The 143,241-nt window shown below is 42.6% G+C and overlaps 3 protein-coding genes and 1 long non-coding RNA gene across 16 annotated transcripts; 1 reads left to right on the forward strand and 3 right to left on the reverse strand.

Moving 5' to 3' along the window:
• Positions 1-16,983: 16,983 nt before the first annotated feature.
• Positions 16,984-86,626, forward strand: CIT (citron rho-interacting serine/threonine kinase). 9 transcript variants are annotated; one of them, XM_069030815.1, is made up of 48 exons: positions 16,984-17,016; positions 17,506-17,631; positions 18,390-18,531; positions 19,796-19,971; positions 20,837-20,938; positions 21,137-21,279; positions 22,109-22,202; positions 23,556-23,759; positions 24,296-24,449; positions 32,833-33,013; positions 39,955-40,060; positions 40,932-41,075; positions 42,411-42,530; positions 45,956-46,126; positions 46,384-46,443; positions 46,998-47,051; positions 48,193-48,333; positions 48,677-48,802; positions 51,774-51,869; positions 53,578-53,694; positions 54,138-54,247; positions 56,825-56,999; positions 58,290-58,487; positions 60,662-60,715; positions 67,326-67,523; positions 67,982-68,175; positions 68,679-68,814; positions 69,205-69,309; positions 70,543-70,683; positions 70,863-70,970; positions 71,664-71,826; positions 72,074-72,238; positions 72,343-72,480; positions 72,734-72,914; positions 73,133-73,224; positions 73,516-73,620; positions 74,474-74,643; positions 75,598-75,678; positions 75,878-76,013; positions 77,209-77,348; positions 78,210-78,302; positions 79,603-79,711; positions 79,836-79,964; positions 80,622-80,702; positions 81,322-81,400; positions 81,517-81,708; positions 82,576-82,879; positions 83,344-86,626. In XM_069030815.1, exons 2-48 carry the CDS (start codon positions 17,536-17,538, stop codon positions 83,365-83,367), a joined length of 6,228 nt encoding a protein of 2,075 aa, XP_068886916.1. In that variant the 5' UTR covers positions 16,984-17,016; positions 17,506-17,535; the 3' UTR covers positions 83,368-86,626. The 9 variants fall into 9 exon arrangements, with proteins under 9 accessions (XP_068886916.1, XP_068886915.1, XP_068886917.1 ...); XM_069030814.1 differs by lacking the exon at positions 16,984-17,016 and adding an exon at positions 17,077-17,273; XM_069030816.1 differs by lacking the exon at positions 16,984-17,016 and adding an exon at positions 17,077-17,273 and having other exon boundaries at positions 82,579-82,879.
• Positions 31,949-50,506, reverse strand: LOC138119210 (uncharacterized). The gene is made up of 3 exons (XR_011155438.1): positions 50,400-50,506; positions 49,199-49,319; positions 31,949-32,030 (listed from the first exon to the last, which is right to left on the reverse strand). It is a non-coding gene; the product is annotated as an uncharacterized lncRNA (long non-coding RNA).
• Positions 86,627-87,746: 1,120 nt separating the features above from the next.
• On the reverse strand, positions 87,747-94,804 carry PRKAB1 (protein kinase AMP-activated non-catalytic subunit beta 1). Of its 5 annotated transcripts, XM_069030975.1 has the most exons (8): positions 94,370-94,593; positions 93,631-93,805; positions 93,071-93,237; positions 92,078-92,171; positions 91,264-91,378; positions 89,942-90,075; positions 89,387-89,455; positions 87,747-89,302 (listed from the first exon to the last, which is right to left on the reverse strand). In XM_069030975.1, exons 1-8 carry the CDS (start codon positions 94,423-94,425, stop codon positions 89,225-89,227), a joined length of 888 nt encoding a protein of 295 aa, XP_068887076.1. In that variant the 5' UTR covers positions 94,426-94,593; the 3' UTR covers positions 87,747-89,224. The 5 variants fall into 5 exon arrangements, with proteins under 5 accessions (XP_068887076.1, XP_068887078.1, XP_068887079.1 ...); XM_069030977.1 differs by lacking the exons at positions 87,747-89,302; positions 94,370-94,593 and adding an exon at positions 94,712-94,804 and having other exon boundaries at positions 89,303-89,455; XM_069030978.1 differs by lacking the exons at positions 87,747-89,302; positions 94,370-94,593 and adding an exon at positions 94,608-94,704 and having other exon boundaries at positions 89,303-89,455.
• A 14,723-nt stretch (positions 94,805-109,527) lies between these two features.
• On the reverse strand, positions 109,528-118,258 carry TMEM233 (transmembrane protein 233). Its single transcript, XM_069031349.1, has 4 exons — positions 118,070-118,258; positions 111,093-111,227; positions 110,608-110,781; positions 109,528-109,581 (listed from the first exon to the last, which is right to left on the reverse strand). Exons 1-4 carry the CDS (start codon positions 118,256-118,258, stop codon positions 109,528-109,530), a joined length of 552 nt encoding a protein of 183 aa, XP_068887450.1.
• Positions 118,259-143,241: the final 24,983 nt, after the last annotated feature.

The following is a 143,241-nucleotide window of genomic DNA, read 5'->3' on the forward strand; positions in this document are numbered from 1 at the left end:
CCTAAAAGAGCAAGATACTGAAACAGGCAACCCAGCTTAAGCTGTGGATACAGCAATGGGTATTGTCCTTCCCAGAGGGTCAAGGAGAGCTGAACTCTAAGATGTGCAGGCTCTTCAAGCCCAATGTCAAGTATATGGTTAAATCTGATGCTTTGAAATCTGTATTCTGCCTTGCAGGGATTTTACTGGTTGGTCTGTTCACAAAGGAAGTGTGGCAGAGGGTCTGGACCTTCGGTGGTTACACCAACAAATGCTGGAGCATGTAAGACTGTATGAGTTAGCAGGACAAAGCACTTTTCACACATCAGAAAAGCTGTAAATCCAATAAATATCCAAGTGCTCCAATCAATACCTTTACCTCAGCTGTGAGGGCAGCACTCAGATAACAGGCACTGCAAGAGATCATCCTTTTTTGTTTAGAGTTAGGGGAGAAAAAGATGTATTGTGGCAAAGCCACAGCCAGACCTGTAAAAGTAGGTTATTGTCCTGTGCTTTTAGAGCCGACTGTGGTGAGAAAGGAATTCCCATCAACATCCTTAATCTTCCTGCCAGTGGGCTGACAGACTTCCAGGGGAGGCAGCACAAGATATCAGGTTTCTTTGGCCATTCTCTCTCTTTCTCTCCCTGCCCTACTCCCCACTTTTTGAATGATTAATTGCTTTATTTTTCTCACTGTTTTCCTGCACTTTATTTCTGACAAATGTTTTGCTTTTTCTGGTTGTTTGTGTACCTCTGTGCCGAGGTGTTTCAGCCACAGCCTCCCCTGCTGCAAGAGGTGCAGGCAGCCTCAGAGAGTTTGCAGTTACCCTAATGAATAATTAAGGACATACGTGTCTTGCTTGCAAAACAGGCCAGAACTGCAAAGCCAGAGATAAGACTCATGTGTAACCTTTTTTTCTCTGCTTCTGTAATGTCCAAAGCTATCTAGTATGTGCCCAGCTTTTCCCTGGTGCTGGGTAGAGGAAATACAGGATGGGAAGGTGTATTTGCAGAGCTTGGTGTACTAGTTCGAAAACAAACTAGTGGGAGGCACCAAGTCAGAATAACAATTTAATAGGGATATAAAGGGAAAAAAAATAAAGGCAGAAAATACGGGGTTAAACTGACAGAGTCAGGATACAACCTGACACCCTATTAGCCAGGGTGGTGGTGACAGTCCACTAAAATGGTGGCTGCAGTCCTCCTGAAGTGATAGATGTAGTTCTGTCGAAGCAGTGATCCTGTAGAAAGGGCCTGATATTCCTCAGAAGGTCCAGTGGTGGCTATGCAGCTCCTGTCCTCTGGGAATCCAGTGGAAAGATTGTCTCTGATGTTCAGAATCTCAGATTATATCCATGATGGAATGCTTGGTTTCCCCCCTCTGGGTGGAGCATCTCACAATGAGATGATGAGTCATGAGGCCAGGCATTGATTAGGCTCATTAACAGAAGATGGTCCAGAGGGAGTTATCTCTGAGTCATGTGGCATGGCATTGATGGGCCATTAACAGAAAGATAGTCTGGGGGGTGGAGGCAAGGAAAATACTGCCTCACCTGATTTCAACAGCTCATGAGGATGGTAATAGAATACACTGCAACCCAGGACACTTGGTAAGGGTGAAAAAAACAGAGATTTCTCGTTAAACAGAAGGAAAAGAAAGCTGTTATGAGTGTTAGCCAAGCTGGATGTAGTAAAATAAAAGACCATCCTGATTTTTATCAAGGCTCAATATCTCCACAGAGTTTCTGACAAGTTTGTTGTTTCCCAGGGTTATCAATATCATGTCAGGTAGAGCAGAAAGATCACTCATCCACCAAGGTGACTCATGACATTGAAGTCAGGGGAAACATCTGTTGACTGCTAAGGGGGTGAAGCATGGCCTGGATGACTCAAGAGTTCCCAAGGACAGAGCCAACACCATGCTGTGCTCACCCTGCCTGTGTGTAAGGAACAAGGGGTGCAAAGGGAAAAGAATAGGGGAAGAGTTTTGTAATTTGGCACATAGGAGTTAGAGATTTAACAATTTTGTACTATAGGTTTTCGTCTCTGTGAGTTGTGAAGTTTGGAAGCATTCTCTAACAGTCTCTCCAAAACAAAGCTGACAGTGCCAGGAACAAGCAGAACTACTCTGGATCTGGAGGAGTTGCATGGCCAGTACTTCAGGCCAGCTTGATCTGTTTGGGGTACCACACCAGAAATTTGACTTCAGTCCACGCCTGGCCCTGACCTGACACATAAGCTGCTTTGCACTTGAGGCTCCTTCTTGACTTACCATGCTCCAGGGAGACTCTGGACACAGGATCCAAGCTGGGTCCTTCTTAGTGGGATGATCTTCCAACACTTAAGCCAAGAGGGCTCCCATCCTCACATACCCTTGCGCCAGCTGCAGGGATTGCGCTGTGTGCCTTCAGCAGCAAGTAGCAGACTGCTGGAGCTGCTGGAGAAGCTGCAGAGAAACAAAAAATGTCTCATGGACACGGTGAGCATGACAGGGTGCAGAGCAGAGCTGGGCTGGGGCTGTGCAGGGTGGGAACTGCACACTCATGTGAGAGGTGTTGAGTCTGAGCGCTCCTACACAAACCCAGCTGTGGGCTGGCTGCTTCTGCAGCCCATAGGAGGAGTAAAGATGTAATGGTTCCATGGGAAGGTGTACATCTACATCTGGACTAGTGCTGTGTTTTTTAATGAAGTAGGTATTTTCAGCAGTGGGTGTGAGTTTCTCCCTCTTGAATATGACAATGTTTGCCAAGCCTTTGTGGAACAAACACTCCTATTAAGAATTGAAAAGTAGCTTGTGCCTTCACTCATATGGAGGCACAAACAGAGAGCTGTTTTTGCTAGTATTTCTTTACAGCAAACCCTTAAGTCCTAAAATTACGGTCATGGTGTGGGCCATGGAGTTCTGCAACCATTAATGACTGGACATGACTTTGTGCTTTGTTGTAGGGAAAAATATTTGTTCACTATTATCTTGCTCTGCTTCTTAGGGTTATGCAGTGATTTGTAATGACTCATTTTAGGAATGCTGGTCTTTGATCTGGTACTATTGGATTGTAATTGGCCATGTTGACACAAAGCAATGTGGGGTTTAATGCAGCCTCTTTCACTCACTGTTGTGGTCAATTATTTCATGATAATGGCAACTCTGCCAGGTATTTTTACTTCACTGAGCAATTATGTTGTTATGGAAACTGGTATTCTATAAATTACCTGAAGAGAGACCTGATTCACTTTTCGGGAACAAGGAATTTTAAAGTAAAAAGTACAGGATAACAGGGTTTTTTATTAGCTGTATATTTATTTGTGTAATTACTAATCCTTAGGGCTGTTAACTCCTTGATGCAAATACCAGCACCTTCATGTCCATACAGGATCTGCTCCCTTGTCACATCGTTAGGAGCCAGACAATCCTGCCCAGGGGGAGACATCCTGGGTATATGCAGCAGAGAAGCTTTCAGAAGGAGTTTTTGCGGCATCCATTACCTATGAGAGTAATCCCCTTTCATGCCCTGAGCTGTTTCCACAGCACTTTCTAGGACCATGAACTACGATAAACATGTGGGTGGAAAACCACTGAACAGAAGTAATTAAGTTGCTCCTAGTGAGCTAAAGCTCATTCTACATGGATGAGGGACCCTGCATCAGCTTGAGGTAGTGAGGAAAGGGCAGTCAATAACTAACGCATGTAAGCACAAGTTAACTATTGGGAGACAGCAAATGTTAGTTCAGACAGCAGATGTTAATTACAAAACCTAAGAAGCCAAATTCACCCTAATCTTGTCAAGGTAGAAGGGACAAGGATTATCTCAGAGACTGCTGAATCATTCCTCAAAGGACTACACATGCCCAGGGAGAAAGGTGAAAAGGGCACTGTGAGGAAGACTTCTGGTCTTCATCAGAAAGACCCCTGAGGAAGAAGAGGAGCCTTCCTCAGCGCAACCACCAGGACACACAGCGCATGCGTAACCCGTATGCTAATGATATTAATAACGTCCGAGAAATAATTTGTATAACTACACCTGTCCCAAGGAATGTGATGAATATTCATAATTTAACCCTTAATCCTGTGTTGTAGAGAGCACCGGTGTGTGTGTTTGGAGGAGCGATCCCCACACACCCGGCGCGCTGAAAAAGCAAATACCCACTTTTCTGACTCTGTTTCTGAAGTGTCTCCTGGCCCGGTTTCAGCGCGATTCAGGAGTCAGTGCTATTCCACAGCATCTTTCTCCTTTTTCATGCTTTCAAACTGTGATTTCTTCTATTTCTTTTTAACAGTTGAGTTACTAAAAAAGAACATTGTCACCGTTTACATGTTCAGCTCACAGGACAGGGAGCACACTGTCTCCCTGGGCCCCTGGAGTGCTCTACACTGTCAGGAGCAATAACCTCTCCTCCTCTTGGCTCTGGAGGCACCTGGAAACCTGTCTTTGCTGTGTCAGCCTGGCCATGGGGAGACCTGCAAGTACTACGGAATGAGTTTCCAGATGATGTTTCCCTGAGTAGTGGGTTCAATTTGGGAGGCAGTAATTAACCTTGCTATAAAAATAGCCAAGTCTTAATCTCTCCAGGAAAATGAAAATCCTGTGTCTTCTCATTCTAGGTGCTGGTTCCTAAATCCCCTTCAGTTTGTCAGCACCCTTTCGTTTCACAGAATGTCGAGTTTCCAGACTGGTGTATAATCTCCCTGGGGTCTGCTGCCCACATAGCAGGTATTCAAATGCAAAATAGCAGACTTTGTAAGGGTGCAGGACAGCTTCAGCTGGCAGGAAAAGATTTGGGTTTCTTACAAATGTGGTTACATATTACTGTATGAGAACAATTCACAATGAAATGAAACTTGCTATGAGTGATTTCCATTTTAAGCTCATATTATGTATAGGGGTTTTCAAGAGAAAAAGAATTGCCAAGTAATAGCTAAGACATACTGTTGAATTATGGGTATTGCTTTCTGTTGTTTAATTACCTGCAGACTGCACTCTCCTGCTGGAAAGGCAACAACAGAACAGTTTTCATCTGGCAAAAGTATTTCCATAGGATTAAAAAGTAAATTATTTTCTACCATTTATACTGCTCAGAAAATCAATGTATCTTTTTTCCCTCATTTTGGGACTTGAATCACAAACAAAAGCAGGACATTGAAAGCTTTTTTATTTTCTTGTTTTACTGCAAGCATAAGAAGTCCTCTGAACAGCACTGTACAAAGATCCCTGGATGTTGCACATGCCATCTGCTTTTGGAGAGGAAGCAAAACCCAACCTTTCCCAAAACTACACACCACCCCTCCTTGTACTGTCTGCTTTCCAAGGAGTCCAAAGCTCTTCACAGAAACTATAATGAGGCAACCCTTGGGGTGACATTGTCCTCTAATCCCTGCTCCCCTTTCACAGAGGGATGAGGAGAAGCCGAGGCAGTAACTTGCCAACAGTCCCCAATGCCAAAGCATGCAAATCTCATGAGGAAGTTGTGACCTACAGTCTTAACCCTTAGATCACAGTTTCTCTTCAAGGGTCAAGTCACAAAAGGAAAACAAAAGAGTTCCTGTCAATATCTCTTTACAACAACTACACTGCTTTGGTTTTTGAGTCAGACTCCTGAGGATCAAGGAAGGAGCTGCTGTAACACAGCTGAAGTCACAGATGTATAATAGTGATGGTACAAAAGAGCCAAAGAGAACAATCGCAAGAGAGAAGGTTGAAGCTCCAGAGGGCTTGAGATCAAAACATAAGGCACATGGAAAACATGAAAGAGATTGGTCTTAGATACTGGAAAGGACCAATGGAGGGAATGAATCCATATTACAGTAATTTTACTGGTCAGATTTTAAATTTTCAGATAAGTTATGCTTGTAATTTTAAAAAGTATTTCTTTATTCCTGCTTGGAGGACCTAGTTGACATCAGTTATAAATGTGTTAGGACAGAAAAATCAAAGTGTTTAACTGCTGCAAGGCACTCTCATCATATCACAATGCCTTTCAAAGCAGTAATTCAATGATTGATCAGAGGAGATCTAATTAACTGACTACATTATATGAAAAAAACAACCATGGAGAAAGCTGTGATACTCTGGGTATCACATTCATCAGAATCTTTGCTCTGCTGCATGGATGTGGGTGTTACAAGGAAAAGCCAAACCTTCATTCAATAGATCACCTAAAAATAAACCTTAAGATTAAAAGTTTCCTTTCTCTTTATATCCTGCCTTTCCCATACTATTGCTTTGCATACTTCTAGACATTTTAGGAAATGCATAGACCATATTTGTCAATAGAATATTCAGCATTAAGCTGACGGCTTAAATCTAATATTCACCCACACATGATTGATATGGGGGTGAAATTTAGATATGAACATTACCTTAATAAAGTGCCTTCTATTCTTGTTTCCCATTTTTGCATTTTGCTGTACAGCATTCCATGCCTGCAGGGACTGGGTGAGCTCAGTTGCATTGAGAATGACATTTATGAACATTTAGTGCAGCCTTGGTGTGAGTTCACAGCCAACTTCTCCCATGGGGTGAGTGAAGGCAGCGATGTGACAAAAAGGGAGCCAAATACGGTTCACTGGGATCAATGAATATGTTTGACATGCTGTTGTAGTGTCCTGGGTTGCAGTGTATTCTATTACCATCCTCATGAGCTGTTGAAATCAGGTGGGGCAGTGTTTCCTTGCCTCCTCCCCCCAGACTATCTTTCTGTTAATGGCCCATCATTGTCCTGCTGCATGACTGAGAGATAACTCCCTCTGGACCATCTTCTGTTAATGAGCCTAATCAACACTTGGCCTCATGACTCATCATCCCATTGTGAGATGCTCCACCCAGAGGGAGGAACCAAGCATTCCATCATGGATATAATCTGAGACTCTGAACACCAGAGGTAAGCCTTTCCACTGGATTTCCAGAGGACAGGAGCTATACAGCCACCACTGGACCCTCTGAGGAATATCAGGCCCTTCTTCTACAGGCTCACTGCTTCAGAGGATTGCAGCCACCATTCTACCAGACTGCTACCACCACCCTGCCTAACAGGGACTCAGGTTATATCTTGACTGTCAGTTTGAACCAGTGTTTTCTTTTAGTTTTTTTCCCTTTTCTTTAATTTCCATTAAATTGTTATTCTGACTTGGTGCCTCCCACTGGTTTGTTTTCAAACTAGTACACGTAGAAAGAATATAAAGATGGGATGTTTGTTTTGCTTATTCAATGGCTTTTAATTCTGGATGTAGAGACTGATAAAACTCCATAGCAATCCAGGCTCTGGGTTTGGCTGAATGCCCTTTGATTTGTGATTCTTCTCTCTCTTAGAAAACAGGTTATTTCATAAAGCTTCCACACCTTTGCCTGCTTAGAATGACACGAAATCAGCCTTGTTGAGCAGGAAGGGAAAAGTCATCAAAAATCATATTTTGTACCTGATTTCAATGCTGTGGGTTAGCTTGCCACTTGCTGTTTCTTTCAGCAACACTTTGCTATTAAAAGTATATCTTAGCTTAAATAAACATGTTTTTGCCTATTTTAGTCATGGTCTTTTAGGTCAGTGTCAAATGTAGCCTTATGTAAAGAATTTAATTAATTTTTATTTTCCCTCACTGTTTTCATATAAAGGCATCATATAGACCGATGAATATTGCTTCCCGAAATTTACATTTAAATGAAGAAATTTCAGTGAAGGCCAAAAACTAGGGAAGCAACTACCTTCCAAACATTCCATTATTGAATATCCTCATGAAAGAGCCTGTATGGCTTCCCATTCCACAGTCTGGCTCATAATCCTTACTACTCCCTGATTCAGTTTTGTGCTATTCTGTATAAAATACATGCTGAGTCAGTTTTACTCCAGTTATTTAACTCCAAAGGAGTAACCTATCTACAACTAGCTGAAATATTTATGGATCTGCCCTTCAAGTGTTTTTGTTTGTTGAGTGTTTCAGAACTTACTCAGTGGGAAAGAGGAGATGCTTGCGCATAACATGGTATGTCTGCAGAGCTCAGGAAATATTGTCTCAATTTTCGGAGCACACCAACATCCCTGTTGAGTGCAGAAGCCTCCTGGGAACTTGCTGTGGGCATGAAAGGTAAGAGTTTACTGTGATTTTTAGTGTGTCTGCACATGTGTCACCCTTGGTTGCTTCCCTTTCTCTCCTGATGACTTACCAGCTCAATAAGGTGTAGCATAAATAACCTGAAGTGCTATAGCCACCAGGTATTGGAAAATCATTCAGCAGCACAGCCTAAGAGCTATCCCCAGCTGATGGGGAAAAGGCCTGTGGGTGAGGGAGGTGATTTATGGGAATCATCTCTCAACTGCTATAGAATTAGCACCTAGAGTTGGAAAAAGAATCTGGAATAAAGGAATCTACCTCACTCTGCACTTCAAATGTTTTGTTTTAAAAGCTGGAGTTGTATTCATAGAAATTAAAATGGGGTTCCCCTGTGCCAGCCTTTTGTGTCTAGTATTCTAACATGCTTCTGTTGAACTTTGTCTGGCTTTCTGCTACCATTAATTGTATCTATTAGTTGTTAGTCTGTTGAACCCTTTGTTTATCTCAGTTCTTTGAAGAATAAGAGCAGTTTGAGTAGTTGGAGAATGCTGCCTAGGCCAGGGATTGTGTTTATAAAACAGAAACATATTCCTCTTTACTTACAGTCATTATGAATGGAAAATGCATCTATTGTTTGTGTTGTTTTGAAATTATGTATTGCTCTTTCAGACACCTGAGGACCGATTATCACCTCCTGAATTTTTGTGTTTGTCTGTGAGAGAAAATGTCCTTTATTGTCCTATCTCAGAAACACCATCTCATTAATTGGGAACCCATTTAGAATTCTTTTAATTTGGCAGATCATTAGAATATATATGGCACTTCCAGGGAAAATTAAACCATGTGGAAGCAATAAAAGACTGGCAGTTACGTCTGATCAACAGTAATAGTCCAACATCTTTGGAGAAAATAATGTATTTTAATTCAGAAGCCTATCAACATTTAACAAAGCTGAATTTTGTATTTTTAGCCCATTACAAAAATACCAGTATTTGGAAATTGGTTTTGTATTGCTTTGTGTGCGTTCTGTTGTTGTTGTTTTGGTTTTTGGTTTTTTGTTTGTTTGTTTGTTTTGTGGTTTTTTGGTGAGGATAAAGGGGGAAGGGTGAAAAGACAGACAGCTGCAAGGACTTGCAGCACATTCTGATTCTTTATTTTGTTTGACCTGATTTAACAAGCTTCCTCTGTTGAAATATCATCGTCTATGTCGGGAATTATGTCAGGAAGCACAATATGTGCAGTGTGGGTGAGTGAGCTTGCAAAAATTGTCTATGAAGATCAATTATAGGAATTTTTGAATTACACATTAGATAAGAAGCAGATGACTTCTTCTCACTTGCAACTGCGCTGTTAACTATTTTTGTCTAAATTAAAGTACAGCCATAGAGGCAGTGAAAATCTGTCACTGAGCATCACAAGCTGCCCAGGCTTATTGATAATTTTCTTCTTTATGACTGAGGTTCTGCAGAGCCATGGTTTTGGCACGGAGCACTGTGCAGATGAAGCCAGAGAGCAGCAATCCACTAACATTAACCTATGATTTATATGCAGCTTGGGCAGAAATGGCCCTTTACAAATGAGTTGGTAGAAATGAAAAGAAAAATGCTCTTAGCTGTGGCCATTTTCTGATGTGTTGGTACTGCTGAATGATGCAGTGGGGGCTGTGTATTCTTGTCATAGCACAGCTGGGCAGACAGTGACAGGGGGAGACAGCCTTGTTCCTGCACCTTCATTGTTTATAAATACCTTGTATCAGCCTGTTTATTGGATATTTCTGAATGTGGAATAGCATTTTTGCCCCAAGAGGCTACATATAAGGAGGGAAGACTTTTGCAGACTCTAGGCTGCTGTTGAACATGACTGCCAGCACTGCCTGGCTGTGCCTCTGGCTCAGATTGTAACTGAATTCCAGAAAACCAGTAGGATTTAAAGAACCCTTTTCAAGAGAGAAGTAGCAGTTCTTATTCACGGGAACTAGATGATACATCATCTTTTGAACCTGGGATATTGAAAGGCATCAGAATGAAAGTCACAGGAACATAGAGAGGACAAAGGTGCAACTAACTATGCAGCCTGTGTACAAATCTCTTTTATTCCAGCATCTTTTAGCATCCAGTATTCTAAATAATCTTTATTGTGTAGTATCTGTTCATGGTGGAATAGGCTGATGCAGAACCCAGCCTCCTCCATTGCTTTAAACATTGTCTTCTGGAGGATTTTAAGTGGTAGCTGGTGTTCTGCTTTAGAAAGGTTGTTAACAAATAATTACTTGAGATAGGTTTTTGGTTTTAGTTATTGTTGGTTTTTGTCATTTTGAGGTTGGCTATTAGGCTTTTTTGGATAACTCTTTGATATGAAAAGCTGACTACTTTCTGCTTCAAGCTTAAAAGGTTTAAGATGTAATGTGTGGGGTGCGCCAACAAGTCTGCACCTCTCCCCTCATTTCCAAGGATCTAATTGCTATTAATTGTTCTCATCCACTGGCACAATTAATTAATGCTGCATCTGATCCATTTCAAATTTCAGAGAAGCAATACACAAGATCCATTGCTCTGAGGAAAACTGGAGAGCTAAGTGGTGGGAAGAGCAGAAAGTAGAAAATATTCTACCTTAGTACTTAGGTAATTAATTCAATTATAGAGGAATTTGAAATAGTAGCATAAACCCACCTTTTATTTAAAAGTTATTTTTAAACAAAAGTTGACCTGCAATACTTTGAAAACATAGGGGGAGAAAAAAGGTAGCCTAGAGCTATTTTTTATTCAGGTAACGTTTATTCCACAGAAACTCTTTAACATGGAGTTTTCATTCCTCTTTCAAGACTTGTATTTTTGCATCCAGCCTTTGGCTAAAAATGGTTAAATGCAATTCCTTGGCAGACCATGAACATTGCACCATTGCAACAACTTCCCACCTTCCCAACTTTTTTTGAGGAAGAATATACTGGGTTTGGAGCCTTTCCTTTCCAGGTAGTAAAGGAAATTTATAAGTGTGAGAAAACAATGTGAGCCAGGCCAATCACCATGAGAAATGGTGGCGAGCACTCCAAAAAGAGCAATCTGACCATGCAGTGACCTCCAAAGCAGCCAGAAATTGTCATTCACTTCCTTTATGAACCTTAAATTACTTCAGTGTTTGTCAGTGTTTTTAATCACTTATTCATCACAATTCTTAACATGGAAAAGCTGTTCAAAAATGAGAATCCCACAATAGTCACTGTAAAATATTTCTTGGCCTCCAAGCAAACGTTATAGAACTAATTCTAGAAGAATTAAATAAAGTAACATGTAGGCTGTCATTGCTGAGTTCTTCAGGACAGGAATGAACACACCCACTCAGAGCAAGAACATCTAAAATCCGTTAAGTACAAAAATCGTGATTCCAGATTGAAAAATAGGCAGGCAATCAAATCTAAATTTCTTTTAGTCTTACCTGGAAGAGTCCTTCGACATTAAAACTGTCATTGCCTCATCTGATGCTTTTATTTATACTCTGCACAAAGTGCTACTATTGTTCTTTTTTACCCTATTCACACTGCCCACTATGCTATAGAGCTGCAGAGCACAGATTATTGGATACTGGCATTTTTGGAATAAATCTTCAAAGGAAAAAGACAGACTTTCTTTCAAGTTCAATTACACAAAGAATCCAAGTCTACCTCTGTATCTTAAATCATCAGAGTTAATAAGGAGTGGGTTTGTTTGTCTTTTAAATGCTGACATAATTTTAACAGACATACTTCGTTTAATGTATTTTCATACTAAATTTTGATACTTCAGTCTGGGGGGATTTGTTTTTCTAATAAAATATCTGGGCACTGATGCCCAATCCCAAAAAAAAGCAAATTATTGCTGTAGTTAAGGAAAGGGTGTATTTTCTGTGGATTTGTTGATTTAAGGCAGAGTCCTGCTGTGAACATCTAGAATTCATTCACCCTAGGACCAACATATGATTGAATTATAATAATAAGTTTTAATTGTGCTCTCAAAGGAATTCTGTATCTTCACCATAAAGGTGTCTCTGTTCTTTTTTTCTTTTGGAATCTAAGTAAAATATAATTGGATATGGCCATTTTTTACATGATTATTCTATCTAAATTCCAAAGTAATTGAGTGTTATGTTAGATGCAGTTTCCATCTGATAAGTGGCACCTGTCCTGTTCTAGGTTTTATCGTGTAAACCAGAGTTGCTTTCCCTTCCCCATCAATGAAAACATGCAAGTGGTTCTTTAGGACATTTAAAACAAAACATTTTTTATAATGGCTCAGCTACTTTCAGTTTTGCTTTAATTCAGCTCCTGTCACCTGTTGCTCTGCAACATGTAATTCCCATTAAGTCATGAAAAATTTAGTTTTCAGCTGCTCCAGGAGATGTTAATATGAACACATCAATATTCAGTGTCTTGACAGATCGTGAGGTTTAATAAATTGCTTTCTATAAAATAATTTTTGTGGAATCAGGGGTGTTCCTGTGATAGCACAAAGGAAGCCTGAAGCTGAGGTATATGAAACATCATTTGCTTTTCACTGCATCTACAAGTTAATAAATTATTTCTCTGGAAAGTAATGAGGGATTTGTTTTAGGCAAATATAAAAAAAAATGAAGAAGACAATTAGGATTAAAAAAGGCACTTCACTTTCATGTGGTTAAATGCTCAGTTTGCTCATAAAGAAGGATTCTTAGTGACCCAATTCTCTTCCTATTTCATTTTGGTCACCAGAAATTTATCATGATTATGTTTTGGCTTACCGGGAAATTCAACATTTGAATTCAACAGTTTGTTAGGAGAGTGTGGTCAGAAGTGAGCAGTGTGTGCTGGAATGAGGAATCCTCAGAACTGGGATTTGGTCTGAAGAGCAGCATCACATATGTCTGTTTGCATTTTTATGAATAAATCAAAAGATAGATGACAACTACGTACCTAATAAGAGGGCCATGTGTTTTTAAAAGTATTTTAATGGATTTTACTTCTGTAAATATAAAGAAAATAGAAGCAATGCATAAAAAACCCCCAGTGAACTTGTATAATACAATTATTACCATATTGCTAATACAAACAAAAAAGGCCTTTAATATTTCAACCAAAATAACCTTGAAGAATATTATCTCTCTGCCTACCTTCTAGTGAAAGTCTGTGGAAGAAACACCAAACAGCCTTTCAGGTCTTTTAAAGTTTCATTTCCTTTTTGCTTATCCCAGGAAGATGACAGCATAGTAGTCTTTTTCCAAAAATTCTCAGGAGGAAATGAAAAATACTGCAGAAGGAAAGACAATGTAATTGTTTTCCTGGCAATTATTTGTCTTTGCCTTCATATCTTTGATAAGGAATTGACTTCCCTCTTCCATTAACTCTTCTTCCCAAATATGTATTGTGCAAATATTCCTGTCCCCTGTAGTATGTATGACTATTATGTCAGGTTGGATACTTTGTGATAGTTTGGGGAAAGAAAGTAAAACAAAATGTGTCAGGGATCTAGGGATTATTTAGGTCCCATTAAGCAAAGGTGAGAGCTACAGTGGTTTATGACAGTATCAGCCAAGTTAAATCCTTTATTTTGAAACACAAAGTGGTAACCCAGGTGTGATCAGGGTTAGGGCTGAAGAAAGAACTTGGTTTATTACAAGATCTTTTAAATATTGGTGAGTTAGAGGAAGGGATAGATCTGATAAAGCTAATTTTTTGTTTTCCTATAGAATTATAGATTATAGATTAGCATATAGATTAGCTATGGTAAAGGCCTTGCTGAAGAGCATGATTTATCTCTGGGGCCAACATCCCCTGGAAGCCTTGCCTGCAGACCCATCTGCATGAGCAGCATTACAATTTGGAAAGAACAGAGCTGAAGAGATTTGCAAGGTAGGACAAAAAACACAGGCTTTTGGTCATACTTAGCTCTTAGCACTGTGATAGCACAAGCCCAGTTTATTGCTTTCTAACCATATATAAATTCATTAGCACCTTGGGAGCAGCCACAAGTGTCTCACTGCTCCACAGATGAAGATATTTCTGAGTAATGCTGCTGTAAATACAGAAGTTCACAGCCTGATGGTGGGGGGGGGGGGGACTTGGGAGCTCTCTGCCCATTAAAATATGGTGAAGTTAGTTAGGACGAGGATCTGAACACCAGGTTCTTGGCAAAAAGCCTGTGTACCTGCCTGCTTGGTTGTTTACTTTTACATTTATGTGATATCTTAGACCTCAGCAAGCCTGAAGGATGCTATGGTGACAAGCAATGGAAACATAGTCACCTTGGAGCACAATGCAACAGCAAGAGGGGAGAAAATTTGGGCTGAGGAAATAAAGGGAAACCCCTACTCTTATAATAAAATAATGTCAAACAGATGGTAACCAATTCAATGCATGGTGAGATGTCAAAACATGTTGAGCACCATATTGGGTCCTGCTTAGGGAAAATAACAGAGCTATTTATGCTGTTACACTTTTGGACAACCTATTAAATAGTAGGAATAAGCCTTTACTTTGTATGGTTGCAGGTCTGCTGCTCATTCTACTTAAGTGAGGTTATAACCACGAGCAGCTGTCAAGTTCAAGGAGTGATACATAACCTGGCTGTTACAAAGGACTGGTGCACTATGATTTCTCTTGATAAAAATATCAAAGGTAGGAAGGAATCATCACTTTCACTCTGAAGACTTCACCAATTTAAAGAAAAACAAAATATGTGTTCTTCTGAACAGGTATGTATTTCTTTTTTTACCTGAGACATCAGAAATGCGTACTGAGGTGTTATCACTGAAACTGTAGTTTTTCTCTCTCTTCTTCTCCCCTCATTTGCCACTTCAGTTTTTTTCTTACCATTTGATAACAGTTCTGGTGCAGCTGCATTTTTATGCTACTATTTCATTTTGCTGGTAGACATTCCTATTTACATGAGTCTGTTACAGAGAATCAAATAAGAAAAAAAACCCAGTAAGTGGCCTTGTATCACGTGGCTGCTTCTAGCAAAATATGTATTTAAGGGCCTTCTTAAAGGGAACTAATCTAATTTGAGCCTTCATCTAAATTATGAGAAAAACTGTATCTGTCCCAAAGGCTTTTAAGAGCCAGCTTCTTTGCTTCCAAACACTCAAAAAATATATTTATTTGGAAAAATTAATTTATAAACCTGTAAATCAGTAGACTGATGCTATTGTTGAACCTGTTGGGCAGCTGAGAGAGGCTCATGATCCAGCCAAGCAGCTAATTTGGCTGGTTAAATTTGGGATATTGTGTGGGAGACCCAGAGCCAGTGTTCACATTCTGAAAGGAAAGGGGAGCCTTAATGTACATGAGATAAGACCCTTAATGACCCATTTCCTCTCCCAGTGTGTGGATCAGCTGTTCCACACCATCCTGCAGAGAAGATGGAAGGAGAATCAGTCACACCTTGTGATTTGAACTCAATAAAGAACTGAGCTGTCAGAAGAACTCGGCTCTTCTGCTTCCCTCATTTTCTAAATCCAAACTGATGTACAGATACGGTGGATATCCCAATGGAATTAGAAACACTGTGGATATTTAGCAGTAATTCTGGCAGTTAAAACAGAGGGGGTTAATGACATTTGCTGAGGAGATAGGCTGGAGAAAGGGAAAGGCAGAGGAGCCTGAAGTTCTCTTAGCTGGATGGCAGACAATGAGACTTGTTCAAAATCTAGGGTAGAACACCTTTAGACATGGTAGGGTTCGAATATCAGGGAAGGATGTAGTATTTTACTAAAATGCTACCACACTACCATGACAATTGACCAGCTAATGCACAGGAAGGTCTTTACTGCATTTCTGTTTAAGAGCTGATCTCTCCTGGGCAATGCGGATGTGGACAAGACACGAGCAATGACAGTCCTGAGTGGAGTCCAAAAACCAAACTGGCAGTGCAGGTAGTGGACAATTAGATTTTAAAAACACTTTCTGGCTTTGTAACTTGAAATGAACCCAGCTATGTAAGTTTGAGACAAGAAATACACCACAAATATGTCAGTGTTCCAGGGGTGGACTCAGGGAGGTGGAAGGAAGCACAGATCTCCCAAATGATTTCTATAAATCCATCAATCCACTATGTGATCAGCTAGATGCCAAGCCAGTATTAGCATCATTAAAATGAATGTTGGAGAGCAAAATATCTTATTTTTTGTCACTCAGCAACATGATTATTTTTAAGAACCACATCACCGAGGTTTCTGTTACCAGATTAAATCTTGCTCAGACACTGTGTAAAAAGGGGCTATGTTTTGTGCCCCTGTGATGTCTGCAGGTCACATCAGTGCTCCGTGCCGATGTTCTCCCCGGACATCTCCTCACGAATCCATCGGATCCATCCTTACACAAGATCATCCTGCATCCCACGGAGCCTTCTGATGGATGCATCACGGAGAGAGGGGGTACCGAGCTGGGAGCTTTTCACTAGTGCTTCACTTGAAAGTTAATCACCTGTATCTGAATAAAACGGCCATACAAAAAGGATCATAAAAGTCAGGCAAGTATTTTACAGAAGGAAATTTAAAGCTTCTGAAAACCTTTCAATTTCCCCTCTGGCTGCTCTACCTGCCAGGAGCTGCTGCCAGCTATGACGTCTAGGGTAGGGTTGAGCCAGTTCCACTCAAAACTGCTGAGAATGAGTCATTTTTGCCTTTTAAGATTTGGCAAGGAAAACAAACACGCAAACAAAAAAAAAAGGAGGTGAAATACACGACAAGCGGGAGCAAACCCGTGAGGGCAGAGCAGCACTAGCTGCTTGGTTTGCAGCAGTGTCCGAAGGCCATCCTCTCCTCTCTCCGGATGCGGAGCTGGGGAAGCCCCACAGCCCTGGGATCCCCTCACGGTCCCCTCAGAACCCGAGGCCACTCCCACCCTCACGGGGCCGCTCCCACCCTCACGGGGCCGCCGCCACTCCCGGACAGGGCTTCCGGCCCCGCAGGCCTGCGATTGGTCCGCGCCGCGGTACTGGAAGCGACGCCAGGACTCCCACGCCCACCACGCCGTTCAAACGCAACCGGCGGTAAGAGCGGGGCGCGCGGGGATCTGAGGAGGCCGCAGGAACGGAACCTGGAGTGGGGCGGCTCTGAGGGAGGCTCAGGGCCACGGGAAGGGGGCTTGGGACGGAGCGGCTCTGAGGGGGGCTCGTGTCCTCCCGCTGCAAGCTCCGGAATTTGGGGGGCTCCGCGCCTTCCCAGCGAGGTTGTGGGGTCGCCGTCCCTTGGAGGTGTTTAAAGAAAGACTGGCCGAAGCGCTGAGTGCCGCGGGGAAGTTGACACGGTAGGGTTCGCTCACAGGTTGGACTCGATGGTCTCGGAGGTCTTCTTCAACGTTATTGCTTCTATGCTTCTCCCCAGTTTAACTGCCGGGACGCTCCAGGCGCGTTTAAGCTTATGAATTTTGTCCGCAAGGAAATGCAGATGTTGCTTAAATTACATCCCCCATGTCCCTATTTTTTTACTTAAAGTGAGCTAGTCAAGTGCTTCCTGAATGTCCCTGTTCCCTTTTTCAGGTGATCGTTTATATGAGATAAGCTGTAGAGATGTTGAAGTTTAAATGTGGAGCCCGAAATCCAGTCGAGGCAGGACCAGTGGAGCCTATCACTAGCCGAGTTTCTCGGCTAAATCTGCTCTTTCAGGTGATGAACCTCTGGCCTGGGAGCAGGTGATCTCGGTTTTGTCCTTGTCCATTCTCAGTATCTCAAAATACAGCTTTGCTTGTTTGGATGCTGAAACCATGCCTGTGTCATTCTTTGAAGGAAGCGGTAAAAGAAAGGGATAACTAGGTGAAGTTCAAAGTGTATCTGGTTTGCACAAAGTTCAGTGGATGCTAACTGGTCTTATGTTTTGTGCGTCTGTCAGTGTTTTAGCCTGATGGATTTTTTCATGTAAAGATGCAATATTGCTTTCTGTGCCCTGTACTCTTCAGTTTCTTCATGGGTGAAGGAGTTGTGGGTTTTTCCTGACATTAACTTACCTAAGGGGCTGCTATTTGATCATCTGAGGTTCAACAGCTTTTTCTTCTAGAGGTATTATTGATACTGATTGCTTAAACTATTTGTACCATGAAAAATCCTTCATGTTACAATGTCAAGGAAAAAGCCAGCAGATCAGAGTCATCAGGAGGATGTCGATTGTTAAAATTTGGATCACGGCTTTCCTGAAACTGTCTTTAAAGGATTGCATTGTCTAAAAGAAAGAATACCTGTAACAGTTATTACATATAGACACAGTGAGTTGGTGTATTTGCGTCACACTTCTGTATCATTTGCCTAATTTCTGAAGATGTGATTTGAGAATGGATAATATATAATCTGCTCTATACATCTGTTATTGGTTTGAGGCTTTTCATTGTTGTCTGAGACTCCATCTGCTGTTGCTGCTTTTTTTTTTCTAGGGGAAGCCACTCTTTGTAACTCAACAGCAGATGTCTCCTCTCTCCCGGGAAGGCATCCTTGATTCATTATTTGTTCTTTTTGAAGAATGCAGAAACCCTGCTTTAATGAAAATTAAACATGTTGGCAACTTTGTCAAGAAGTGTAAGTTTGTTTAGACTAATTTTCATGTGTTACTTTATAAAACAATTCTTAAGGATATGGATGTTAGAGTAATGCTTTAGTTGCTTTTGATTGTAACGTAGGACTTTGAGCATCTGATTTTTTTGTTGGCAGAATCAACTCTGCAAAGGGGATCTTGGAAATGTTAGTAAAGCTTTGTTCAGGTCTGAGAAGATCAAATGCAAGTGGCTTTTGAAGTGCTGTGACTCAAATGTGCATCCTTCTTAGTCTGTACTGTATATTTGAGGAGGTACTTTCTTGGAAAGTGAGTACTGGCTACAGCAAAGCTTCAAGTGTGCACCACAGCAGGATGTCAGAAGTTGAGAGCAGGATAGTGACTATGGGAAAAAAAGATTTGAGAGAGGAATTTGGTAATCCTTGGCTCTTTCACCTTTTAGATTACATGTGTTACCTGAGTTTTGCATGTGTAACTGGTAAAGATTATTTCTGTGCTTCAGAAAGGTTCTAAAGGAGTAAATATTTTGCTGATAATGTGCTCAGATTCCTTTTAGGGGAAGAGAAAAGAAAATTTCCATCAATTTTTCCATTAAGATATAGCAGAAAGACATTTGGTTTCAAGTAACATATCGTGCCCTCCATTATAGTTCCACCCAATGGTTTGTAGGTATTATTAGCAAACAGTAATTTTCTGCTAGTATGAATAATTTTTAGAACAATCTCCCATGAGTGATTGATTATCATAGTTCATGCTGGTTGGAACTAGTCAGTGGAAAACTTGAGCTGAATATCTGCAATAAATGCCTGTGGTTGGTTTTTAGACAATAGACTGATGCCTCCCTCAGGCAGAGGAGCAAACCCTGCCCCTGGACTAGAATTCACTGGGTAAAGCCCTCATGTTTAGGGAATATCCTTTGTATTGATAAAGGATGGCTGGAAAGAAATTAGAAACCAGAGAGGTTCTCAGCCTCTGATGTTATGAATGGGACAGAATTATCATTGCTATGGGAACTGTTCTTAGCATTTCCTGATCCTTTTGTATGTACCATATTTCAGACTTAACTCTGCATTGATACAGTCTTTTTCTAGTTCTGATGCATGCTGTTATTTATAAGAAGCGTATTCTGGAAAGATTTAACATTTCTTGAGAATCTGGAATTAATTTTGGGGTTTTTTTGGCTTTGATTTCCTGTTGTTTTTTTAAAATTTTATTCCCCAGTTCCGATGTTATCTCTTTTTTATAAAATGCCAGTTGCCTAATGTAAGAATAAGTATTTTATTTTTATAGATGCAGAGGCTATTGCTGAACTAAAGGAACTGCAACCCAGTGTGAAGGATTTTGAAGTAAAGGGTGTGGTTGGCTGTGGTCACTTTGCAGATGTCAAAGTAGTGAGAGAGAAAGTCACTGGTGAAGTCTATGCTATGAAGGTGATGAGCAAGGAGTCCTTGCTGGCACAGGAACATGTATGTAAATTTTTCTGTTATGAGAGTAGGAGGATAAATTGCAATTTGCTGAATGCTTCCTTCTGACACTATTATTAGAATTGAGTTAAAAATATATCTTGAGAAAGTTCATCCTACATTTCAGTGAGGCAATAAATTTGTGTGTAGTTTTGCTGTGTTTAAAAGCCGTTGTCACCGTCTATGGGTCTGTTGAGTGAGGTGCCATCCTCAGGTGCCAAAACATGTAAAGAGCTTCCCATCTAATTATAAGAAAAGAAAAACAGGTGATGAAAACACCGAATCAGTATTGATCTTGATGATGATGGCTTGAATTTTCAGACAATCTATTCATTAAGGGTTTTTTTATTTTAAAGAGCGAAGTAGAATGTCAAGAGTGGGTGTGAAGGCAAACTGTGGTGACTGGATTTTTATGGAGACCTCTTGTTAGCTTGAGAAATGTGTTACTTGGAAACTTTAAAAAGGGATAATGGAGGTTGTTGTCATAGTTTGGTGAGAAACAGAAGTTAATCTTTGCTGACATGAGATGACAAGTAGGACAGAGATACTCCATGAGAGACCTCATGAACTTATACAATATCTGCATCAGTTTTTCCCAATACATGGTGCAGTAAGGTTGCTCCTGATATCCCTCAGCATTGTTTGTGCTAACAGAAATGAAGCTCAACTAAAATTACCCTTTATGTGGCATAGACTGACAAGAAAGCAAGGTATGGTACTACCCTCACATGGCACTTGCTCAGGAAACAGCACTTAATAATTTCTGTGTAATTTTTTTGTGGTGTGTGCCAAGTTTTTCTAAAACTAGGGGATTCTAATGTATTCTCACTCCTTCTTATCATGATGTAACTGAACACTTTTTTGGTAGGTGTCATTTTTTGAGGAAGAACGCAGCATATTAGCTCAGAGCACCAGTCCATGGATTCCACAGTTACAATATGCATTTCAAGACAAGAAAAATCTCTACTTGGTAAATGCTTAGTCTTTGATTTTCTCTTCTATCGAATGCCATTGCTGTTGGTTTATTAAAGAGCAATATGATGGTTGAAATGTGCTTGTTTCTGTAAATTTTCCTTCACTACATACCACTGTTTGATATGTGCCCAGTGGAATATTGGGGAGTTGAGTGGAATATCTTGCATATCTGTTCCTTTAAAATTTTATGTAGGTTATGGAGTATCAGCCTGGCGGGGACTTGCTGTCACTCTTAAACAGATATGAGGACCAGCTGGATGAGAATATGGTGCAGTTTTACCTTGCAGAGTTGGTTTTGGCCATTCACAGTGTCCATCAGATGGGTTATGTCCACCGGTATGTAAAGGTTGCTTTGGGTGCTTCTCTATTCTGTCCTCTTTCAGGACAGTATTTCATATGCTTCGTCAGAAGATGAAATTAGAAAATCAATCAGACTCCCAACTATAATTGTAGCTCAGGGCATTAACTTTGATGTAAAGTTCAGACTAATTATCAAGAAAGCATCATTACATATATTTTTCTGGAGGCTCAGTAAAAAGAAGCCTTAATGTTGCACTGTTAAAAAATTTAAATCTTTTCCATGGATTAATGTAATTGTTAAAAATTGTTGTGTGCTGATTGGTGAACATGGCAGTATAGGATGTTGGAGGAGTTAAATATCAGAGTTTTCTCTCAAGGCTTGGAGACTTACTGTGTGCATTTTCAAATCATATTTGTATTTAAAAAATTATTCTATTCTGAGGATGTGGAAATGTTGGGAAGTATTTTATGTTCCAAGAGTTTGTAGTGGCTGCACTTAGAGCACGAGCTGTGGCTTTCTAGTGCAAGGTCACTGCCTGGATTTGGAAGATGTGCAGAAGAAATTGTGAGGGAATTTGGGAAGAAAACCACAAAATACTGTACTGTAATTCAGTTACAATGTGAGCAATGCAAAATCACCTTCCCTTTTCATCTGATACCAATAATTACTAACCTTCCATGCAATAAGGGGAACTTCAATACTTCCATATTTGCTTATCAACAGGACAGCTGTTGGAAATAAGACTCCCACTTGAAAGGCTTTATGCATATGGTTGAGTATAGCTGAATAGGGATATCCTGTTACCTGGACATGACAGTAGGGAATGGTCTGAAAAGGTTCTGATTGCTTTCTTCTGGTTTACAGAGATATCAAACCAGAGAACGTTCTTATTGACCAAACAGGACATATTAAACTGGTGGACTTTGGGTCAGCTGCCAAAATGACAGTAAACAAAACGGTAATAATATGGATTAAAAATTTGTCTGTGGCTTGTTCAGATAGTCCAGTCGAAAAGGGAAAACTAACTTGGTATCTGATTTTGATTACACCTTGCTCTTCTCTCTTTTGCCTTTCTTGTCCACTATGGAGTCTATTCACAATCGTATTTCCATTTGTGAATGGCTTTTCAAGCATGAGCTCAAGTATCTTTTGCAGCCCTCAGCAGATACATATTTGCTTACTAAAATACTAATACACAAGAAAGGCAAAGGTAAATTCTTTCTCATGATGCTGCACTGTGATACAAAATCATACTTCTAGAGGTTCTTACAGCTGTTCAATGCTGTGTTTAAAGAGGACATAGATTTATAGTTGGAATGAGAATTGTGCCTGTTTTAATTAAGGTGGCATAACTTTGAAGGCTGGGGAGCTCTTGATCAAAATGAATCACATTTAAATATTCTGGGCTTCACTCACTAGAAAGTACTGCATCAAATCTGAATCAGTGGAGTTTTTTATAAGTTGATTGTAAGTTTTGGTAACTGCATACATCTTCCAGTGAAGATTTTTAAAATGTAAATGTATCTAAGTAAGAACATGAAGTTCTGTACCATATTTCTGTCTTGTTTTACAATTTTTATTTTTCCATAACATTTTCTTTGTAATGTGATTCTTAATATCCTATTTTCCCTGTTCTTACATTTTCAGTGCTTCTCTGCGTTGCATTTTCCTTTTAAGTTTTTTCTTCACACTGTATCTTCAATCACTCACAGGTTTTTGTGTTAGCCTGCCTTCCCTTTTGTTTCATTCTTTATGCCACTCAGTACAAAAATGATTGCAGCATTGGCTCCTGAATTACCTTTTCTAAGCAGTCCAGAAATTCAAATATTAGTACTCTGCTGATCATGAACACTAGGTAAAAAGCTAAGGGTGACCTTACCTATGTAATGAGGGCAGAGAATATTTATGTCTAAATTTGACAATTTTTGAAGTTTCAGCTATGATGTCCCTGTTAATACTAGTTGAAGCAGAGTATTTTTGCTGTTTAAAACATCAGTTTAGTATTTCTGTGCTTTTTGGAATGCTGCTTTTCTACTTTAGCAGTTTGTACTTTATAGTAACAATTAGCTCTGATAATTTGACTCTTTACATACCAAATGGCTTGCTTTGTTGGTTTATCAGCAGTTTCCTTAACCTGGTACTTATTTGCTAAACAGCTTTGCTTAAAATTACTTACTTCACTTGGAGGGCTGAAAATTATGTCTCATTAAAAAAAAAGGGGGGGGAAAAGAATCTAAAACCATTGTTTTATTACCAAGATGACATTGAACAGAAAGTGCTGTAATTCCACTCGGTTTATCTTTGCTCTTAGGTAAATGCCAGGCTTCCTGTGGGCACACCTGACTACATGGCACCAGAGGTGCTGACAGGGTTGGGTGGGGATGGCAAAGCCTCCTATGGCCTTGAATGCGACTGGTGGTCCCTTGGAGTCATCGCCTATGAAATGATTTATGGAAGGTCTCCCTTCACTGAAGGCACTTCAGCAAAAACTTTAAATAACATCATGAACTTCCAGGTAGAGAACCCTTTCCCTCTTAAGTAAAAAGTTTGTAACTAAAGACTGCTTTTCTCAACTTTTTTTGAAGTTTATGGATGTCTCTTACTTCATCATGTTCATAAAATATTTGGAATATATGCATTGTATTTTATTTATATGTCTCTGTATTATAGATATCAAGTTATTTTTTGTAACAGGAGTCATCATCCCTGATTCAAAAAATTATAAAACACAAACCTTTGGAAGTTCGTGAGAATTTTCTGGGGTAGTGTCTTGTTTTACTATTCCATTTATGTGTGCCATTGGCCATTGTTCAGCATAAGATGGTGACCTGGGATACCATTTGCCTGGGTGGGAATGGTTGTTCCTGTGTTCTTATCTTTACTGCAGTAAATGCATATAAAAGCGTATTTTGATAAAATGCACCATGCTTTTATTTGTGTGCTATAAATATTCATCCTTTGTACCTGACATATCTCAGCATAATGAAACTTAATCTTACTCTTCTGAGCCTGTTTTCCTATTGAGCAGAAATCTATTCCTTTCTAATGCAGAGATTTCTGAAGTTCCCAGAGGATGTGAAAGTTAGCAGTGACTTTCTTGACCTGATCCAGAGTCTGCTCTGTGGGCAGAAGAAAAGGCTGGGTTATGAGGGTCTCTGCTGCCATCCATTTTTTTCTAAAATTGACTGGAACAATATCCGTAATTGTAAGTAGAATAAAATTGTATTTATAAACAATTCCTGGGTTTTTTGGTAAAGGGAAAATTTGTACAATGAGTATTTAAGTGTGTTTGATCTGATTTATTCATAATGAAACAAGACTGGTTCCTGGAGCAGGTGTTTCTAACAAAACAGCTCATTTTGGTTTTTGTAAAGGCTATGCTAACATCCCAGGTGAAAACTGTAAGGTAAGAGGAAGTTTAGTAAAACTCCATATGAATTTCTGATGTAATTGCCGTATTACTGCAGATGCTAGACTGGAAAATCAAATGGTCCTTTCCATGTCCTTCCTCAGATTAAAATGCATCAGTATGTTTGTTCAGGCCTTTCCCACCTCAATTTGCTTAATTTTGGCTTCATCTTTTGTTGTTGTTGTTGTGTCTTCACCTTTCTCTTTTGTTACTTGTGAAACAACGTCACTTAAGGTTGGTTTATTTTTTGTAGTTCCAGTAGGTCTGTGGCCATAGGGCCATTGGAGTTTTTTGTCAAAGTCAATGGGGATAGTGTATTACTACTTTTCTTGGTCAAAAATCTGTTCATTCAACTAGGAATAGAATAAAACCAGTGAACCAGATAATTCTCTATGCAGAAAACTGTTTATAATACTATGTAAGCAATGGATTTTAGTATTTGGAAGTACTGAGGCACCAGCTCCATGGCAAAAGCAAATATTTCACAGTTCATCAGTGATCTCTGTATGGGGATCTGATTGTGCTGGAGAGCATTTTAAATTATTTGAACTGTAATATTATCTGGGCAAGCAACATGTCTGCCTTATGTTTTTTATCAAATGTGCTGTAAGGGAATGATTGTGCACCATTTTCCATGATACATTGCTAAGCCGGTGCTTCTACTTTTGATGAGCATCTCAGCACTTCAGCTGTCAGCTCCACAGACTGTTTGCTCACTTTTCTGTTGATTCATTAATTTTGAAGTTGTGGAGCTGCTGTTCTGTTAAATTCCATTGTTTCTGCTCTTCAAGAGCCATTGAGCCTTGAGCCATTTTCATCACTTTAGCATACATTTCCCAGTGCTCTCTGCCTTCTCTCCCCAGAGCCCTGCCTAAACCACCAGTTTCTGTTCCTGAATTTTGTGTTGTGTTTCTATCATATTATCTCAGATACAGAAAGAAGAATGACATGTGAGCATATGTTCTGGTGTTTCCTTGGCAATTGTCTGTCTAGTATTCACACAGCTGCATGAGTTAATGGAGCATTTTGCCATTTCATGTGACAGCAGTGATGCTGATGGACAAGCCAGTAGGCAGCCCTGGTGTGGTTATAATGTTGGAATAATCATTTGGGATTTTAAAAATCCCACTTCTGTCTGCAGCTGGCCAGCGGATTGCATCATTCCCTGTAATATCCCCACCTACCTACATGAGGATTCATGCAGTTTTGACCCCTCACTTTGTTGTTATGCCTCATACTTGATAAACCCCCACTGTAACAAGGACAAAACACAGCAGTCTCCATGCTTTATGCAGCGGATTCAATGTTATCACCTATTGCTTTGCTCTCGGCAGTGGTTCTCCCTGTGCTGGTTTTTCAGAGCAGTGTTGCTGTCATTCTGTCCAAAACCTGTGTCAGGTTTGACCTGGGCTATCTAAAAGCTAAAGGTCTCTTTGTAATCTTGACCTCTGCTGATAGTGGTGTTTAACTGGAGCAATGGCAGGCTGAGAAAATGAGTGCTGGCAGAGGTCATAAGATTTAGATTTACATGAAAGAATCTCACTCCCCCAAGTTGATCTGGTTAAAGACTTTAAGGTTATGGAGTGTTGGACTTGGTGATCCTAAAACCTTTGCCAACTGACATGACTCTGATTCCTCAACTGTTAAACAAATTCTGTGTCAGTGTAGTCAGACTTTCCTATAGTCTATAAGGGCAGTGATGTAATTTCTATTTCAGGCTGAGAAAGGTAAGGAAAAAATTGGTACCTTTGCCTTGCAGGTATTTAATTATCATGCTGAGAGCTCCAGAATAGCCATTCTTAATGCACCGATTTTGCTTAAGAATGTGTCATTAAGGGGCTTTTCTGTGTTACATTTTGTTGTTATGGTAACCTATGAAACACTTGACTTATAGTAAACCCCTTTCCCAAAGATCATTGCCTCTAAAAAAAGCTCCCAACTTCCCTGGGTCCAAGTAATGTGTGTCTGTAGAAGCAGCTCCTAAGTTACAGAAACATAATTAAACCATTAAATCTAAGGTCAGCTTTATCTGAATTTGTCTCAACACGTGATTTTCCCCTTTGTCGAGTATTGTGCTGAAACACATGTATAGATTCTGCTCTCTGTTAACTTTGCTATTTAATGACTTCTAAAGCTTGTTAAACGCCCCCCCCCCCACCAGATACCACCACTCTTCCTCCCCAAAAATAAAATAAACCTAAACTTTCTAAAGTTTGTGTTCATTTACCGAAGAATTTTCTGAAAATATTTTGGAGTTTATTTACCTGAAATAAACATATTTCTGTCTGTGTTTTAGCTGAATGATCAGGTATTTCAGTGGAAAGTTGATAACAGAACCATTTGTGTACCTAAAAAGTATCTAAAATCAGAGGTAGAGAATCAGGGAATGACATACTTGAGTTATCAGCAACAAGGCTGCATTCTATATAATTTGGGGATATTGTTAGTTGTCTTTTCTTATTTGAAATCCATAAACTGCATCAGATTTTTAATTTGGAACCAAAAATCTGCTTGCTGAAGTCTAGCTGGGAGATGGTCAGAAGACTTTCATTGTTACCTAAGGAATATGTGTCTAGCATAAAGAGCCTTTCATTTTAAGAATTGCTTTGTAACTATAGTCCAAGAGGTCTTGAAAATGGAATGGCGTATTTGGACTTGTACGTGGAAATTATATGTATGAAAAAACATATGAATTAATGTCTTGTGCAAACAGAAGAACTCGAGAAGATATTAAAAACTGATTTTTAAACTGTTTTCTGCTATTCAACAGGCAGGACCCAAATCTCATTATTCGTAAGTGCAAGACACTTGTCCTTATGAACACCACATTGTCATTCAGTATGTTAACAGTTACACATTGTGGTGTTTCATTTAAATTCTTGTCTTCGGAAAATGTGTTGACTTGTTTTTTGAAGTGGAGATCACTTGTATTGCAGGTTGGAAATCACTTTTATTAATAGAAATGTATGTGTTGGATGATTGTCTTGACAAAACAGTAAAGGTGTTAAGATAATACTGTGGAGGTAGCTTAGAACTAGCACAGTGCCTTTTTTATAAGTGGTCTTAATGAAAATATCCTTAAATTTGTCAAGAATGAGACCATTCTTGATGTTAATTAAAAATTAACATCTGTTTTATTAAAAGAATAATTTATAAAAATTAGTTAAAGTTAAAATAATCCAGTCCAGGAAAAATCCACAAATAAAAATCCTAAAACCTGGGTCCGCAGCGATTAGAGACCTTTAGGCCTAACCGGCACAAGGCCCCAGTACAGGAAGCCTGCAATGCTGGGCTAACTTTGGCTAGTCCAAAGTTAGATAGTTAAAATGGTCTCTCTGGGAGATGGAGGTCTGAGTCACCAGCATTGAGCTTCCCCCACAACTAACCCGAGGCAAGTATGAGCTCCAGAGCTGTGCTCTGGATTTTATAATGTCCATGTTCCGCCCAGGTCCGCCCACAATCCAGCCCCCATGGTCTAGTGCGATTGGCGGAGTCTTGAAGTGAGGTCATTTGATCTAGCCAATGGGATAGCTCTTGTCCGGGGTGCTTGAAAGGCGGGAAAATGTCCTCGTTGACATTCATGTTGCCATGGAGCTGAGCTGCAGGTTAACGGACAGGAGACTAAAAATAGCCCTTGACAGTTAGAAAGTCTGCTCTTGGAGCTGGGCTTAGGAGCTTGTAGAATTTAAGGACAACTAATAAAAGCATTAAACTACACTACAAACACTTCAAAGAACTTTTAAAACAGAACAATCAACAGTCATTTTAAGGAACTTTTAAAACTGGACCATAAACACTTTTAAGAATCTTTTTCAAACATACTAATTAACTTGGATAACTTGGGTATGTGCAAGAAATGACATTTGGAAGTTTAAGGCTTAAGGAAGGGATTAAACTTGGGAATGTTTTATCAACAGGATTTTTAACTAGAAACTGTGATTAAATGGTTCTGAGAATTAACTTTATCTCTTTAACTAGTTTGATGGGCATTTTAAGTATGTAAAGGCTAATTTGGCAATTAAAACACTTAATATGCAAAATGCAAAACTAGGGCATTTAACATCTTATCATGCAAAATCAGGGCACTTAACATGCAAAGGCCAATTTGGTGGATTTCATATATGACAAATTTCATCACTGGGATTGTCTATTTTTCACACTTTCTCATATAGGTCTGTTAGAGCCTGAGGAAGAGTAATGCCTAACCTATTTTAAAATCTGCTTTTCCTCAGAAAGCATTTATAGATCACCTTGTAGATCAAGAACAGACACATTTTTATCCTTAAGAAATGTTCTGTATTGCCTTTAAGTTTCCTATTTCAGTTGAGTCTTTCAGTGTCCTAGGGGAAATGCAATCTCTCTCTTCTGAATTTGCATGAAAATATTTTGAAAGGATGGAAAGACCTGGTTAAGGCAATGTTCCAGTCATAAATACACACACTAATGTAGAGTTTAAAAAAAGGGCTTTTTTCCATAAGACACATTTTATCTAATCTTAATGATAAGCTCATTAAAGTACTGGAGTGTGTGTGGTGGTTTTGGATATTTTTTCTTTTTCCTTTTTCCTTTTTTCTTTTTCTTTTTTTTTTTTCCCCCCTTAAACTTAGCAACCTACAACACCTCCTTTTCCTCTGAAAGTCATAATTTGGAACAGATGGAAGAGGGTTATATGTTTCCACAAGTGGGGAGGTATCTAGGCAAGGAATTGGCTTTTTTAAAACATGCAGTTCTCTACAGGATACTTTAAATGGTAAACACAACATGTACATTCATTGTAACATATTGGAGACAAAAGGAGGTCTTTGTACCCAACCAGTTTCTGTGAGAAGAAGCATTGGGTTTACTGTCTTTGAGTAATACTTTTGCCTCCCTTTTGGGTATGCCTGAGAAAAGTGCAAATTTGTCACCTTGTCAGATGTGATGGCATGGTGTTCACATTTATTTCTCAGAGGCTTATCTTGACCTCTGCTAAAGGATCCTTCCCTTTAAAGAAGCAACTGATAAGCACATCAATGTATTTGCATTCACCAGTCTTCATCTTGTTTTGAAAATACTATAGTTGTGTGACAGCTTTCTGATTTTAAGCAAGAAATAATAATTTAACTAGAGATTATGCCATCATGTGACCTACAGTTGAAAACAAAATGGCTTGTCTGTTTTAGCTTGATTTTACAAGACTACTCTGTTTATTCTGTGGGTATTTTGACATCAGAGAAAGGACTCAGTCTGAGGAATATAAGTCTATGAAGAAGCTACCAAATAATTAACAATGTCAGACAGAGTGGATTAGCTTTTTTTTTCTTTTTTTTTTTTTTTATTATTCCCTCTTACTCCTAAGTGATTTTTTTTCCCTCCAAGGTGCTGAAATGCCTTCAGAACTTCTGCTTCTCATTTTCAGCCACTGTTGACAAGTTCAGAACTACTTAACATCTAGAGGTGTTTTTGTTGAATGACTGTTCTAAGTTTTCTCTTTAGTTGCTACTGTTTCTTGATACAAATATTGTAACAAAGTTATACTGTAGATTGCAGAGATTTTGGACTGTTAGTCATGGATTTCAGTGAATGCAAAATAGAGGGCAAAGGATTTTTTCATTATTTTTAAATCTAGTATTCACAATTTCTCTTCTTTGTTCTCATATTGTATTAAACATACAGAGGAAGCTGTAGTGTAAAACATTGGGCTCTTTAAAGTAGTTTCCCACCAGCCACAAAGGTTTGCTCTGCCTCACATTCAGTTTTATCTTTGTGCATCCATTGTTCCCCCACTGAGTGCTTTTTCATCTTTTTATGTACATGCATAGTTAAATTATATTTTCTTTTATGCATGTGGTTTGTGTAGGAATTCTTATTGTGGGTAAGAGGAACAACTTTCTTTTTAATTGTAAGGGCTTGAAGATGACTCTTAAGATCTTATTTGCTAATTTCTGGGGGGAAGTAAGGCTTTAGATCTCTCTTTCAGAGATGAAGTTTTCTGTCAGGCTCTGGGGAGTACAGAACAGGGTACTTATTCAGTTATAAAAAGGCAGTAGGTTGGTTTTTGCTACCTCTTTAAAATCATTCTACACTTTTGCAGAGGAAGTGAAGAGTTTGCTGTTTTCTCTATTACATTACCTCATAGACAGTATCTGCCTTCAAAAACAGTGTTAAAAATCCCACAGCAACCCCTTCCTGTAAGAGGAAGTGTAGAGTTTTTTCAGCGAAGGTTCTGAAACTAAAAAATACTAATCCTGAACTAATCCTCCTCTGCTGTGAATTAACTTCAACTTTGGGCTTATATTTGCATTAAAGATGATATGCTTACAAATTGTTTTCTGTTACTTCTCTGTTTTTAATCATTAAGAGTATATGCAAGAGTAGCCTGACACTATGTGATTTTTAAAAAGAACTACATATCCCAATCAACAATCTATATTTCAAAATTATGTTTATGGTACATAAATATCAGCATTACATTATATATTTTTATTATAAGCAATAAAATAGAAGAAAATAATAAATTCGTGATACTGACATAAATTTAAAATGTTCTGGAGCTGGTAAGTTGCAGCAGGCTGAAACTGCTTACTACTACAGAATCTATTTAATCTGTATATATTCCCTATTTATCTCATTCTAATGTACTTGGAACTACTGTACGTGAGCAGCATCTGCTTCATGGAATTTCTTCTCACTTCCCTGCTTGGGAGCAGCATCAGGATGGCTCTTCAGGGAGCTGCTACCAAAGCCTGTGCATGTAGTTGGGATTTGGCAGTTTATCCAGACAGATTCTTTATGGTTTTGGCTGTTAATCCTGGTCTGGTGGGTAGCTCCAGCGAGGGAATGGGGAGTTAAAGGCGGGCAGTGGAAGGCTTTGGCAGCCTAGAGGGAGCCAGCGCCTCCAGCCGTGACTCGCTGTGCCCCTGCCACTCACAGGCAGCAGCGTCTGTCACGCCACAGGCAGGTAGGGTTAAACCCGGCATGCGATGACTCGGGAGCAGGGAGCCTGCACTGCAGGGGTTGGAATGTTTGTTCCTGGTCCTTCAATCCTCATCAGCCCTTCGGCTGCAGGGAATCCATACTGGATCCATGGTAACGGTTTTAGCACACTCCACTTCCATCAGCTGGTAACAATGGGCTGTTCCAGCTACTGGCTGAGGAGGCTATCTCCTTTGCTAATCTGAGAGTTGCAGTGAGTGGGGACCAGAGTGATGAAATAAATTAATAAATGTTAGGAAACGAGATTTAATGAGGTAGGAATTGCACAGTAGGGCTTCTGTATTCATTCCTTTCCCACACGTAGCCAAGCCAGCAGGTAGCTCGGGTGCTGCACATCACTAAGAAGAACTTGTCCTTTTGTTCCCTTGGTTAATTAAACTGAAGCAAGCACGAGAAAATCACCTGAAATTAAAAAAAAAAGCTTAGCAAGTTAAGTGGTACGAATTTAGAAATTATAGTAAGAAATACATTGTAATTCCTTCCATTTACACCTGTCTTCAGAGCTGATTGTATCAGAGCCAGACTGCAGTGGTGTCCCGGCAAGAGTTCCAGATCTTAAGCAAGCTCTTTTAGAGAAATAAAATCAATCTTCTTTTCCTAAAGAAAAGCTCACTGAAGTGAGCTTTTAGTGGCTATAGTTTATTAGAACCTTCTAGGAGAAAGACCACTTTGCTGTTGAATAGAAACCCATGCTGGGAGGATTCTTGTTAGTGTTAAAGGGTAAGACATATCCCTTAGCTGACTAGCACAGAATCAGGCTTCTTTCTCAGGTAGTGTCACTGATTGGACAGGTTGGAGACATTTTCTTTTTCAAGATTAATCAGAATCGACAGACTTCTGGCTATATTACAGTAATGATTTTCTTAGCCTGGTGCTTTGATTTTATTATTTTTGTGTTAAAAACCCAACATCTTAACCTGAAAGAAAAACAAACCCCAAATCCTAGAATCTCCAATGTCCAAGCTAAATCCCAGTTTGATCAGTGTGGGAGATGCTGTGCCTGCAGAGTGGTAGCCATGTTGGCAGCTTAGGGGTTAATCTCTTGTTGCTGTAATACGCTTTGAGAGCAGCAGCTCAGTCTGCTTGTGTTAGCAAGATTAAAAGCAGAAGCTGCAGTGCCATTGCAAGCACTGAATGAGTGGGACTGTTGCAGAGTGAACTGTAGCTGAATTTTGTCCTTTTTTTCTTGCTTTTTTTCCACCAGCTCCTCCCCCCTTCATTCCTACTCTCAAGTCTGATGATGACACCTCAAATTTTGATGAACCAGAGAAGAATTCGTGGGGTTTATCCTCTATGCGCCAGTTGAACCCAGCAGGATTCTCGGGGGAAGATTTGCCGTTTGTGGGGTTTTCATTCATCAAGGATTTGGGGATACTCAGATCAGAGTAAGTAGGAATTACTGCTTAGGTGGATAGGACCCCTGGAAAAATGGGAAGGTTTGTTACAGAGAGGATGGAGTGTGTGAGGAAAACCTGTTTTAACTGACCTGTACTCTGCTGTAGGGAAGCTGCCAGATTCAGGCTTTATCTGTTGCTGGTGTGTCTTGTGCATGTCCTACTGTTCTCTGATTGTTTCTGGAATGAGGGGGAGGAAATGGGATGGAAAGATTGATTCTAAACCAGTTATTATTAAAATTGTAGTTCAAATAGTTTGAATTAGTTGTTGCTGTTAAGCAGGGAGCAGTAGGTGATTGCGTTTCTGGTACTGCAGATCCCTGCAAGGAGGAGAATACTGAGGAGTTCAGAGATGGAGAAAGGGGATGGTGTTATTTTATTGGGTCAGAGAGTGGGCACCAGGTGCTGGGAATGTGTAAGACTGAATCAGTGATCCATAGAAAAGGAGCTCCACTAACCTGGGAATGTGCAGTGATGGGTCAGTGAGTAAGGGAAGGAGCTGCATGGCAGCTGGCTCTGTGCTGCTGGGTCAAGTTAAATAGGAGGACTGGACATTGCTGTGTTGTGTGTTAGGAGACTGGAGATTCAGATGAAATACGCAGAGGCTGTGTGCGTGGAGGGATGTAAGGACCTCAGAGAAACATGTTTTCTTCCCATTGAAAACCAATTTCTGAGAGGATGGAGTCAGAGAAAAAGAAGAATATAAGTAGTGTGATATAAACCATTTGATGTGGTGGGTGGCTGGTTTCTGATGACAGAGCTATTGAAAAAGTATTAGTGCAGAGTGTTAAGTTGGGAAGTCCTTAGCTCGGGATCAGGAGGCCTCTCAGGAACGCAGTGGCTTTGGCTGGGTTAGTGACTCAATGCACTGTGTTTTCATGTCAACCCTCATTCTCTCCTGCCGGTTTGCTCCCTTCAGGGACTTTGTTGTCAATCTGTCTTAATTGAGTTTCATTTTGTGTCATATTGGTTGTGATAGTTGCTCTGCAGTAAGCTTGTCACTGAATTTGGTAATACTGTTGACATCTTTGATCTTGCTCACACGATGAATCAAGGTTATATGATGGTTATGCCAGAAATAAAAAGGGAATCTTTGGCTGTCCCTCCTCAGCAGAGTTGCTTTTATGGCAAAAGAGGAAGGAAGGGAGAGGACGTAAAACCCCAGAAAGTGTTCTTTTGGTGAAATGATCTAATATTGTCAGCAGGCTGGAATATTAGATCTGTAGATACCTGGGGTTAAAATCTGTCTTAATTTAGGAGTGAGATAACTTAGGCTATTATCTTTTCTGCCTGGGAAACTGCAATCTGTGTACGAGGGCTATGTGGCCGTTCAGGTAACAGTCAGAAAAGCCTCAACAGTGACCATATATGTGTGGTGAAAACATATATGTAATTGCACCCAGGACTAGAACTGAAGAGGAGCATGGGATAAAGTCTCAGAATAGTGGTGTAACTGTGCTGGAGGCTGAGAGAGCTGTAGCAGATGGACTGAGGTGCTTTCTCTATGGAGCTGGTACTGAAAATGCGTATGGAAGTTATATTTGAATTTTGGGAATAGGTGAGAAGAGGTATAGCAAATGAATATAAATATTAATGTTGTCTGCAGAAATTTTGACTGAAGTAAAATTTCTGTTTGGTGTGGCCTGTGTTTTCTTAAACTGGGACAGAAAGGCATCATATGTTTAGTTTTCTCCCAAATAATTTTAATGTGAGTAGATCTTAATGGTTTCCTGAATGAGATCTTGATAAATGCACTTTGGTAATTTTAGCAGTAAATACTTGCATTTTGTTCTAAGAAGGTGATTTAAATATGGCAAAGTGCTTATGCAGGCTTTAAAACACCTGTATTTAAATAATGCAGTGATTAGTTTATTCTCAATACCACTGCAAATGGGTCACAAAGATAACTTCTTACTTACAAAATATTGTCTGGCATATGTTTTACTTGGGGAAATATAGTACTGTTTCTGTCTATGCTACCTTGAAAGTCAAATTCTTAGATGAAGAACAGTAAAGTGTGGAGGGGACTTATCTGTTGTGAATCTTGGGATGCCTTCTCTGGAAGGTCCTAAGTCATGAAGTTTATCAGTCCAGAATTTAAAAAAAAAATCTTTCCTGTGAAAGTCTAACCTTATGGTTGCTAAGTGATGCAGATCTGTTTTCCCGTCTGCAGCATGAACCCTCTAGTGCTGCTCACAGTAAGGCCAGGCAACTGCAGAGTGCCAGTGACAAGGTCCTTGAAACTTTCAGCACTTTTAATCTGGGGGCTGTCAAACTATGAGGGTGAGGGTTATGCTCTTGCCCTTGTCCACTGGGCAGTAAGAAGCTATGGCTGAGCTGGGAGTTTCAAATACTTCAGAGAAAAGGCAGCTAAAAAAAAGGACAGAAGAAGGATAAGAGAATTTCTCTTTTCCACTCTCCCAATGACTTAGGGCTAGAAGGGTTTGCCTAAGTCACTTAGACCTGTTGCCAGAAATTATATAGTTGGTGTGCAGTTTAGAAGGGTCCATTGAATTACAATGCTCTGTTACCCCCTACCATGAGATGTGGGAAGAATTTGTGACCCTCTAACAAATGTGAGAGTTAACAAAAATGCAAAAGGCACAACAATAATGTGTCATAGGAAGCAATCAGGAGAAATCAAGGGCATTGCTTAAGTCATGGGTTCCTGTACTAGCAAAGTGTTTAAGTAAATCTGCTCTTCGGAGAGCTAGGCTGAGGCTGCAGAGAAGGACCAGCTAACTCCTTCTCCCATCATGACCCCCGAATTCTGGATGTGGGGGAGAAAAGCCCATCTGATTGCAAATCTGGCTGCTGGTTTGGCTGCAAGCGTGTGACTGTGACAAGATAAGAGGCAACCAAGAGTTTAATTCCATTAAAAGCCAGCCCCACCTTACTTCCTATCCCTAACCATGGCTAATCTCCAGTGCTTAGGACAAGTGACAGAAACCCTTAGCTGCCAAAAATGTGCATCAAGTGGTGGAAGAAAATCGTTCTTGTCCTTTGCAGGTGATTAGCAGTAGCCTGAAGGCATAAGATAAATATGTTATAAATCCAGGGCTAACCAAGTATACCAAACTGCCTAATAAAAATAAATACCAAATAAAACATATCAAAATACCTAATAAAAAATAAATGCCTAATTAAAAAATAGTTTATTCCATAAATTTTTGCCTGCCTATGTCCTCCCTGTAAGGTCCTAAGAAGTGGTATTCCTCAAGATTTCTGCGGTTTTGTTTTCTGGGGGTTTTTTTGGGTTACTGGGGTTGAGGTTTTTTTAATTAAAAAAATTGATACGGATTCGTGACTGTCATTATAAAATACTGAGAGTTAAAATGGGCCATTCCTCCAAAAAGGACTACTGATTTCTTCCAACAGTTTTTTGGCTTCTGGTAAGCTCTTTCACCAAAGGCAGATGAAAGAGGAAGCACAGGATGAGCATACCAAAAATATGCTTTGCTTCAGCGAGCTCTATTCACAGATTGATGGTATCACTGTTTGTTTTTGGTTGGTTTTTTTTAGGCCTGAGCAAGCATTTACGAGGGGGCGGAAGGTACAGATGCGTATAATGCTAAAAAGAATAGAGCATGAGGGATGATATTATGAGCATGTGGTGTGGGAGCCAGGATTAGGACAGATGGTGCCAATCGTTGTGAGAAGGAAGAAGCGCAGGTGAGTTGGGGGCTTAGGACAGTGTCAGAAAAGGACACAGGAAGTTACAAGGTGGGATGTGATGCACAAGGTACAAGTTTGATACCAAGAATCATCTTGGAGCTTTTCCTGTGCCAGTGCTTTCTTCTTCTTCATCTCAGCCATGTTAGGACTGGAGGAGCTTTTACACAACCAGCACCAATTCTGTTCATTCTGCTGGTTGATGCTGCTGCTGATCTAGCTGTGAAATGACTAGTCAGCTCTAAGTTAGCTTGGCTTTTAGTCATTCAGGCGCTGCTTCTTTGCAAAGTAAATCACCACAGCCAGTGCTATCACATCTTGGTACTCTAGACTTGACTTTGGGGTTTTTTTAATCTTTCATTGCAATTTTCTTGTTGATGGAGCTGGTTACCTTTTGTTAATCTTTTTTTTCACACTTGAGAGGAAACAGCAGAAACTGCTCTGTTGTGCTAAGAGAATTGATCCAGGTATAGCAGTTAATTGAATGAAATACTCTGAGATGGTCCCGGCCTGAATGATAGCTTTGCATCATGGCTTTTGATGTTGGCTTGTGTGTGTTTAATTTCTGCAATGATGTTGACTGAGGAAGAATATAAGTGCCCCAGAAATGTGGGTATTTTCCACCTTGTCATGCTGTGTTGAGAGCTTCTATCACCATTACAAGGCTTATTAGATTAGCCAGTATTCCATTTTTCTTGATTTCCTCTGTCTGCCCCTTTCTGATACTTTGAAGGTTGTATGGATGTTCAGGAAGTTGTTCTAATACAATTTGTACACAGCAAAGAATTACTGGGAAAGCCTGTCTCCTAAAAACTGTGTGTCCAGTGCTAACTGAGATCAGCTTCCCTTGGGGATAAGATATACTGTTTCCATGGCAGGATAATCATCGTGTCACCAGGACATGTATTTTTAAGGAATTTCTTCCTCACTTTGGACAGACTGTAGTTCTGTCTGTAGCCTTCTCTCCCCTTACAAAGCCAACACCAACCCTGAGTAGCAGCTCTCTCTGCAGTCACCTCATGAAATCCAAACTTGGTCAGTCTCCTGTGCCCTGTCCCACCCCACCTGGCTGAACCACCTGCCTTTTGCATAGCTCTTCATCTCCTTCCCTGAATCCCTCCTGTTCCTGTCAGGCTTGCAGTGCCTGGGGATGCTTTCAGCTGACTTACCAGGAGAAATTTTTGAAATGAAAAATGGTGCCTGTAATATTAGGCTCTGATTCTTTTAATAGGAAATAAAACCAATAAGCAAAAATAATGAATAGAATTAGCTCCTTTGGGGAGGTGGAGTAGAAGACAGAAATAAAACCAGGTCTGTGAGAACTGGCTAGAGTTTTCTTAGGTAATGCCTCAGATCTGAAAAGAATGGAAGTAAAAAAGTGATGGTTAAGGTTGAAACTATAATTTAAAAGAAGATTGCTTGAGCCAATACAGTTCAGACCTGTAAAACTAAATTTTTATTTTAAGAAGATTTTCAAGACTGGTCTCAGTACATATTTGCAGCTATTTACATATATTTGATTAACATTTGAAAGCAGATTCTTTAGTGTCTTTTTTAGTTAATGTGAGCTTTAATTTGTATTTTTAGACTGCTTTTCTCAACTATTCATTTTTAGCCTTGTTTGTACACCCAGCTGTTACGGGATTTAATATGCATCTTTCTCAGATGGTTGCTTTTTCTCTGTAGGAGTATAGACACACTTTATAAATTGATTTTTAAATATGGTAATTCGATGGATCAGATCGATTGGACCAGGGCTAAAAGAATGCTGTATAAAAGCATTAATTTTAAACATTTTTTTCTAATTAAGGCCTGATCATATCTGTATCATTGCCATGCAGGACTCTTTCTTCTAAGTTTTTCCGTATCAGATTTCTGAAGAGATATATTAATATATGACCTTTCAAGGCAGCATTGGTGGATTTTGCTGTGTTTGTTTGCCAATATTAAAACCGTGTTTCCTAATCACTGCTCAAGGTGGTGGTGCTGAAGATCTGTTTGATACAGAAATGTTGCTACATTTTTGTAAAAATCCATGTATATCCTTCTGTGCCTTTGCTGCATATCCAGTTGGATTAAGGAGTAGATTCTTCTCAGAAAATGGTGGTGATGGAATGAAACTTTCCTTGGTGTTGAGAGGAGCCTGTGCTGCTGTGTGTGGGTGTCTGGCTCTATGCAGAGAGCTGCTCAAAGCTCCTTTCCCTCTGTGGAGATAACTGGCTGCACACCAAACTGTGGCCAGGAGAAGCAAAAAGCAATGTGTGGGCAGCCTGTGTGATCTTTTATTGGTGCCTTCATTGTAATGCTGCATTTTCATCTATCAGTTAACATTGCTTCCATCATTAACTGCTTGAGTCTCTAGTCTGAATCATTTTATGTGAGGAGAATGTGACTTTTTAAATTGTGTTTTGATGTGTGTACTTAATTTTTTGGTTGCAGGTTGCATATTTAAGACTGCAAAGCACTGTAAATATGCTTCTAAACATCAGGTGGCTTCCTATCCTTTTCTAAAATAAATTTAAACTAACAGGAATGATAAATTTCTTAAATGCTGAGCCCCAGTTACACAGAAAGCTTAAGTAAATATTTTCCCCAGGTTTCTGGAGTCAAATTGTTTTGAACAGTACAGTTGTATTCAGGAAAAAGAAATACTTCTAAGTGGAACTCTGAAGTTCTGCAGTGTGACTGATCATATTGATATTGATTGGGTTTGTAGGGATCATATGAATTGTGTTAGGGAATTTTCAATTTTGATTCACAGAATGTAGCTAAGGATATTAAATTCTTCCTGTGGTGCAGATTATGACATGTTGAAGTTTTTAGGGCTTTTATACTTTGATGATAATTCAAAAACCTGTTTAAAAATGAAGTACCAAATAAAGAGCATTTCTCTGAAAATTTGTTATCTTTCTGAATGGTTATGTTGACTTTATGCTTTGTTTTTGTTGCACCTATAAATCCATACAAATCCTGCAAAACTACTGCTGTGATTTATTGTTTTGCACTGTGACATAGCCACTGATGGAAAATATTAATACTGTAACTAGAAGTACACGTGGATTATTTAATATTGATGTACTGTCATTAGCTTTTATGGTACATTTGATCTGCAATGATGGCTGTTAGGCTGTGATTGCTGCACAATCACATTTCTTTTATCCTGGAATAAGTAAGTACCCAATGACTTTACAGAGTCTGCATAAATCAGATTTCTGTACATTTTGCCCATATTCATGTGCTGTTTGGCTTTGCTCTTTTAGATCTGCTTTTTCAAGCGTGGATTCCCCAGCCAAGGTCAGCTCCATGGAAAAGACACTTCTTCTCAAGAGCAAAGAACTCCAAGACGCCCAGGACAAGTGTCACAAGGTATTTATTTATGCGATTGGCCGCACCCATTGCTCCAGGAATCTGCAGCCACTGTATGTCCAGGGATCTGTCAGATGCTGCTGATCATCCAGACTCGTGGTGGGCAAAGTGCTTTTCCTTCAGAGAGGTGGCTTCCTGTCCAGTACAAAGGGAGATGAATGTAGGCCATGCTGTTGCTGTAGGTACTTTTAACTTAACAAGAAGCGGCTCTGGATTTTAAACAGTGCTTTTCTCAGCGTGCCACAGACGACTGCTTTTTCCTGCAGGCCCTGCCTCTTCATCAGACACCCATTACAGCAGTACTGTTCTGAGGGTTCTTCCTCACTCATCAGCTCCTGCTTATATAACTGTTGTCACGTCACTGCTTATGGTGAACGTCTTGTAACAGTTGCTGTGCTTCAATAAAGGGAACCTGGTGGAGTCTTTTAACACTTACTGCTTGTTTGAGACTTTTATGAGAGTTCCATTACTTTTCTCCCCACTCTGTTCTGGATTTGACCATTTGCTCCTGACAAGGAGATGGGGGGAAACCATCTTCTGGTCCAGCATGGATTTGGGATAAGGTTAAAGTGACCCATCTCTGCAAGTCAGGTGAAAAATGATTGTGTCTTCTTTGCTAACTGGGGTTCGAAGAATGACTGAATATGAACAAGCAGCTTGAATGAATGGGGTGACTTAGACTTACTACTTTGTCCTTAAGAAGAACTGTGCATTCCTGGAGCAGAGACAATGGTATTGGAATTTAAACAACATTTGGAGAAACATAGCTAGAAGTCTCTTGGAGACAAATTCCTTACAAAGAGAGCTCTGAAAGTAGCAGTTAACAAAGCTTTTGAAGCCCCCCTTTATAACCTCTTGATATTTATTGCAGATGGAGCAGGAAATGACGCGGTTGCACCGGAGAGTGTCAGAGGTGGAGGCTGTACTTAGCCAAAAGGAGGTGGAACTGAAAGCCTCTGAGACCCAGCGATCCCTTCTGGAGCAGGACCTGGCCACCTATATCACAGAATGCAGTGTGAGCCCTTACACCAGTCCTTTCAGCTCTGAAGGCCTGAAATCTGGTGGTCTTTGTCTTTCTCTTCCATCATGCTTTCAGTAGGGTACTTGATGGAGAGAAAATACTATGTGAGAGGCTATCTGTTGAATATGGAGCCCTGAAGTGTTTGCAAAAGCTTGCTTGGTAGTTTTATTCAAATGTTGTTTCATGGTCATGTGCTTAGATCATGCAGGAGTGACTACTGTCCTGGTCTTGCTGAAACTCTCTGTGGTGTTTGTCTTACTGGCTGTGCTAGAACATGCCTGGGTTGTGCTTCTTGAAGCTTTTTTAGCCAGAAGAAGATGGGGCCTAATCAGTGCCTAGACAGAAATCTTCAAGAACAAATAGGATTAGGAAGCAGTGGTGTTGCCTCCATCTGTGGTGTCCTGAGTTCAGACTGATCCAGTTCCCCAGCACAGTGTCAGTCAGGGAGGATCGAGAACAGGTGCTATTTTTCAGGTAGAATATAAAAATGGGGCTGTAAAACCATGTCTTAGAAGATCATTTTTCATGAGAGCTGGAATGTCTGCCGAGTTGTCCTGGCAAGATTCCAGTGAGGATATTTTCATTCATTCAGTCATTGATAGACTCAGTCTTTTCGGTTGGATATACAATTATGTTTCCTCTCTTGTACCAAGAACAAAAATGCAGCTAATACTCTGTTCCAGTGATTTGAAAACCGTTTCTGATGTCTTGGTTTGTTGGGAAGCACATCTTAGAATGGGGCCAAGTGATTTTCCTATACTGAATGCTAGTAGGTAAAGAAATAAAATTCAGTTTGTGTCTTTCTGTTGATGAATAAAACTCAGTTAATAGGAGCACCACTCCACTGGTGACTCCAAATTTGGAGGTAAGGCATGTGGTGAGATACAGACTCAGCTCTTGTCTTCCTTGTAGAAGTTTAACAATGATTAAACCATTTGACTCACTTAACAGCAAGAAGAAAAATGTAAGTAACATTAAGTTGAAGGATTGTATCTAGGCTGTGAATTAATAGTGCTGGATAAAATATAGATAAATGCTGTCAATAATGGATGCCTTTTGTGATCTGTGTTTGGTTTTTGTCTCTAAACCTGATGTGAGGAAGTGGAGATTTGAACTAAGATTTAAGTTGAGTAAAGTGTTTGTAAAATGGGCTGCTTCTGTTCAGAGAGGAGCAGCACTGGCCATGAATTTCATTAGGTTCCATCACTGGTGCCTCCATTTTTTTGATGCCTCACTACAGCCAAGGAGGCATTTGTGTAACTGAAGATCTTCATAATACAACCATTTGAGAAAACAAAGCCTATGTATTGAACATTTTGCTTTCTGCAGAGCTTAAAGCGAAGCCTGGAGCAGGCACGGATGGAGGTGTCTCAGGAAGATGATAAGGCACTACAGCTACTTCATGATATCAGAGAGCAAAGCCGAAAACTGCAAGAGATCAAAGAACAGGTATTCCTGCTTCTTTGGGGAGCAGAGTGGCTGCCCACAAATAGGCATTCTTGGCATATTCTAGCTCTGGTGCCAGGATTATGTTTGGTGTTGATAGGCTATAATAACTCCCAAGCTGTGTGATTTCACAGGGGTTCCTGAATGATATAGGAAGAAACAAAATTCCACTTGTGTATTTTGCAAGTAAGCACAAACTCCAGACTTCATGTTTTTCTTTTCCTAGTCCTGAAAGTACTTTGTCTATAAAATCAGCTTAGGAGAAAGTTGCAATGCTTTAGTAACGTGCTGCACTAGAAATGACCTATCCATTTTAAATGGTAAGGTATGGAAATTTCACAAGTTAATGAATCTTCACCTGGGAGAGAACTGAGCTAACCTGAATTTTGTGTTGTTGGGGTTTTTTTCCTTCTTTATCTTACCATTTAAAATGCTAAATAGTATTTCAAAATAGAATGTGTGTTGCCTAACTGTTCTTTTCCTGATTTGATCTGTTTGCGAAATAGAAATTCACCATTTTCTTTTCCACCCAAAGAATGTTGAAAATTCATTAATTCACATAGTTGTTCATATGGAAAAAAAAGTCAAAATTAAATGAAAACTTCGTGACAAATGTGGTCATTGCAAGAGAGAACCCATTCAGTATTATGAATTAACAGCAACATACTGCTTTGAGAAAAAGAAATTGAAATTTGTTATAGCATTCAAACAAATCTTTGTAATTTTCTGTTGGTTTTCATCTTCGAAGCACTTTACAAACATTAACTGACTCATTTCAAAGTCTCTGAGACAAGGAAGCCCAGAAACCTTGGTTGTAATTCTCCAGACATGAGTAGCTCTTATGTAGAAAGTAATGAAATGCAAGCCCAACCCTCTGGATGTAGCTGGCCTGCATAGACTTCCCCAGCATTCTTCTGGGTCATTGTTTTATGTAATACAAGGGATCTAAAACTCCCTGCTCTCTCTTCTGGTGTTTTGCTAGCAAAGTTGCTTTAAATACTGAATTGTGGAGCATTTTTGATGATTTTAAATATCCATAGATTCTTAGGCAGTATAGACAGAGGAAACATAATGCAAGTAATTTTTAATCAAATGCTTTGTCCCAGAATCTCTTAATTTGGCTTGTGAAGATTCACAGTGGCATAAAGAGGCTGCTTAGTTCAACAAATTAATCCTGCAGACTTTCATGTCTGTGATGACCTTCTGAGCTATCTGAAACATGTGTGCAAGAACATTGCAACCAGAAATGCTGAGAGATTTGTGCTGACTCATATAAGCAGGTGGATCTTGGCCATTAAAGACTTGGACCATGATTTTTAAGTCAGAGGGAACTGAGAGTTGGAAGAGTCCCTTAGAGTTTTGCTGTTGGAAACCTGAGGCTTGAGGGAGAATGAGTCAAATCAGCAGCAAATCAGAATCTTCAAAACCCAATAATTAGGCATTTGATATTTTCAGAGCAAGGCTGTAGGGTCAGCTTAACCTCAGGTATTTGAACAGAAGAGCCTGGTGGGTTTGTGGGGTTTTTTTGTTTGCTTGGGGTGTGTGTTTGGTTTTTGTTTTGTTTTGTTTTGTTTTTTTGTTTTAAGAAAACCTGTGCTCTGGTCATTACTTGATGAAGAACTGTACTAACAGACAAACTTGCAACAAATCAGAATCTGTATTTTTTGAAAGCCCCACGCATTTCTATGTAGGTCCCTGATGTGATTTTCTTCAGGTACATGCCCTGAACTTTGCTTGTCTAGTAATCTGCACTTAAATACCTCTTGTTATTTTAAAACTCCCACAGGTTTGTTCTGTGTTGCCTTGAGTGGTGTGGCCTGTTTCTCTGACCTGATCTTGAGACTTACTCAAAGATAGTCTTGCAAATGTGATGAAACAAGAAAACCTGAAATACTACTAATTATCTCCTTTCTTCTTTTCTCCCTCCCCATTCTCCTCCCTTCCCAAACACTCATTGTCACAGTGGCAACTATTATCATACCTGTAATTCTTTGGTCAAGTGTTTGCTGATGTAAAAGCCCAGTATTTTAGGAAGTCTGAAAAAATGATAATTTCTGAGCAGAACATTTATTCCTTCAAACAGTTCTGCCTTTTTTATTCACAAATGTATTTGTATGAAAAGAATATTTGAGTTAATACATGCTTAGTCATTATAAAAAAGCTCTAATTCTTTCCAGCAAGAAAATAAGATCATCCTTCCATAGGAGATGAACTGGAAAGAGTAGGTCCCTGTCTGGTTTACAAACTGGAGAACCAATTTTGGGATTACAAGCCAAAGAGCCATTCTTTGCTCCCTGGAGGGGACAGTAAAGCAATCTGCTAAAGGCTCAGCTTCTTTCAATATCTGCATAAGCTCTGCATGCTGGAGAATGAGGGGCTGACGTCAGGGTCAGTGCTCATGCAGTCACTTGTCAAACTGAAGGCAGCTGCCTGTCTGGAGGGAGCAATGACAAACCTGGTTCTGTCATGAGACAGTTACCCTTCTGAATAAGGGAGTAGTCAAGCATATTGGAAGATATTAAATTGGAAAGAAAGATAGACTCCCCCACTGTCAGTCCTTCATAATCTTTGTTCCTTACTCTTGATGTGCACGTTTTCTACTTGGTCTCAGCTTCGTAAAAAATACTTTGATTTTGGAGAGAGTAAATGCTAAACACAATCAAATTATTTTCTTCCAGGGAAGATATGTGAAGCAATCTCTCAAGCTAGTCTCAGTTTGAGTTCCCAGTCTCACTGAGATAGTCAATTCGAATGTTCTTTTCTTCTCCCACCTTCCCCATCCAAATGCCCTGTGTTGTAGTTTCCTGCATGGGGAATCTTTATTTCTGCCTGTATAGACAAATATCTTCTATGAGCAATGTGAGTTTTAGATAGTTTTTCTAAGATAATATTTGGTTTTAGATTGCAGAGTTAAAAAGGATCACATTGCTCTGTATGGGAGACAAAGAGAAAATAGCTGATGGCTAGAAGCCACAGTGTGCTACCCCTCTGCTTCTCCTTTCCTTTTACCCAAGCTGTGCAGATCTGTGGTAACTGTCATGCTATCAGCCTGAGAAAATAGATCTTGAGGGAGTATCTGGGCATTTTGTAGATTCATCAACTCAAAAGCACATTTCTGTTTCAGAAATTAGAAATGTAAGTAATTTTTATCATTTGTATGTAGATGTATGTATGTGCTCCTGCACTCTCAAAAAATCAATGTTTTGACTTTGAGGTTTTGAGTTGAAAATGGCAAGACTCAAACCAGAACACCATGGATGTTATTTTAGTTAGTTTTTACTGTTTTATTTTGTACTTTACCTTTCTTCTACTTTCTCTTAAATGCATCTCTTGCCTGCAGTCAGTATTCTGGAATCTGCTGCTCTAAGCATTTTCCCTGTTGTCTCTAAACTGTCATCCCTTCTCCTTCCCTTCCACCCCAACTACAGGAATACCAAGCTCAAGTAGAAGAAATGAGGCTGATGATGAATCAGCTGGAAGAGGATCTGATCTCAGCTCGCAGGCGCAGCGATCTCTACGAGTCAGAGTTGAGGGAGTCCCGCCTGGCAGCTGAGGAATTCAAACGAAAAGCTGCCGAGTGCCATAACAAACTGCAAAAGGTAGTTTAGGCTTCATGGGAGAGGGGGCTGAGGCTTGCTGGAATATCTTGTGCTGTTTGACACATGTGCACATGAGTTGTGGGTGTGCCCTTCAAAGATTAGCGTGGTTTGTACAACTAGTACGACATGTTTTTCAGTTGTACACTCAAAATGATATGATTTATACTTTGTGTAACTGCTGGTGTTTAAATTGCATGAGGTGATGACTGGATAGAAGCCCAACTTTTCCTGAGATTTTCATGTATTTACTATTTAAGTTACAGGTTAAAGATCAAGGAAAAAATGAAGCAGGAGAATTGTATTCCAAACTGGAAAAGGTATGTTACTTCAGTGTCCTAGAATTTGCTTCCTGGGTCTTTCATTTTATGCACAAAAACCAAGAATGTCTTTGGCTAGTCAGTGGCATGCATAGCCTCACAGCCCCCACCTCCTTTCATTTTAGATTTTAAGACATCTTGGTGTGATTTACTGTCCTTTCTGATTTGATATAAAGCTGTCTCTGGATAACCTGTTCTTAATGGATTGTTTTGAGAAGCCAGGCAAAGACAGGCTGTTATGTGTCATCCGAGTTTGGAGTCAGGTTTGGGATACATCAGGGTTTTATTTATTCAGAAAGAACAGCAAATGAAAAGCAACAAGAATTCTGAGTGTTCTCACACTGAACAATCTACTTGGTAACCAAAATATGAAATTGGCTGGAGGTGAGCAAAATGGGAATGGATTTGCCAAGGAGTGTTTTGGTGTGTTGGAATTATAGGGGGAAACGAAGATTTTTGGGAAGTGAATTAAAAGAAATATGGTATAGTAAGCAAAGAATATTTTCTCCTCTTTGGTTTTGACTCTTTCTCTCAATCTTTTGATCTAACTATAGATCAATACAGAGCAGCAGGCCAAAATCCAGGAGCTGCAGGAAAAGCTGACAAAGGTAATGACTGGGTGGTGAAAGTGAGGTTTCACAGGATTTCCGAGTGAGACCTTAATGAAGAGGAGGGATGCATTTTGTTTTACCCTCAAAAATAGAATTAGTCATAGCATGGGGGATGATAAGGAAAAGGGGGTGGGAACTGGTATCTGAAGTCACTGGTGCTCTCAATATGCTTTTGGCTCTTGAGACACGTCAACAGTGTTTATTTTTACAAATGAAGCTGAGTCAGAACTGGAGTAGTGTAGAGAAATTCTCATTTAAAGGCCTGTTTGGATATGCTCTGGACAGTGCACTGGTCCCTTGCTTCTGAAGACAGAGTTCAGCTGGTTTTAGCTCTCTAGTAAAACACATGGTGGACTTGGTTTAGTCTCCTAGTATACTCTGCTTTAATCACTTAACAGTTCAGTTCTTCACAGATTTTTCACAGTAAAAATGTTGAATGATGAGGATTCACAACAGAATTAAAACACCTTATCAATATTTGCTGAAAGAAGTGCAGAATATCTAATGTTTGCTGTCATGGTCAGTCTGGCACTTAAGGTGTCACTGTAAGAACAGTCAGGGAACTTCTCTTATTGGAATCCTTCAGCAGAAAAGAAAGGGGTTGTTATAATAATCCCTTGATTGAGCTTTTCAAACTTGGCACCTGCTGAGAGGGGGCTTTTTCAAGGGTTAATAATCATGAATGTGAATAGGAGGCCAAAACGACATAGAAATAGTACTTCTAATATTTCAAAACAATCATGTTTTAATCCCATCTCCTTTTCTACCTGCATTAATGCCAAGGAATTGTCTGTAAGCCAACAGGTTGGTTATTCTCCTAGTCCTTTAGTAAGAGTATTTTGTGAGTTCTTTCAAAGAACTTGGGTTGAATTTGGGCGTAGACATAACTTTGAGGATGTAGAGTCAAGTAACTTGCAGTATAGCAAGACAAACGTGTATCCTAAGTTTTAATTTTTTTGTGAAATACAAGTAAGAATTATGTAGCAGAAGTTAGAATTTGGACTCCTGTGCAAGTTAATTTAAGACTGTTAGGCCAAAGTTCTATAGTGGTTCATCTTGAAGTTCTGAACCTTTCACACACCAAATTTTTGTATGTGCTTTTCATATAATACCTTTTTTCTTCTCTTTTAATCTTCAGGCTGTGAAAGCCAGCTCAGAGGCAACTGAGCTCCTGCAGAATATCCGTCAGGCAAAGGAGAGAGCTGAGAAGGAGTTGGAGAAACTGCAGAACCGGGAAGATTCTAATGAAAGCATGAAGAAGAAATTGCTTGAAGCAGAGGTGAGTGCAGAGTGTCTGTCTAGAGTAAATTAGTTACTGGGATGTGTCTTAATTTAGGAACCCCCATCTGGGTGGCTGTGAACAGCATCTATTCCTGTAGTAATTCTTCAGGGGAAAGTGTTATTAGAAGTAAATCCATTTTTAATTAAAAACCATATTTCTTTGAGGAAAACGGTAAGGACATGTGGTTAGCCTGGGGGATTTGGGGCATGATGAAGATTCAAAATAGGAAAGCCAGCCATATATATTGACTCCTTCAGCCTCTTTTCTCTAGAAACTACTCTTTGCTTTGTGCTAGTGCAGAGTTGGGTGGCCTAAACAGCAGCTCATAATTACTCTGCAGGAACGGCGCCATTCTCTGGAGAATCAAGTGAAGAGATTAGAGACTGTGGAACGAAGAGAAAACCGCCTAAAAGAAGATATTCAAACTAAATCTCAACAGATTCAACAGATGGCAGAAAAAATTCTGGTGAGCAGAGGTGAAAATGAAACTTAGAGGGTAAGAGTTTGTAAGAAAGGGGTAGGGAAGGATCAGAAGACATAGAATTGCATTGAATAAGGTGGAAATTACTGAATAAAGGGATTTGTTTCCTGTACCAGTCATACTGGAGAAAGCTCAAGCATTCAAATATTATTTGGACCTCTAGTTAGAAACTCACTCCTGTACCTTTAGTCTCAATAGTGCTTCAAAATTGTAGTCATCTCAGTGGGAAAACTTTTCAGTTAACACAGTAATATTTAAATTATTTACCTAATGATTGTTTCAGAGGTAAAACATTGTGAGGGCGGGATGTTAACAAAAACATCTATCTTTTAAAGTAAATTACAGAGGAATTTAGAGGTCAGATCTATTAGAAATGCTTACGTTTTGAAGCAGAGAGAAATTAGTCATCCGAACTGTTCGTCTTCAAAGGTGTTTGTTAGGAAACCATTTGCACCCACATAACTTCTCTGTTGGCAATTTCTTCTCTCTCTCCTGGTTAAACCTATTAAAGCAAGTTAGTTTGTCAGTCTCTAGTGAATCAAGCAGAGGGTGTTTCTAATACCTTTGCTTCCCTGGGACAGAAAGCATAATTTAATAGTGGAATAATTAAATTTATTTTGCCTTCCTCATGAGTTTTCTCTGTTTGTTGCCAATATGACAAGGATAAAAAGGATTACATCTTACTGGTAGTAATCCCAAACCAAGACACACCTGAGAATGTCAAATGAAAATGTAAAAATAAACATATTTGGAGTCAACAGATGACCCAGGCTTGTTCAGGGTGTATAGACTTTAGCATCAGAATGCCTGAGCACTGTCAAGAAAAGGTGGAATCAGTTCTTTAGTAGTGCTGTTCCTTTCAAGTTGTTTTGGTAGCAGGAGTGCATGGTAAGTAGGAGATTATAGTTGTGCTGAGCACAGAGCCAACTTTTTGTTTAGAAATAGTGTAAAACTTTGAATTGTTTCATAAGCCTCTTGTGTATATTTGGGGATTGTTCCTTGGTTTTGATTATGTTCTCTGTGGAGAAGAAAGTGGAAGGGAAGGCAGAAATACCGACTAATTGTTTTACACCATGGGATATGTTTAGCTCTTCTTATAGATAGTTTCCATGGAGTCCTGACAGAATGTTGGAGAGGCACAAAAGTATTTTATAAAAAAAGTCAGAGGCATTGAAGAAATAATCCTGTAGAGTCTTTCCTAGTCCCTTGCTGCTTATCTGGGAGCACAAGGTACTGGTATTCTTTTTTTCTCCATTCCTACCCCGTACCTTCCCTCAAGTTGTCTCTTCAAACATTTTTGACTTCTTGTGGTATAGAAAGGTAAGAAGGGAGTTGAAGATACAGAATTGCATAGAATAAGGTGGAAATTGTTGAATAAAGGCATGGTTTTCATGTACACTCATGTAGCAGTACCTGAGAAGCACCTGCTCATCTGTCTGTAAGGAACCGATGAAGAAGTAAGAAACAAGTTAGAGAAGATACTTCTCCCTGCCTGAAAGTGCAGATCATTGCTGTGCTGCCAATAACAAAGTCAGTGCTACATAGGGAATACTGAGTGAGAGCAGGAATGGTAAGAAATTACCTTTTTAAGCCCACACTGGCTGTTAAGTGCCACTGCAGGAACTGGTGAAGCTTCTGCTACAGTATGAGCAGTCTGATGCTGGGAGCTTTGAAGCTGCTGCTGATCTGGTTGCCTGATTCTCTGCCAGGACCTGAAACTGTGTGGGTTTCTGGGGGAGGTGAGTTGTCCCTCTTGTTGCTGGGCGACACATTTCAATTGCAAATAGCAGCAATCTCCATTCCATGCAGGAGTGTCAGAGACTAGGCACTGTTGATGACCTACTTTTGGTGAACCTCCTCTTTGATTCTCACTTCTGGAAAAGGAGGTCTATTACAATTACTGTAGCAAAAAAGCGCCTTCGAGATGAGGAAGATCAGGAAATGTCTTCAAGATTAAGATCAGGAAAGAGCATATGAAAACACTATGAAAAGCACACACAAATGTCAGAAATTTTCCTTTGCTATGCAGTAATGAGGGCAGACAGGAGATCTAGATGCACCTCAGCACCTGAACTTGTCTATGCAAGAGTCGGCCCACTGGTAGGGAATGACAGACCTGGACCTGCTCCTGTTCTAAGGAAATTGTTGGAATGGCAAATATGACAATAAATGAGCATAAAGTTGTAAACTCGGCTCTTGAGAGGTGTCCTGTTGAAAGGTGATTATAGATATACCCCAAATAATATAGTCAGACGACAGAAGTAGCTAATTGCTGAACTCCAAATTATTTAAGTCCTTACTGTGCATGGATGAAACTATCTGATGTGAAATAAAGAGGCCAGAAACATTCTGGTATGTTCTGCCACATATATTGCATCCTCCACTTTTCATTTTTGCAGCAATTTATAAATAGTATTTCTGACAACATTTGTCCAAGGAATACAGCAAAGTAAGTGCTGTTCCCCCTCTGAATGCAGAATGAAAAGCACAGGCAGCAGTACCCTGTTTTTGAGGTCTGCAGTGAGAAAACAAGTGAGAGACCTTGTTAAAAATAGATCTGAACTTCCTGTGATGCCACTACAGCTATAAAATGTTTATAACTACGTGTTTTCACTAAATGTCCTTGGCCTATCTTTGGGTATATTTTACTGGGAGATGGAGATTCTTACTATGGAAGTAGAAATCTTTGTCCTTAGCAGTGTTCTTGCTCTGCAGTAGGTGGGTCAGCAGCAATATGCAAACTTAAAGCTGATAATGTTTAGGTCTCATAATGCCTTTTTTTTTTTTTTTTTTTTTTTTTTTTTTTTTTTTTTTTTTTTACCATGAAAATCCTGGAATTGGGATTTTTATAGTGTGAAGCCTTAAAAAGGAGAATGAATGTTTGGTACCTGTGTAACACATACTCAAAGCACCTACCATTTCCTTGTGTCTGAATATGAATTTTTACTGCTTTTAGGAGCTGGAGGAAAAGCACCGTGAGGCTCAGATTGCAGCACAACATCTGGAGTTGCAGCTGAAGCAGAAGGAGCAATTCTATGAGGAGAAACTCAAAGTAAAAATATCTTATGTTCCTACAAGCTTTTGTGGGTAGAATGAGTTCAGGGAAAAACAGTTGCCTTTAGGCTCTGATTGCTTTGTCTTGTGAGTTGCCTTCTTGTTACCAGTGCTGTAATGTTGAGGGAGCTTAGTGGAGTCTAAATCAGTTTTCTCCTATTTTTTCTGCCATTGTGCCTTATCTGTCTGTTGCACTGGATTAGGAGAGGTGGCATTTGAAGCCAGAACTACAGGAAGGCATTTGTTGGTTGTAATTTGACTTCTCCTGACTAAATAATATTTAGTTAACACTGTTGGATCTCATCCCCTGAAGAAGCTTTCAGTTCCCACTGATTTTCCCTGGGTTTTCACTCAGCCTACCTGCAAGTTTTAAATGCAGAAAATAGTAGACCATTTCTGAAGTTCCATCTTCTTGGAGCTGGAACATCTGCCAAGAAGCCGCAGAAACCACCCACTTTGTTTTTGTCTTTTCCAGGGTAGCATTAACAAACAGTTAGAAATAGACACCATCTAAAATTAGGAAAAACAAGCTGGCAAATAGGAGTATGTGCACTGGCTAAGGATTTTTCTAAAGAACTTGCAGTATGACACCCAGTAAATGCATTTTGTAAGAATCTTTGCTAAGAACAAATTATTCTTAGTAGAAACAGTCTTTATCTCGTACATTTATCTAGTACTTTAATTCTACATTTTAGCTTAAATGTGAGAGGATGTAGTATTTAGGAGGAGAGAAGAAATTTCTGTGGGAGAAATGTGAAGGAAAAAAGAGAAGTAAGATGTGCTGACAGATCAGAGCATGTGGTTATCAGTAATGAGAGGAGAGTGATAGAAAGCAGGAAGATCAGATGTAGATGTTGAGAAAGAAGTGTTGATATAAAAACTGGAAAAGAGGATAGGCATTGGAAAAAGAATAAAAAGAAAGAGAACTGGTATATTATGGGGGCCTTTGAATGTAGGGTTTAATAGGAGAAATCAGGAAGCCAGGTGAAAGAGGTTCAAAGGGATAGACCAGGACATGGGGTTTTTGTAACTGGAAAGTAAAAAGTACCCTGTGGTGTCCAGAAGTTGTGCCTTTGAAAAACTTGTCTTTGAAGGAAGAGACCTTCAGTTTAACAACTGATTTAGAACTCTGGTCATACATACATAACATGCATTTCTAGAAAAATGTAGCAATTCATTACTTTAGTCCTGTTAATGACCGCTATTTGTGCCACAAAAAGAAGTATTTTACTTTGCTGTTAAATTTTTGTCTCTGACTGGAAGAATTCATGGGGTGTCAGTTGCCTTCTCATCCCAACTTATGGAACTCACAAATTACTTGTAAGCCATGTTGGTAGGGGAGCCAAAGGATGGGCACTTTCCTATTTCTTCTGCTGTACATTTTGGAGTAGGGAGTGTTTTCTGTTGCATTAGGCTGGAACAGTTATTGAACACAGTTTATATGACTTAATAATGAAAAAATCTACAGTATCTCCGCATCTCTCTAAAATCCTATTGCTAAATTCAGTCTTCAGAGATAGCGGAGAGAGTGCTCTTTTTGGAGCACTTTCATGGATTTCATGCAATTGCATCATGGATTTAATTTTGCTTGAGATAGACAGATTTTTTTTGGTAAGTAATTGATCCTATCTTGATGATTTTCTTTGTGCTTGCCCTTTGCCCAGTGAAACAGATAAAATTTAGACAAAAAAAATGTCTTCATTTAGGTGTTGGAAAATCAGATGAAGAAGGATCTTGCAGATAAGGAAGCACTTGAGAATATGCTCAGAAGACACGAAGAAGAAGCACGTGAGAAGTGCAAAGTCCTGGCTGAACAGAAGGCGGTATGTGGTGTAGAGCTGGAAATCAAAGTGTTTGAAGAGTAGCTTTCTGAGGCTGATTTCAAGCAAGATAATCTTGTTTGAGGTTCTGTAGTGCTCCTGAGCTGCTTTGAAGGAAATTCACTGATTAATGAGAATTTTAAAAGACATGGTTTTTTTAATTCAGGGTATCTTCAAGAATATTTCCTTAAAAAAAGCCATGCAGCTTGCTGCATGCCCCTCATTTTGTGCCTCGATAATATAATGGTTGCTTTTTCCTGATGTTAAAGCGGTAGAAAGCAGTTGCAAATAGCTCCAGTAATTGCATCTGTGTTGCTCATTTTGGCCATTTGATCAGTTTTCTTTTAGCTCTTTTTGTTTCTGGAAAAAGTTCAGCCTTTTTTATAAACTTTATTTTTGTAACCGCTTGTGTTGTGCAGTCTCAAAGGCTCATTGCTGTATTTCAGATGATCAATGCAATGGATTCAAAGATCAGGTCACTGGAGCAGAGAATTGTGGAATTGTCTGAGGCCAACAAACTGGCAGCAAATAGCAGCCTCTTTACCCAAAGGAACATGTAAGTATGAGAGCTGCTGTCACTGCTGAACAGGTCTCAGGAGCATGACCTTAGAGCCTTTTCCAATTGAAATTATTCTCTGATTTGCTGTATAAAATTGGTTCTTTTTTGCAGGCCTGCTGTGCTCCCTGCTTGTTTTTCAGTGATAGCTTTCAAAAATACGCTTTGTTCTTCAAACAGTTGTGGCTTGCTGTGTATTTTGTGTTTTCTCGAACACGACTGGGAAAATTGGTTTGTATTCCAGTGTTTACTTTGGAGCATTTCCTAAGGCAGGTGATTTATGCAGGTTTCCCAAATATGTTAAATGAATACTAATAATTTTATGTCTAAAATACCCCTGGAGAAGCATACATTCCTTTTTTTAAACATAAATATTGCTAATAGATTTGTATTTTACTCAGTTCCCCTGACACATGATTTTGAAATTGAAAACATTTAAACACCTTTCACTCATAAACTTTCCATCATGCCTTGATGGATGAGAAGACAAGGAAGAACACTAGATTTTTAAGCCAAGAATTTCTATGCATGTTTTTGAATTCAGATCCTTTTGTCTGCCCAAACTTTATTTTTCTTTGGATTTTAGCTGAGATTCCTTATCCTTACAATGTTTTTCCTTCAAAAATGACTTAGGGGTATTCTACTTCAAGTGTAGGAAAAAGCATGGATTGTTTGATACATCCTGCAGGGCAGGGCTAAAACAGTATTTGTCCTTACTGAGTTCAGAGATTCACCAGTTTTAGCTGCACAAAGGTTTCAGTGTCCATCAGCTGCTGGATCCAATGTCAGGTAGTGCCTTTGTGGGAAGCACTTGGATAGATTCGCCTATAATATTAAATAGAATCAGATAAGGACGAATTTTGCCTAAGACTTGCTTTGGTTTTGTTCCTTTTCTGTGGTCATCATGCCTCCAGATATGCAATGGCTCCAATTTTCATTGCGTTTCAAATATCGTGCAAGTTATTTTAGCCTGAGCAGCCAAAAATATTCACAGAAATAACTGAGGAATTTAATTGTGTTGCTTAATGCTCCAGATGACCTCCTGTTAATCACCCAGGGAGTTTATCGAGGCAGCAAAAGCCATAACTTACCTTCAGTCTAAAATAAAACAGAAATGTCTCAAGGTGGAGCTGAGAAGTGTATGGAAGGTTGAGTGTCTCAGTCATGGGTGCTGAACTGAGTGTAAGGACTTAGCTGAGCTGGGAGCATCTTCTGGGAGCAGTATCCTTAACTGGAGACCCACAGAAAACAAGAAAAACATACAATAATGTTTTAACATGCAATTTAAAATAGATTATTGAGAGACATTGTCAAATGATGAACTTCACAGGGTTGGTAGGGGATAGTACAGAATTAGCAACATTTTGAAAGAAAATTGCTTAATTATGCATGCAGATAGTTAATGAATTTGTGCTTATTTTGTGAATTGGGCTGTTGAAAATGTATAAATTGTTGTTGGACTGCATTTTGAACCCACAAAAGCTGCAGCTAATCTGAGTGTGCATCAAGAGGAGAGCTAGTGATTAAACCCTTCAGAGGAGAGGGGAGCTCTGCAAGCTTTTGTTCCAGCAGTATCTGAGGAAACCAGTGATTGTCAGGTTCCTGAGAAGATAGCCCAGTAAACAGTAGGAAATGAAATAACACCATTTGACAGTTCTGTCTGACAATAATTTGTAGAGGTAAATTAAAAAATCAGAGAGGTGAAAGGGTGGTTTTGCTTGCAATGCACAGAAATGTGAGTCAGAAGACTTAAGTTCTATTTTTAGTTTTGTTAAGTCTTCCTATTTGATCTTGGGCAACCCACTTAATTTCTCTGGGATAGGATTAATAACAGCTTCTCTCACAGTGAACTTCTTAAAATACTAATTCATTAATATATGTAGAGCTTTGTGAGTCTTCTAGTAGAAAGCACTTTATGAGGCAGAATTTTCCAATGCATAATAACATGATTCCAGGAACTATAAATAATGCAGAAAGACCCTATTTTTTTCTTTTGAGGCTGTCCATTTCAAATGGTAATAATTAATCATTGCCAACTCTCAAAATTCTTATGAGAACAAGTAATTATTTTTGTTCAGTTTGTGGATTAAGACTTTGATCAGAGACAGCAAATCTTCACTTCAGTGTAGGCCAAGTTCTATGTCCATTACAACTTTGCAAAGCCCCCAACAAAACAACCCCCAACACACTACCCCCAATCCTAAAGCATGAGGTTCCTCTTATCTCATGGAAATACACTGAGAGAAAGCAACTCCTAGAATTTATTTTTCCCCTATAGAAAAACATGTAACAGGAACTGATGAAATGAGAAGAATTAACTGTATCTTAAATACCATTGTAGATTACCTTGTGCAAGAGTCATTTGTCTGTGCAGCTTGCAAATACAGAATTTTAGTGCTCTGGGCATATGTTGATGAATACGCTAGTATTTTTATTTTTAGCTGGGATGTAGAATTTAAGCCATGAGCTTAAATGTTCTACTTCACGGGAAACTTGTGTTCTTCCTTACTTCACCCCAGTGGAAGGACGTATCTTAAGGGCATTTCAGGTTTGTCACTTGTGCATTTCTCCTATCAGGAAAGCCCAAGAGGAGATGATTTCAGAACTCAGGCAACAGAAGTTCTACTTGGAAACACAAGCTGGAAAGTTGGAGGCCCAGAATCGAAAATTAGAAGAACAATTGGAAAAGATGAGTCACCAAGATCACACTGACAAGAACCGCTTGCTGGAGTTGGAGACACGGCTGAGAGAGGTGAAAACATGGCTCTAATCCCTCTCAACAAACTTTCTTAAATGTATTCCATTTTGCGTATTATAGTGAGAACTAGAAGTAACTTGTTGTAGTGGTATTTGAAAGTGTATTAATTTAGTTTGGTCTAACTACTTTTTTTCCCAAGTAATTAAAAAAAAATTTTAAATTGCTCATTAAAAGGAGATAAAGGTAAGTATTAAGGACTTGTCATCCTGAATCTGAGCTTTTAGATCATCTTGCTTTCTCAGAATTCTATTTATATGTTTGTTGGTACAATACCCTTATAAAATTGTCTGGGTAGAGAATAATAGCTCAGCAATGTACAATGACCAAACAGATAACCTGTAGCCTTAGAGTCTACAGCTTAGAAAGCAAAGGACACAACAGAATTGCTGTAAGAAAACAAGAACCTGCTGCTTCATGCATGCACCATTTTCAGTTTTCTGGAAAGAAAGCCTAACAGTAAGATGGAAATATACACTTTTAAAGATTTGTGAGCTGTCTTTCATTTTTAATTTTGTATTAACTAGTTTGGATCTACAAATTCTTCTCCAGTGTCAGTCCACTAATTTTCAGCTAAGGCTGAAATCTTGCCTTTAGCTAAAGTTGTTGGACAACCAGCTTGTCCTTCTTTGGCCAGAGCTGACTGTAAGGTTTCTGTCAGCCTTGTCACACATCTCCAGCACAACCGACAGATTCCCTTGGGATAGCAGGGAGCCTGAAGAAGGTGCTAAGGTTTGGAGTTGATTCTGAACACTGAGATCTGTTCTAGTTGTTAATTTCTTATCCATGGAGTGACATGTTTATCTCTGTGCGTGCTGCAAGAAAACCTTCATCAGAAGCCATTCAGGTAAACCCAGAGGCAGATAAGCTGGTGGATTTCTTTAAAAGGAATCTGAAGGGAAGATGAAATATGAAAGTCAATTGCAAAATGTATGTAATGTATGCCAAATAAAGATCCTTAGAAACTCTTAGTTTTAGTGAAGAAAGTTCATCACAAATTACTTCAACATTTTATATCAGTGTTTGATATGTTTGAGTTACAACTGGAACTATTCTTGTGCCCTTGTTTCAAAATGCCAGGTTGCTTTTCCCAAGAAACCCAGTAGATTTTACGGAGTAGACAAAGCTGTGTCCTTCGTTTCTCAGTGCCTTAAGCAATCTGTCAGGATGTGATTTTGGGAATAGACATGGCAATGGCATCCTAAAGTGGGTTCTGAAACGAGACTACATTGCCTGTCATATCTTTGTTTGTAACTTACATTTGGATACTATTTTGTCTTTCTTCAGGTCAGTCTAGAGCACGAAGAACAAAAGCTGGAGCTCAAAAGGCAGCTGACAGAGCTGCAGCTGACCCTGCAGGAGCGGGAATCCCAGATCACTGGGCTGCAGGCTGCACGGACAGCCCTGGAGAACCAGCTCCGTGAGGCCAAGACCGAGCTGGAGGAGACAACAGCTGAGGCAGAGGAGGAGATTCAAGCCCTCACGGTGAGCCCTGAAACTTGTCCTGTGAGCTGCAGATACACACTAGAATTATGTAGGCGCATGTTTCATAAAGAGGTTTAAAGGAATTTATATGATTTAATTTTTAATTTTTAGAAATGGATATGAATTGTGCCTTTTGTTGATAGAGGCGTGAATAGCTAAAATGTCAAATTTTACCTTTAACCATATGGATACTTCCTAGTAATGGTTCATTGCTGCCAAAACTGACTGTTGTCTTGTAGGAGCATTATTACTTTTGTTTTGAGGTGAAAGTTGCATCCGAAATTGGTATTGTTTATAGGAGTTTAACTGTGATTTGCTTATTTAAATAATAGCTCATGAGTTTGAAAGTACTTGATGGTCATAAATGTTTTGATGATTTTTTTTTTTTTTTTTCCCTATCAGTTACCCTGCTTTGAGGATACTTATTCAGGGGAAAAAAAACCCCACCAAATTGCTAGGGAGAGTGTTCTAACACATAATTTTATTCCAACGCTTGTTTTATTAAAAATTGTCATGTTTGCTTTGCAGTCTGGTGAGATGTATGAGTGACAGAAAGGAAAAAAAAGTTCAAGTCCTGCCACCCTCTTCCACCCCAACCTCCTGTAAATGGAGTTCTAGATTATATGCTGCTGGTTGCTGTCTCTTGAGCACAAAAAGATGATTTCAAACTGTTTGATTCTAAGAAATACTTCCTTCACAAAAGATTCCCAGGGTTACGGGGTAGAGGTTGATCAGCTACCAGCTAACCCCCCCTTGAGCAGCAGCCTTTAATGGCCTTCAAATCCTGTGATTTGAAAGTGTTGAAAATTGTGCATTCGTGCTCCGGTGACATTTAATCAAAGAACTGTTCCGAATATTGCTGCCATTGCTGGTTTTTGGAAGGGGAGGTGGGCTCAGCTGACATGGGTACTGATGCTTTGGGTAGATGAATGGCAGAACCATTCCCTCAGTTCTGAAGTGTGGGCACGGGCTGGGCAAGTGCAGCAACAGCATCAAGGCCTAAGAATAACTGAATAGAAATGGCATTGGGTTCCTTTTGCTCAGAACTGAGGCAGTCCCTTCCCAGCTGAAAGCTTTGCATAACAACCAATATCACTGCCAGGGGCTGGCAGTGCGCTCGAGATCTTTACCCAGCAGTGAAATACATGAATATTTGTGACCTGTGTTCACTCAGTTATTGCTCCAGTTAATGGGGCAAACTGGTAGTGCTGGACCAGCTGCTGTACGACAGTCCAGCTCAGTGGGCTTGGGACTATTCCTGTCATGGAGTTTTTCACATGCTTTTATTTCTCACATTGCCTGTTGTGGTAAGATAGCTTTAAAGCTCCCATATTTGACTTCTGCTGAACATTTTTTTTCCTGTTTAGTCTCTTGGCTCTAAGAAAAATGTTCTGAATGAAGAAAGGTGGCTGGATGTGCTTGAGCACTAACCTTTCGTTTGTTTAGTTTTCCGATAGCACATGACATTAGACACTTGTTAAATCACTTTGAATTTTGAGAGAGGCCATGAGGCTGAAACAAGAACGTTTTGCTTTGTCATGCTTTGCTTGTAAATTGGGGGATAAAATGGTGCATGCAATACTGCATTCTTTAAAATGAGTGTTTGAACTTTTCTGTACTTTGGATGCTGTCCTCCAAAGAATTGATCATTATGTTTTATCACTGCTTTTTAGAGAGGCTCAGGCTTAAATGGGGCTTAATGGTAGGATTCAGGTAGATTGGCAGAGCTGTTTGGGGTAGCTTGCATTATACATCATTATAGTTTTTCTTTGCAAGCATTAAATTGTATGTAGTATTTATTTTCTATGAAACACCAATCTGGATATGGAAGTAAAACCAACTCAAATTAAAATGTCAAGAATGTAAAAACTTAACATGAGATCAGCAAGTCTTCTGTTGACCATTTCAGATGGAACCTGTTACATAATTCCATTCTTGAGCTTGTACATTTTCCTAAAGCAGTTCCAGAGTTGGGAGCATAAGTGTATTTTGATTAAGTAGGATGGGACTTTTGCTAACCAGTTCTTTGCCACTGCAAGGTGCTTTCATAGCCTGCAGCATCTGCCTTGAAACTTTGCTTGCCAGTAGATTGTTCTGCAGTTTGTTTAGCAACAGCTGTTGGATTCAAATTCTAATGTATGAAAAATTGATGATTAACTTCTTACCTCCTTTAGGCACATAGAGATGAAATCCAGCGTAAATTTGAAGCCCTTCGTAATAGCTGCACAGTGAGTATTAAATACAGATCATTGAATTATTTTGAAATTAAGGATAATGAAACAAACAATTTCCTCATTTAATCCTTGATGACACTGGTTCCTAATGTGGACTTTTGGCTTCAAGGTGCTAGTAGGAGCTGGATGGATTGGATTTCTTTTAGGTTTCAGGTAAACCTCAATTTTGAGGTTTTAGTCTGATCATGAAATTGTCATTATTCTTCTTTTTGGAGAAGAAAGTAAATTAAAATATCTCATTGCAGTGCAGCTAATAAGAATGGTGTAGCAGCTGCAAAAAATGACTATAGGTGAAGATCCTTTCTGCTCACAAGAAGAAAAGATCTACCTGTCCAAATCCTGAGTTGCATTGTAGATCTAGGCCAGAGTGGGTTTTAAGGAGGACTTTTCTGGTCTCTTCAAACAGTGTTAATGTTAAGGTTCCAAATAATGCATTGACATACAGCAGAGAGAACTCCAGGATCTGAATTTTTACCTTCTGTTGTTTGAGATCTTTGACAGGTTTTCAGATTTATTTCATCAGTCCAGGACAGATGTCCAAGGGCTTTGTCTATCCAGAGGGATTCTTGCAGTTTAACACTATCTTCACGCTTGCTTATGGTGGCTAGTGGAAAGTATCTGCCTTCCAGTGACATGAATTACACAAGTGTTGGATAAGGACCACAGTCCTCTAAGTCAGCAGTGATTATAAGTTATTCTGGGCTTTTTCGCTCTAGCCCACACTGTAAGCAGGGCTTAATTGCTAGGACTTTTTATCTTTATTGTTTCTCTGCTTCCAGTGATTTCCTCAAATGTAATTTTTCATACTGTAGAAGTAAGTCTCTAATGTATAAATTTTCATCTTTTAAAATACCTTCTCAGCATGGGAGTCATTCTGTTTTCCTCTCTTGCTCTTTAGCACTAAGCAAGGCACTTCTTCTGGTCATAGAATATCTCCATATGAAGAAGTAAGGAAGTAGAGCTTTCCAAACTGTTTTAACCTCTGTCTAAAAGAAATCCTACACAAGAAACCTCACTTTCTGTTCGCTTCCTCATTTTCTTAGATTGAACGTTTAGCTCCCTATGTATCATCATATATCTTACATCCAGAGCTACCTTCTTTTGGTCTGTATCTTGCCCTTCATTCAGAATGACAGCTCTCTGTGAAAACACTTTTGTGATCTCCATGCAGGCAAAAACCAGGTGTGGAAACTCTGTGGCTTCTGTTCACTCATTATCCAGTGACACTTCAGCTTCAAGTGTGGGGAACAAGCTCCAGCAGTGAAGAATGACCCATAACATTTCCAGAATGTCAAGAGCTTCAAAGGACTTGTAAAAGTGTTGTTCATTGTAAGCCCTTCAGTGGGATAAGTGGGATCAGACATCCTCATCAATAAGAAATTAATTAAATAGTTCCTAAATGAATAATACATGCTCATTATATACTCTCTTTCCAGCCCTGGAGAATGCATGTATAATTTAATTGACCATGGACAGATACTTTCATGTTGTGTGTTATGACTGCTCCTGGCTGTCCATCCTGCCTGAGGAATGAGGAAATCAGGGCAATCTTCTATTTCTAGTGAGGGTCAAGAAATGCTAATTACAGTGCTTTCACCAGATGTTTCAAACTAATTTTTATCTGATGGTACCAGTAGGATGCAGGCTGTGCTTTTTGGTGACCGTGTGATTCCACTTGAAGGTGATTAGAATTTACACTCCTTTTAAAATCCAACAACACTTCAAGGGAATAATTGTAATATGCTGCTACTTATACAGCATGATAAAGGACGGATTTATTCTTTCAGGAAGCTCTCAAGAGAGATCCTTTTTAAGCTGACACAAACTCCTTGAACTAGCCTGGCAAACTTTGGTAGGGAATTACTTTTTATTTGATTTTATTGAGAAGCCTTAAACAGCATAAGAATTATGAAAATAAGATTAGACAGGAAAAAAATATTGAAAAATTGAATTACTTCTGTACTTTTGTGGTCTTCAAAAGATAAATAAAAATACTTAATCTACTTTCTTTGGTATTGTTCCTGTTTCTCTAGCTTCACAAAGGTCACAGCTTCTGATTGTAGAGAAGGTTGTGTCTGCTTTCCCGGTGTCCTCATTGCACACTTGTTCTTCCTTTTTCCGAGGCCTCTGACCAAGGAGGCATTTTTTTAGGTTCTCCTGTTTCATGCTTTCTCTGTCACTCAGTTGTGCAAGAAATAATAGGATACATAATTACAACAACAGTTGTAAGTTGTGGTACCTGCTATACACATACATGCTCCTGGGCACACAGAGTCGTATTTTATCACAATCTTCGCACAATGATAGCTCATCCAGCAGATCTGTGAGGGAGAAGAACTAGTTCCCTACATTTATTCTATGAAATATATATTCCATTTGAGTGTTACAAGTATTTTCCAGGCAATCAAAGAAAGATCTAGAAATAAAAGGTGTTCTTAAACAGGAGAATTTACACATTTGTCAGTTGTTTCCAGATGCCTCTGAATTACGGCTTGTTCTCAGATCACCAACATGTTTAAAGTTAAAAATACAACGAAGTTACCTAAATAATAATAGGATTATCCAAAAGAAAACTTCCAGTAAGCAGGCAGTAAAGTCTTTAAATATTTAGCAGGAAAGAGTCTTATAAAATCTTTACACTCAGCTTAGTAAAATACTAGAGAACCACCATCTGAATCTTCTGCGACCTAGGACAGTAACACAGGGACTGGGTGTTTTAATCCTGGGTTGGTGTGGGAAGGAGAGGAATGCAGTCTGGGTAGTGTCCTACTACTCTGCAGCTCCTAATGTCCCTCAAGATAAACCGTGATGAGTTTTTGTGTTTAAGGTGTGTTTCAAGGCACAGATGTCTGACTATGGAAAGGGGAGGAAAGTGTTCTGTATTGTTGGAACAGGTAGAGACACAATCTATCTGCAGCCCTATTTGAGAGCCTGGGCCTCTCAGTGTTGGGATTTCTCTGCCTGAAAAGCTTTGTCTCAGAGAGTAGGTAAAGACAAAAGGAGTCTTATGTCTGCTCTCACTTCCTCCTCACAATAATTTGGGGCTCAGAGACAGCTTTTTCTTTTTTCCTGTTTACTTCTGACAGGTAGCTTTCTGGTAAGGATTAGTGGGGATGGGGAGGAGTGGAAATGGATAGAGCAAAACTATTAGTCTGGAATTACATTAAACTCCAAATAACACACTGCTGATAGCATCCCAAAACAGTTGCCCTTGCTGTGTCCTAGCATCTTTCTGCATGTTTGTTGATGGCATCTGAGAACTGAGACACCTTTGTGAAGGAATAGGGTATGGAGAAGTTTGTAATCTGCAGTTGCTAGTATATAAGTAAAACCCCTTTATTTTCTCCTTTTCCTCATTATTGTGCCTGTGGTTTTGATATGTGGAGCATATGTGGATTAAATTTAGTGCATTTTGTCTGGTATGCAAACCAAATCATCATGGCCCTGATTGTTTGTTGCTCTGATACTTTATTTGATCCATGGCTGGACAGGTTTGTAGGATCGGGGTAACAGCTGTGAATCTGCTCAGTCTCACTAGAGGTATACTTTGCTTCCCTCAGACTATTCAGTGGGGAGTGAATTATGCTGGATATGGTCCCTTCTCCTGAGGAGCTGCTATGCTTGGGTTGCTCTGCAGTATTTAAAAATGAGATACAATCCTCTGCATCAGTATAAAATAAGCTGTGTGCTTAGATGTGGTGTGCAGTGAACAATTTGTGTAGTTAGATGATATCTCTGTTTTATGGATTACTTGTGATGAAGATGTACATGAATAGAAAATTCCAGTTGCTCTGTGAATGGTGATACAGTGGCTGTCTAGATTGTCTAGAATTGCTTTTCCAAGGTTTCAAGTGTTTGGTTAATTTTATAAACTTAAAATGTGAAGATTTTTCTAATTATATTATGGGTTTCTAAAGGATATAATAGTATTTTCTTACTGACTTTCATTTAATATACTTCACATTTACCTCAGAATAGCTCAGGGTTGGTTGGTTTGTTTTGGGTTTTTTGGGGCTTTTTTTGCCTGGGGATTTCCTTAATTGAAAAGAAAAATATCTAAAGCTATTAACTCTTTCCAGGTACAGGATTCTGGTATAGGTTTTTTGTATGTATGCCTAAGACAACATTTCCAAATAAATGTGGGCTTTTTTTGATCTGTGTTTTCTTTTTTGTTGATCCCCAGGACAGGTATATATATCACACCACATCCCATTTTCCTGTGTCAGTATTACCTATTACTCTTTAGGCTTTATAGTGTTAATAAACTCTCTAATCCTGTTGGGTTATACATAGCTGTAGATAGCTGTAGATAGCTATTGGATGTGTTAACAAGCATCCCCTTTCCCCATGAAAAATGGAAGATTGTACCAAGAGGAACAAATTTTCTCTTACTAAAAAATAAATTAAATCTATCAATCTCGATTACATTATCTAGATTATAATATATTTGGAATTTAAGACAAGGCGTTTTGGAATTGTCAGTAAATACAGTGTTAGAAGAAGGAAAAAGATCATGTCACATCTTCTGGAACCCTTCTTTTTTAACTGCTTTGTTGTTTGTCTGAAGTTTTCCAGAAATATCCTACTAGGTAAAATATAGCAGTGAAATATAATATGATCTGGTTTAATTTTACTTGTATTCAGGGAAATAAGTCAAAATCTCAGAACATAGAATAAAAGGAAATGGGAGCGTAACTTCCAGCCCTTAAGGAATAAAGTCAACTTGAAATACAGCCAGTTTTAATAATTAATTAAGTAGTTGGACATATTAACTCTGCATATTACTTTATCCATTTTGTGTTTCCCCCATCTCTGCTTTCTTGTATTTCAAAACTAGCTTAGTATTTTTTTAATTGACATTACTTGTACTAGTATATAAAATAGATGTGGAAGAAACCATAAATATGTAAAGTGTATCTTGAAAGTGCCTAGATACATGGTGTGGTTAAACATAAAATTAAAACAAGTGGAAGAAAAAGTGAGTTTCTTATCTGGCAGTTAGTAGAGATCTCAGCTGTTGTGAGAGCAGTAGGTAAAACACTGTAAAAACAAATGTTTTTTTGCTCCTTCTTGTTTGTATAAACATATCTAAGTTCTTATTTCTGTAGCAATATAAGCACTAACTAATGTCCTTATGACACAGGCTGCCCCCTCTGAAAGCTTGATGCAAACAATGCAGAACAAAATGTGTGTTTTGAACAAGGCAGTGAGAGTGCTCAGAAACAAATACATTATCAGATTTCTTTAGAGATGTTGTGTTCTGAAGTGTGAATCATCTTGACTTGACCCTGAACATATGGGTGGCAGGAACTCCCCTTCACCCAGCAGGGAGTAATGGCTTTTTCTGCTCACAGTTTAAAAAGCAAATACTGTTAATTTAGCTCTAGGAGAGGCATGGTAAAAGGCTGCCAAAATATGCGTTACGGATTCTTCAAAAAGAAATGGTTGTCATCTTTCCAGAGAGCTGAGAAGAGCCATGTGCTCTATCCTCTACTGCTTTAGATATTTAAGTCCTTGGCTAGTGTAGGAAATTGGAACATTTAAATTTGAATGTGTGGCCAACTGTGCTCTGAGATTTTATTTTTTCCCATTTAATGAAGTATCCTATTCACTCTTCTTTGACATCCAGGTAAAAGAGCCTCTAGAACATATTTTTAAGGGTTGAATGTGAATTGTATAGAGTTTACCAGTTTCTGAAATTCTTTATATTAAGCTGATTTCAAGATTATACTGAGGTTTCTTTCTCTTCTCTTGTGGTGATGTTGGTTTTGAGTTAGGATGAGGTACATATTCATCCACCCAGTGTTCAGGCCTTTCATTCATAAAAACCAACTGTGAAAATGGCCCACTGTTGTTTATATTTGTCTTTAAATTGGAGGGGACTGTGGTTTAAAGCGTTTAGTGTAATGCTCTTCTGATTAAACAAATATATGCTCCCATTTTGGCAAAGACCTTGTTGAGTTTTTGCTTTTCACTGATTTTCCGTGTTGTGTTCCCACACTGGTTTCTTCCCTCATGCATCCCCAGCTGCCATCCGTAACACTGTTACTTTCATAGAATGCATTTCTTAATATTTTTCTGCCTTTCCTGGTTACACCTAGTGTTACATGTAATAATATAAGCAATTCCCAGGGATATCCATCAGGTTGCACTGCCTCCATTGCACCTCTTGGTCTGTTTTCTTCAATACCACACTTTGAAAGCCTTTCTGAGTCTAATTAGCCTAATTGTGCTTAGGGGAGATGGAGGCAAAAAAAGGTAAAGTGCTTTGGCAAAAGGTCACTGTAAGTCAGCAGCAGAGCTGAGAATCCAGTCAGAACTCCTGGCTCCCAATCCAGTGCTTTAGCTATGATAGGTCTCTCAAATAATAAATTACATTGCAGCATATTTATGCTCTGAACCAGATTTTAAAAAAGCTATTTTCTCTAAGACACAAAACTCTACTCCTAATCCAAGCACATTCCTATGCACAAATATCTACCACTATAATATTGCTTTTGTTTAAATTAGAAAGAATGTAAAAGCTTGGTAATAAGTAATTCTGTGTGAGAACACTTTTTCAAAAACCTGTGCTCACTCACATGTAATTTATTTTTCTTTCTAGGTGATTTCAGATTTGGAAGAGCAGCTGAACCAGCTCACTGAAGACAATGCAGAGCTGAACAACCAGAATTTCTTCCTGTCCAAACAACTCGACGAGGCCTCAGGGGCCAGTGACGAGGTTGTCCAGTTGCGGAGTGAAGTCGATCATCTCCGCCGAGAGATAACTGAGAGGGAGATGCAACTGACCAGCCAGAAACAAGTAAGGCTCTCTAAGCCTAAGTCAGGAGCTTTTTGGGGGAGCTGGCAAAAATTCCTTTTACATCTGGAAACTCATAACATATGATGATGATGCTGCTGGGGGCAGTGGCGCTTAAGCCTTCCTTCCCAGGGCAGTTGAATGAATGGAAATATTTGGTATTTTCCATCATGTTTTTACACAATTTTATTTAGAAATCTTGCACTCTGAAGGCATTGTAATTTAGAATTACTCATTTTAATTTTGTGACTCTGGAAATCTCAAAATGTTCATAATGAGATTGACCTGACATTGTCAGCGATCACAAATGAATGTACGGGAGCCTTGAAGTAAACGGGCTGTGATTTCCCAGCTCCTGTTTGCCGCTGATTTGCATGTACTGTAATTGAAATAGGAAGGCTGAAGCTGAAAGTGCACGCTTGATGTGGGATGTGAGAATTGATAGGAGGATTTATTTTTAGACTATGGAGGCCTTGAAGACAACATGCACGATGCTGGAAGAGCAAGTAATGGACTTGGAGGCCCTGAATGATGAACTCCTGGAGAAAGAGCGCCAGTGGGAAGCATGGAGAAATGTTCTAGGGGATGAGAAGTCCCAGTTTGAATGTCGAGTTAGAGAGTTGCAGAGGATGCTGGATACTGAGAAACAGAGCAGGTCTCTCTCCCTTCCTTCCCTTTTATTAACTTTTATGAAAATGCTCTATAGAAGCTAGTACAAAAATTATATTTAGCATAGGACATGGGAGTTGGAGTTAAATATAAAATCTTGTGAGGTAGTTCTAAAAATGGTTTATTAGTTAATAGTCATCTCTGATATTGTTCCTTTTGTTTCTGTGCAAGTGAACAATTCAATGGGAGTGGTATTTATAATTGTAATTTATAAAATGTCTTGATTTATTATCTTCTATTTTATTTTATGGAAAAATAGTCTTTGCTCCTGACTGTTCCTGTGGGGTCTTGAAATTTTTAAGGTTGTAGTTCTAGCAGGGGCAGGAACAGGGTTATATAATATAAAAGTGTTGCAGCAAACAGTCTGGCTTTCTAAAGAAACATCTTGAATTTGAGGCAACCTATGAAAGAGTTATTGATGCTACTGCCTGCTAGGGAGAGGTCAAGCCTGAAAGGAGTTAGGTAACATTATTTTCCATTTTAATGCAGAGTGAGAGCAGATCAGCGTATTACTGAGTCTCGCCAGGTGGTAGAACTGGCTGTCAAGGAACACAAGGCAGAGATTCTGGCCCTGCAGCAAGCACTCAAGGAACAAAAACTCAAAGCAGAGAGCCTTTCTGATAAGGTAAGTAACTTTCAATCCTAGACTTTCATAATTAGATGAAATACTTTTCCAGTGATACTACTTTTAGAAATGTGGCATTGAGAGCTTTTTTCAAGATATAGAGACAAATTAAAAAGACTGGAGGGCATAGAACAGAATTCTATCTTCAAGCCAAAGACCTCAAATTTTCTTTGAAAAAGACTAAAGCAGACAGCAGCCTATGATGCCTGGTATGAAACCCTTCTTGGTATCTGCATTTTAACAAGCCAAAATGTCTTTTGGCTGGTTTTTCCCCAGCAACCAAAGGCTAATTGTATCATTTTACTTTAGCATGTTCTTGGTGAAGTTGGATTTTAAGACTGTGGAACTATATTTGTTAGTGTTCAATGTTATTCTGACCCTCTTTCCCAGCTCAATGACCTGGAGAAGAAGCATGCCATGCTGGAGATGAACGCTCGCAGTTTACAGCAGAAGCTTGAGACAGAAAGGGAGCTCAAGCAGAGGCTTCTGGAGGAGGTAACCTTGGAGATTCATGTTAGAACTTCAGAAGGTTCCACATCTTGAGGAGGGGAGGTTGTGTGAATAAGAGTTACACATCCATCATTCTCTTCTATATAACTGGGGAAATTAATCAAGTTGAGGGAGTTGTTTTTACTTAAAACTTTGCCAAGTGTATGGCCATGTCGGGGGAGCAGTAAAAGTGAACTGCTCCTCAGGGGCACGTGAGCTGGGAGCCAAAGGGGAAAGCATGCCAGGCAAGGACAGGACCTTTCAGCCTGCAGGCTCAGACCACAGTACCTGAAGATTTGGTGAAGGTACCAGTGATCATTATGGAAGCCTCTAACCATGAGGCCCATCTTAGGTCAGGTCTGCAAGGCCAGGTCTGTGCTCAGGCACAGCTCTGACCAGGCCAAGTGTAAGGGCCATAGCTTAAAACCAGCTCTGGAGCCAACATGCTGAGGATGCACACCTGGAGGCCACAGGTGAGACTTCCCACAGCTCTTTTCATCATTAATTTGGGTCATAGGAGTTGGATCCAAGGTCACACACCTGCACCATATCAGGAAGTAATTAAATACAGGCCACCAGTTCTGGGTGGTGGGGCAAGAGGCTCCAGAGGTGGATTTCGGGGGTAATTATGGACAATTAGGGCAATTAAAGCCTTTATTCTTGGGGTACTACTAACAGGTCACCCACTCCTTTATGCATCACCAGGAAAGATTTCTGGCTCTTGCTGTGTAACATAGGAGCGTTCATGGTTTTCCTAGTCAGGGACTTTCTCATCAAGAAAGTGCAAATCCTAAAAGAATTAGGAGTATTTTGTCATGTGCCCTCTTCTGGTGTTAATTGGAGATGAAGATGTAAACAGCTGGCCATTATTTTCCTTATCTTATGTGATATGTGTCATAGGACTGTCCTGGTCTATAGTAAAGATTACCGTTTTAATTTATTTTTACAAAGCACTGAGATGGCTTCTGGTGGTTGTACAGAGAGCTTGAGAAAATGGTGTTGCTACAGATTAATATAAATACACAGAAATGCTTGTCTAGTCATAATGCATTCTGAAAGGAAAGGAATCTTCTACAATATTGTAATATTGTAATTTCCCATCTTTTGAAGAGTTGTGTGTTTATTTATAAATTCTGCAATGATGATTATTTTACAAGGAGTGATAACATTTAATAGCTTTTACTTACAAACAAGAAGACAACAAACCCAAAACACTGGCCTTTGTTTTGCTTTTAACAGCAGGCAAAGCTGCAGCAGCAAATGGATCTGCAGAAAAATCACATCTTCCGCCTGACTCAAGGTCTGCAGGAGGCTCTGGACCGAGCAGATCTTCTGAAGACTGAAAGAAGTGACCTGGAATATCAGCTGGAAAACATTCAGGTGAGGGTGAGGAAGCAGGGCAGTGCTCTGCCTCATTCCCTGTGAGGCTTTAGGATGTGATTGACAGTTTCTGTGTGACACTTCCCTTACAGTATTTTTTAGCTCTGTTTTGCTATCAAGTTATTAGTTTGTTTCTTCTGTTAAGATGAAATTTCTTAACATCTGTGTGTGATTCACAGGTTCTCTATTCCCATGAAAAAGTGAAAATGGAGGGCACTATTTCTCAGCAAACTAAACTCATTGATTTCCTGCAGGCAAAGATGGACCAACCAGCAAAAAAGAAAAAGGTGGGTGAAGAAGGTTTGAGAGGAATGGAATTAAATGGTTTTGTAATTAGTTATGTGCTGTGTATTCTTAATACTCTGTTTTATCTTTCTTTGTGTAACAAAATGTCGTCCTCATTTAAGACTATTCTGAGTTGTTGAACACAAACTTTACTAGGCAGAATGTGTTCTTTGTGGCTTTTCTGGTATTTTGTTATTCCTACAACACTTAGGTTACAACCCAGGAGCTACACTTTAGTGAGGCTGTAGGAATACAGAATTTTAAGCATGTTTTTTTTTAATGGTAAGTATGTATATGTGTATGAACCTATCGTGTATCTAGAGTGGTTGTCCTGTAGTCACAGCATAGGACTGATTAGTCAGGCGATGTGACTTGTGTCACATCTTTGTCATAAGCTCTTCTGTCATTTTGAATGAAGTAATTTAATTTTAACCACGTATTTTGAGATCCTTTGTTTAGATGCTTTCGGAAACTCCAGATGTGAGTACTAACAGGTAATGTATGTCCCTCTTTAAATTAATCCGTATCTTGGCATTTTTCTCTCCAGTGCCAATATGAACTAAAAATCCATCCTTGCTCATAACAGAATTGCCATTAGGCCCTCTGGCCAGACTGCCACTAGCTAGTGTCACTTTGCCTAGTTTAAGCCATCACTTGCTAGGAGTTAGGAGTTGTCTGTGTGTTTCTGTTGCTAGGGCCTGTTTAGTCGGCGGAAAGAGGACCCTTCTTTACCCACACAGGTTCCCCTGCAATACAATGAGCTGAAAGTGGCACTGGAGAAGGAGAAGGCTCGTTCTGCTGAGCTGGAGGAGGCTCTACAGAAAACACGCATTGAACTCAGATCTGCTCGTGAAGAAGGTAGGGGTTTACAGAAAAGGTGAATCTGGAAGGAGGCACACAATTTTGGTCTGAAAATGTGCCTTTAATTGTGTGCCACTCTATCAGTAACATATATGTTGTTTAATTATTACTACTTCTGTGAAGTTACAGTAAGGCTACACTTTATTCTGTGGGCTGTAACTGCTGACTGGTCACACAGAGCCCTGCTAGGAACCAGGGTGCCATGTTGGTTATGTTAACCAGTGGCATTTGTCTTGTCTGTTAGCCGCTCATCGGAAAATATCCGACCACCCTCACCCCTCCACCCCAGCCACAGCCAGGCAGCAGATCATCATGTCTGCCATGGTCCGCTCCCCAGAGCACCAGCCCACGCCCATCAGTCTGCTGGCTCCACCCTCCAGCCGCAGGAAGGAATCCTCCACACCAGAGGGTAGGCTCCTGCTCAGCTCCTGGTAGTATTTTCCTATCCATATCAATGCCATCTCTTTATTTATTTTATTTTTTTACCCTGCTGATGAGTTTTGTCCCTTGCAGAGTACAGCCGGCGTCTGAAAGAGCGAATGCACCACAACATCCCCCATCGCTTCAATGTGGGGCTGAACATGAGGGCGACCAAGTGTGCTGTGTGCCTGGACACAGTGCACTTCGGCAGACAGGCCTCCAAGTGTCTGGGTAAGAGAAAAACACAGCACAACTTAGGGGCAGGAGAAGGCATCAGCCATCTAGAACAGGGAAAGAAACAACTAAGTATGAAGACTCTGAAACTACTTGGTGCAAACATTCTGCATCAGACAACATCTGATGGTTTGGAGTGGAAGGGGAACCTTGGAGAAGCTGGGATTTATGTGTTAGAAGCTGAGGCAGCTGTGTCATGATTCTTTTTTTTTGGTCATTTAACAGCAGATTTTCCCTGTCCTCTTGTCAGAATGCCAGGTGATGTGTCACCCAAAATGCTCAACTTGCTTACCAGCTACTTGTGGGCTGCCAGCAGAATATGCCACGCACTTCTCGGAAGCATTCTGCAGGGATAAGATGAATTCCCCTGGCCTGCAGATGAAGGAGCCAAGCACCAGTCTGCATCTTGAAGGATGGATGAAAGTGCCAAGGTATAAACAGGAATCTTGGTGCCATGTCAGGTGCTGAAATACTTGGCTTTATATTATCCTGGCTCTTAAAATGAGTTAATTGGTACAGGCCCATTACGTGGGCATTACACTTGCCACCACCATAATTACAATTGCTACCACTGAAACTTCTCTTTTATGGAGTTGCATGTAGAATCCAAGCAGGAAGTCCAACATGGCTTTGTGCTTATTTTCCTCAGGAATAATAAACGTGGGCAACAGGGCTGGGACAGGAAGTATATTGTCCTGGAAGGAACCAAAGTGCTCATTTATGATGCAGAAGCAAGAGAAGGTAACTTAGAATTTCTAGCAAGGACATATTTTTTAAATCTTCAGGTATTGTTTGGTGAGTTGAGAGGCTTAAAGATTATTACTCTTTGCTATGGCTGTACCAAATTTAGCTAAATCTTCAGTGATAAGGCAACATTATTTTTTTCTAGACCCTTAGCCATTTTATTAGCTGGCATGTCATAATAATCCAGCTGTGAAAACATACAGTGTGCATCCACTTCATTTTGCTATCACAGTTATTTTCTTGCTACCTGTTTGTCCATTCCTAATCTGTCTCCCCATCCTCCTGCAGCTGGACAGAGGCCTCTGGAGGAATTTGAGCTCTGCCTTCCTGATGGTGATGTAACTGTTCATGGAGCTGTAGGAGCTACTGAGCTTACCAATACAGCAAAGACAGGTGAGAATCTTACATAGATGAGGTCAAATGGATTTCATCTGCCTTGCCATCAGTTAGCCTTGTTTGGCTGAACAGAATTTTCTCCCTCAAGCTTTCATTCTGTAATGCTGTGATTTACCTCCATCTGAATTAGGGGAATAGCTCAGCACTCCAGATCTAGTTACACCCAGGCTGTTGCTTATGTTGTGGTAAAACCGTGGTTAGTATAGTCATCAACTCAAATGGAAGTAAATTTTAAGAGATTTGTAGCATAAACACTTGGTTTATTTAAATTTCTTCTCTATTAACTGTGATGTATAACTCCTGCCACCATTGTGCTCTGACCAGAAAGCCATTAACTTAGAAATGCTGTGGGGTATATACAGGCTCATATTATGAAAAAATGTTGATGTGTTGATTTGTATGTACTGAATAGAACTGATGGATAAGATTCTGTATGTCTTGACTGTTACATTAAAGGATACAGACTGTTAAAAACAAAGGTTTCCATAACCAATTTTTACAGATTTTTCTTAATCAGTACAGGGAAAACTTTAGTCAAGTGGCTGGTTTTGGTCTGGGTTTTTTTCCCCACAATGAAATTTCTTTCTTTTTTGAATAAAAGGCAAGAAATTATTTTTGTTCAGTTAAAGACAGCCTTGTATGTATGGATTGCATACATCCAGCTAATATTTAGGTGTAAGTAGCTAGCCTGTGCAGGACCTGTAAAGGAGAAACCAATGTGTAAATTGCCATGGTACGTCATGATAAATACAACTTCTCTCCAATGAGGCTGAAAGGTGTTGATTTTAAATCCATTGACAATATTCCAAAAAACTAATCTAAGTCTTATTCTATCTATATAACATCTCAGATGTGCCATATATCCTAAAATTGGAGTCTCATCCACACACCACTTGCTGGCCTGGTAGAACACTCTACCTGTTAGCACCCAGCTTCCCTGACAAACAGCGCTGGGTCACAGCACTGGAATCAATAGTGGCAGGTGGGAGAGTTTCCAGAGAAAAAGCTGAGGCTGATGCTGTGAGTATAAAAGTTTCATTTAATAATAAAATATTCTGGGAGGGAGCAGAGTTTTGAAAAATATTTTTTCAGTATTTGACATACTGAGGTTTAACTGAAGGTAAGTTATTGCTTCTGCCTCATAATATGAGCACCAGGAGCCAGTTCACTGTGAGACTGATGCTATGTATTACAATACCCTTCTTTAGACTTGGGGAGTGTAGTAAGAGGATCCCAAAATACCTCTGTAGTTCCAGCAGGGGAAGGAAGAGCGGTTAGGACACGGTTTTAGTCCAGTCTCATAAGGTACCACATGGAATGATCAAACCTTAAAAGAAGCAAAAACTCCCTCCCCTCCCATTCTTAGAGAGTCAGAAGTTTTGTTTCTTGTTGTGTGGGGAGGTGTGTGTGTGTATGCGCGTTTTATTCCTAAGAGGTTAAACAGATTTGCTTAGGTTTTGGATAGCCTTTCTCATATTGTTACACTGATGACTCTCTATTTTCTGGTAAAGGGAGATTGGATTCTATGGCATTGCATAAGAGAATGTTAGCTCTGGAGGTACGGAATATGTGACTGCAGGAAATCCTCTTTTTTTCTCAGGCTCACATTCCTTTTGTCTCTGAGAAAAATACATGCTCCCACCAACATTTATACTTTTCTTTAATCCTTCCCCTTGGAAAATTCCACTGCTCTGTTGTAGAACGTTGGGGAAAATGGAAAGGATAGAGGCAACAATGGGTTCTGTCTGAATTTAGGATAATTCTGATCAGTTCCCCTTACTGCGTTTAAGGTAGATAAAAGTTTACTAATTCTTTTGTAGGAGGCATCCCTGCAACTTTTAGCTTTCTGAGAAAAAGAAATCTGTGCCAAGCTTTTTGCCTGTCTGAAATTATGACCTCACATTGTTAAAATACTCACAGATAAAGAGATGAAGATTAACTCAACAAGAAAAACAAATTTTTTGTCATTTGCAGAAACTGCTGGGGAACTCCCTGCTGAAGCTGGAGGGTGAAGACCGTTTGGATATAAATTGCACAATGCCCTTCAGTGACCAGGTAATGGTCTTGTTCACTTGGGTCTTTCTCAGTAGTGGATAATTGATTCAGGGAAACGGTATCTTGATGGCAATATGTGTAATTATGCCCTTGTTTGTGGGTTTGATTTTTTCTCTTCACTGCTAAAGAGTGTCATACAAGTTGCTCTTGGAGCATTCTTTGTTCTCCTCATGTAGTGCTATTTTTTCCCCTGTTGTAGGTAGTACTGGTGGGTGCAGAAGAAGGTCTCTATGCCCTGAATGTACTGAAGAATTCCTTAACACACATCCCAGGAATGGGTGCTGTCTTCCAAATTCACCTCATCAAAGATCTGGAGAAGCTACTCATGATAGCAGGTACAGGGCTGTGTGTTCCCATTGGCTCTGCAGTGGCTTTGTGCTGCCAGGCCCTGCTTGCCTTTGGATTCATTCCAGGCTTTTGTCTGGTTTTTTATCAGCAAATTGTCAGGAATGACTTGCTGTGGTTAACAGAGTCTTGTCTGAGGCTGGCTGGTAAGGGATTATGTATGTGAATGAAGGCTCAGTCAAACCTTCACAAGAAGGTGATTTCAGAGCTGAGGGAGGGAAGAACCAGAGACAAAACATTTCCAGGTTAGAGGTCAGTTGTCATTTTAAGTTCAATTTAAAAAGTGTTGAGCTAATCAGTGAACATCTCTTCGTAATTATTGCATAACCTTTTAATGTAATTAACTCTTTGAGGACTGCTAGGTGATCACTGACATAGGGCCAACTCTTATCCTCTCTTGCCCTGTAACAAAGCTGGGACTCCTGTCATGATTTAAGATTACTTTATGAAAGGAACACCAGCTTTAATCTCTCCATCTGTGGTTTTCCAGAGATAATCCTTCCCACACAGATGTAGGCATGCTGAACATTATCGTGTATCTTCATCTGAAAGCCCAAATTATCGAAGTGTCTATATGACATTTGTAAGGAATGAAAAATAAATTCTCTCTCTTGTTCTGCTTGTTTTGTGGGTTTTTTTTTCCTGGTAAGGATTTAAGATGTCCATGGTTTATTTGTGTCAGGGTGATAGAGAACAAAGCAAATCTCAACATAACAAGAAGGCTGTGTTAGTCTGTCACTGGACTTCTGAGAGGAATTGGCCTTGGGCTATAATGCAATTCATTAGGGCAGTTCTTGGAAATCCCTTACCAGTTCTGTTAGCACAGAGTGATTAAAACATCTTGTACTTGCAGAAGTTCTGAAGGGCAAAATAAAACTTCCTGGCTAATTTTGAATAGTGTCTTAATGAGGCTACAATTACTCTGTTCTGCTAACTTCAGCAACACTAATAATCCATGCAGAGAATTGCTGTTCTCCTGGTGGATTTACTGCCTGTTGTGGGGTTGGGTTTTTGTAAGTTTTCTGTTTCAGTTTGAATAGGAATAATATGGAATGAATTCTACATGGTACCTTGTGACTGTTTCCACAGTAACAGCCTGTAACAATGAGCTGCTTGTTTAGGTAAGACTTCGGTAGAGAATAGGGAGTTCTCCCTTGATGAAATGCAACCTTTTTTTGTTTCCAGGAGAAGAAAGGGCTCTGTGTCTTGTTGATGTAAAGAAAGTGAAGCAGTCATTAGCCCAGTCTCACCTCCCAGCCCAGCCCGATGTCTCACCAAATGTCTTTGAGGCTGTCAAAGGATGTCACCTTTTTGCTGCTGGCAAAGTAAGTTACAGCTCCCTCCTGCCCCCAGACCACCTGTTACACTGCTCTGAGTTTAATATTAACCAAATCAGCATCTTCATTCCACTGGCAACACATCCAAGGTCTATATTCTTGTTTTGAATATTTTTTTTCAAATAAGGACAATGTATGGGCTGAAGGGAGGCTGAGCTGGAGACAGAATGGGGGATCTGGTGCTAATGTGGAGCAATTCAGTCAGGATGCCATGATGGTATAGCCTAAACTGCTAGGTAGTAAGAAATCCAGCATAGCATGGTACTACTGTCTCCTCACTATTGACTGTAATTTTGAGATTTTTAGTTAGTGAATTCTATCCAATCTTTGCTCTTGAATGTCATGCTTCCAGGCTAGCAAATTTCCTTAGGTGTTTGTGTCACTTTAATTCTAGACATTTACACAGGTTATTGGTTTTAGTGTGGAGCATTAAACCACAGCAAAATTCTCATTAACAATTACTTCTATGGCCTACCTTGGTAACAAACTGAACACCACTCATTTAAAAAAAGTGATGCTTAAGGTAAGTTTCAGGGGTTAAAATGTAGATCTAACATATTTCAATTTGTCAATCCCTTTTCTGTGGGAAACTTTCTAATTTTTTCTTAATGTCTTTCAAGCATAAAAGAAATCATAGAAGCCATTTAAATTCATGTTCTTTTTTGAGAATGTGAAGAGGCTTTTCATTATTTCATGAATTCACAGTAATTACCCTATTAAAAGACGTACTTGCTTATCTCTGCAAAGTTCTTTTTGTGGCAAGAGGTGGTTCTCAGATCCATTTCACATGCTCAGCAATAGAATTTACTTTATTGCCATCCTGAGCTATGCTTGTTATCTTCCTTACAGGTTGAGAACAGTCTTTGTATCTGTGCAGCCATGCCCAATAAAGTGGTGGTTCTGCGATACAATGAGAGCTTAAGCAAGTTCTGTATCAGAAAGGTGAGTTTAGTAGCTCCCTGCAGTAGCTGAGGTAATTCACATAGTGTTCTAAGCCTTTGCTTTGGAGCAAACATCTAAAACCTTTCTGTGTGCATGAGAACATTTGTTTGCCAGCTAAAATGATAACAAATTGAACTGTGCACTGACTCAAAGTGGAGTAGGCAGAAATTTCCTTTAATAAGAGCTGACATTTTTGGAGAGATGCAGAACAGAACTGTGATTTTTTTTGAGATATTGGACTGAGCTGTCATCATATCCTCAGAGATCTCTCCTCAGGACAAAATGTTTAAATACCACCTGCCTTAAAACAGGCTGGCACCCAGAAACTCATGTCCTCTCCTATTCACAAATTAAAGGATGCTCCAGTCAAACTACAACTCCCTGGGAGATTCTGCAGGTGACTTCGAAGGCACCAGTTCATTTTACAGTGTGGCTGAGGCTGTTATCCCTGAGTGCTATGTGGGCACTGCTGGAGGGAAGCAATGGGCACAGTCATGCAGATCTAGGCTCCTCAGGAGGAAAGCCATAAATAATGGAGATCTTGGCACAAACAATGTGGATGCCAGCTAACCTGGAATGTGTACAAGCATTGTAGCTGATACCACCAACTCCTGCTCACAGCAGGGAATGCCCTTCCTCTAACAGGGGTTACATGCAGAACATGCAAAAGTGTGTTTTAGCGGGCAGGTTTTCCCTATCTGCACTAATCCAGACAACTGAATTTAGATCCTAACAAGATGGCAGCAAGCCCAGAATATGCTTTTCTTTCCTGCCAACTAAATTTCCAGATAAAGTAGGATTTATGCAAGGAATCTTGTCCTCAGAAGATCTCAGGATCTGTATGTTGTGTCAGGCTAACCTGCAGAACTATCCCAGCTGTTCAGTCACAAGGCAGGTCTTGGTGGACATCTCTCTGTCATTGTACAAAGAAGGAAGGAAGGAAGGAAGATTGGCTGCGACCTACTGTAAACAGGGAGCTGCTCACTACTGCTCCAGAAAACTGAGCTGCAGAGCAGAAGAACATCTTCCAGAACAGTATATTCTTCCAAAAGGAAGGGGTTAGCACCTCAAGGCGAGTTGATATGCAAGTCTACATTCAAGCATCACTTCCAACAAAACAAAACTTTCTTCTAGCAAGAGTTTTTGTCCAGATGCTTTTTAGAGGCTCTTAGGGTCTTTGAGGTTGCCATCTCTCTCCCTTTTGAAAGATAAATGTAGCAATAGACAACCTTCCAGACTGAGCACTATCTGTAAGCTGGTACAGGGAACTAATATCTGTCCATACTGTCCTTTTTTCCAGGAGATTGAAACCTCTGAGCCTTGCAGCTGTATCCATTTGACCACTTACAGCATCATCATTGGCACCAACAAGTTCTATGAAATTGAGATGAAGCAGTACACACTGGAGGGTAAGAGACAATTCCTGAGGAATGTTCCAAGTGGCTCCACAGGTTCTTTTATAGGGCTTTTCGAAAGCAGTTTAGGAAAAAAAGTTGGTGCAAATCAAGGTGTTTGTCTCCATTCTCTTTGCAGAGTTTTTGGATAAAAATGACCACACTTTGGCCTCTGCTGTGTTTGCTGCTTCCACCAACAGTTTTCCAGTCAGTATCATCCAAGTGAACCCAGCAGGGCAGAGGGAGGAGTATCTGCTGTGTTTCCATGGTAAGTGGTGCTAGTGTTGTACCCCTCCTGTTCTCTGAGCTGCAGAAGGTACCTAAGTGCTGTTGAATTTTGCACAACCTGCTTTGGCTTAGAAGTTCTCCATGCCTGTGGATCAGTTGCTGAGTGTAGACTTCTGTGCCTGAGGGAAGGACCACAAGCAGTGTGTTAAGTGCAAACAGGTGTTTGATTACCCTGATAAGGTGTTCAGGGGCTCTCAGACTTGGGCTTTGTCTGGTTCCTGTGCAGACAGGTAAGAGTTTTTAACCTTCTTGTGATTAAGTAAGAGAGGGTGTTACTTTTTTCTATAGCTGCTTTTGTTGCCCTCTTAGATACTGTCATGAGAATGCACAAATCTTCAAAAGCCCACTAGCAGTAATTTTGGGTGAGTAATGGTAGGAGTCTCATCACCTTCCCAACTGTAGATTAAATAATAACCTTACCTTAGCTGGAACAAAGAGACCTAGAATTGCAGCACCTTTTGGCCTGGCAGTAGTCCTACATCTAACCAATTCCATGGCATTTAGAGTAATTCATGGCACTCTGGGATTTGCAGGATGTCCCTGATAAAAAGCCCAGGAACAACTGCCTTTGTCCCTTCAAAATAAATGAATAAAATTCAGGCCGATGCTCACGACATGATGTGACCTCTCTTGGCAGAGTTTGGTGTCTTTGTGGATTCCTATGGAAGACGCAGTAGGACAGATGACCTGAAATGGAACCGCTTGCCCTTAGCTTTTGGTAGGTGTTGAGGGACATTCCCTTGGATTACAGAAATTACTGAAACCAGGAAGCATCCTTGTGGAATGGGTAATCTGCACTGAGCCCTTCTGTCTCCTTTTCCCTCTCCCAATTCTTCCAGAAGCTATGGAGCTTTTTCCCACGATTTAAGCTCACTATAAATCCAGATGGCAAACCTTCTGAAATATAAGCCATTTAAGGAAAACTAAACCAAGTTCCATTTCCTTAATGTTCCTAATCTGACACTGATTGAACTGGCTAGTGGAATTTTTAACCATGCTCTAAGTTTCTGAAATAGTGAAGAATATGAGGGCTACATGGCTCCCTCAAGCCTTTTGGCACTGCCTAATGGGATTTTGTTCAGTTAATAGTCTGGCTTTAATGCCTTTTTTATGATACTTTGGTTAGTAAAGTCCTTGAGACACGGTTTCAAAGCAACAATTCTTTAAGCTTGCATCTCCCCACTCACTTACTGATAGTGTCTGTGTCATTACATAAAATGTATTCTTTAGTTTTCCCACAGGGCTGTCAGTCTCTCTTGTGCTTGCTGTTGTGTTTTAGAAGTTTTTAATAGAGAATGTATTCTGTGTTTTTTCCTGCCTTTGCACTGCTCCTTCAGCCTACAGGGAGCCCTATCTGTTTGTGACCCACTTCAATTCCCTTGAAGTGATCGAGATTCAGGCACGAGCTTCTCTAGGGTAAGTTGTTCTCTTTTCATTCCTTTGAACAGCCTGTTTTGCATAAATATACTGACTTGCCAGGAAAGGGTACTGTGCTGCTACTGTAACGGACTTTTTCCTGCAATTTTCCCCAGAACTCCAGCACGAGCCCACTTGGAGATACCAAACCCACGGTACCTTGGGCCTGCAATCTCCTCGGGAGCCATCTACTTGGCCTCCTCCTACCAAGACAAGCTAAGGGTGATCTGCTGTAAAGGCAATCTGGTGAAGGAGACCAACAATGAGCAGCAGCAGCAGCACCACAGAGGCTCCTCTGCCACGCGCAGGTATGGTGACATCAGGGTGTCACAGTGACGTCAGGGTGTTACAGTCCCTGGGTGCCTCAGGAGCAAACTTCCCTCCTGATGCCTTTTCCCCTGGCATGGTGGGATGCCCTTGTTCTGCTCCTAGAGGCTGATGACAGCCAGTTACTGTAATGCTGGAATAGAGTCACTAATGGCTTAACATCCAGAAGGAAACAAACATCAGCTCTAGGAAGATGTGGATAATCTCCATAAAAGCTTTGTGACCTTGTGCTGGTTTGCTTTGATGTTGTGATAGAACTCTGGCTTCAAAGCTTTTTGAGCTCAGATGCTGTTGATTATTACACTAAACACGGCTTGGCTGTTAACACGCTGTAAAGCAAGAGCCCCCTTCTATCAAATAATGAGTGTGCCTTAGGGAGACAGTGCTGGAAAGTTGTGATGTGATACACAGGTAATTAGATACAGGGGCTGATGGTGCCACAGTGTGCACAGGACACTGAGAAATTGAGGCTTGTAGTTCATCCCAGCCTGACCTGAACATCCCTGAGCTACTGAAAATTGTGTGAAAACACATATATCAAATTTTAGTGTATTTTTATATGGAAAAATGTATGGCTGGAGTGTATGAAAAGGTGGTGTCCTCTGGCCTGTTCCGTACACATGATTTACACTGGCAACTCATTAAGGCACTTTGCCAGCGTGGCTCATGTGATGGATGCTCCAGCTACCAAAATATCTCTGCATTTTCCATCTTTGCTCAGGGAGGGGCTGATGCTTCTCACCCAAAGGCTGGGGGTGTTGGGGGAAAAGTTACATTTTTGCTAAAAGAAAATGTAATGGGAGGTTTTTGTCACTCAGCAGTTCATATCAATTATTTTTGAATGACAGCAGCCCGAACAAGAGAGGCCCTCCAACGTACAATGAGCACATCACCAAGCGGGTGGCCTCCAGCCCAGGGCCTCTGGAAGGGCCAAGCCACCCCCGGGAGCCCAGCACACCCCACCGGTACCGCGAGGGACGGACAGAGCTGCGCAGGGACAAGTCCCCGGGGAGACCTCTGGAGAGGGAGAAGTCTCCGGGCCGACTGCTGAGCACCCGCAGGGAGCGGTCCCCGGGACGACTGTTCGAGGATAGCAGCCGAGGGAGGGTGCCTGTGAGTGGGGCCAGAACTCCTCTTGCTCAAGTCAATAAGGTAAGTCAGGAGCCTGCAGAACATGTCTGTTTTCAGGAAAAGGCTTGTATGTACTGCAGAAGGGCTGGTGGCACTGGAAAGCACAAGAGCAGATCAAATCTCACCTGCCTGCTCCTCAAATTTTGTTGGAACAGAGCCCACAGGGTGTCATGCACTGGCCTTGTGTCCACCTGCCCTGGGCTGGTTCTGGGACTGCAAAGCTGATTGACACTAGAATGGGCTGAAAGCAAAGGTGCCTTTACTAGCAAGTGACAGAGGATTTGAAGGGGAATAATGTCTGGAGCAGGGAATGTGGGAGCCTGCTGTGCTCAGAGTGATGCTGACAGTGCCTGCCTTTGTCAGTGTTTGTGGATGACAGGAGCCCTGGCTCTGTGGGAGCAGCAGGGGATGCACTGGTGCCAGCACCTTGTGCCTGGGAGAGAAGTATCTGTGACTTGTAACTTGCCCTTTTATTTCCCTGCCAGGTCTGGGACCAGTCTTCAGTGTAAGTCTCAGCGAGACAAAGTTACTCATCTTGACCTGCAGGAAAAAAAGAAAATGGACTGAGTACATGCACTCCATCTGTCTGCAGCCCAATTCCCAAACAGCATTCCTGGGCCAAAGCTCGCTCTGCAGTGGGAGCCGTGACGCTTTTGAAGACCGTTCGCAGCTCAGTTAATTTCTCTGTGCTTTTCTGCACTCCTGTTTTTGCACTTTGTACTACTGTTACTCTTTCAAGCAGTTCATTAACTTTTTGTATCCACTTTAGTCCCTAGTAGTTCATCCCAGAAATGGGACTAGTGTCCTGCCCCAGGTCATCACTGTGGTTAGCACCCCTTAACAGAGAGTTGGTCATAGTTCTGAGACGTTCTGGGAGCCCCTGATGGCCTGGAAACAGAAGGGCCAAGGTGAGTGAGTCTTTCAATAGGAACTATGGTTGGATGTTCTCCACAGAACACATGAAAAATTTCTTCTGATTAGCCTGTTCACCTGCCACTTCTGAAAGTTATTTTGTTCTCACTAACATTGCTTTAGAGCAGCTCTGATGGGGAGGGAAGAACCCTGCTTTAACTGACCCCTCTGCCCAGCCCTGAGACAAAGTGCATTACCTACAAGCTACTGGGTTGTAAGACTTTATCCAGGTCTTCTGCATGACAGTTCAGTGCATGCTGCTGCACCATCACTGGCTGCTCTCTCCTTTTAGGTTGCTTTGCTGAGTAGTGTATTGTACCTCACTTGTAAATTAACTGAAACCTTTAGATTACGCTGCAAAATAGCCGTTAATTACTCTAGAAATTTGGCACCGAAGACTTAATAAGCCTTATTCTATGACAAGAATTACAGTCACTCCTCTCAGCACTGGACATGGTCTCTTCAGCAAAGAGTCCTGCCAGCCTCAGCTCCTCCTGTGAGCTGTAGCTTGTCGTGCAGTCAGATCCGGTGTCTTGGCACAGGACACTCACAGGGAGCAGCTTTGGCAGTTGCTGACACACCTTTGCTTCCCTGTGTCTGACCTCGAGCCTTTTATTGCTTCCTATTCTTTTCTGCTGTGAACATGAAGCAGAGAGCAAATGATTTTCAAAGCAGGTTTTGACCATTCACTCTGCAATAGCAACATTCTAAGTGAACAACCATGTTCTTTACAACTGGAAAGAGCAAAACTGCAGCCAATCTTCCCTTGGCGCCACACTAAAATTTCTGCTAGTCCCTTGCAAGCCTGTGCTAACCTGTTCTAGAAGCCCATCAAAATTCCAATGCCTTGTCGGTGTCCTTTGGCGAGTTTCATGAATATTGTATTCTGTTCTCGTCTGTTGGGTTATTTTCAGTCAGATGATTTGGCAGGAAATTTGCTGAAAGTTTTTCTCTCCTGGTCTGAATATTTTGAAAGGTCACTGAGATCAGTCTTTAAATCTTTGCATCTCATGGAAGATCTTCAAGACCTCAGAAAAGGGCTTGTTGAGTCCTGAAAGCGTGTATCTTGTGTCTTGTTCGTGAAATGCTTCCTGCTATAGAAATAGCTCAAAGGACTGTACATATTTACAAGAAACTTTATATTCGTAACAAAAGGGAATTGAATTGGTTTCTACTTTTTTATTGTAAACTGTGTGTTTTTCAACACTAGCTTTTTGTTTTACTGGTGGTTGTGGACAGCCATCTTCAGACACTGGAGGAGCCTCCCCTCAGTCCTCCTTGCTCCCATGAAGAAATATTGTAACATTAAATTGCAATTGAAGCTTATTAGCATAAATGAGATTTTAGGTCTCTAGAAGTACAGGATTCTTCTTCATTACCTTTTTATTATTGACAAGGGAGGGAACCAGAGGGACAGTTCAAAGCTCCACCTGGAAAGTATTGAACTTTGTTGTTGAACAATAACCAAATAAAACAAATAACTATCTTGACTGGCATGGTGAAATGACAGCTTCCTTCTCTCTAGAGTGCCCCTCCCCCTCCTGCCCTGTCCCTGGCTCTGGGGCTGGGGAATCCTGGGTGTCACAGCTGACCCAAGAGCAAACCCTGGCAATATTTAGCATTTAATACTCATCATTCCCTGAACAAGTAGCATAAGTGGCTTCACAAACCCCAAGCATGTTGACATGCTTTAAACCAGGTGGATTTATCTGAGTACTTCACTAGAGCAGCAGTCAGCTGCAAGCACCTACAGCTAAATCCTGCCTCACCAGTGAGACAGGCAGAGGTGAAGCACCTGTGAGTATCTGGGAAAACAGTCTTGCCCTGGTAAATGACCCCACACATCTTGAGCTGGAAAAAAGGCATCTTAATTAACAACAGTGTGATCTAATGCCAGGTTTGGGACTTATCCCAGCAGTATACTGGGAGCAAAGTAGAGGGAGATAGTTCCTCATCCCACTGCTGTAACATGCTGGTGCTTTAAGGCCTAATAGCTGCAATTTTAAAAAAAGACCATTCACAAATCCAGTCAGATTGAGTACAACCTGCAGAGTTACTGTACAGCTCAACTTAACACCTGCTGGGAAAACTTGCTAGATCAGACTTAAATGTAAATACATCTATTTTTAACTGAACTAGTTTTTACAGGGTCTGAAGTATTCTTTCACAGGAAGAGGTTTTTAATATTCACACTGCTGCCTACAGTAACTTAATTTGTTCAGTGTTTTTGGTTCTGTGCACATACCCACCCCCTCAGCCCCGAGAAAGGGCTTGTTGGAGGCTGTGGGGGTGGGTTACTAATGGCTCCTCTTACGTTTTGGTCTACATGACATTCTCCATGAAAATGCTCTACATCAACCCCGAGCTGCTTGATTTATCTATTGTGCCTACTATGATGTATATGATGAAATGCTGACTTGTTCAATGTTCCTTTATTTCTTTTACTGTGCACAAACAATACTTATTTAAAGCTCATTGTTGCAGTCCTATGATGCATGATCTGAGTTGTAACAAAACTAAATTAATCCAGAAACTGGTGGAGTAAAAGAAAATTAATTATTTATTGAGCTTTTTGATTCCCAAGAACCCTGCACAAATCCAGGTCAGCTTGACCCCCACATGCTGTGCTGAACTTCAGGGGGTCAGGGGAGGGTAGGGAGCTCTTGTTATGCCTGTATTGGTTTACTCCAGGGTCCCCAAAAGTGACTGTAACAAAAGTGTCTGCACCTACCTTTAAAAAATGTGCTCTCCTAGCAACAGCCAAGAATAAACATAACAGCACAGACTGTGAGCTGTGGGTGGGGAATGTAAGTGAGCTAATAAACCCAACTCTTGATCCAGCTTTTGCCTTTGGAGGGATTTGATTCATCCCATTGCAATAAGGGAACACAGAGTGATTAATCTAATTCATTCATCTATCAAGCAGAAAACGACCTAGCAAAAAAAACAAGAATAAGACACCAAACCCTAGGCCCCAGCAAAAACCAAAACAACCAGCTTACCTCTTCCTTCATCCACCCTCCTGCTGGAGAGAAAGGGAGGTGGGGGGCTGAAGGTGGCAGTGGCTTACCTGAGGAAATCTGTGGCTCCTGAGACTGTCCATTGAGGCCACAGGTGCCAGGGACCATCTCCTCTCCATCAAATGCTGCTTGTGGCTGGAGAGCCCTGGGGACAGCTGTGCTTGGTCACCCGTGGGCAGGGAAAGGTGGAGCTGAGGGAGGGTCACGCCTGCAGGCTGTCACACAGCCTGGGCCCCCCCTGGGCTCCCACCTGGGCCCTCCCAACTCTTTTGGGGCTGCAAAAGCTGATGGTGCAGTGGCAGCTGCAGTTCCTGTGCTGAGCCCTCTGCTAGCTGAGACAGGGCCAGGGACTACAAACCAAAAATCAAAATTAAAAACCCTCAAGCTTTCTACACAATAATTGTTCCTGTCCTGTGGTTCCACCATACCTCATGCACTGCTGAAGAACATGGAGTACTCTGCAGGTACCAGCACTGACCACACTTCCCATGGCCTTAGAATTCCCTGGAGCTACTGGACGCTGCAGAGGCACAGGCTGTCCCCTCACACAGCTGGACCTGACCCTGCATGAGCCTCTGACCCCAGAGAGTCACCCTGTTGAGGACAAAGACTTGGGGAAAAAGGTCTGCATGAAGTGGCTGCTGGAACAAAGAGAAACTGACAGGAGGCTGAAGGCCCATCCCAGGCTTTCCAGCCCTAAGGGACTGTTGCTGGAGCTTTGAAGTAATTGGCCTCTTGTCCGTCCTCTAAACTTTACATCACAAATAAACATGAATACCTTGGTCTTCTTCACTAAGTGCAAGAGGATAAAGTGCTTCAAGCTGCACGGCTAAATGAAAAGCTTGCACAAACCACCAAGGCATAAAACTGCTATCAGGAAATCACTAACAAAATAACAATTCACTGAATGCAAGGTTACCAAAGATGGAAAAATAATAACAAGACAAGTCACCCACTTCTCTTGAAGATGTTTTATTTGTTTCTAAAGAGGCTGAAAACAAGCAATTCTGTAGTTCAGAATACCAAATACTATCCATAACACAGAATGAAGAAAGAGTTTTCAGAGAAAACCATTGCACTAGACCCAGATCTACTTAGCTACAGAAGATATTGCAACAAGGCTGGTGAAGAGACCCCAGGATGGCAAAGCACCCTCCTGCTGTGGCTCGCTCCACTTCATGCTGGCTGCTGCACTCTGTCCCCACTCAGACTCCTCACAGACTTGTGCGAAGTGCTTTCCCCCACAGTGGGACGGGGCTGGTTATCATTGGCACAGTCACAGTGCCCCAGGCACCAAAACGAGCCAAGGAAGGGCCCAGCAGGGCCCCTCCAGCACTGGTTCTTCCCAGGCAGGCCCAGGGCACACTGGCAGCAGGTTTGCATTAATGTTGCGTTTGTTTTGGGATAAAACAGGCTGTCAACACTGAGGACAGGCAGCCTGGCATTACTATAATCACTTAGAAAACAGAAACAGAATAAAAAGTTGCCCAGCTCCAGCCCTGGGTACAGCGGGCTGCAGTGCTGCTGCATCCAGCACACTGCAACTGCTGACACTGAGGGGCAAGTTTGGCCACTGGGACACAGGAGACTTACAGTCCCCTTCAGGCTGTTACTGAGGAACTAACCCCTAAACTAAACCCATTCATTTCCTTACAGCCACCCCGCCCAGCTTAAGAAAGTATTCATCAGTGACAAGAGAAACTGGTTTCTAAAAGCAGATTACTGCAAGACACATTTACAATTTACAAAAAATCCAGCCATTAAAAACAATTGTCTTTACCAGAAATTCCACAGGGGAAAAGATGTATTTCAGTTCTCATGAAGAGAAAAACTACACAGCTATTCACAGTAGAAACAGTGCACCCCACTCTACTGTAAAATAATAATGAGCTTGTAGTGATTATGTTGCTGATTTTGCCCAGAAAAGGCTACTACAAAAAAGATCAATACTCACACTTACTTCAGCCAGGCAAGCTTGGAACTCATTACTGAAATAATGTTTGATAAGCAACGGAAGCAGTAATGAGCTTGCTTTTGCAGAGTATTATGCTCAAATCAGATTCCCCAAGAATCCTGAACTTTCTAGACTTTGGGCTGGCAGCTTCCCAGTCTGCCTCGCTGCTAAAGCTCTTTGGTCTGTTGCTGCCTTCACATTATTCACCCTAATTAAATTGGTCGTTTTTTAACTGAGCTGACAAGTGGCACTGACACCTTTGCCACCTGTCTAGTTGCTGTGAACCTGCCATTTCCAAGAACTTCCAAGGTGGGGCTAACAAAATAAGGGAAATACAGGAGAACCTGGAAGTCTCAGGAACAGTATGAAATCAGAGTTCGTTTGCTACAGCACAGAGCAGAAGTACATTTGGTTAAGTGAAGCATTTTTTTTCTGAGACTGCACTGGCCCAGAACAATTGGTCACAAATGACTGTGATGCTCATATCGGCTTGTACAGCAAAGTGGTCACGTATTTCTTCTTGTAACGGTGTGTAGCACTAAGCACCATCACTCCATCCTACAGGGGAGGGAAAACAAGTAAGCATGTACCATGGTCAGACACCCAGGCTTCGCATGTGCAGGACATGCCCTGGCCTCTCACCTTGATGGAAAGTGCATACAGGTGGTTCAACATGACGTGGTTGGGTTCAGGGAGCAGAGCGGGATCGCACTGCAAAGAGGGAGAGTGTGACAATAACAGGAGTCACAGTTCACACCCATCACAGCTGATGGGTGACAAACAGTATCTGTGACCAGCCATACCCCCAGTACATCACTGCTGCTCATGCTGAGTCCATCACAAACACAGTAACCATTTCAGAACAACCACAGGTCCCTCGGTAAAACCTCTGCATCCTCATCAGGACCATGAATCAGACTCTGATTACCCCTTATCTGCTTCTGGTGTCTTAACAGTTGACAAGATTAAGGTTTTGGGAGGAAAACAGCAATATAATTTTCCATTTTAATGACAGTCAACTAGAAAAATAGATTTACTTCAGATGAATCTATCTGGACACGCATAATGTGGAACTCACCAATACAATAACTTATCCTAAGGTTTTTCCTAAGCTGTCCCCTGCCTGTACTCAGATTTTTTCCCCATCTGCTCCTACCCTCAAGGGCATTATTTAGCAAACCAAAGTAATGTACTCACAGAAATGCCTGTGTCCTTGTTCAGGATGACCTGCAACAGGTGTGGAGGGAGAATGGGTGGAGATTTAAAGCGTTCCTCTGCCTTACAAACATAGGGCTCCTGGTGGTATGGTCCTGGGGGTGAACTTGACAGCTCTGCCAAAGCAATAGTAAATATTTAATCCTAAATACTTTTTAAGAACATCTGCTCTTTATAGGTACATGCAACCTAAGGGAATCAATGGCACTTAAGTACAACAACTGCAGCAGCTGGTGCAGTGCCAGAGGATCAGTCACTGCCCAAGACGGGATTTAAGATGCCCAAAGCCTGACTTGAAATGAGCTGTGAGGTTTTGGGCAGCAGTTTTGAGGGCCCAGCTGCACTTCAGAACTTCTCTGCCATCTCTGCCCAGCATTTCTCCTGCAAACACTCCACAGTGCAGGCTGTTCCTGCAAGGGATGTACAAAAACATGGGATGCACCTGTGAAGGGCAACTACTCCTCCTGTGCAAAGACTGGGCTGTGGAAAGAGCCCTTCAGAGTCCAATCAGGACTACAGCATGTGGGGCAAGGCATCAGCTAGAATCTCCTCTTGGCCTGTCCCACAGATAACACTTTCTCCAAAAAGGCTTTGTCCAGAGCAAAGTTGTACAGAGCAAAACCCACCCAAACACACCTCCTGCCTCAGGTCCAAAGGTCTTCTGAAGGAGGATGTAAAGTACTATTTCAGTCATGGACTCCATCCCTACAAAGCTCAATAACAAACAGGGCAAGGCTGACCTCAGACACAGCTCAAACTAAACCCCACCTCTTCTGTTACACTACAACTTGGAACTTAAAGCAAAAATTGCATTTTTGTAATATTCTAAGACATAGATAATTTATACTACACTGTGAGGATATGATACACTCCTGAGCCTGTGTTAGCACTGAGATGCACCTAATTTCTCCCTCTTAAAGTGCAACTTCTGACCCCCTCAGCCATCTCCTTAGCAGAGGAACACTGAATTCGGAGCAATGTAGGCTGTCAACATTGATTTGATGTGGTAAAGCAGAGACTGATCCACCAATGACTGCCCTAAACCCAGCCATTGCACACAGCAGGGGCAAACAGTTATTAAGCACCCATGACTTCCTCATCACATCTGTGTTGCCTTGTCAGAGGTTTCCTCTTCTGTGCATTCCACATTCTTCCTTTGGGCATTTGTGATTCCCGCACACATCCACAGGGCCTGACACAAGTGGAGATTAATCTCTACTGGAGTTTTAACTCCAGACAAAAAGGAAAATGAAATTTTTATCAGCTCTAAAAAGTGTGATATAAAGTTACCAGTAAGCTCATACCAGACATGTCTGAACACTTTTGGGAGTCCACCATCAAAGCATCGAAAACTTCAAAGTCAGTTTTCTTCACCTGGATGATGTTGTTGACAGTACCCAGTTGGCTGGTTACTACTGGCTGGCAAGAGGCAAGATACAAAAATCAGAATAAAAAAAGCCTGTGGGACTAATAGATTCTCAGAACTACACAATCAGCATTACCAAGAATGAAGTATATTGCTTTTGAAATATGACAGAACCAGATCTGAAAACAGCTCAATGAGTGTTAGGTTAAGGGGAAGTGCAGGATTTTAAGGACTGGGAGGAGAAAATGCCAGATGAACCTGCCAATCCCACAGGGCTGCAGACAAGGCGAGGGTCAGGTCTGGGCTGGAGTTACCTGTGACACCAGGTCTGGACACTGAGTTCATAAGCATGTGGGGAACTGCTGGGCAGGCTGGGGTTAAAGCTCATTTTATAGCAGAGGAGGAAGAACAGGCCTGGTAGATTTTGGCACATTTACTGGACTATGAAAAGATCTAGAGCAGCAATAGCAACAACCTGGCACAGAGGGCCAGGACAGCACATGAGCTCTGGGCTGTCAGCAATGCTATAGTGCTCTAAAAGACAGTTTGGCACTACACAAGAAAAGCCTGGCATCACTTATAAACCAATGGCCCAGAGATCCTGTCCCTCATTGCATTTCATGCCCTCTGAGCTCAGTTTGATGCTACCACCCAGGCCAGCAGGGATCAGAAACCTCTCTCACCAGCTTGAAAAGCCACTTTCTCCTCTTCAGATGTCTCAATCAATAACAGTGACTCAAAGCAAATGTTACCTCTGCAGGATCATGTGTCCACTGCCCATCCACAAAGAACTTGTACTGGTGCTCTCCTTCTGGCAGATCCAGGATTGCCACAAAGTTATTGTGACTGGAATTTAAGACAATCAATCAGCCCTGCAATGTTCTGAAAAGTACCTTGATCTATAAACTGTGACACACACTGTGACACAAAGCACAAGCCTCCTCAATGTGCAAAACCTTAAAAAGTCACATTCAGAGAATCTCTGATGCAATCTAAAGGTAAAGAATCAAATTATGATTAATGCTCAGTGACAGTGAGTCCCTGCACATTCCTCACATCCCATAACTGGCACTGAGCTTTTGGAAAGTCACCCTCACATTTTCATGTTACTTGCTAGCACACGAGACCTCATTTATCTGCTGATGGAACAAGATCAGCTTTCTCATATTTCCTTGCCTTTCAGTATTTGCCATCAGAAATTGCATTTCCCAAATGCCCTTGAAATAAACGAACAATGAGCAGATAAAAGCAGCAGCTAGATACTTCTGGGTTACTTTGGGTCTGAATAGCTGCTGCTTGGCAATTTCCATACTCCTGGGCTGTGAACTCCCTGATTCTTCAGAAGGCTTTACCAGCATCTCAAAAATGATGCTGCTCCAAACGGCCACAGTCTCTGGACCCTTTGAGACGGTCAAAAGCCACTGACATGGCAAGGATGTGTTATCAGAGACACTGTGCTTAGAACCAGCTCCCCTATCCACACCCCAGTCCCACTCTAGGCACAGACTGCACAACAGGGACTGTTTTGGGTTATCTGCGTGTTGTGCCCAGTGAACTGACACATTGGCTCCACTTCCACCCTGTGCCATCCAAGAATGGAAAAGTCAGATTGTCATCAAGGGTTTGAGGAGAGAAGCAGGACAGTGGTAAACTAAGCACAATCCCATCTCTCAAGTGACCACCGTCCTCATGGCATTGAGCACTCCCAGTCCATGGGGAACACCACTGCAGCAGCACTTCATTACCTCCTTGTCAGAGGAATTTTACTCCAGTTGTTGAAGGATCCTGATAAATAAACTTCTTTCCCTCCTCCAGTCCAGCGAAAGACTGTTGGCCGAGCTTGGGTTGGGGTTTTGTCATTCACTTCCAGATCTTGCTGCCAAGCTAGAAACTCTTCTTTCTCCAATGGAGCCTACAAGCACAATGTCTCAATCAAAAAAGTTTCTTTCCTGGCAGACTTAGACAACCTGTGTCACACTGAACGCTTTTTTTGCCCTCAGGCATGATTCTCTAGCTTTCGTCAGATGCAGAATACAAGCTGCATTTCTAGATGCCGTTCACAAGTTCAATTTGCACAAATTCCACAAGGTGTTAAAGCCTACCAAATTTGCAGGAAGAGTGGAAGGCAAAATAATGCCACTCCCTCCCAGTTATACCTGCTTAAACATCAATTCACTCTCTCCTTGGCATGGGAAGGAAGGGGGATGGTCAGCTGTGTGTAAACACAGTGACAGAATCCCTGCAGGTTGCAAACAGCCCCACAGCATTCCAAGCAAGCAATGCTGGGAGAACAAACCAGCAGTACCTTCATTTCCTCTGAATGGAACAAGTCTGCATCTTCAGGACTATCCATTAAGATTTTTGGTCTGTCATCCTCTTTGGTACTGATGGCTCCTCCTGAGCTGTCCCCTCGGGAGGCCTTGTGCCCATGGCGCTCCAGCCCCGCTCGCTCGCTGCTTGTGTTCCCCATTTTTATGGATCTAAAAGAGCACGGAAAGCCAATTAGCACAGGTACTCCCAAAGCTGGAACACCAGCAGGCAGGAAAGAAAACTCATCAGTAGACTTGGTCTGTGTTTCTGAGTTGAAGAGCCTCAGAAACTTGATTAACCCATTGTAAAGCAATACCACACTCTGAATAAAGGCACTAAATGACAGGTTTTAGCTTCTTCTGGTAATGTGCTACAGTTCAATACACGAGCACCTCTATCAGATTCAGCCACTCAAGAAGCTGACCAAGCAGGTCCCTGCCACACAGCTGTTGTGTCTTCCCAAGCTAAGGGCTTGCTCTTTGCCTTCTGCCTCCCCGTGCATTTTGCCAGCTGGAACACCAGGGGAAGTTTCTGCCAGAACGCTCCAAAACTAGCCTACATGAAATGTGACTTCGCTAGAATAACGTTATCTCACCCCGATGAGGATGCTGAGAGCAGCTGAAAGGGGCTCTAAACACAGAACCACAGAATGTCCTGAGCTAGAGGGACCCACAGGGATCATCTAGTCCAGCCCCTGGCCCTGCACAGACACCCCAAACACTCCCACCCAGTGCCTGAGAGCGCTGTCCAAACGCTCCTGAAGCTCTGGCAGCCTCGGGGCTGTGACCATCCGCTGGGGAGAGCTCAGTCCCACTGCCGCTCCACGGACGCTCCCTCTGTCCCCGCTTTCCTCTGGGAGAGGCAGCGCCTGCCTCGCCCGAGACCCAGCCCTTCTGCCGCTTCACAGCCCTGCGTGGATGCGCACGGAAGTCTCCGCCGGAAGGGGGCCCGCGGGCGCCCAGCCCCACGCACCGGAACCTCCGCGGGGCACGGGGTGCACAACCCGGCCTGGCAGCACCGGGATGCCCGACCCCAGGAGCCGCCCCTGCCCCGCCGGGCCCGGCCCCGGCACCCACCGCCCGCCGCGCTCCCGCCGCCGCTGCAACGCTTCCGCTTCCGCCCGGCCGGGCCCGCGGCGGCCGGGGGAAACCCAGCCCGGCGCGGGCGTTCCGGGGCTGCCCCGCGCCCCACCCTGGGCTCCCCCCCGCGCCTCTTCAACACCGAACTGGTGCCAGGGCAAGGCTCCGTGCCCGCCCCGGGAGCCGCCGTGTCCAAGCGCCTGGAGGCGGTGTTGGAGTCACGCGAGAACGGCGTGTGCCCTGCGCCGTGGATCGGGAGCGGCGGGTGGGCCTGAGCCCCAAGGCCAGAGTGCGCTGGAACCATGAGCTCTTGTCTGAGGGAGCACAGATGGCAGTCTAAGTCCTTAACTGATAAATGTTTCCCAAATGAAATTACACTGATACATTTCTCAAAGCATTCCCACTTACACTATCTGGTTTTACCCTTGGCTCTCCCCCAGCTGTTGCTGTTTCTTCCACTTTCCTCACAGCCACAGAACTGAGGTCTGCAGGTGTGTCACAGTTCTCTTTACAGGGGAATTGCCTTTTTTCCCCATTACAAATAGAATGCACACAGACAGAAGGATTCCTGCCAAATGGAAGTGTATCCACACGCTGTAACATTGTGGGAAGAATTCCGCCGGGATGGACAGACTGGCTGTGCCCAGTGCAGCGCTGGCTCCCACTGTGTTTTGGGGAACAGCTGCTTCCTTTTTGCACGGGACTGGCTGGCAGGGGCTGCCAGGGCAACGTGTGCAGGCAACTCTTCCCCAGCCCTGCAAAACGGCCCCTGCTATAAAATGCAGCTGCTCTTATTTTGGCATTTCACACAGCTTAGTGATCCTAAATTCCTTGTCTCCAACCCCAGTTGTTTTCTTCTCCCCAGTTTTCTTGGCCAGCACTGTTTGCAGTACAGGGTACCATGTCTTGCCTGTCACTTGCCCATCAGGACCATTGTGATGATCTGCAAAACAGCCACATAGACCCACCACAGGCCATGGTACCTTCACCTGGGGCCTGGCCTTTGCAATGTTTTTTATTCTTCTAAGAACCACAGAGTGGTAACAAACTGCAGGGTAAGGACTGCTAACAGGTCACAAGGCTATGGTAACCAGTTTGTGGTAGGTACAAGCATTCGTTTTAAAGTCTGGTGTTAAAATGTGTAGGTTCCTCTTTCCGTGGTGATGAACCAGCCTCTGTGTGCTCCATGCCAAAACCTTTGGAAGCTGCTGGCCTGTGGACGGGACAGAGGCCATGGACAAAGCATCTCAGTCTCACTGTTGCTGCATTCTCCTCCCTGTTTTCCCTGTGTCTTCTCCCTTTTCAAGCCTGATTCTTGTTTCCTCTCGCCATGATGATGCCTTTTCCTGGTCTTAAAATCAAGAGTCATACATGGTTAGAAGGGGAAAAGGGATTTTACCTTGGTATTTATTTTAAGAGATCCTTAGGTGTACACGTCCAGGTCATATGCATCGAGATGTACCCCACCGAGTCTATCTCTCCTTTTGTCTTCTGTCTCCACCTCCCCCTTCCCCAACATTGGGTATAACATTATAGGTTTTACTAATTAGCATATCTATCAAAGATTCCCCAATGAGAGGCTCAAGTGAGCCCCCCTCCCCAAGGAACCTTCCCCTGGATGGTTCTATCTTGGTTTACAGAATGTGTTCTGGAGAGGACCTTGGGGTCTGGGGCACACTGATCTCTGGCTACGAAGCTTCTAAAATGTTTAGTCTCTTAGCTTAACAAACAAGTCCAAGAATGTAGGCAGAAAGGCACTAGGAATACAGAAGTTGCAAAAAGGTACAACAGGGGTATAAAAGAAAAGGCAAAAATCTTCATGGCATCAATGACAGGTGGGTGTAGCACAGTCCTGGAGCAATCAGCCTTGTAACTCACTTTGTCAGGTGCTGGTCCCTGAGAATATTGAGGGCTGGATGACATTACACCATGAAAAACTAAATCATTCCCCCACCTCCTCACACACGTCTCTGTGCATGGTCCTTGCATTCACTGGAATGTTGTTTTCTCCCCTCAGCCTGAGTGGGAGCCCAATTCCCTCACAGCTGTTAATGCAGGAGATGTGGGAAGCGAAAGATTAGCTAAAGACAAGCCACAGGAGCCTGGCAGAGCTCAGCCACCCACTGATTCTCTGGAACCCTGGAGTTTTGCTCCTCCCTTTAACAGCATCTGTGACATTTTGCCTCCTTCTATGCTCTGCAGCCTGAAGGGCATAAAAACTCCCCCTCTCCCACCCCATCTGAACCAGCATCCACATTCCAAAGGAAGTGTACAAAATACCTTTTCTACTTCTGCCCCACTGGGGTAAAAGGATCAGGGAAAACACAACTGAGTAATTCTGAATAAGAAATTCTCTTAAAAAAAAAAAAAAAAAGAAAAAGAAGACACAGTCCACTTTGAGACTGTTCATAGCCCATAAAGCAAGATAAAAAGTAATCGATTAAATGCTTTACCTGGTGTCATGACTGTGCCACACCACCTCCTCCTAGGACAATGTGAGGTTTTAAAAGCAGAGGCTTGTAAAACACCTGCAGGATATGAAGAGCCATGTGGTCTCTGTTAGTTGCCATGTCAGTAGCCACAAGCAAAGCTCAGCTCCTTTTTCCCTCACTCACAGCTACCTTCTTTAGTAAACATGAACTAGACCTAGCATGACTATTAAGTCTTAGTCAGAAGTTAATTATAAGGCAGTTTGGTTCTTGGCTCTTAAAAAGATGAGACTCAGCAGGGCTGGTCAAAGTTCTGAGAATCATTACAGAGCACTTTTGGTGCTGAACAGGCTGAGGGGTCAAGTGAAGTGACATCTTTGCTACTGAGTGACTCTACCCCCTTGGAGATATCACTTACCGTCCCTCTCCGTCAGGTGACTCATTTCAAAAGAGAGTAAGGACCAAACAGGATAGGTCTGAGGTCAGGAGAGACCTGTATTAGGGGAATGCATGTCTTGGATTAGATGAGGTATGTGGTGCTGTATTTCCCACTGATTCATTCATTAAATGCCTTTCACATTGTTCCCACCCCACATTCCCTTGCTCCTAGCCGTGGCCACTCCCCTGGACTCTCCCTATTGGTTCCTGTACCCCAACTCCACCCATGTACTGCCCCTGAGCCCCTGACAAAACCCCCTGTGCCCAGATCACGAGATCTCTCTGCCTCTGGGGGCCAGTGGACAAGATGTGATTAAAAGTCCTCTGAAACCCTCATGGGGAGACCCTTCTCGCCTCCTTTGCCATCACTGGTTGTAAGGCTGATAGCTGGCCAGAGCAAAACCATGGAGCCATCTGAAATGGACTATGGGAATGCAACAATGGTCGCACTGCCCTAAGCAGCTCCACTGAGCTCTCAGGAAAGCTGCAGCTTGCAAAACTAAATCTAGCATTACAACAGGGGTAAGGAGTGACCTTAAAAGCTTTTCAGGCACAGAAGTCAGGGATGACACTAACCAAACACTGCTCTAGGCCAGAATCTCTCATTTTCACTATATGCATTCTCTCTCTTTTTGTTTAATTAAAATCAAAAGGCAATTAAGCCCCCATTGAATACTGGTTGAAATGTGAACATGAGGCTGCCACGGCTCACCATGACCACACAGCCTGCTTTGGTCTGTATAGTTTACTTTCAGTGGAGTTTCCCTTCTTCTTAGAGTGGGTGTCAAAAAAGAAATGCAGTGCCCTTAAGCCTCAGGCTGTGCAGTTCAAAGTCCTGAAGAATCCATTGATATTTGGCAAAGTTCTTTTCCCTTGACATGATACAAGCTTACTTAGCCAAAGAGAACTCATTGTAAGTGAAGTGGAAGCAGCCTCAGCCCTGCAGCGAGAGATGACAAACCCAGAAGAGCCATCCTCAGACATGACCTGGTAGATCAGATTCAGACATACCATAAATCACATTGTAAAGGACACATGAGCAAGTACTTCTTGCAGCTTGTGAGCTGGGTGGGAGCAGAACAGAACTTACCCTGGAGTTCAAGACAGGATAAATTTAACTGCAGAAACTCTCTGGGTAAATTTCTTACTTTAGTCTTCCATTCTACCTTGGGGTCTGTCTTGGTTTGAAAGACAGGTGTCTGCTAAGGAAGGCAGAAGCCTCCCTTGGAATGGCAGATGCAACCCTCTTCCCTCTGAGATATTATAATTTTGAAATCACGGGGCTTTCAGGCAAAGATGTGGGAAAATAGGAATAACAGTTCTTTACTATTATATATATAACCAGTCAAACAAACAACAATAACTCTGGCAGTAACAGCAAACAATCACAAACCCAGTGCCAGCCTTCTCGGCTGTCAGGCCCTTTCCCCTCGGGTGCAGTTCCGCTCGCAGCCGGCAGGGGCGCTGGCGGCTCCCGGTGAGCAGGGCAGGTGCGATGGTTCCCCCGCGGCTGCAGGGGGCGCTCCGGAGCGAGCTCGGGGAGCAGCGGCACTGGTGGCCTGGGATCCGGGAAGGGATGGGACAAAGGCTTCACAACCCCCTGGGCAGCTGATCCCGGTGTCCGGCTGGACCCTCAGGAACAGCAGGCTAGAACGGCAGGCTGGAACGACAGGGACGAGCACAAATCCCGGATGGCAGACGAGGTGTATCCAAACGGAGAACCCCCCAGAGGTCTGGGCAGGCAGGGTGAGCACGGCTACAATGTAATGAAAGCTCAAAGCAGCGGCGGGACAGGGCGGCCACAGCCCGGCTCCGAGCGGGGCAGGGAAGGCGGGCTTGGGATCCTGGTGTTTCTCCAGCAGAAAGAAAAGCGGCCGAAGGAAAAGCAGCTTCCTCTCTCTGTGGATGCCGACACCGACTGACCACACATCCAGATGAAACAAAAAAGAGCAGCCAGGTCTTTTGTTCTTCTTAAGTATCTGGCCATTTGTTCCCCTAGCAACAGTATGGGGGGAAATTCCTTTAACAGAAAAAACTAGGAGAGGGTCCCAAATTTGTTTTTCCATCTTTACACTGGCTGAGTGATCTGTTTCCAGGCCCCCTCCTCCTTTTAGGTCACTTCTGAATTTAGGCCACTTTGCCAGGCTGCCAGGGAGTGCTGCAGAGGAAGTCGGGCAGCCTCCTCAGAGGCTCACTTCCATTTCAGGAAGTGAAATTTCCACTTGTCCTGCTGTGCGTGCAGAACATGCCATTGTGTGGTAGCTGATTAGCCTGTGGCACAGGGGACAGAGAGAGCTCTTGGTAAGACAGTGTTGGAAAGGATGAAAGTTTGGTAAGAAAGTTTCACAGATATGTAGGCTTGGCAGAAAGATCTCTGAATGTAGAAACTGAGGATGAGATAGAAATGAAAGCAAGTTTCGGTAGAGTAAAAGATGTTTTGCTGAAACACTGATCACTGAATAACTGAGAAGGCAAAGGTTGGAGATGAGTTGGAAGGAGATTTTTATTATTAGGACAAAGGTATGTGACTAAAAACAAAGACATTTTTCATCAAGTAAATAAGTCTCAAGAAGAGCATAAGTAAATAGAAAACATGTTTTTACCAAAAAGAGAGCTATTACAGGCAAACAAGAATGTCGATGTAGCAAGAGGAAGAGAGGTCTGAGAATTTTCCACTGTAAGCTTAAATTGTAACATACTTACTCTTGTGATTGGATAATAATGACTATAATATGGTAATGGTAGTAGTAATGATAGGCTATAGGCAAATGTAAAGGTATTGTGTATGGTGCTTATTGGTTGTTATGTATTAAGATACTCAGCAAAGAAAAGTAGATAATGTTTTGTAACTTGAACAGAAAGGGGCTTCAGGTATGCCTACAAGCTGTAGCTGATAGCTGTAGGGCTGGCTCTGGATACCCACTCCCAGAAATGCTGTAACTTCGCCTATGCAATAAGCGGCTTTCAAGAGAGCCGCCTGAAGTCCAGACATCTTTTGTGAACCTTTCTCCTATAAGACAGTCTGTGGTGCCAAAGACTTAGCAGTTATGGTGAGGGAAAGAAGCCTCTCCCCAGAATGCCATGTTCGGTTATGGTAATGTAACCCAGTTCTGCTTCCCCAGTTGGCTCCTGGTGTTAGCCACACCCCTGTACTTAAGCCTGAGCTGTCACGTGTTTGGAGTCATTTGCCTCTAGAAACCTTCACAAGTTGTACCAATAAACTGCTTTCTGTGGAACTCTATGCAAGGACCCTTCTTAACTCATTGCCGTCGGCTTATTATTACTGAAGCCATCCCTGCATCTCTACATTCATGCATGTGAGCCATAGAGCCGGTAGGGACTCAGTAATACCGTTGTGCTTGGGAAATGGAAAGCTGGGAGTGCACATAAGAAATCCTTCAAACACCACTGCATCCCTTCTCTGCTCCAACACTGCACACCTACCGAGACCTGCTAATTAAAAATGAGGTTGGAGGTAGGAGGACTGTAAGAGGAAACCAACATTTAGATAGTTTTTGAGCCTGAAGGTGCTGTCTGTGGAGACTGAGGGCTGAGTCTCAGAAAGTTGGGGGTAAGGCAGCAGCCCTGCACAGCCCTGAGGGCTCCAGCCTTGCCTGGAGGTGTCTCCTACAAAGCCACAGTAGGATTCAAGGTTTGGTGATATGGACTCTTCCTTCCAGGAAACAACCCCATCCACAAAGGCTCCTGAACAGCTGTCAGGTAACCAGGATGCTTCTAACCAGCTTGGCCCCTATCAATCCAGAGACTTTCTTTATATTTGGGAATTCAGTCCTTCAAATCCTCTTGTGTGTGTGCACGCAATCACACAAAGTAAAAACAACGGGGGAGATAACTCCATCTTCCCCCTTCTGAGGCAAATCAGTAATAAAATCCTATGGGGAATTATAAGGTAGAATTGAGTTGTGAGCTGTAAAACCTGCCTGCAGAGGCACATGGCAGAACGAAGGAGCACATGGCAGCACAGAGATGCTTGTCTCCACTGGACCCTGGGGGGAGGTGGTGTCACACAGCAGACCCCTATGGAGAGGAGCCTGCCGGGAGCTGACGGATGGGTGAACAGTAAGTGACCACCCCATAAAAGGACATTGAGAAAGTGTGTTGTTGATGTGGCAACACGGGGTAGGTCACACCATATAAGGAAATACTGTGCCTTAGAAAAATGTATAAAACCGACTCATTCCTTTAAATAAACAATTCAGATCCCCTTCCAGTCTGGGTCTGTGATTCAATTGCCGATGAATCCATGTTAACTGGCAGACCAAGTTAGGGCCCAGGGGAGGAAATGAGCCTAGAGAGAAATGTTTGCACAGTGTTTCAGCAGAAACACTTGAACAGATGCTGAGAGTGATGGACATTGTGGCAGCAACCAGATACAACCTATTTCCAGGCTGAGAGGCAGAATACACTGTGAGCACATTTCCAAAGATAGAGGTACAAAAGCAACAGCTTGTGGAGCCTCACCACTCATGGATCCTGGTTGCAACCACATAAATTGAAGAGCCAGTGCTGGTCTTCAGGTGAAAGCTGTAAACCCCTGGGTGCACCTGCAGGGAGGCACGCCAAGAATTTAATTTCATATTGTCCTCTAGATTCTTTTTTTTTTTTTGCTGTGCAATCTGATGAAACTTCCACCACGTGTTGAGTGTCTGGCTGACCCCCTTCACACAGCAGCAAAGAACTCCCACTTATATTTAGAAGCCTCTTCTAGGGTTACATATCAAGATACACGCACTGGGCTGTTTTGCAGAATGCGGCTGCCTTGTAAGAAGCCAAAGGTGCCAGCATGATCCAGGAGCTGAGGCCAGCAATTTCAAGTTGCCATCTGTCTCTGCCTATAATATGTGCAGGAAAGAAAAGAGAGCTGGACTTGAGGCATTAGTTGGTGCCTTCAGCATGCAGGGACACAGTGTCCAAAAAATGGAAGCCTGAAGCAGCTTTGCAGAAGGAAGACTGTTCATGCACCCAGGACACAGATGTTGAGTTGAAACACATTTTACTGCTTCCCACCTCCCTCTGTTTCATCAAATAACATCATTCAGTACATGTATATATATATAACGGGGTTTTTTCCTACCAAAAAACGGTAGGTCCAATGCAGAATAATGGACCAAATCCAAATTTAGATGCATGACAATGAAGAACAGGTAATTTCTAGAGCCTTTCAGAGATAATAAAATTTTTATACATGCCCCTCAAAATATGGAGCAGGTACAAATTCCTCAGTCAGACACCTGCATTCCGCCTTCCATACCCACTGCTGTCACCAGGGCCTTGCTGATTTGGGCACTAAAATGTCATTTAGGCTCCCTGTGTTTGCTGCCTGCTTTGGATGTGTCTGTCACACCTACAGCAAAATGATGTGGTTGTACAAGGACCATACCCCTTTCCAGCACAAGCTGCACTTCCCAAACATGATTGAAAATTTATGTAAATATAAATAAATGAAGAGAACCAATATCAATACATTAGTAAAGCAAAAATAAGGTTACCTACGACACAGAAGCAGTAAGGACATTAGAGGAATCACTGCATTCTCCCCTCTCTGTCACATTAAGTGGTTTAATATAAAGCCTTTATTTTTATACCAATCAATAGCACTGTAAGGTAGCAACATTTATCTTCAGAAGCACTGAAGGTACAATGGCTCAATTCTCAATTATATTAAGAGCGAGACTTAAAAGATATTTATGAGGAACAAAATGCAAGTTAGATTTCCACTATGGTTTTCGAAAGCCTCTGAACAAGTCAGGTGTCTGACTCCTATTGATGTCAGCCCTTGTTGGGCAGTTTAAAAAAAACTTTGAGTTGCCTATCCCTGTCCTCTGGTGTCCACATAACTTTGGAAACCTCCTTTTGCTGTGATTCACTTTATTCTGAAACTGTCCAAGGGATTAGAAAAAGCGATATTACTCTTTCAAGTAGAAGAGCCAACAAAACTAAGGAAAGACACTTCCCACATACCAGAATGGACATGAATTAAAAGTAATTTTATTCCACTTGTCAGTGACATTTCTATCATATCTGATAATAAGGCAAGCTACTAAAGTCCCACAAGACATATCAGACCATTAAAATAGTATTCAAAAACCAAAGAGGAGTTCACAGAACAGCCAGTTCTTGGGATCATCAAAATCAGTGGCAAGATTCCCATGTGAACAAATCTGATCAGTGTAAATGTTTAATAAATCAACTGACTTCACTAGTGTTTGTGAAGTTTAATACTGCAGTAATTAAGGAGAAGCGATGCTTCACTGACTTCAATGACAAACAAAATTTGGCGGGAAGGAAAGCGAAAAAGCACATTGAAAATATAATATCAAGGCACAGAAAATACATGCTACTTCCAGGCATATGCTTTAACAGGTAAAGGTTTCTGGGAGGATTTTTTTTTTAATAGGTAGTTGAACTCCTGGCAGATGATTCTTCTCTCACCTGCACCTGCAGAATCCCCTGGATTTCTGGGCAGTTGCTCCAGGTTGATGTTAGTGCAGGGAGAGGGAGTGGAAGTTGGCACAGCTCTCTTGAAGGTGTGGTAATAAAGCAAACAGAGCAACAACTGCTGAGGATGCAGCCACGTCTTAATGCTCACCAGAGCTTACTCCTTTTAACATGAAATATTTGTGTGACAAAACAATTGTATTCTATGAAACAGTTTCCAGCTAATAAAAACAGCTGTCCTGTGCTAAATTTTCATAAGGTATCAAGAAACTGAAGTAGTTTAGAGGCCATCAATTCTGGAATCTGAGGCTGCTCACTGAGTAGTGTCTTAGGATCAGGAAGTGTGTCTGTAACTAGGAAAAGGTGCACAAGTCTGCCCATCTCTAACTGCAGGGATACACAGACCAGTCATAGAGATGAGAGGATGAACTAAACAAAACCCATATGAGCAAAGCAGAATACAATGAAACTATGTGCCTTGCTAGAAGCACAACAACAAAGGGATGAAGGACATCTGTTTAAAAAGATATTTTGTCAGATAAAAAAAATAGGAACTTTTTACATATGTGAAGTTTAAAGAGGAGAATACGATCAGTACAAATTTAAAGCAGGACTGGAGCTAAGTCAAGGGAGTGCAACAATGAAAGACAACAAAGCAGAAATAAACCATTAAGAAAAACATGGATGCTATGGAAGAAGAGTGTCTCTTAATAATAAAGTGATTTAAATCGGTCCCAGGTGGTTAAAAATCCAAGGTAAAGTTCTAAAAGCTGAGGATGACAAAAGAAAGCAGATGCTGAGTCAGAGTGCACCCACAGCATTATAAAATCACAGAGCAGGATAAAATCACAAACCCATGGTTACAGTTGTGTCATGTTCAGACTATTTTAAAGTAATGAAAAAATCCTTAATGGCCTGATCCAAAATCTACCAGAAGTAACAGGTGTTCTCCTACTAGCTTCAGTGGGCTGTGCATCAGATCTTACACTGTGCACTATAAACCATCTGGATATGTTGGCTTTGTTTGGCTGGGGTCAGCCAGGGAACATCATGGATCCAGCATACATTCCATGGAAATGAGAAAGAAAAGGGATTTTTTTAAGGGCAAGATCTCATTATACATTAGGGTGAAAGAGAAAATGCGGCTTTGTACTGAGATGTCTTATAAATAAATAATTTTGGAAACCTGGTCACGCCATGCTGATTAACTAACTGGGCTATCAGTTCATTTGCCACCAACATGCCTCTGCAGACTTGTAGGGTCAGAGCTAACAGTCTGGAATGGTTTCCATCTCTTCTTTTTCCTCCTCCAGAGGTTTACATGTTGACATCCTCCAAGTGCAGTCCTGGTCTTCAGATAGCATTCTGCAAGGACACAGAAATATGTGCATTTAAAGGAGGAGAAGACAGAGAGTTTGCCCTGTGAGTTAAATTATTAATTCTACAGTCTAATGGATACGTTATGCCACATTAGTGGCACTTGTTCTCTTAACAAACATCCCTCTAGATTAGCAGCTCAATACAGTTTTGAATCAAAGAGCTGAGTTTCTAATGGCATTGGTCATCTGTCAATCCGAACTTAATTTTTAAACTGGGTTACCTGAATCAATGCAAGCTAGGGCCTTTCATTGCCAGGAAATGGGCTCTTATTTGACAAAGCTTCATGAGGTCAACAGCATCTCTACTTTCTTGGAGTGGTACATAAAGCAGTCAGAGAAGAACAACACTCCAGCAGTAGAGAACTTGGTAAATTCAGCAGTAATTCACAACATGCTTTAAAAGGACTGGAAAACCTGTCTTGTGCATCTGCATTAGGAGAGGAAGGATCTGAGAAGTTCCCTCAAGTTCTTGTGTAGGGGAAAGGTCTCAGACAATACCTATGGATGCCCTGACCTATCCTTGAATTCTGGGTTCTGCTGGAGTCTGAGGTATCTCCTCCATCAAGCAGCTATGTTCTAGCAGCTCCTCAAGGAGGGGTCTAGGACCTGAGGCACTACACAGTAAACATATCCTGCAGACAGCATTAATGCCTTTTCTGATTGTCTCTTGGACTGGGCAGAATCCATTGTAGGAACATCTCCTCTGTGCACAGATGAAACAGCTGGACCAGGATTTTTTATGTGATTTGCTAAGGAAGTGAGGCTCATGTAGCCACATTGTCTGTGCACCTGCACATGTGTGCCACTGCTCAGCCTCCCAGCTGAGGGAACTCTTTGAGAGACAGGTAGAGGACTTTAGGCTCCTATGTTTTCACAAATCCAGTAAAACGAGGTAAGGATCAAGGAAATAATCAGTATGTGCCCTTACCAATAGAAAAGCAGCAGTTTGAGCTCCCTGGCTGGGTGGACACCAACAATTAATGTGGGTAAAAAACCAGGAATGCCCTGACTTCACGCTTGGAGCTCTATCCCTTACTGGCAGGCCAATCCCTGCAGCACAAGACCCTGACTTGTTCATTTTTGTGGTAAGGTGCAGAGGACAGGATGGCCAATGTAAAGATCTGGAGGCTGGCTGAGTAATCCCTGTCCTCATGCTGGTCTTCAGCTTATTCTGTCTCTGAAAGAGAGGCAGTCACTAAGTGAAATGTCTGCAAAGCCTTCTGAGAACCTCAGGAACAGGACAGAAGAGATATTAAAAATAATCTTGCATGCCTTTTCCTCCTGAAGAATTATTTCTAAGTCAGTGAGGAAACTGTATGGGTACATCCGTCCCTGGTGCAGTCTAAACACTTACTCCTTTTCCTTCTACCCAGAATTATCAATGCTGCATTACCACACCTGTGCTTGATTTAAGACCCTTCTGGTTCTGAGCAGTGCAAGCTGGTGCTTTCCACACAGCCTGGCTGGCTTTGTGTTCCTTGGAAGCCATGCTGACATGTAGCATTTCTGTGGCTTCCCCAGAGCAAAGCTCTAAATCAAGTGAGAATAAAGAAGGGGTCAGAAGTTCAGGCTCCTCTACGAAAGCATTAAAACATCATAATGATTTGCATAAAATTCTAAAATCACAGCATTTTGGCTACCCTTCCTCAGACCAAAACTGTTGCTGTCTCAGTCCACTGAAATTTTTACTTCTCTCTAACACCTCTCACTCATCTTCCACATTTCTACTTGGCTCACTCCTACTCGTCCAGACTGCGGAGATCCACAAGAGAGGAGCACAGAAGACGTGGGCTGTATATAAAATGCCTTGTGGCTCAGCAGGGTGGCAAAACTCATGTGAGCTCTAGCTTAGCCCTGAACAGCATTGTAAAGTGTCACTCAGACTCTAGAGATGGTCTGAAAGTATGTGCTGTGAGGAGCTGAATATTGTTCTGAACTACTCACATGGCAGCATGAAGTAGAAGATGACATGTTTAGATCCAGTAAAGAAAAGGGTTTGGGATACTTAGGATCTCCTTCACTTAAGTAAGGAGGATCCAGCCCAGGCTTATGTTTCCCTAAACCCTGCCAGCAGAACTCAGATGTAATTCGAGGGTGTCTCATGTCAGCAAAACCCAAAACAAAACAGAATTTGGGATCTGCTTCAAAAACGTTGAGGCTGCTCTGAAAACACAGATTGGAAATTACTTGAGAGCCCTCACTGACTGACAAAATTACAATCTTTTGCTGAATAAAATGCTTATAGGTGGGAAGGCTGCCTCCAAGTCTGTGCAAGTGTGTGGAAAGGTTGCTAAGAGGCTCCATGAAGGAGCATGAGAACAGTGGCACTGGGTGGGAGAAAACAGGGTATGGCACACACAGCCTGTGGCACACAGCCCTGCACTGCTCCAGTTCACAGGGGTGTCTCCCCAGGGAAGGCAAATATGTCCCATTCCTCACTGCAGTTCTTGATGGACAACATGCCTGAGGCATATATGCAGGGCCGGACTGTGGTGACACAAATACCAGCTAAAGTTACACGTGAGCAAACCCTGGAAACGTAACTCAGCTCAGGACTGGCAAGCCAGAGGCGCAGGGGAAGCTGACAGGAGAGGGTAAAAGTCAATGGGAAAGAGTTAGAATGAATTTGGTCCAGTGTGGAATGAGGCACAGCCCTGATTTCACACACACACCACAGCTCTGCACTCAGAGTCCTCAGCACAATGAGAAACACACCACTTTACACTGATCAAGACATAAAAGTTTTATTGTTGGGCTGTCAACTCCAGTGATGCAAGTGATGGCTTCCCCTTGCCTACATTAGGGGCATGACTGCAGAACGTAGATGGTTCCCAAGTGTTGGTGGGCCCTGTTCCAGGATATGTGTATATGTATCACTTTATATTTTAATATATGTTTGCTAAAGATAACATGCTCAAGACAAATGAGGCTCTCCAAGGCAGCAGGAGAAGCCCTGAGCTGACTTAGCTCTGAGTAAATCTTCAAAATGAGAAGTCAAGGCTGTTTCTTCCCTGCTGACTTAGGTGTTGGCTGCTGTTACTCCTGTGCTACTGTTGTTCTGTGACTGAACACACCAAGGAAGGCACATGAGGACACTTGGAAGTAGGGGTTTTCTGAAAAGTGAAAGGGTCTTCCTCTTCCCAAGTCTGCCACTGTTATTGGGGGTACATTTGAGATTGTTATTGGTGGTATAAAATCATTGTTTGCGCAAAGCACGAATTTCCTGCTCTTCCTCTCTATGCAACTTCTACCATTTCTACCCTCAGCACACCTGACTCGATATTTTTATCCTGGCTGAGGCATGTGGAGTTGTTTTGAAGGAGGCTTCAGAGCCAGCTGAGCCCGACTCAAGTTCCTGTACCAAGACGAAAAGTTGTGTAACAATTGATAGAGATTCCCTCCTGCCAACCTGACTTGGATGTCTCACTTTTGCTCCTTTCCAGAGGCTGGATGTTGTGGAAGAGAACTCAAGTTCTCAGTACATCTTTGACACTGGCAGCAGTATCTCCCAGTGGTAATTTGCAGTGAGACTTGTTACCCTTTGAAGACTGAAAGAAGCCACAAGGAATGTCAGCAGAAAGAACTGGGTACTGTGGCATCTGATTAATTACAAGCGGTTAAAGTACACAGGAATCAATCTTGGAACGGTCAAGCTTTTTATACATATTGCTGAAGTCTAACTTCTAGGAAAAATGCATGTGTAGGTCATGGAAACATTAAATCTGTGCTAAATGGTAATCAAATAAATCTGCCATATTATTGTATTAAGGCTATTTTGTGCTACCTTACTAATACTGAAACATATATTAAAGTTAGCATAAAATTAATTTACAATCACCTCACTTCAGCAGACGCAAAGTAACAGCCGTTAGTAAATAATCATGAGCAAGGCCCAAATGGGTATGAGATAACTGAATAGAGTGTGCAAAGCTATTCCCACTAGTGGCACGTCAGACTAAGACAATTTAGTATAAAGTAAAAATGTCCAAGAGTAAGGCAACAGAGGGGCCTCAGGGAAGCATGGAAAGTGGAAAGACCAGTTGGGTGCTTCTGTTCACTCATTTTCATATCAAAAGATTGTTGTTGCCATCAAATCCTTTCTTAGAAGCTAAGACTTTTTAGAGGGTGACAAGTGAGAGGGAGAAGAGGAGCAGTAAAGAGGCTGAAAAAGCAGAGAACAGAGTGAATCCAGTAAACCCTGAATCCTCACAAAACTCATGGTACCATTTGGCCAAGAAAGCTCTGTGGAACCTATTTACAGAAATTAATATCCCAGCTGAGGGTTCTCAGGCACTTGGCTGCTTCCACCCAACAGAGAGTTTTTTCTTCAAAAACAACCCCCAGAACCAAAACCAATTTTAAAAATCCTCAAAACAAAAATAAAGTTGTATTATACTGATTTACTACTGCTTGGTCACTGTGAATGCTTCAGGCCAGTGCTGTCTGCCACTCCTTACACTGCCCTTCTCTCCCCTACTTTGAAAAAATTACTGAGCTTGGTCTCCTTGCCTGAGAAATTATGAATAAGGTGGTGGAGGCAAACAGAGGAATTTACTGCTGCTGTCAATTACAAAACTTGGCACCCCCAGCCTGAAGGGACTTGGGTTTAAATCTGTGAGGGCTGAATGAGCTGAACACAAGCTAAACCAGAGAGAGACTCATGCTTGCAAAATGCATAGAAAACTAATGAATACACAGGAAGCCTCAGAGTCTGTGGCACCATCTAATAATAACCCGCAGAGTGGGACCCCATGTCCAGTAACTTCCCTGTAGCTCAGTATGTTGCATTTCAAATTTTGTATGAGAATGCTGTACACGTTTAACCAGCTACTCCATTCCACTCCCTGGAGATGTCTTCATTTCAGTGGTAAATGAGGTGTTCTCTGTTTATAGTTTATGCAAAAGTTTGTACAGTGCACTGAAATGCCCTCCAACCGAACCAGCCAATAATTGATTCATATAAATTGGATATTGTAATGGGAAGCACACAATACTGTGCAAAAAAGAACATATTGCTCCACAACCTTAAGAAAGATTATCAATACCCTCAATTACTTTCATCCTCTTTTCCAGTAATCCATCTGGGTAACCCCTGTGTTACGGAGATTCATTTGTTGAGTTTAATTTCCATTACTGCAGGTGTATGAAGGCAGAACAATAACACAGCACAGAGAGTGAAGGTCCTTACCCCACAGAGACCCAAGTCAGAATGACATTTGTGGTCACTTTTGATATAGTTCTGGTCACCTGTTTTACTGTCAAACCGTAGAAGAGTAATTGACTGTTGTCTCCTCCTTGCAGAGTTAAAGGATCGGTTGGCCAGATTGTGAGACCGAAAATTAGCACCTGGGGACTCTGTTACCTGAAATTTAAAGATCTCAGGTCACTTGGTCTGAAAGATGGTAAAGCTGAGGAGGAGAAAAAACCAAAAAAGCAACTGGCCAAAATTGGAAAAACGTATTGGAGCTGCAAGAGTTTCTAGAAAACTCCCTGCTGCTGAGAGGGTTGCTTGTGTTTAACCACAGACAACAGATTTTTCAAAACCGTAAAATATTTAAAAATCCTTTTGGAAAGCATACACACATCCCTAAACAGATAAAAAAAGGTAGTTGTGTCAATCCAGTGTCTTGTTCTGGAGTCCCTGCACAGAGGGCTATGAGAGCATTTGCTCACCGTTGTGAATTGAACCACGCAGTAGATGCCGATGATGACGAGGCCGATGATGATGGAGGCCACGGCCACCCAGAGCGCATTGCGACCCAGCCTCTTGGAGCCTTCTACGTCCCCTTGGTTGTAACTGTTCAGAGCCTGCAGAGGGGAAACAGGGAATTCACAGTTCTTCCTTTAAAACAGAAACCTGTTGGCAAAGCAGCATGACAGCTCTGAACTAACAGAACAAATCAATGTCCGCTGCCAAGGTAAGCAGGGAGGCGAGTGTTCTGTTCCACTCATTTTCAGTACCTTTCCTTGAAGCTACACCTCTTTTTTTTTTTCAGTGGTGAGGCTTTGTTCATATGATGCACACCAGCATAAAACCTGTCAAACCAACCTCCACCCACTTGCATAAACCAGTGGCTTTTACCTTTGGAAATAGTTTTGTAGTATATATGAATTATTAGTTGGCCACTTCACCAGCAGTGAGATAAATTCTTATGCTTTATAGGACTATAAACATAAAAAAGAGCATAAATAGGCTGTATTTTTAGAGAAAGTCTCAGCAAAACTTAAAAAAGCATACTAATTTCCTATTTTTCCAATCTTCTACTTTTCCAAACAAAGTCTGAAGAATTAATAGGTAAGTTTGCTAGTGGTGGGAAAAATACAAACTGAAGAAATACAGGTCATCTGAACAAAACATCGGAGTGCCATCCTCATAGGCTAGAAATTGTGCTCCTTTTCATTTCTGGAAGACACTTATAATTATTATTATATCCATCCCGAGGTGTGCATCAGATATACTCATATTACCTCAGAGACTGGAGTTTCTCTCTACCCACCCATGACTTAGCAGATCCTTTACATTCATTACATGCTCAGATTGCAGTTTGTGATAGGACCACTCTAACCTTCTAGGCTTTTGTGAGATAGACTGTAGGATTTTCTGAATTAATTTTCGGTTTAACCAAACCATTTTTAAAGAAAAAGATTCAGTGAATGACAGTGAAGTACTGTAGTGCACAAGTCTAAACACAGCTCGTAGTAATTTTTTTCCCAAGAATGAGATGCTATCAAAGCCTTTTTTAATGGGCATTATTCCTAAGAATTGTTTTGTAAAATCATGAGGGTTTGAGTTCATAAACCATAACACAGAGTCCAGATTTCTTGATCAGATTGCACTATTGAACTTAGTATACATCCTCAAGGAATCAGATTAGTCATAACATGGGTTTTAGTATCTTGTATATATTTCAGGAAGTATCAGAGAAATGGGAAGAGTAGGGTGAGAAATATGGGGACCTGATCAAATGAACTGTTCTCTGGACTAAAGAATTCAGACTGTCTCTAGAAAATGACTGCATGAGGTATCACCAAGTGCTATTTTGAAAGTTCTTCAGGTATAAATCACTTTTTGCAGCAAACACAGAACAACAGACTGAAGAGCTGGAACTGTGGGGAGCAGGAAAGGGATGAAGTTCAGAGCATACCAAGCATTGCTGTAGAGCCATTTCTCCCAAGCAGAAAAGCAATGAGGGACATGATGCCTGTGTTGTGTCAATTAGCGAGCACACAGAGCTAATGGGCTGGGTGCACTTGTGGTGTCAGCACTGCAGGAGCATCAGTCCAGACAGTCCCAAAGCAACACAGCCTGTATTCCTAGAATTGCATCTTAAGGATAAGTGCAGGTACTTATTCTCTGGTGTCTACAAAAGGCTGAGATGCTGATGCACTCATGTCCTTAAAGAGAGCACTGATACATTTCTTCCGTTCCTGGAAGCCCACATGCCTAAACATTTCCCTAGTTTATGTCCCCAAAGAATATCACTAATACCTCTGCTCTGCTGTCAGATTTCTTTGAGGTTGGCTGGTGGTGGAGAGCACATAATGGGAAAAGAGGGAAGAGATGGAAATGAGAGATGGACACGAGCACATGGTCAAACAGGACAGTGCCACCCCTGATCCTGATACAAAGCGGGGACTGGCACAGTCCTCTCACCTAAGCTATTCCACTGGCCCCAGCAGTCCTGGCTGCAGAAGAGCTTTCTCAAAGTATGTTTGGGAAGTCATTAAAAGGATTATGAGAACAAACATGGCTTGGCTTGGCCTTGAGCAGACTGACCTCCTTCTGTCTCTGCCAACAACCACACAGAGAAGCACCACAGACACCTCGGCCCTGGACTTTGTGCTCCCTCCCCTCTTATCAAAGGACTCCCCTTGCATGGCATCTACAGAGGGGTTCTGCAAACACCATCAACTCAATTCTCCAGGCTTGTGGTCTCAAAACTGAGACAGAGTTGTAACCAAGACCTGACAGCACCAGCTTGCAGGTCTGGGCCATTTTACTGATGTATTTAGGATGTTTGGAAAATGTCCATGTGATTTCTGCAGGTACTGCATAAATAATTCACCATGCAGACTTTAATAAATAATTTCATTTTAATACAAATCCACGATGAAGAGGACAAAAACAGCATTAATGATAAAGAATAGGATTTGGGAGATACAGGAAGGAGACCAAAGTTTCTGTATGAAAAGGTTTAAATTAAACAAAATAACTTAGATAGGATTCAATAAAAAGTAAGAGGTTTGAGGGAGTGGTTGGGGTCTGATGCAAAGCTTTTTGAAATCCATTACTTCCATCTGCTTCAAAGGGCTCCTGGTCAAGCTTCCAGTTTTCAACATTAGACAGACATAACATCAACTGTTAAAGCCTTAAATGTTACATCTATTTATTTCCAAGAGCTAGGAACAATATTGAGAACACAGCATCTGTTACATCTATTTATTTCCAAGAGCTAGGAACAATATTGAGAACACAGCATCTGTATGAGACATTTGGTCTGTCTGACTTTTAAAACAAATTTCAGCCCTTTCCAATCTAACACCATATGATTGCTCAAGTTTCTGCTACCTTGCTTGCTATGAAGTCATAACATAAATTAAAGCCACAGTTCTGCAGCTGTTTATTTAATTGAGTAATCTCAGTGACTTCACCAGGTTCACATGTATCTATTTAGAAAACATTCTTATTTCAACAATAAAGTGACTTGACTTCATGTGAACAGAAATGTGCTGAGTTAGCTATAAAATATTAATCCCTTTTTATGTGTATTTTCTGTTCCACCCTCTCAGAGCACTAATCATGGTGAAAACAGAAAGAACACTGAGTTACTTCAAAAATCTTCCTTTACATCTCTTACAGATCTGGGCAGACCAGACTGAGGTTCTCTGATCAGCCTTTTCTAGGCTCTATAAGCCAGGCTGGGTGAACCTTATTTGGCTGTGCCTGGAAAGGAGACACTCTCTAGTTCAGACCTAAGGAAGAATGAGACCTGCTGATTCAGGGTGACTCCTCACTTGTAGGAACAGTGCACAGGGAAACACAAAGAAGAGGGGGGACTTGGGGAGAAATTCAGAACAGGCAAGTGCTGAGCAGGACACATGAAAGGGGAGTTTGCTCTGCAGAGTGTTGTAGAGGAAAAACAAAAACTTAGCAGTTTGCAAAGGCAAGGGCAAAATGCAAAAATGCCTTAACAGCAGCTGCTGAGCCCTGTTGTTTAACGTTCCTGAAAATTAAATATGTTGTTTAATATTCCGAAAGTGGGCATAGGCTGACCCATATGGTGTTAGATATCCAGGTACCTACAAGTTACCTAATGAGGGATGTATAGATAATAAACTCTGCAAGTAAACTTTCTAACTACAGAAACACTGGTCACTCTGCTGGTCACTGACCTGGCCGCAGCCAACACGATGCCCATGGCTCATTAGGATACCAATTAGAAGAGGTGACTCCCTGAGAAAGCAAGGTCCATCCTTTCCTGTCCCCACAAGTTCCACCACCCTCTATTTTGTTGTCTCTGCTTAGGGAAACCCATATACAGACTGAATCCAACAGCAACAAATGCAGACAAAGAACTTGTTACTATCAGAGGCAGATGAGCCAACATTGTCACAGCTTGACCACATATGTTGTTTGAAGCATAGAAATGATTAAACAGAAATGTGTCAACAGAACGAGGGCGTTTGGAGCAAAAATCAGTGAGAAATAGCTTTGGAGAGACTGTTTGGAGGTTGCTACAAATGTAAGGCCCTATGGAATTACAGGACTAGTCTGACATAGAGATCTTTGAAATAAAGACAGCTGAAGGGGGGGGTACTGAGAAAGGCCAACAAAATGTGTTCAACTGTCAAACCTCAGTGCTGGCATTGAAAATATCCAATTCATTTCCCAGAGTTATTCCACAGCCTCCCTCTGGCTCTGATCCCATGAGCCAGACACAGCCAGTCCACCCAAGCCTGGTCTCAGACACAACTGGCAGTTCACTGGGAGCTCTTTGGGTTCACCACTGCAGATAAGGAGCCAAAGAGCTCAATGGCACAGTGCCTACCCCCAGCCTCACACCAGAGAAATCTCCTGTGCCACATTAAGTCTCCTGACTTGGTACCTGCCCCCACACCCTGATGCCTGTGGTTACACCTGTATGAGAAAGAATAGGGCAAATCTGAGCAAGGCATCCCTGGGGCTGAGTGAGCCAACTGATGGCTCAGCAACATGACACAGCTGCTCAGCAATGATCCAGCTGCTGGAAGTAACAAGGAGCAGAACTGATGGCATCTGGCTGGGACTGCAGAAGGGTGTTGGGAACAGTGATCCTACAGCCAGGAGTCCTGGGAAAAACAGAACTCCATTTGCCAAAAATGCCGAGCAATGGTCACCCCTGCAAGTGGCCAGTGGCTCATTGGAGGAGGGCTCCTGTAATGCCAATATAGCAACACACTGATGCCATTAATGTCCATTCTACCAGCTCTCCTCTGACCCCTGCCATGAGAAACAGACAGGTAAGGAACAAGGAAAGGTTATTATTGCAATAAGGAGAACTTGCAAAAGGTTTATTCTAAAAATAAAGTAAAGGAGGTAAGATCTGTAACGGTGAGGTTTGAGCCTTCAAAGATGAGAAAGAAGTGAGGAAACCAGTGCTGGAGTTGTAAATGGGGCAGCAGAAGAGACAGAAGAGACTGAAGACAAATCTGTCATTTATTTTGCGGGTGTGTTAGAGCCCAGACTCTACTTTTAGAGTGAAAACATTGTCTGAATTTAGAACAGTTAAGGAGGACATGACACAGGTACACAGGGTGCTGAACCATGCCTCCTCTAGAAGCCAATAGGACTTTTAGGCCCATTTTAAGAAGTGGAAATTTGTAGAGAATCCACTTGTAGGGGTCTTTAAATCTGACCCAAGATCTCCAGCAAGCTCTGCGCACTGTAAAGGTATCTTCTGTAAGAAAAGCAAATAACCCTCTCTTGTATCTCAGTGTTAACCCTTAGCAGCTCCAGCTGAGAAAGGGAGGGAGGATGCTGATCCCAGCGGAAGTGGAAATAAAACCAGCACAGGCTAAAATGCAGAACTTGCAGCTGAGGATAATGCAGCGGTTACAGGTTGCAGCTTGGAAAGGCAGGGGGGTCAAGCTGTGGAAAAGAAGTTGGATGTGTTATTTTTATGGGAAAGGAGACGTTTTAGGTAGGATGCTGTTGAAACAGAAGCTGTTCACAGGGGAAGTTATTGGTCTGGTTTTTGTTTTGCCCTGTAAGTGAGTGGGCAGCTGAGACCTGCGCAGGCCGTTCAGCATTCAGGAAGTGCTCTTCCCACCCTGGTTCCTACATATCCCCTGGTAACAGTTACTGATGCCTGAAAAGCCTTCATGAACTTCAATGAGGCTGTGGGTGGAGATTTCTCCATATGGGGTGCAAAAATCTTTAGAGGCCAAATTCTGTCCTTGACAGTTAACTTCTGTACAGCCCCAGTACCTTGATGAAAGCACTGTCAGAGTGAACAGACGCTCATAGCCCCAGATCATCAGCTCTCAGTACTTTATATAGCACCCTCAGTGTCCATGGACAGAAAGCATGCTGAGTACTAGCAGAGCCAAATCTTCCCAAAATAATGAAAAGAGATTATTGTATAGTTAAGGTAACAACAAAGAAAATAAACACAGAAGGAAAAAAAAAAAAAAAAAAAAAAGACAGCTAATACTTAACTGCAAGAAAAAGACTTGAACAATGGTTTTGGAGTTGTAGTTTTCAAACTTCAGCAATGTGATTTCTCATCAATCTTACTAGTTTACTAGTTTTACAAGAGTATGTTTGGGGATATTTTAGACATAGTTAGCTAGTCTTATACTTAATTGCAAAAAGAAATAACTACATTTTTACTTACCTTCTCAGCTTGGCTGTCAAAGAAAAGGATGAAAATACACAACATGTTTTAAACCTTTTTCAGCTCCTAAACAACAGAAATACATTGCAGCATTACTGATAACACTGATCATGTATATGACTGGAAAACTCTGGATTTGGCTCTGCAACTTTTAACTCAGAGAAGGAGATTCTGTTCCAACAATCCTTTGGAAGTTACCGGGATTGCTGGGTTATTAAGGACAATGAGTATCAATTACAAATTGTAGGAGTAAGGCTGTTCTCTTAGTGTTTTGATACTCAATTTACATGGGCAATTGCCAACAACCCACAATCATTATAATTGCCTGTATTATTCTAGTAAATAGTATCAAAGAACCTGTTTACTGGAAAAAAAGCACTCCTATTATATTTGATTAGCTAAAGCGGACACCAAATCTGATTTCTGTTCTCCAGCTGACACTTTCCCACAGATACTGTCTGTGTCCAGTTCAGCATGAGACTTAGTTGATATAAGAAACCCCATTAAATGGAATAAACCTGCCACCTGATAGCCAGATAGTGAAAACTTGTTGGAAACTGCATTTCACTCCACTTTTTCCATTGCTTCTGGGATAACTCGGTGGACCCCCTGCCCGCGCCTGCTGGTGTTCCCGGGCTCGCTGCCTCACCCAGTGTCCGCAGGCTCCCGGGACAAGCGGCCCAAAGGCAGCTGGATGCCCCTTTCCCTGCCGGGGCTGGGGGCGCGGGGGGCCGGCGGTCGCCCCTCGGAGCCCAAGCTGGAGGTGCTACTCACCATGACGGCGAACACGAAGGCGACGATGTTGATGGGATAGGCGGGACAGAAGCAGGAGAGGATGCTGAGGAGCAGGTAGTTCTTGGGCCGCGGCTGCGGTGGCCCGTCGGGCAGCTCATCCTCAATGTTGGTCTCCGGGCTGTTCTCCAGAGCCCGCTTGATGTCGGCGCCGGCGGGGAGCGCGGACATGGGGCTGCGGTGCGGCGGGCGGGCGGGCGGGCGGCGCGCAAAGCCCAGCGCTCCGGGCAGGCGGGACCGAGCGGTGCCGAGCCAAGGGAGCCGCCCCGGGACGGGGCCGGGCGGGGCGGGGGAGTCTGCCGCGGGGTTTCAGCGCGGGGCTGGCTTCACGGGAAGCGATGGGAAGAACACCAAGCCCAACGACGCTCGCCAATGTTTCCAGCGTGGAGTCCCCGCACTGCCCCTGCCCGGCCCTGGGAGCGCCCCGGCAGTATTTTCACAAAAACTGGGACTGGTCCGGCCTTTTCGGAACTTTTTCAGCGCTTCCAGTTAAAGGACTTAAGCCGAGTTTGCGTAACCCCCGGGAGAACTGCGCTGCGTTCTTAAATTCGCATTTCCAAGTGTCTGAGCTGCTTCAGCAAGGGGGGTAAAGCCCGCAAAGACATTTCCTCTCATCTGGACTGAATTTGCCATCTCCTAACCCCAGCCTCTTGCTAAACTTAGCGAAAGCGTTGAAGAGCAGCAGAAAGTAACGAACTTAAAGCATTATGGTCAATTTTTTAGCAAATGATTCAGTCCTTACTGAACATGACATCTGCAAGGTGAAATCCACTTTGGAGGATGCACGAAAGGGAGCAAGGAATGGAATATTGTCTAAAACCTAACATGTGGGCAAAACCCCCCAACCAACCACAAAACAAGTAAATAAAGGTCTGCTTCCATCATGATTTTCAAGGTGGTGAGGAAAAATATGGCAACCTACAGTCAGAAAGGAATAGGCTGATTCTGCTATTTGGTATTAGAAAAACCTTCACACCTGTATCAGCAAAATGAAGACTTCTGGTCAGATGAAGGCTGAAGTTGAGATTTTGCTCTCTCTGGCTCTTCCTGAGAGCATTTCATTAATTAAAGTTACAAAAAATAGTAGGGTGTGCTTACAACTTTGTGAATGAGACATTTTTATCCCTGGGAGTTTTGCAATAGACTTGAATGGAGCCAAAGTTTCCGTGTTCTGGATGTTATCCTACAAGATGTAACACAGTAAATACTTTTATAAGGAGTAAAGGTGCAGTATTTTCACTTTCACAGACAGTAATCATCTTAGCTGCACTTCTGGAATATAACATGGAGTGGGAATCTGCTGATCTATCAAAATGTCAAAAGAAAAGGTTGTACATCTTTAGGAAAGAGTAAGAAAGACCAGGTTCCTTATGCTTGCCAACGTAGCCATTAACTTTCAGGCACAAGCTCTGTGCAGCTGTAAAATCTCTGATCTGTTTGTTCTCAGGGGACTTTAAACACAGTCACCAGACAAGCACAGAAAAAACAGTTCACATCACAGCACACAATTACTGTTGGAGTTGATTTCAGTAGGGATGGAGTCCATATCCTCTGCATAGCAAGGGATCAGCACCTTCCAGGGCCACTCAAGCCTTTAATCCACAAGTCCACATTCAGGAACCATTGTAATGGCTTAGAGTTTGGGTTTTCCTGCTGGTGGTTAAAGCACAGTTACATAAGAACCTGTTACCAGGGTCGTGGCTGAGAAAATCCAGCTGCTTAGGGCAGTTTGAGCCATCCAAGGTGGACATTAACAAGGACAACAAAAAGCTGTGCAAATCAACTCTGCGGAGAAGGCAAAGTTGTGTGCGGAGATCAGCCGGGGAAACGTGACCCTGGGCTGTGAGGAGAGGATGTAGATTCTTACTGTTTAACATCAGACATTGAAGTTTAGTGCCTTTCTAGGGGACCTCAAATAGAGAGTGATTTGGAGACTGGCAGTTACCAGTCACATCAACAACCTAAATCTTTCTCTGAGGACAATGAAGTACAGGTAGAATTTGGGCTCTGTTAAGCTGGACCATGTGAATCCCTTCCCAGGTCTCTCAAAGACACAGACCTAAGAGTAGAACCTGGTGTTTATTGTGTGTTTCTAGAAACTGTAAAGTTTAATTGTCAAATGAGGCTGCTAACAGATACTAATGGATTGCAGAGAAAGCAGGAGATAGGAAGTGGTGAGCTATTCAGGGCCAATTTGTGCTAATGAGAGCTCATTAAGAGGTTCTTGAGATAAAGGTTCTGTCCAGAGGCAGTTAGTGTGGCTGAATTTAGTGGTTTGTGTAGAAGATGGGTTAAAATCCATGAATTATATCCTGTTGGGACAAACGGACAAACCTGATTAAATTTTAAACACCGCTGACTTGCAGCCGCTTACTGAGGTGAGGAAAAGGAAGGATATCCTCAGCCAATAGTTTGGTTTCATAAGCTGCAGTGAGGGAGGGTAGTTACAGTCCCAAGAGCCTCGGAGAGGTTGTAACCTCAGCGGGAAGAACCATTGCGCTGAGACAGCTCAGCAGAAAGCTGTGAAAGTGATTTAAGAATGTGAACTGAGAGTTTTAAGATATAGTTCCATGAACAACCATAAAAATAGCCCTCCAAGGTAATGAGCCAGAGTACCCAATATTGCTGCTTACAGCCTTGCACTTCATGCTGAAATTTGAAAGAGGAACTGATCACTCTGCACAGAGCAGGAATATGAGGATATGAGTAAGATCATGGAAAAATTGCTTATCATGATGGGCAAAGCAGATGGGCCAGAGACATGACTTTTTCAAAATACTTTTTTTTTTAAAGGTCTTCACCTGATTTCACATGCTATGGCTTGCCACCAGGATTCCTTGTATGGCAGAATAAGGTCTCTCCACCACATTTTTTTGTATTTCTGGCTGGTAGGACTCTCCTCAAAGGCATGTTCACAGCTCACAGGGGTCCTGGAAAGACGTTCCAGTGTCTGTACACAAGTCCACATAAAGACCAAAAATGGTAGTTTAATGCCCAGAGGTTCTTTGGGACTAACACGTATGTCCAGACATGAAACAGTAACGAAGGGCACATCAGGGTCCAAGCTGAGTTCTACTTATCTGAAAAAAAAGTACTCTCACCATCTTCCAATGTTTAGCCATGCTTTTGTCCTTCCTGAGAGAACAGCAAACCTCTCCCTACATTCTAAGGGAAGAAAATAATATAAATTGGAAATTAGGTAACTCAGTGCCTAAAATTCTCATACTGCATCCATTGCACAGTAATTTGAAGTTCTTATGTACTTCAGCACAATATTTCATGATAGTAAAATCCATCCCTGTTTTAGAGGAAAGACCATGGGGTTCGAATTATGCATACGCAGCAGGGCTGCTGCTTCTGTCACATAGCTCAGTATAACACTTCCCTTTACCCAAAAGGGGGATCACCTGGGACACAAGAGGTTGGATGGAGGCCTCCCAGATTCCAAAAAATAATATTTTGGCTTGGTTTAGTAAGTCGTTGTACAGAAATATTCTGCAGGGGAACAGGGGAAAACTGATCTACCCTTCTCTTTTCAAAACCAATTCTGTATCTGGTCATTCTGGTCTTGCCAAGCCTGTGGGAACCTCCCTTCTCTGCTGGCTGTCCACCCTCATGATTGCCAGGCCACTTAGCAACACTTCCCAAACTCAGGGACTCTGGCTATGAAGGAACAAACCCAGAGCTGCATTATTGGTTCTTGGTCCTATGAAGTTATAAGGAAATCTGTGTCACTTCAGCAGCCACTGGAGAAAAAATGGCTCCCTGTCTGTTCCCAGTCAGCACCACCAAGTGAACCAGTGTCTCCAGCTTTTCCTCTTTGCACATCTACTGCTAAATCAGTCCTTTCCTTGGTACATTTTGTACATTTTGGTGTCCAAATTTGCTTTGCACTGATAGGTTTTTGCTCAGATGCCTCTATTTATAGTGAACTGAGGTGAACTCTCTTTTTAACTTCTGCCTGAACTTCAGCTGCAGAAAACATTCTATTCCACCCCCCTCGCCCCCTTTTTTTTCCTGAGGTATTAAACACAAATACCTCCACAATTTGGTTTTTTTAAGTTTTGTTTACTGGCAGGCTTTGGAAAATAGCCATTATTCTTTTGGTTTTAGATGTTTTGGTACCTTTTAGCTGCTCTTCAGGTGATTATATTGTTTGTAAAGTGAAGCTTGTAGATAGAAGCATTTTGTACAGACATTTTGAGAGCACTAAACTTACTTAAGCCTGAGAAGAAAAGAAAAGGAAGGGGAGAGATTTGGGAGGCTGCTTAAACTACTTCTCATTTGGTAATTCCAAATAAATATACGTATCAAATTATTTGTCAACACTATGCAAAGGAAACAGCTCATTATTCTGCTTTTGAAGTGGACAGAGTTTTATATGTGGCATATTAAACAGTAGAAAGTGTAATGACTGCAAGGATGCACATTCCCTTCCTTAAAAATTATGGATCAGGACAGGTTTTGCTGTTGTATTTCTGCGAGTGTTACTGAGTCAGCAATGGCTGTGGGGCTTTACTCTGTACACTGATGCTGTCACAGGTACTGTGAGAGAGATGCCTTTCTTAGTTTAAACCAAACTTTGCAATTTTACCCTTGCAGCTGCAGATTCCCATTTTTCACTGTGGGCCACAGCTGAGGGCTGTGGCTTTGGAAACACCAAAGATTTGTGATGAACTGTTAACTTTGGTAAATTATTCATGGTAAATAAATATGTGACCAGTGAAATGTTCAGATAAAAATGGAAATTTCCTTCACAGTCTGAGATTGCTTTTTCATTCACTGATAACATTCTGAAGTACTATCACCATTTGAAGTCAATAAATAAGTTGATTGTGCAAGCCTGCAAGAGTTCAAACACATGTAAAGATGTCTTTGGGTGTTTTCCATGATCTGTCCTTTTCCATTCTGTCTCCTGGCTTCTGACCTATCTGATTAAGTCAGATATCAACATTAGAGGATCTGTTCCAGCAACTCAGACAGCACTGGGCACCTGCTCAGTGCTGTGGTTGACCTGTGCTGTGCTGGGAGGAGCCCTGGTTTCATCTCAGTGCTCCATTTTCCTGCAAACCAGTTCATGTTCTTGGAAGTTTTTCTCCTTGTGAATGGCAAGACAGTTTGTTGTAGCACTGAAAGGGCAGGATTTTGTCTTACCTCACTTTAATGCTCTGAAAACAGAGCATCAAATCCCAGCTCAGTCAAATTTCCTTCAGAATCCATGTGGATTAAACTACAAGGGAGTTTAATAGCAGATACCTCCTCATTTTTATGCTTCTTTTAAACTGGACACCTAATTTTTCAGATTTCCTGCTATGAGGATTCATTTCAGATGTGGCTGTTCAATGCAGTGCTGTGAATTCAGCCTTTTGGAAACATTACTGAACATTTATTGTCTATGAGTTCATGAAAACATTTATAACGAACTTGTTAGTTTAAGAATTTAAACAATTTTGCCAAGGTGAGTGGGATTTGTATTATCAAAGAACTTACAAACTGATTTGTAGTGGCAAATATTGGAAGATTCCAATCTATGAATCTATGAACATTCCAACATATGAATGTTTTTCATAAATTCAAGTGTTTATGGAAATATTTTGGGGTTATTTAATATTATTTCATATTCCATTAATAAAGGTATTTGACACAGACAATGAATTTAATTAGTTCCCACTCCACAATCAGCCTGGAATCTTTTCATGGACTTCTCTTGATCAGCTCCAGCTTCACACAACACAAGCAACAGGCAGACACAGGCAGGGCTGTGCACATGGTTCTGTGGCTGGACAAGGCCAGTTATGTTACAAGCAGGATAAGTCTTGAAAGGTTAAGTACACCCATTAGGGAAAGTTTGTGTCTGGACTCAGATCTGAACTTGTGGGATGAGCTGAATACTAATTGTTCTATAAATATTTAATATACCTGGCACTTTCCCTTGTGTAGCATCCCAAAGGAATCATCTTTCCTTCTCTCACACATACACACCCGTACTCTTCTTTCATTAAGGGTTCCCAAATACAGTAATTAGAACAGTCATCAAATTTGCATCTGACTGATCAACACCATTCCAACTTTATTTCAATGTAATTGCAGTGGCCTCAGGTGCACTGGTGAACATGGCCCAGGGTTCAGGTAATTATTATATCAGAGACCATTTAATGAGGAAAAAGCAAGTGAGAAACTTTCTGGGATAGGAACCCACCAGGAAATAACCTGCTTGTAATCATAACAGGACCTTGTTCTTTTTCCTAATTTATGCATTACATTTATCACAATTAAAAAAAAAAAGTTTAAATGCACAAATTCAATGTTTACTTTTGTCCTGTGATACCAAGACAAGCTGCAGTACAGACTGGTAAATAATATCCCAAAATATTCTGTTTTGGGACAGAATTGCTATGCTATGCTCCATGGCTGTCAAAAATCCAGGTGCACTGTTGTCACAGGGCAAAAGCTCCTTGGAGGGCTATAGAGGGTGTAGGAACTTGTGGATTTCCGTGAGGATGAGGGGCTTTTGGTCCCCTTTAGCTATAGAAGCTGCAATTGTAGAGAAAGATTAACAGCTCCTTGCCCATGACTGAGGATTCTGACTGCCCACTGCTCAACCCCACAGTGCTTCCATTCTAAATGGTTGTCTTGTTTAAAAAATTCAGTATTTTCCTTTTACACTTCATGTGTGAGAAAATCTGGTAACTCTCATGGAATTTGTGGAGGGCTTCCAAAAAGGTTCAACAACTTTCAGCCTTTGCTCATGCCCTGGATTCTTTTTAGAAGCCTGCAGTAATCAAGTCTATTTTTTTACAGGAGCAAAAGCTTGGTTTTCTGTCATTTTTCTCTCAGCTACTTATATTATGTGTGTCACAGTTCCTCCTCTTTTCCTACAAGAAATGGGAACAGCTGGACATTGTGATCTTCCTGCCACACTTTTAATGCAAAGTTTTCATTACAGAATATGTGTATTTCCCTTAGCTTCAACCTGCCCTCTCTGTAAGCATGGTTTGAAGAGCCATAGGTAAGGAACAGCAGCCTTTGAAAGGCAAGGATTTGCTGGAATATTCTGAGAAATGTTCTAATGAACTCTCTGTGCAAGACAACGTTTTGATGACTGTTACAGCAACCTGGTCCTAGAAATAAATTAGATGCTGGAGCTGTCAACCATGTTCTTTTAAAAATCCACTACAATTTATGGCACAATGACCAAATCTGTCATATAATAGTTGGGTGTAATTTACAATGTAATGTACTAAAATACAGCCACCCTAATAACAAACCATATAAATCACATGGGAAAGAAACAACCATTTGCCAGGGAAAAAAAAGAAAGATGTCAACAAAGAGAAGAGGATTTCTTTTCAGCCTTCATCTACTTCAGGGTCTAATCTTGCCCCTGTGAAGTGCACTGCAGGAGTCTGGATCAACAATGGAAAATCAGAATCTTGAAAACAGACATTATTAATCAGGACTGACACCACTAAAAATAATGCTATTGTCTGGGGCTGATGCAGCCATCAACCCAAAGCCTGCAGGAGGTTTGTGTAGCTGGAGCATTCCAGCTCCTTGGGGAGGCACGTTCTAAAGGGAAAGAGTTTCAAGGTTGCTGTGCTTTGTGGAAGAGCGAGTTTTTCCCTTCTGGTGGAACACACCCTTTATTTCCCTTCTCAACTGCAGAATAATCAAGGATCTGACTTCTGCTATATCAGGTAGGTCAAAATGCATCAACATCCTCTTTTTGATGTTCAGTGACAGATGATTAAGAAGAGTACAAGAAAAAGGGCAATTTCAGAGTGTTTCAAGCCCTGGTACCTCCTCCCAGCTCCCAGCTCCTTGTGATCAGCTGTTCATGTTTTTAAATCAACAAAATTCAGCTTGGGGCACCTGAGAATTCTTCCCAGCTGTATTTGGTCCCATCTTTCTGTCTGTGATCACTTTCTTGTTATGGTGGGTCAGTTTTCCTATTGGGAAATGTATTCTGTGTGTAGGTTTGTGGCTACATGCACTCAGTTACCAGATCAAACTGCTGGTTACAAGATCAGTCATAGCACTTGTAATAATAATATATTCCGATTTTGCAGTCATCAATACTCATCAGGGTCAATAAGAATCTTTCCACTGACCTTAACAGGAGCTGGAGCTGATCCCAAATATCCTGGAGTTTGTTAGCCTGAGTTTTTATCTCCTGCAATGCTACAACAGTGATATTTATTAAAACTTAACAGAAAGAATCGTTGTTATTAGTGTGCCAGGCTAAATATAATTTCATCTCTTTAACGTGCTGGTGTGGTACCATTAATTTAAAAGGCAGCAGAACAGAGTGGTGATAAATCTGAAATTCTGATTAGGAAGATGCACCCCAGTTTCTGAATACCCCTACAATGACTTTTCTTTCCAAGAAAACAGCCTATCTCCAAGAAAGACAGAGATGTTTATTTTATAATTCCTAATTATAAGATACTGCTTTTTTATATTCAGTATAAAACACAGAAGGACTATTGTTGATATAATAGGGTGGTTGGCTTTTTTCCACAATGGTGAAATCTTTCCTAGGAAAAGATAATAGAGATGACAATTTCAGAACTCTTGCAAAGCAGAAGGGAAGGGTGAGTGCTGAAAGAGGCATTACTTACCCTTTCAATTGATGAGTTTTCCTGTAGCACTTGCCAGCCCAATATCCAGGAAATTCTCATGCAACCATAACTTTCTGCCCAGTGATACCCAGACAAATGTTCTTATTTCAGTGTCACAGGTGAAACCTGAGGAGGGAGGGGTTTGGGTAACACTGGGAATGGACAACAGGAAACAGTTCATTGTCTGAATGCCCTCCAGAGCATCAAGCAAGTGACCAACCCAAGTTTTCATGGCTTGTTTTGGCTAATGGAATTTGTTAATAACTGGTCCATTAGCTGAAATTGTAGAGGGTCAGAACAGAATGGGACAAAGGAGGAGTGGACAGAGCGCTGATCTGAGCAGCTCCATCACATGCTCTGGTGACCTTTAGTGAGCTGCTTGGACTCTTGGTGCATCTCCAGGTATTAATGGGTTACTTTGAACCTCCCTTGCAAGGGTCTACTGAAATGGACAGTCTAAGACTGTGAGATTGTTCATGGAAGTATTTGGGAGAATCCAAAATACCTGCAGGAGAAAATGCTCAGAAGTTTGAAAAGCCCAAATCCTCTTTTATCTGGGTATTGGACCTCTTAGTGTTTTTTTTCAGTCCTTTAAATTACTTGAGTAAAGCTGAGGATCTTGCCTGAAGAAACTAAGTTTTTCAGGAAGCAGGAAAAGGAAAGCTGCTATTTTGCTCCAGAGGAGCTCTTTGCAACCTCAAAGTAAAAGAAGCAGAAATTTTTCATTATGCTGATGCTGGAGAAGAAAAAATACAATCTGTTTTCTTTTTAGAGGAGAAACCCCTTATTAGCTGGTGGCAATAGGAGAAAGAAGAGCCATCATCAAATAAAAGCATAGATAAGACATAAAACCATTAGGGACTCCTAACATTCACATTGGCATCCTGCTCTGGGAGCTCAGAGAGCTGCTCAGACATTAGCTAATTACATTTGGCACAATCATCTCATCTTACATGCAGGCAGACACATTAGGTCTTCTCCTTAGCTAGCATAAAGTTTGGATTTTGGCAGAATGGCTCATGCCCTCCAGCTGAGGACAAACCCCTTTGTTTCAATTTTTTATATGTAATGAAATTTCACAAACTCTCCCTACAGTTCCATACAGTGAGGAAGGACCAAGATGAAGGTTCCACCCTCTGTAACCACAGTTCAACCAGGAGCTCCCAAGCTGCTAAATTAAGATTTCTTTTTGTTGGCCACAGGGTAACACAACAGCCCTGACAATGAAAGTTGACCCAGATCATGGTGAAATGATCCCAGAAGAGCAGCAGAACTGGGGTCCTCTCAAAACCCATTGAGGGCTGCAAGGAAGTTAAAAGATCAGAAGGAGACCTGATAATGTTCATCTGGCAGAAGCACTGCAACTGATTTCTCTGAGCACCTGATCAGGCCTACAGAGTTTGTGGAGGGAGGTTCTTTGACTGGATTTTGAGACGGAGGAAAAGAAAAGCATGGACAGGGGAAAATATGATTTCTTCACCTGTACAAATGCTAATTTATCACTGCCACATATAGAATGAGAAAAGCAGGAGCACAACAGAACTTTAAGAACTTTTCTTTAATGTCTGTAAGTCAAAGAATCTGTGTTCTTGGTTCTTCTCCCTGAGAAACAATTACCTCTTGATAATGAGGGGGGACAAAATAAGGCCATTAATCAGTAACATATTACACATCAGTGATCTCTGTGCTCACCTGGCCTTATTTCCCCTTATAGTGGCTGAAGTATCAATAGCATTTGTCCCCAGTGGGCCCTCTGGAAGCTTTGACAGGCAAGGAAGCAGCTCATTAAAATCATCAGCTAAGAAAGTCACTGGGTCACCAATTCCATCATCCGGCAATTGTGACCCACCAGGAAATACACATTTGAGCCCAGACAGGTTCACAAATATCACATATTTATCACTGTCTACAAGTTCAGGGGTGTCATTCTACTGTCTTTCCCTGCAAAGTGATGGCAAGCATATGCTGAGGTAATCAGGGAAAAATATAAAATTTACCTTCAGCTGGAAACCTGGGAAATGCATCTAATGATGTTTGACTTTTCAATACTGACATTAATAAGGCAATAATTGATCCATAATCAGGAAATACCTACAGAATAAACTCAATGCCAAAAAAACCCCATCTGAATTACCAAAACTAAAATAATTAATTAAAAAAAAAAGAAAAAAAACTGGCTTAAATCTTACAACTACCCTGTGTTTGGGCTATTTTTTATAAAGGAGATCTAAAATGAAGAAAAGATAGAAACAATGCTCTTTAGATATGGAAATCAGCATATCTGCACTGAGTAGATGCTTCTTATACTGTAGGTATTGTTAGAGGAATGTTATAAAACATCAAGACAAGACAGAGAGTCTGATATGGACATGCTGGGTACTAAACCTTTGCCTTTGTAAGGCATGATAACACTAGATATATGTAAAATGCAGAATAAGCTGCAGCCTGGGAGAGATTCCTCTTCATCCCACAGTCAGAGGAACAACTGTGATGAGAACACCAACAATGAGGTGGCATCATTGCCATTTTGGTCAGAGGTACCTGGTTACACTGCACAGAGGTAAATGCTGCAAATGTGCTCTCTTCCCTTCCTTATGTCCTTCCTCACCTGCCAATATCTTCCAGAACTACAAGAGTTCAGCCCAACTTAAGATATTGAGAAGGAGCTGTTGGTTTTTTTCAGTGTTGCTGAAGCAAAACAAAGGTATCTGCAGAATTCCTGGATCAGTGACAAATGACAAAACCTGAATAGCTCATGGATACAGCAATCCCCCCTCCAAACTGACAGGAGGCTGAGGTCCCCCCTCTGCAAGGAGAGGGGACACAGCTCAGTCCTGCATTGGGGCACCCCCAAAGTGTTGGGGGGTGACAAAGGAAGGGGGGAAACTCTCATCCATCAGCCTGACGGGTCTGGGAAGTCCCATGGGACCCACAATGCTCCTAGTGGCTTCGGTGAAGATATTGGAGAGGAGGGGGTCCCCTGGGTGGAGAATGGAGGGGGGTGTTTGGGGCCAGGCCCCCCACAGCTCCCAGCATCACCTGGGGACACAGGGGGACCCCATTCCCATCTTCTGCTCTCCCCTGTGTCTTGTCCCCAATGATGGCAGGAGGTCCCCAGCTCTTCCCAGCACCCCACATTGCTGGGACCCCAATGTTGGCAGGGGGCCCCCTGCAGTGCCCAGTGCCCCCCACCTCATCCCTGAAATCCTGGTGGTGTCCGGGGTGCCCAGCTGTGCCCAGTGCCCCACTCTTCATCCCTGAACCCCAGTATGGCAGGGGGGTCCCCAGTGCTGCCTAGCACCCCACACCTCAACCCTGGGACTCAACTGATGGCAGGGAGGTCCCCAGTGCTAACCAGCACCCCACACTTCATCCTTGGGACCCCAATGACAACCAGGAGGTCTCCACACCGCCCCCAGGCCAGGTGATACTCAGGCCCCCCAACCCGGCTCTGCCCCAGTCCAGCCCCCAACCCAGCCCTGTTCTTGGGGTCACACTGGGTGGGGATCCCCCACCACAGCCCCCCTTATGAGGCTCAGGCAGTCGGGGAATCACTGGCCCCAAAGGGACAGGGGGACCTGGGGGGCCGGGGAACCCGGGTAACCACTTCTCTCTGGGTCCTGGGTGGCCACTGTAACCCTGCCTTACCGTCATCCCTGGGGTGGCCGGGGACCCCCAGAGCTGCCCCTCAGGCCTCCTGCCCAGGGTGCTGACTTTGGGTGCTGCTGTGGTGAGGGGCTCAGCCACCGCCAGCCAGGCCACCTGGCAAAGACACAGGAGGGTGGGGTGACAGCAGGGGGCACAGGGTGACCCTCCCCCAGGTCTCTTGTGCCCCTCAGGGAGTGCAGGGGGAGGTGGCCAGACCCCCAAATTGGAACTTGCCTGCACCTTGAGGGTGGTGATCCGGGCTGTCAGCTCCCCAACATGGCTGCAGTTCAGGCACCCTGCGGGGGAAATTGGGGGGCACAGGCTGTGGAGGGGGGGGGGGGGGGGCACCCAGACCTTTGTGCCCACCTCAGTAGGTTTGGAGAGAGACCCACCTGAGAAGGCCGTGGGGTGCAGGAGGGGCCGGCACAGGGCTGAGCTGAGGCGCCTGGTGTCCCACTGGGTGAGGAAGGCGTGAGCCTCTGCCCAGGAAAGGGGGGTCAGCCTGGGGATACCCCCCTGTGGGGTATCGCCTCCTGTGGGAGACCTTGCTGTCGTACCTCCCTCCAAAACAGTGAGGGATGCAGGGCCCCATTGTTGCTCTGGGTGAGCCTCAGACCCCCAGTCCCACCCATAACCCTGAGGTACGATCCCACAAACCCATCCATGGTCTTGAACCTGTGATAAATGAGTGAATGATAAATGTTGTCTTTCGCATATATGATTTTAACATTTATAAGTAATGAAGTACTATGTAGAAATAGTGTTAAGATAAAATATAGTTAAGTAGGAACAAGATTAAAGTAAATTGTAACTTTGAAATAGTTGCAATATGTTGGGAAACGTAGTAATAAACACATGGTAATAAATGTCTTTTAAGTTGAGAAACTACAGAGCCAGAAACCAGGACATCGTAAAGAAACAAAGAAGATAAACCTCATGCATCCCAGGAAGACTGTTATCTCATCAAAACTCACACCTCCCAAGGAAACTGTCAGCTATAAATTAGATTGGAGAGTGAAGAGGCACTGGAGGGGGGATGCCTCAACTCTGTACCGATCCAGAGGATGAAGTCAGCATCATGCTAGTGGAAGGGGGCAGGGACTGGAGAGGGGGGAAAGTTGAGTGAAGTGCAAATTATTTTCTGGGCTTAATGAATATGTAACTGTTTACGAGAGTACTTAAGTTCACAGTAAAATGAATGGAGGCGCGCCTCTGGCAACATTGCTAAGCCCCCCAGCACTATGATATGCCTTTGTTCTACTAATAAATGTTCAATATTATGCTGCTGAAAATTCAGCTTGTGAATTCATTTTTCTCAAACCAGACCCCCAAAATCCTCCATGACCACACACCAGATCCCCCCAACACACAACCCTCCAAACCCACCCATGGTCCTCAACCAAAATCCCCAAATCTCCCCATGATCATCCCCCCAATCTCAGCCCCAAACCCAGTCCCAGGACCCCCTAACTTCCGCCCACCCACAGTCCTGAACCCTATCCACCCAAACACCCTCATGGCCCCCCAACCCATTCTGGAGGTGGCTTTGGAGTGGAGGGCACAATCCTGGGGACACTGCCTGCATCCACATGCCATGGTGGGGTCCCAGTCCCCTGCCCCCACAGAGGGACCCTGGGGACAGCAGCTTGGGCCCCCGAGCACCACAGGAAAGGGGTGTCTGGAGCAGAGGTGGGCCCCTGGGCCCCCCCACGCTGTCACCTCTCCCAGGCACGGCCACCACCGTGCTGCAGGGGACAGCCCTAAGTGGGGCCAGATCTGGGGCAGGTGGCCAAGCACACAGGGAGAGGGAGGAGGAGGAGGAGAAAAAAGGGGAGAAAAAGGAGGAGGAAGAAATCCCCCCCTCCCCCAGTGCTGCTCCCATCCAGCTGCTTCCAGACCCCCCCATGTCACCGTCTGTCCTGCAGGCCCTCAGTGCCACCCCAAGGTGTCCTCATCCCTGGCTGCCACTCGCTGCCTTCACAGCCCTGGATCCCAGGGAGCTGGGGCCAGGCTGGGACCCACAGCAGGGTCCTGGGAGAGAGGGAGAAGGAGGACAGGGAGGAGGAGGAGGATGTGGTGACAACTTGGACAAAGACCCCCCCTGTCAGGAGCTGCAGTGCCCATCCCCCCATCATGGCACTGCCTCGCACCCATTCAGCCACTGCCCACCCAGACCCAGCCACACTTGGTGGGGGGCCCACACCCCCCTTTTGGGCACTGCCACACTGAGGAATGTCCATCTGTCTATCCACCCACACCCCCTCCATCAGCTGTTTCATTTCCCCACCCTGGGCACATCCCGTTGCCCACCCACCCCGTCCACCCAAATGTCCATCCACTCCCTGCCTGCCAGGATCTGTCCATCCACACACAGGGACACCCACCCAGGAAGATCTATCCAGCCACCTGTCCACTCATCCATCCATCCATGGGCACAGCCAGCCATTTATACATAGGAACATTCACACACTCGCCCACCAATGGGAGCATCCATCCATCCATCCATCCATCCATCCATCCATCCATCCATCCATCCATCCATCCATCCCCAGGAACATCCATCCATCCATCCATCCATCCATCCATCCATCCATCCATCCATCCATCCATCCATCCATCCATCCATCCACAAGGGAACATCCATCCATCCATCCATCCATCCATCCATCCATCCATCCATCCATCCATCCATCCACAAGGGAACATCCATAATACTGTCCCTGCCCAGCTCCATGGGGTCCCGCATGCACCCACAGAAGCACAGGTGAGGTCAGTATTATAGTTGGTAGCAAAGAGTCAAGAAGGGCATTTGCGTGCGTTCTGGCAGGAGCATTTATTGCTTCTACACTGTCAAAGGTAGCAGAGGCAAATACGAACATGATCCCGAGGTTCACAGTTTTGTCCGGGGGCAGGGAAAAGGCAGGACTAGGGAACAGGGACCAATGGAGAAGCTCTGGGGGAGTGACGAGGGGTAGAGGCTAACAGCCAACTGGGGAATTCAAACTGGGATAGATTAACTTAACAGAACAAGCATCTCGGGAGAAGGCCCCTTGGTCACCCCAACACAAAGTGGCTCCTGTGGTACTAGGGACCCATCTTACTGAGAACTCTCTGTCCCTTGTAATGTATGTCCACCAGCCACCACAACTCCTCCTTTCTGTATCAAATAAAAAGGCCTCCCCTAGGGATCCCAAAACCCAACGTCCCAAACAACTAAACATACATGAAACAACGATAATGATCAGAAGCACCCACAAGCCAATATCCCAATAAGTCCTAAAATCTTTCAGAGGATTTTCTTCTCTGGATGCTGGAATGGATGCTCTCATGGGCGGAGGTGAGGTTGAAGCAGCACAGTTCTCTGCCCCAAAGAGGCTGCAGCACAGTCCAAGCATTCACTGTTGGTGGTACCAGGAGCATCCAGAGGGCAGCAGGGTGATATGTGTTGGGTGCTGGGCATCATGGTGGTGAATGCAGGCACAGGCTCTGGCAGTTGCTTCTGTTGGGGTTTCAAACAAAGTTTAAATTTTGCCATTTCAAAGGGCGGGGAGGTCTTTCCCTTCCCCCCTCTTTTACTTAAAGGTCTGGGGAAAGGGGAATGGTGTATCAGTAACAGAAGTATAGGAACCCGTGGCTAGGGAATGCATAACAAGTAGTAAATAAAGAGAGGAGTGCAAGTTAACAAAAAACATCTCAATAGGAGTATTGGGGAGTGTGATTGTGGGAAAGGCAAAACAGAGGTGTGGTGGTAGTGAAAAGCGGAAAGAACTCCACTACTAAATAAGTAGTAAAGTAGGTATGCTTTATTCCAGCGCTGGGACGCACGGGGAATCGCTCCTCCAAAATCATGCGTGCCGACAGCTGCATTCAGCTCGGTATTTATCGGGTTACAAGTTCCGTATTCATTAAGTTTCCTAACAAACTCATACATATTCATCACCTAGCCCCGCCCAGCCTCGCTTCGTATTATAATGAACTCAAAAGTCATTTACATCCGCATAGCGCTTGCACAGTGTTATTTGGTGGTTGTGGTAGGGGTCTTCCGAGAGTCTTTTGATGAAGTCAGGGAGTCTTCCTCATCCTGAACTTTTCACCTTTCTTTCCTGTGCATGCTCTTTTATACCTCTGGCCTGGGTTTAAGCTTTGGGACTGGTTTGAGCTATTTTGGGATGGGGCAGGATGTCTGTCTGAGACTCCCGCTGGTCTTATCAGCAGTCTCTTATCTTTTTCTTCCTGCTCTGGTATGCTGACCAAGCTAGATGCATTGTTCCTGACAAAAGAATTCTTCTGCTCCCCATCCCCCTGATTCAGTAGGGAACATTAATTGTTGGGAAAGCAACAGAAGGTGTAAGATCTGGGGTGACACCACAGGTGTCTTGACTTATCCGTTGGAAGTCTTGTTTGCAGTTCTGGTTACGGGATGGTGTGTCTGTTTCTATGGTGGACATCGGTGCTGTTTTGCGTCGTCTCCGTTTCCAAGCAGCGTCTGTCTGGTCTTTTGACTGCGCCCTGTTCATCGTGGTTGGCGTTGTGTCTGCAGCAATGGTGTTTGCTGGGCTGGTCCAGGGCTTGTTTTTCTCTGGCAGTTTCCAGGTATTATCTGTGGTTCTTGGTTTCTTCACTCCAGTCTTTTGACTTTTACACTCAGCATCAGAATGTGAGAAGTCACTGTTCTATTTCTTTGCCTGCTGTTCTGCATGCTCCAGCTGCACTTGCCAGCTGGTCAGGTCTACTGCTTCTTCTACAATGTTCTTGCAGCGCTTTGGGAACAGTCTGAGTCCTACAGTTTGGCTCTTGCTACCCCCCTCTTGTTCTGCTTCGCATGCAGCACAGGGGTGGAATTTGCCAGCAAGGCTGGGGCTGAGGTGAAAGGCACCATGCGGGCGGGGTTTTCGCAGCTGGGGGAGCAGAGAGGCAGCAACTTCGACTTGGCAGCCTCAGGGCATTCGCAGAGCAGCGGCGGGGGGGTAAGGCGTGGCTCCGCAGTGCCATGGCAGTGAAGGAACGGCTGGGGTGAGCTGGGGTAGAGCGTTCTCGCAGGAGCTGCTTCCAGCCCGCTGCCACAGCGGGGGAAACGACAACAAACTGTCCCTTCAATTCCCGTGCCACGTGGGCGGCCAGGGCGAGCCGTGGCAAGTGGCCGCGCGGGGCTCGATCCTGGGCTAGCAGCGTGGCTGGCTTGGGCGTGCCCCCGCCTCGGACGGGGGTGGTAGTCAGGCATAAGCCAGCGGCAGGTCGTTGGTGGGCTCGTTCTTTGTGGCAGCGGCGACGGGGGAGAAAAACGGCTGAGCTTGCGCCCCGAAGCTGCCACAGCTGCCTCAGCTTCTTCAGTCTGTGTTCGAAAGGCACTAGATCTCCTCTGTCTCTAGTATTGTCAGGCTGTCTCAAGCCTCTCAGGGAGTCTCCAAATGCTGCTTTTTTCTGCAACTGTGGCTCCTCGGGGCTTATTTCAAAGCCCCTGAGGGGCTGCCACAAAAGGTCCGGCCCGGGGCTGTAGCCGCCGTCTGAGTTTAGTTCTAGGGCGTTTTCGGGCAGCAACTCTGGCAGCTTTTTCTGAGCTGGGTGCTGGCACCGCTCTACAGCTTTGGCTTGGGGCTTCTCAAGCCACAGTAGGAACCCGCTGGGATAGTGGCCCTGGGGGGACATCGCGGGCTCTGCGGGAGAGTCACTGCCGCTTCGTTTGCAGCTTCTGCTGGGGCAAGTGGGGCCTGAAGCCAGCTCGGCAAGTGGGGCCTGAAGCCGATGCTCAGGGTCAAGCCAAGCCTGGGGGGAGTGACTGGTCTGGCACAGGGCTTGGAGCCGGCGGGTGCAAATGCTTCGCAACTTCCCCTCACGAAGCAGGTACGGGCGCTGTGTTTTTGCAGCAGTACTCGCAGGGCTTTGCGCTCTAGCGTGCATACCCGCAAACTCACTACGGCTGTGCAGCAGAGGGAAGGAGGCAGGGCAGCACACACGGAGGTGCCGCTGTCCCCGAGCGTCTCGAAGTCTCCCCAGCTGCTACCACCCTCACTCCCAGTCTCGGCCACATGGGAAGGTGAGTTGGGTGGTTTTCACTGGCAGGGCCATCACTGGAGGGTACAGGGACACAGGAGGGAGAAGCAGGATCTGGGGCTAGGAAGGGAGTCTCAGCAGAGGGGGAAGGGCCCGATGAAACACGTATCGACGCGTGGGAGGGGCCAGGGACAGAAGAGGGACCGCGTGCAGGCGAAAAGCCCGCCACAGCTTCCACATGTCGTTCTCCATTTTGTTTGGGGGAATGGAAGCGGGAGAATTAAAAATAAAGGTAGCAGCTGGGTTTGTGGGACTGATTCTGCTGCCACCGTGATCTTGGAGCAAATTTAAAGTAGAGAAAACCAGGGAGGTGGGTACAGGGAAGAGGTTTGGGGTAGGACCCGGGGTGGCCTGGCCAGCACCACCCTGGGCAGGGAACAAAGGAGATAGGGAGAGAGCAGGCAGACGTTAGCAGACCTGTGCATTCTGGCAGAATCCATCTCCCGGTTTCCCTTGAAGCAGAGCAGAGGGATCAGGGATGCAGGGAGAGGAAAGCAGTAAAGCGTTTTTTAAACTGGGGTTAACATTTCCCAATTGTTTCACAAGACTATCAACAGCTTTTGTTAGCTTGTAAAGCAAATAACCTTTTCCCAATATAAACAACCATTGCACAAAGGGTTTTAAATACTCAACTAACCACTGCTTAAACAACCACTGAACAAAATGTTTTAAACCTTCCTATGTATAACAAAAATTCTCACAAACAAGGACTCTTAGAACTGGGAGAAAGGCTCCCCGCAGGAGATGAGAAAACTCTGCCCCCATCTCCCTCTCTTCCCAACCCTTGAGATAAAAGGAAACTAACAGAAAAGGATACAAAAGTGACCCATATTACTTTAGGTGGTCAAATAAAAGTCTCGAGGGTGGTCCACCGACTTTAGACCAGTCTTCTCTTTCCCTAGAAGGTTGTTCTGCATAGAAGCCCCTGATAGAACTCAGAGGTTTCTTTGGGGCTATGGCTGCTCAAAATGTGACTTAAATCCAGGAAGTACTGGAGACGCTGTTGGGGATGGTCCGAGGCCATCCATGTTGGGTACCATTTAATACCGTCCTGGCCGGCTCTGTGGGGTGCACGCACAGAAGTGCAGGTGAGGTCAGTTGGTAGCAAAGAGTCAAGAAGGGCATTTGCGTGCATTCTGGCAGGAGCATTTATTGCTTCTACACTGTCAAAGGTAGCAGAGGCAAATACGAACATGATCCCGAGGTTCACAGTTTTGTCCGGGGGCAGGGAAAAGGCAGGACTAGGGAACAGGGACCAATGGAGAAGCTCTGGGGGAGTGACGAGGGGTAGAGGCTAACAGCCAACTGGGGAATTCAAACTGGGATAGATTAACTTAACAGAACAAGCATCTCGGGAGAAGGCCCCTTGGCCACCCCAACACAAAGTGGCTCCTGTGGTACTAGGGACCCATCTTACTGAGAACTCTCTGTCCTTTGTAATGTATGTTCACCAGCCACCACACATCCATCCGTCCATCCATCCATCCATCCATCCATCCATCCATCCATCCATCCATCCATCCATCCATTCCGCCTTCCATCCTTCCATCCTTCCATCCATCCCTCCTTCCATCCTTCCATCCATCCCTCCTTCCATCCTTCCATCCATCCCTCCTTCCATCCTTCCATCCATCCATTCATCCGTACATCCATTCATCTGTCCATCCATCCATCCATCCATCCATCCATCCATCCATCCATCCATCCATCCATCTATCCATTCCGCCTTCCATCCATCTATCCCTCCATCCATCCCTCCTTCCATCCTTCCATCCATCCCTCCTTCCATCCTTCCATCCATCCATCCATCCGTACATCCATTCATCTGTCCATCCATCCATCCATCCATCCATCCATCCATCCATCCATCCATCCATCCATCCATCCATCCATCCATCCCACCCATAGGTCCTTCTCCTCACCACCCCCACCAGTGACACTGATGACCGTGTCTGACAGCTCCTGAGTGCCACCACCCCACCCTGGCTGTGCAGAGGACCCCCATCCACTCCAACTCTGACCTCCTTGCAGTTGACTCTGGCGTGTTCAGGACAGCACCACCATTCCAGTCACACCATTCCAGGACACCATCAGTGTCCTGTAGGCCACCCTGCAGAGGAGCCAGACCACTGATGGTAGCTGCGGCACAGAAGGGCAGCACTCAGACCCGTCCTGGGGGCATCCTAGATCTCCTTGCTGTTATGAATGGATGATGTGGGTTTAAATAAGTCCCTGCCTTTTGCCCAGGCCTCTGGCAGCAGGCAGTAGCTTTACTGAGGTGGCCAGCACCCCAAGACCCACCCTCATTTGTAAGTTATTTAATAATGGCGGATTCAGTCCCTTATAGAATGAACTATTAATTTAATAGACACAAAACTAACAGACGTAAGACTTAAAACATACTATTACTACACAGGAATAAGACAAAAAGAGAACAACTAGTATTATACATGCATGGTTAAAGGTACCATTAATTTTACAGCTAGTGAAGAAATAATATAACTTACGATCCAATGTTTCTTATCATCCAATTCCTGATGGAGCACACATCGAAATCCTTTCCCTCAACTCCCAGGAAAGTAACTATGGAATCTGTGTCCAGACTCCAGGAAGAAGTCTTGCACTCTTTCAGGGTGTGTGTGTAGAAGGCTTCTGCCTCTGTGATAATCTGTAGTACTTTTATAGTGTAAAGCAGGCCTTTTGCTCACCTTTGTTTTTTCTTTTCTCTCTTCTCACATCTGTTCTCCAAACCAAGGTGTTGATTCTTGGTTAAGCTGGCCGACCTTTTGGCGCCAAGGAGACGATACCTGCTGGGCCTTGCCCACCTGGGTTATTCCTCCTGTCTGCACAGGCCACCTGTGGTGGGGAGAGGGGTGATATGCCCTGCCACACCTACTGCCAGGGGATTCCAGTGGCCTCGCTCACCTGCGTCCACTGCAGGCCAGGGGCAAGCAGCAGCTCTGGAAGACCCTCTGGAGGAAGGTCCCATTCTGGATGTGGCATGACACCCTCTGTGTCACCGTGTAGGAGCACCAGTTGCTGGAAGGGAAACACTGATTGTTAGGGTTTTAAGAGTTCTAGTTTTTTTTCTGTTAAAGGAATTTCCCCCATACTGTTACTAAGACAACAAATCGCTCTGTACTTAAGGAAGACAAAAGAGCTACCCACTGAGGGTGGGGTGAGCCTGGCTACTCCTTTGTTTCACCTGGGTGTGGGGTCAGTTCGCTCTCAGCTGCGTTCTCGGAGAGAGAAGCTGCTGGTTCTTTTTCGGCCATTTTTCTTTCTGCGGAGAAAGATCCCAGGACCCCCCGCCCACCTTCCCTGCTCGGCTGGAGGCCGGGCTGGGGCCACTCTTCCCCGCCGCTGATTCAAGCCTTTGCTGCATTGTAGCCGTGCTTGCCCTGCCTGCCTAGACCTCTGGGGGGGGGGGGGGTTCCCTGCTTGGATACATCGCGTCTGCCACCCGGGATTTGTGCTCATCCCTGCTGTTCCAGCCTGCTGTTCCCGAAGCTCCAGCCGGACACCAGGGCCAGCTGTCCGGGGTTTGTGAAACCTTTGTTCCATCCCTCCCGGGATCCCAGGGCACCAGTGCCGCTGCTCCCCGAGCTCGCTCCGGAGCGCCCCCTGCAGCCGCGGGGGAACTATCGCACCTGCCCTGCTCAACGGGAGCCGCCAGCGCCCCTGCCGGCTGCGAGCGGAACTGCACCCGAGGGGAAAGGGCCCGACAGCCGAGAAGGCTGGGACTGGGTTTGTGATTGTTTGCTGTTACTGCCATAGTTATTGTTGTTTGTTTGACTGGTTATATATATAATAGTAAAGAACTGTTATTCCTATTTTTCCACATCTTTGCCTAAAAGCCCTTGATTTCAAAATTATAATATCTCAGAGGGAAAGGGGTTGCATCTGCCATTCCAAGGGAGGCTTCTGCCTTCCTTAGCAGACACCTGTCTTTCAAACCAAGACACTGATGTCACCAGCCCTCCCGCGGGGACAACACAGGGGTGCTGCCACTCAAATTGTCACCCTGGGAGATCCCCATCCCCAGTTTTTGGGGTGCCCATGGGGAGCCCTTCTCTGACATGAGGTGGGGGACTGAATTTTGTTTCCCATGGAAAAGGGGCAGTGTTCACCTCCATGACCCTCTGTCTGGGAGCGGGGTGCCACCTCCTAAAAGTGTGAACAGTGCAGGATTCTTCCAGACCAAAGATGCCAGCAACTAGGACTCTGGCTGCCCTTGGAGTGCCAGATGCCACCTCTGAACTGAAATCAAGAAACTAGAGGACTGAGTTTTGTTTCCCATGGGAAAAGGCCAGTGTTTGTGTTCAGGAGCCTGTGTGCAGGAATGGGGTGCCACCTCCTAAAATTGTGAATGCACAGGATTTCTCCCAAACCAAAGCTGCCAACAACTAGGACTCTGGATGTCCTTGGAGTGCCAGATGCCACTTCAGAACTGACATCAAGAAACTGGTGAGGTGAGGTTTTTTTCCCATGGAAGAGAGCCAGCGTTCACCTCCAGGCACCTGTGAACAGTCCAAGCGCCTGTGTGCAGAAGTGGAGTGCTGCCTCCTAAAATTGTGAATGGTGCAGGATTTCTCCCAGACCAAAGATTCCAGCAACTAGGACTCTGGCTGCCTTAGGAGTGCCGGACACCACCTCTGAACTGACATCAAGAAACTGGGGGCCTGAGTTTTATTTCCCATGGAAAAGTGCCAGGATTGGTTTCCAGGTGCCTGTGGCTGGGGATTGGGAAATCCTGTGCTGTTCGCAATTTTAGGAGGAGGCACCCCACTCCTGCACACAGGCACTTGAAGGTGAATGCTGGACCTTTACCATGGGAAACAAAACTCAGCCCCCTGCTTTCTTGATTTCAGTTCAGAGGTGGCGTCCAGCACTCCAAGGGCAGCCAGAGTCCTAGTTGCTGGAATCTTTGGTCTGGGAGAAATCCTGCACCGTTTGCAATTTTAGGAGGCAGCACCCCACTCCCTAACCTTGACCCTAACACTAACCCTAACCCTGACCCTGACCCTAGTCCTCAGGCACCTGGAGGCGAACGCTGGCTCTTCTCCATGGGAAAAAACTCAGCCCCCCAGTTTCTTGATGTAATTTCGGAGGTGGCATCCATCACTCCTTAGGGCAGCCAGAGTCCTAGTTGCTGGAATCTTTGGCCTGGGAGAAATCCTGAGCCGTTCTCAATTTTAGGAGGCAGCACTCCACTCCCAGCCACAGGCTCATGGAGGTGAACGCTGGCCTTTTCCCATGGGAAAAAAAATTCAGCCCCCCCCCAGTTTCTTGATAGTTCGGAGGTGGTGTCTGGCACTCCAAGAGCAGACAGAGTCCTAGTTGTTGACAACTTTGGCCTGGGAGAAATCCTGCACCATTCGCAATTTTAGGAGGCAGCACCCCACTCCCTAACCCTGACCTTGACCCTAGTCCTCAGGTGGCTGGAGGCAAACACTGGTTCTTTTCCATGGGAAACAACACCCAGCCCCGCAGCTTCTTGATGTCATTTTGGAGGTGGCGTCCGTCGCTCATAGGGCAGCCAGAGTCCTAGTTGCTGACAGCTTTGGTCTAGGAGAAATCCTGCACCATTGGCAATTTTAGGAAGCAGCACCCCACTCCTGCACACAGGTGCCTGGACCAGCCACAGGCACATGGAGGCGAACGCTGGCCCTTTTCCATGGGAAACAAAACTCGGTCCCCCAGTTTCTTGATGTCAGTTCGGAGGTGGCATCTGGCACTCCAAGGGCAGCCAGAGTCCTAGTTGCTGGCATCTTTAGTCTGGGTGAAGTTCTGTGCCATTCTCAATTTTAGGAGGCAGCACCCCACTCCCTAAACCTAACCATAACCCTTACTCTAGACCCTAACCCTAAACCCTAACTCTGACCCTCACCCTAACCCCGACCCTGACCCCGACCGTGACCATAACCCTGTCCATGACCCCAACCCTGACCCTCACCCCAACTGTGACCACAACCATGACCCTAACCCTGACCCTGACCCTAACCCAACCTTATCCGCACTTGCACCTGCACTCGCACCCGAACCCAAGCAGTTTCTCTGGCAGTGATTTGATGCCTAAGGCATCAATTGAGTCACTGGGAGAAAAGGGAAGATCTTAGAGAGTTCTGGCAAAAGTGTTGTTTTCTGAGTTTCTTCATCCACCAATCAATTACCTGTTGCCTCCCAAGTACCCTGCCTGACGTGTCCTAATGTACATTATTGCCACCTGTTTTGGTAAATTCATCACCTCCAAAAAACGAGTAATTAGGCTCTCATGAGCTGTTTTTTCTCTGCAGGTTAATAAACCCCTTTCCTCCCACAGTTTTCTAAACACAGTAAGAATGTTAATTCACAGGCTCTAACAAGCACATACAGCTCCGCTGTTTGAGCTGACAGTGTGGGTGGCAACCTCCCCACTTCCTCTAATTCCTTTCCCTTAATAGTAGCATCTCCTGTAACTCGCTTCCATTCTACTACCCTTGAAGGCTCATTACTAAACAAATTTACTTCCTCAGGGCAGGGAGTGTCTCTTCTGCCAATTGACAGTTGGGGGCAATTTAAAGAACACTGACACAATGGAAAGAATGGTCTTATTTTACTATGAATATAAAGACAACACAAAAGTAAAATGATCCATCCCATAAAACGATGTGCTTGGCTTTAGTAACAAGCAAAAGTAAGCAAGGTAATGCACCAATCATTACTCATTAATCAAGACAAAGGATAGTGATTGAGAAAGATACATCACCAATTGCCTAAATACTTTACCATCATCCAGAGTCCACAGGCACTGGGGAGCTGCGTTTCACAGCAAGGACCTGGAGAACCCTTCCC

This window comes from Aphelocoma coerulescens, chromosome 15 (genome assembly GCF_041296385.1).
Source record: "Aphelocoma coerulescens isolate FSJ_1873_10779 chromosome 15, UR_Acoe_1.0, whole genome shotgun sequence".
In the NCBI taxonomy this organism is placed as follows: domain Eukaryota; kingdom Metazoa; phylum Chordata; class Aves; order Passeriformes; family Corvidae; genus Aphelocoma; species Aphelocoma coerulescens.

Bases quoted from the DNA above. Each gene is read 5' to 3' on its own strand.
- CIT (XM_069030815.1), top strand. From the start codon at position 17,536: ATGTTGAAGTTTAAATGTGGAGCCCGAAATCCAGTCGAGGCAGGACCA. The intron at 33,014-39,954 runs GTAAGTAGGAAT...TTGCTCTTTTAG, and splicing joins TTGGGGATACTCAGATCAGA to ATCTGCTTTTTCAAGCGTGG. The intron at 75,679-75,877 runs GTAATGGTCTTG...CCCCTGTTGTAG, and splicing joins CAATGCCCTTCAGTGACCAG to GTAGTACTGGTGGGTGCAGA.
- TMEM233 (XM_069031349.1), bottom strand. From the start codon at position 118,258: ATGTCCGCGCTCCCCGCCGGCGCCGACATCAAGCGGGCTCTGGAGAAC. The intron at 111,228-118,069 runs GTGAGTAGCACC...TCCCCTCTGCAG, and splicing joins CCTTCGTGTTCGCCGTCATG to GCTCTGAACAGTTACAACCA. The intron at 110,782-111,092 runs GTGAGCAAATGC...TTTAAATTTCAG, and splicing joins GCGTGGTTCAATTCACAACG to GTAACAGAGTCCCCAGGTGC.
- PRKAB1 (XM_069030974.1), bottom strand. From the start codon at position 94,425: ATGGTCACAGCCCCGAGGCTGCCAGAGCTTCAGGAGCGTTTGGACAGC. The intron at 92,172-93,070 runs GTAATGAAGTGC...CTTAAATTCCAG, and splicing joins AAAATTCCTCTGACAAGGAG to TCACAATAACTTTGTGGCAA. The intron at 90,076-91,263 runs GTATGAGCTTAC...TTGCTTTGGCAG, and splicing joins AAAGTGTTCAGACATGTCTG to AGCTGTCAAGTTCACCCCCA.